Here is a 118,294-nt window from a genome sequence, read left to right as displayed (position 1 = left end):
ACGTTTCGCAAATCTAACCTGGTAAAAAACTGAAAATGTGGGCTTAAATCGTTCATACATCTTGCCGAGGGCTCACTTCTTTTAAGTACAGGGATATAAAGCGATCATCGTCTGAAAATAATATATATATTAATATGTTAAAATTGGCAAAGCGTCACAAATCAATTCTTGTAAAAACTTTAAAATGGAATTAATCAATTGAGAATTCGTCGAATACTCATATCTTGATCGAAGATATGCAAAGGATACATGAGGATACATCACACATCTTGCTCTATGGCACTCAAGGGACTTATGAACTAGAAAATAACATAAATCAACTGTGTGCCATTTAGCACGAATGTGCGTTTGGTCGGGGAAACACTTTCATTTTCAATATCACCACTCTTTTTGTATATATTCTTCTTCAAATATAGGTATTTTTCAATCGACCTGGTAACAAACTTAAAACGGGGTCTTCTCAATTGGGAATTCGTCGAGTACTCACATTTGACCTAGAAACACAAGATATGTATGAGATAAAATACCACACATGCTTTGTGTTTCTAAAGTGAAATGCAAATTTTGTATTTTCTTTATTAAACTGTCTTCGATCACTTGAAAATTGTGCGCGTATCTCAAAATGTTCTAAAAGGAGGTATTTTTCAAGCAAAATTGCCAGGTTAGAGCTGTGATACGACCTAAACTCAACGTTTCGCAAATCTAACCTGGTAAAAAACTGAAAATGTGGGCCTTAAATCGTTCATACATTTTGCCGAGGGCTCACTTCTTTTCAGTACAGGGATATAAAGCGATCATCGTCTGAAAATAATATATATATTAATATGTTAAAATTGGCAAAGCGTCACAAATCCATTCTTGTAACAAACTTTAAGCTGGAATTACTCAATTGAGAATTCGTCGATTACTCATATCTTGATCTAAGCCATGCAAAGGATACGTGAGGATAAAGCACACATCTTGCTGTATGGCACACAAGAGATTTATGAATTAGAAAATAACATAAATCAACTGTTGGCCAAATAGCACGAATGTGCATTTCATTTTCAAGATCACCACTCATTTTGTATATATTCTTCTTCAAATATAGGTATTTTTCAATCGACATGGTAACAAACTTAAAACTGGGACTTCTCAATTGGGAATTCGTCGAGTACTCACATTTGATCTAGAAACACAAGATATGTATGAGATAAAATACCACACATGCTTTGTGTTTCTAAAGTGAAATGCAAATTTTGTATTTTCTTTATTAAACTGTCTTCGATCACTTGAAAATTGTGCGCGTATCTCAAAATGTTCTAAAAGGAGGTATTTTTCAAGCAAAATTGCCAGGTTAGAGCTGTGATACGACCTAAACTCAACGTTTCGCAAATCTAACCTGGTAAAAAACTGAAAATGTGGGCTTAAATCGTTCATACATCTTGCCGAGGGCTCACTTCTTTTCAGTACAGGGATATAAAGCGATCATCGTCTGAAAATAATATATATATTAATATGTTAAAATTGGCAAAGCGTCACAAATCAATTCTTGTAAAAACATTAAAATGGAATTAATCAATTGAGAATTCGTCGAATACTCATATCTTGATCGAAGATATGCAAAGGATACATGAGGATACATCACACATCTTGCTCTATGGCACTCAAGGGACTTATGAACTAGAAAATAACATAAATCAACTGTTTGCCATTTAGCACGAATGTGCTTTTGGCCGGGGAAACACTTTCATTTTCAATATCACCACTCTTTTTGTATATATTCTTCTTCAAATATAGGTATTTTTCAATCGACCTGGTAACAAACTTAAAACGGGGTCTTCTCAATTGGGAATTCGTCGAGTACTCACATTTGACCTAGAAACACAAGATATGTATGAGATAAAATACCACACATGCTTTGTATTTCTAAAGTGAAATGCAAATTTTGTATTTTCTTTATTAAACTGTCTTCGATCACTTGAAAATTGTGCGCGTATCTCAAAATGTTCTAAAAGGAGGTATTTTTCAAGCAAAATTGCCAGGTTAGAGCTGTGATACGACCTAAACTCAACGTTTCGCAAATCTAACCTGGTAAAAAACTGAAAATGTGGGCTTAAATCGTTCATACATCTTGCCGAGGGCTCACTTCTTTTCAGTACAGGGATATAAAGCGATCATCGTCTGAAAATAATATATATATTAATATGTTAAAATTGGCAAAGCGTCACAAATCAATTCTTGTAAAAACATTAAAATGGAATTAATCAATTGAGAATTCGTCGAATACTCATATCTTGATCGAAGATATGCAAAGGATACATGAGGATACATCACACATCTTGCTCTATGGCACTCAAGGGACTTATGAACTAGAAAATAACATAAATCAACTGTTTGCCATTTAGCACGAATGTGCTTTTGGCCGGGGAAACACTTTCATTTTCAATATCACCACTCTTTTTGTATATATTCTTCTTCAAATATAGGTATTTTTCAATCGACCTGGTAACAAACTTAAAACGGGGTCTTCTCAATTGGGAATTCGTCGAGTACTCACATTTGACCTAGAAACACAAGATATGTATGAGATAAAATACCACACATGCTTTGTATTTCTAAAGTGAAATGCAAATTTTGTATTTTCTTTATTAAACTGTCTTCGATCACTTGAAAATTGTGCGCGTATCTCAAAATGTTCTAAAAGGAGGTATTTTTCAAGCAAAATTGCCAGGTTAGAGCTGTGATACGACCTAAACTCAACGTTTCGCAAATCTAACCTGGTAAAAAACTGAAAATGTGGGCTTAAATCGTTCATACATCTTGCCGAGGGCTCACTTCTTTTAAGTACAGGGATATAAAGCGATCATCGTCTGAAAATAATATATATATTAATATGTTAAAATTGGCAAAGCGTCACAAATCAATTCTTGTAAAAACTTTAAAATGGAATTAATCAATTGAGAATTCGTCGAATACTCATATCTTGATCGAAGATATGCAAAGGATACATGAGGATACATCACACATCTTGCTCTATGGCACTCAAGGGACTTATGAACTAGAAAATAACATAAATCAACTGTGTGCCATTTAGCACGAATGTGCGTTTGGTCGGGGAAACACTTTCATTTTCAATATCACCACTCTTTTTGTATATATTCTTCTTCAAATATAGGTATTTTTCAATCGACCTGGTAACAAACTTAAAACGGGGTCTTCTCAATTGGGAATTCGTCGAGTACTCACATTTGACCTAGAAACACAAGATATGTATGAGATAAAATACCACACATGCTTTGTATTTCTAAAGTGAAATGCAAATTTTGTATTTTCTTTATTAAACTGTCTTCGATCACTTGAAAATTGTGCGCGTATCTCAAAATGTTCTAAAAGGAGGTATTTTTCAAGCAAAATTGCCAGGTTAGAGCTGTGATACGACCTAAACTCAACGTTTCGCAAATCTAACCTGGTAAAAAACTGAAAATGTGGGCTTAAATCGTTCATACATCTTGCCGAGGGCTCACTTCTTTTCAGTACAGGGATATAAAGCGATCATCGTCTGAAAATAATATATATATTAATATGTTAAAATTGGCAAAGCGTCACAAATCAATTCTTGTAAAAACATTAAAATGGAATTAATCAATTGAGAATTCGTCGAATACTCATATCTTGATCGAAGATATGCAAAGGATACATGAGGATACATCACACATCTTGCTCTATGGCACTCAAGGGACTTATGAACTAGAAAATAACATAAATCAACTGTTTGCCATTTAGCACGAATGTGCTTTTGGCCGGGGAAACACTTTCATTTTCAATATCACCACTCTTTTTGTATATATTCTTCTTCAAATATAGGTATTTTTCAATCGACCTGGTAACAAACTTAAAACGGGGTCTTCTCAATTGGGAATTCGTCGAGTACTCACATTTGACCTAGAAACACAAGATATGTATGAGATAAAATACCACACATGCTTTGTATTTCTAAAGTGAAATGCAAATTTTGTATTTTCTTTATTAAACTGTCTTCGATCACTTGAAAATTGTGCGCGTATCTCAAAATGTTCTAAAAGGAGGTATTTTTCAAGCAAAATTGCCAGGTTAGAGCTGTGATACGACCTAAACTCAACGTTTCGCAAATCTAACCTGGTAAAAAACTGAAAATGTGGGCTTAAATCGTTCATACATCTTGCCGAGGGCTCACTTCTTTTAAGTACAGGGATATAAAGCGATCATCGTCTGAAAATAATATATATATTAATATGTTAAAATTGGCAAAGCGTCACAAATCAATTCTTGTAAAAACTTTAAAATGGAATTAATCAATTGAGAATTCGTCGAATACTCATATCTTGATCGAAGATATGCAAAGGATACATGAGGATACATCACACATCTTGCTCTATGGCACTCAAGGGACTTATGAACTAGAAAATAACATAAATCAACTGTGTGCCATTTAGCACGAATGTGCGTTTGGTCGGGGAAACACTTTCATTTTCAATATCACCACTCTTTTTGTATATATTCTTCTTCAAATATAGGTATTTTTCAATCGACCTGGTAACAAACTTAAAACGGGGTCTTCTCAATTGGGAATTCGTCGAGTACTCACATTTGACCTAGAAACACAAGATATGTATGAGATAAAATACCACACATGCTTTGTGTTTCTAAAGTGAAATGCAAATTTTGTATTTTCTTTATTAAACTGTCTTCGATCACTTGAAAATTGTGCGCGTATCTCAAAATGTTCTAAAAGGAGGTATTTTTCAAGCAAAATTGCCAGGTTAGAGCTGTGATACGACCTAAACTCAACGTTTCGCAAATCTAACCTGGTAAAAAACTGAAAATGTGGGCCTTAAATCGTTCATACATTTTGCCGAGGGCTCACTTCTTTTCAGTACAGGGATATAAAGCGATCATCGTCTGAAAATAATATATATATTAATATGTTAAAATTGGCAAAGCGTCACAAATCCATTCTTGTAACAAACTTTAAGCTGGAATTACTCAATTGAGAATTCGTCGATTACTCATATCTTGATCTAAGCCATGCAAAGGATACGTGAGGATAAAGCACACATCTTGCTGTATGGCACACAAGAGATTTATGAATTAGAAAATAACATAAATCAACTGTTGGCCAAATAGCACGAATGTGCATTTCATTTTCAAGATCACCACTCATTTTGTATATATTCTTCTTCAAATATAGGTATTTTTCAATCGACATGGTAACAAACTTAAAACTGGGACTTCTCAATTGGGAATTCGTCGAGTACTCACATTTGATCTAGAAACACAAGATATGTATGAGATAAAATACCACACATGCTTTGTATTTCTAAAGTGAAATGCAAATTTTGTATTTTCTTTATTAAACTGTCTTCGATCACTTGAAAATTGTGCGCGTATCTCAAAATGTTCTAAAAGGAGGTATTTTTCAAGCAAAATTGCCAGGTTAGAGCTGTGATACGACCTAAACTCAACGTTTCGCAAATCTAACCTGGTAAAAAACTGAAAATGTGGGCCTTAAATCGTTCATACATTTTGCCGAGGGCTCACTTCTTTTAAGTACAGGGATATAAAGCGATCATCGTCTGAAAATAATATATATATTAATATGTTAAAATTGGCAAAGCGTCACAAATCAATTCTTGTAAAAACATTAAAATGGAATTAATCAATTGAGAATTCGTCGAATACTCATATCTTGATCGAAGATATGCAAAGGATACATGAGGATACATCACACATCTTGCTCTATGGCACTCAAGGGACTTATGAACTAGAAAATAACATAAATCAACTGTTTGCCATTTAGCACGAATGTGCTTTTGGCCGGGGAAACACTTTCATTTTCAATATCACCACTCTTTTTGTATATATTCTTCTTCAAATATAGGTATTTTTCAATCGACCTGGTAACAAACTTAAAACGGGGTCTTCTCAATTGGGAATTCGTCGAGTACTCACATTTGACCTAGAAACACAAGATATGTATGAGATAAAATACCACACATGCTTTGTATTTCTAAAGTGAAATGCAAATTTTGTATTTTCTTTATTAAACTGTCTTCGATCACTTGAAAATTGTGCGCGTATCTCAAAATGTTCTAAAAGGAGGTATTTTTCAAGCAAAATTGCCAGGTTAGAGCTGTGATACGACCTAAACTCAACGTTTCGCAAATCTAACCTGGTAAAAAACTGAAAATGTGGGCTTAAATCGTTCATACATCTTGCCGAGGGCTCACTTCTTTTCAGTACAGGGATATAAAGCGATCATCGTCTGAAAATAATATATATATTAATATGTTAAAATTGGCAAAGCGTCACAAATCAATTCTTGTAAAAACATTAAAATGGAATTAATCAATTGAGAATTCGTCGAATACTCATATCTTGATCGAAGATATGCAAAGGATACATGAGGATACATCACACATCTTGCTCTATGGCACTCAAGGGACTTATGAACTAGAAAATAACATAAATCAACTGTTTGCCATTTAGCACGAATGTGCTTTTGGCCGGGGAAACACTTTCATTTTCAATATCACCACTCTTTTTGTATATATTCTTCTTCAAATATAGGTATTTTTCAATCGACCTGGTAACAAACTTAAAACGGGGTCTTCTCAATTGGGAATTCGTCGAGTACTCACATTTGACCTAGAAACACAAGATATGTATGAGATAAAATACCACACATGCTTTGTATTTCTAAAGTGAAATGCAAATTTTGTATTTTCTTTATTAAACTGTCTTCGATCACTTGAAAATTGTGCGCGTATCTCAAAATGTTCTAAAAGGAGGTATTTTTCAAGCAAAATTGCCAGGTTAGAGCTGTGATACGACCTAAACTCAACGTTTCGCAAATCTAACCTGGTAAAAAACTGAAAATGTGGGCTTAAATCGTTCATACATCTTGCCGAGGGCTCACTTCTTTTAAGTACAGGGATATAAAGCGATCATCGTCTGAAAATAATATATATATTAATATGTTAAAATTGGCAAAGCGTCACAAATCAATTCTTGTAAAAACTTTAAAATGGAATTAATCAATTGAGAATTCGTCGAATACTCATATCTTGATCGAAGATATGCAAAGGATACATGAGGATACATCACACATCTTGCTCTATGGCACTCAAGGGACTTATGAACTAGAAAATAACATAAATCAACTGTGTGCCATTTAGCACGAATGTGCGTTTGGTCGGGGAAACACTTTCATTTTCAATATCACCACTCTTTTTGTATATATTCTTCTTCAAATATAGGTATTTTTCAATCGACCTGGTAACAAACTTAAAACGGGGTCTTCTCAATTGGGAATTCGTCGAGTACTCACATTTGACCTAGAAACACAAGATATGTATGAGATAAAATACCACACATGCTTTGTGTTTCTAAAGTGAAATGCAAATTTTGTATTTTCTTTATTAAACTGTCTTCGATCACTTGAAAATTGTGCGCGTATCTCAAAATGTTCTAAAAGGAGGTATTTTTCAAGCAAAATTGCCAGGTTAGAGCTGTGATACGACCTAAACTCAACGTTTCGCAAATCTAACCTGGTAAAAAACTGAAAATGTGGGCCTTAAATCGTTCATACATTTTGCCGAGGGCTCACTTCTTTTCAGTACAGGGATATAAAGCGATCATCGTCTGAAAATAATATATATATTAATATGTTAAAATTGGCAAAGCGTCACAAATCCATTCTTGTAACAAACTTTAAGCTGGAATTACTCAATTGAGAATTCGTCGATTACTCATATCTTGATCTAAGCCATGCAAAGGATACGTGAGGATAAAGCACACATCTTGCTGTATGGCACACAAGAGATTTATGAATTAGAAAATAACATAAATCAACTGTTGGCCAAATAGCACGAATGTGCATTTCATTTTCAAGATCACCACTCATTTTGTATATATTCTTCTTCAAATATAGGTATTTTTCAATCGACATGGTAACAAACTTAAAACTGGGACTTCTCAATTGGGAATTCGTCGAGTACTCACATTTGATCTAGAAACACAAGATATGTATGAGATAAAATACCACACATGCTTTGTATTTCTAAAGTGAAATGCAAATTTTGTATTTTCTTTATTAAACTGTCTTCGATCACTTGAAAATTGTGCGCGTATCTCAAAATGTTCTAAAAGGAGGTATTTTTCAAGCAAAATTGCCAGGTTAGAGCTGTGATACGACCTAAACTCAACGTTTCGCAAATCTAACCTGGTAAAAAACTGAAAATGTGGGCCTTAAATCGTTCATACATTTTGCCGAGGGCTCACTTCTTTTCAGTACAGGGATATAAAGCGATCATCGTCTGAAAATAATATATATATTAATATGTTAAAATTGGCAAAGCGTCACAAATCCATTCTTGTAACAAACTTTAAGCTGGAATTACTCAATTGAGAATTCGTCGATTACTCATATCTTGATCTAAGCCATGCAAAGGATACGTGAGGATAAAGCACACATCTTGCTGTATGGCACACAAGAGATTTATGAATTAGAAAATAACATAAATCAACTGTTGGCCAAATAGCACGAATGTGCATTTCATTTTCAAGATCACCACTCATTTTGTATATATTCTTCTTCAAATATAGGTATTTTTCAATCGACCTGGTAACAAACTTAAAACTGGGACTTCTCAATTGGGAATTCGTCGAGTACTCACATTTGATCTAGAAACACAAGATATGTATGAGATAAAATACCACACATGCTTTGTGTTTCTAAAGTGAAATGCAAATTTTGTATTTTCTTTATTAAACTGTCTTCGATCACTTGAAAATTGTGCGCGTATCTCAAAATGTTCTAAAAGGAGGTATTTTTCAAGCAAAATTGCCAGGTTAGAGCTGTGATACGAGCGAAATTCAACGTTTCGCAAATCTAACCTGGTAAAAAACTGAAAATGTGGGTTTAAATCGCTCATATTTTTTATTGACTGCTCACATCTTGCTGTAGGACAAACAAGGGACTTATGAATTAAAAAATATCTAAAATCTTTTGTTTACCAAATAACATCTATGTTAATTATGTCGGTGACACGGTTACTCTTATAATCAGCAGTTTTTTGTATGTATTTTTAAAGGAATGTTGCCGGTAAGGACTCTGATGCGAGTTAATAAAGACATCGTTTCAAAATTCTGACCTGGTAACAAACCAAAAATGGGGGCTTTAATAAAATTAATCATTCCTTGCGGTACTCACATCTTACTTTGCAGTCAACAACAGCATTATGAATTAGAAAATACCATAATATACTCCTGGGGACTACATAGCACAAACGTATATTAGATGCAAAAACTTTTTATTTCCGATATTCGAAATCTATATTATTTGTGGATGTGAACGAAACGTTTCCGTTGCCAAAGCTGGAACAGATTGGACTATTATTATAGCCGAAAAGAACAAATAAAACTGCAATGGCTACGGAACACCTTCCGCGCGATTTCTCATTCCCTCTCTCTTTCTCAGACAGTCTCCTCGTACCATGTAACGGAGGAGAGCGAGATAGCAACACACACATACACACTGCCTCAGAACGTTCCCGCACGTTTCTATTGGAGGTATTTTTGAGCCAGTTTCCACATTATTAAGAATCCAATTAAATTAAGAATTAAAAGTGGTAAAATATATGCTATAGTCAATTGCAATTTCAAGGGATTCAAATTGGGCATTTCATTTACAGCACAAGCGGGGATAAAGGCAAAAAGTTCACAACGGCTCCAGCCTTCTATCCTCTTAAACTTTAAATCCACTTGTTATTATAATATGTTATAATATTATTATTAATTATGATATTGATTTGCATAGTTTGGAATTAATTTTTGATATTTTTAATCCCTTTTTGTATTTTGATATTTTCCTGAAAACTCGCCGGAATCGCCATTTTGAATGTGTTCATATTATATTTAGCCACAAAATATTCATTTTGATGCGACGACTGCTCCCATTCCGCTTGGGAAATGCAAGGAACAATAGAATTTGTAAATATGTACATTCTATTCTCCATTGCATTTGCAATGCAGAATGTAAATTCAAAACGTATTGTTGAGTAAAATTGTATTTTGCTTCTGATCGCACGCACAATTTAACAGAGCTCGCTCACGCACAAAACGGTTCTTACCTGCTAATCAAGTTTTAATCTACTTGTTCTTTAGTAATCCTCTTAGTAAAATGGATAAATTGTAATTTATTATTGATATTTTCAGTAACTCTTTTGTATGTTGACAGTATTTCACTGCAAAATATTATATTTGTGTATTTTTGATTAAATATATTGGTTTTCATCACACATCCGCATACAATTTAGTGGGGGGTGCGCATGCGCTTATGTGAAAGCATTATAATTTTACTTCGGTTACAACTTTTAACAATCCTGTCAGTATTTTGATTTTTTTTTTATCTTCTGTTTATAATAATGGGAAATGCAAGGAACAATAGAATTTGTAAATAGAAATGTAAATTCAAAACGTATTGTTGAGTAAAATTGTATTTTGCTTCTGATCGCACGCACAATTTAACAGAGCTCGCTCACGCACAAAACGGTTCTAACCTGCTAATCAAGTTTTAATCTACTTGTTCTTTAGTAATCCTCTTAGTAAAATGGATAAATTGTAATTTATTATTGATATTTTCAGTAACTCTTTTGTATGTTGACAGTATTTCACTGCAAAATATTATATTTGTGTATTTTTGATTAAATATATTGGTTTTCATCACACATCTGCATACAATTTAGTGGGGGTGCGCATGCGCTTATGTGAAAGCATTATAATTTTACTTCGGTTACAACTTTTAACAATCCTGTCAGTATTTTTATGTTTTTTTTTATCTTCTGTTTATAACTTTATACATACTTAGCAAATCTTTTGTATCTTACTTGCGAAGAGCAGAAAACACGTCGCTGTGCGTGCCGGCGAAAAAAGAAAAAGAATGAAGATGCCGGAAATGGACCTGTCAAACGATGTCGGAGGGATAAGTGTTGCAAAACAATAGTACTCGTGATTTTTATCGAATAAATTATTATTATTCTTTATCTGATTCCTTTCTGGCATTAATTTGAATAATTATTCAATTTTATGTGCAGTATTTGTCTTCTGGCCTGGATAGCTTGGTTTTCAGGTTTTCAGATAAATATGTAAACAACACTGTTATCGACACTACGATTGTACACGTATCAAGTATACTCTTGCCTTACTATACAATCAAAAAATATATATTATTATAAGTTTAGTTTTTAGTTGTGTGATCGAATCAATCCTGTTTGTATCAAAATGAGCCGCTTAATGACCAGAAAGCAGAAGCGTGAAAGCGCCGAGCGCGAACGCAGGGAACGCAATCGCATGAAAGAGGTGAAGAGACGCGAGAGGCTGGGCCTCTATGGTAAGGCTACGCAGATAGAATATATCTCTTTAGATCCATTTACCACAATGCCAATGGTCGCCACACTCAGGTCCCTTGAAATATCCGAACAAAAAGGCTGAACCTAAGGGTGTTAAAGAGACCTGCAACTTGTCCGATGGCGAAGAAGAAATGGAGGAGATGCGGGATTTCATTGTCGAGGAAGATGAGGATATTAGCTCCAAATTGGTTTCATCGCACATCCGGACAATCTTTGGCTATGACAAGCGTCGCTTTGCGGACGAGCCGGACATGGACTTGCGTCACATGGAGGCCAACTTTGGTGAAGTGGAGAAAGAGGAGCGCACTAGCATGCGTCTGGGCAGGAAGGAGGACCTGGACGATATGCGCCTGGAACGCGAGCAGAACAAACGCAAAAAAATGAAGATGTCCAAGGGGAAATAGAAACGACTGTATTTTTGGAGCAGATTAAAGAGATATACGTGTCCCTTGCCCTTCATTCGCTCGACGATTTACTTCTTTCCTTCTTGTCCCGTCGCTTCTGCTCCTCCAGTTCCCGAGCATGGGTCCACTTCTCGATCTTTTGCTTGACGTGCTCCTCATGGACTCGTTCTTCCCTTTCCCGCTTGGCCTGCTGGCGACGCAACTCCGCTTCGCTGTGAACAAACAGGTGGCGACACTTGCGACGCAACCAATGCTTCTTCGATTTTGCCTTCTTTTTTGGCGCTAGCCTAGATATGGGACGAAGGGCCTCGTCCGGCTCTACAGCTACTGTCCCTTCTTTGATCTTCACTTGTCCTTGTCCATGTCCATGTCCATGTCCCCGCACATGTTCACTTCTACTACACCTGGCATTGACACATCGATACAGGAAGACAAGTGCAGCAAAGACCAGAAGATACGCCACGACAAGCATCACCTTGTGCCACCAAAGAAAGGAGCGGGGGCCTGTCGGGGCCGAGGATCCTGGACCTGTGGCAGCCACTTCTCTGGCCAGATCACGCTTCAACTTGTGACAATCAATGGCGGTCATGGCTTGTATGTTCTCTTTGTATATGGCCGGTGTTTCGTCCTGCCACCAGGCTGATGAAGCCACTTCCCTGCTGAAGATCTCTCGACATTTGTTGTACACATCATCCATCCATTTCTGGCACTCGGGCAAGTTAATATCAATTCGGCAAATGGGATTCATAGTACTCAATAGAGTTATAGGACTGAGGAGTTTAATAAACTGTATTTTTGAATGAACTAAGAAAACCTGCTGGGTTTATAGAAAGAAAGGACCTGAGACGACTTTAAGGTCTGTATAATATATGTACATACCAGCAACAGCCACCCAATTCGCCACTGTTTCTGGTAGGAAAACTAAGCGTGAGAAAATATCAATAAATCATTCATACCTGGAATTTAACGAAATAATTTCATTTTCTTACAAGAATTCATTGATAATAAGAAACTAGTCTTGATACAAAACTGCGTTGCTCTTGCTCCTTTAGTCTCTGAGAACTAGGCGTCAAAAAAGACAGACGGACAGACAGACATAGCTCAATCGACTCGGCTATTGATGTTGATCAAGAAGTTACATATATACTTAATGGGGTCGGTAACGCTTCCTTCTGGGCGTTACACACATCCTTTTTCCCCACAAATCAAATGTACCCCTGTACTCATTTGGATTATCGGGAATACAAATTCAATTACAATAATATAAATTGTGTTGGTTTTCTGGGTGTTGTTAATGATGATTTCTTATTGTAAATTTCATATATTTTTATAATATTTGAACAAAAAGTGTAATTCGATCATTTCTTTGATTCCTCAAATAAAATAAGTGATTGAGATGATATGTACATACATATATACTCGTACATATAATTGCATCTACTATTAGATAAATATAAATATTAACGATTCTTATAATTACAGTGGACAGTATGCCTTCCCATATAATATTTCAAACAGAAACGGACTCTTCTACCCTTATGACTCTCCACGGTGGCAACCTCGTTCTGGCTTTGGGATCACCTTGGAAACGGTCAACCCAAACAAATGATAGTCGCTTGATTTGTTTCCATTCAAGGAGAGCATTTCGAAAAGTACATTTTAACAGCAAATGAAGTGAAATGAGTGTACAGGACAAACAACAACCCGTCGACCCCAAAACCGAATCCGAGGTAGTGCCACCGCCTCCACCAACAGCCGCAGGAAGACCCCGGCCACCCACTTCGCAACTCTTTTCGGTAACAAAACTAAGCCTGAGAAAATATACATTGATTATACATATTCCTGCATTATAGCGCGGTAATCTGGTAAGCAGTCGGGCAGGCGGTGGGGATAAGACAGCGCTGGCCAGACCATCCACTGCGGTCCGGGCCGTGGGCTATGCGGCCAACAGCAGTGGTTCCGCTGGCCAAAGGTTCGATCAGTTCTTTCTGGAGAAGGCCAAGCAGCAGACACTCTCCTCGGCCAATGCAGCCGTAGATGCAGCCAAGGAAGTCAAGTAGGATGATGCTTTCATATTACATATAGGAGAATCGAATCTAAATTTAACTTGCGTTTCAGTCCCCAGATTAAGTACAAAAATCTAGAGGCAAAGATTGTGAAGCTACTGGAGGCATCCATTGTATTGACCTCACGGAGTGCCAGTGGAGACGTTAATCAGGAGGTAAAGTCTCCTCTGGCAGATGCATTAAACAAGGCCAAAGAAGCCTTCTCCTTGGATCGAACACTGCACCGCTTTCGGGATCAGCAGGGGGAGAATGTGTATCACAACTTTGATTTGACCTATGCTGTAAGTTAAGCTTAACTCTTTTTACTGCCGGTTCCTGTAAATATATCTCTATGTCAGGTCTTTTTCAATCTCGCCGAGCAATACGAGCACAATGATATGCACATCGAGGCCCTCAACACGTACAGCATTATGACAAAGAACAAGATGTTTCCCCATGTCAATCAGCTGAAGCTCAACATGGGTAACATTTACTACAAGATGGGGATCTATCCGAAAGCCATTAAAATGTATCGCATGGCCTTGGATTCGGTGCCCAAGAACCTGAACCAGTTGCGTCTGAAGATCACCGAGAATATTGGCGTACTGTTCGTGCGGATGGGCTCCTATTCGGACGCTGCCTCCAGTTTTGAGTTCATCATGTCTGAGCGGCCGGACATCAAGAGCGGGATCCATTTGCTGCTCTGCTACTATTCCATGGGCGATGTGGAGAAGATAAAGAGTGCATTCCGCAATCTTTGCGATGTCCAGGCCGTCGAGAGTGAAAGCGATCTGGACAGTGAGAATAATATTATCAAGCTGCAACAGCAGGCCGAACAGGCAGGACAAGTCGCAGGTGCACAGGATCTACAAAAATCCACAGATGGTGAGGCCAGTGGTGGTGGTGCCGAAGTGGCCGTAATCGATGCCGAGGGTGGCAGCACCTACGAGAAGGTACAAGAGTCCATCAATACCTCGGCCAAGGCAAAGAATCGTTCTGTTCTGCAGGCCCTCAAAACGGATGAGCTGGCTTTGTACACCAAACAAAAGAGGAATGCCGAGAAGCGTTCCATTACAATGATTGTGGATCTAATATCACCTATAATTGAGGAGAACTACAATGATGGTATGTGTGGATTGTCCCAAGCTGTAATTATATATCAAAACTCATCGATTTTCTAGGCTACAACTGGTGCATTGAGATCATCAAGACATCGAATCTATCCTGGTTGGCCAATGAACTTGAACTAAACAAGGCCTTGGTCTACCTTCGACAGAACGATGTAAATCAGGCCATCGAAACCTTGCAGATGTATGATCGCAAGAGCGAGGGATCCATGACAGCCAGTGCACTGACAAACCTGAGTTTCATTTACATAAGTGTAAGTTGGGGAAGGGTACACCTGTATTGATTCATAATCTAAATAATCTTAACCTTAATACATAGTTGGGCAACCTGGAGATGGCCTCGCATTGTCTGAATCAGCTGCAGGATATCGGAGCTCTGGAGACAAATGCTTTGGCCTTGATTAATGCTGGGATTGTGGATATGCAGAAGCAGAACCTAGGTTCGGCCAGGGATCGCTTCGAGCGAGCCCTGCAGCTGCAACCCACAAACTTTGAGGCCAACTATAATCTAGGCTTGGTGGCGCTCGCTCAGCAGGACTTTCAGCAGGCAGAGGAGCAGTTCGAGCTGCTGAAGGCGCAGCTAATGGTGCCGCACTCGGTGCAGCATAGCCATGTCTACTATCAGCTGGCAAAGCTGCAAGAGCGAAGACTCAGCAATGGCTCTGGTATTGTGGGGAGCGGCTTTAAGCCAACGGCAACCCCTGGAGCACTGCAGGCGTATCTGCAGGTACTGGGTATATCTGCCGCCGACATCGACTCGCGTCTGTTTGAGAAGGTCGGCTCCATGTATGAGCAGATTCAGGACCATCAGGAGGCGAACCAGTACTACAATGAGGCCTACCGCATCAACATGAGCGACATTAGCATTGCCAGCTCCATTGGCTCCTACTACATTAAGTTGCAGGCCACGGAAAAGGCCCTCTACTACTACGAGCGAGCGGTTCTGGCTGATCCTAATGACCCCAACCTCATGCTGCGTATCGCCAGCTGTTTCCGAAACTCCTATCTGCCGCCCAAGCAGTATCTGGGGATGTTCGAGAAGATCTATGCTCGATTTCCGGATAACCTTACCTGCGTGCGGGCTTTGATGCAGGTGACCAAGAGCCTGGGTCTCACTGATCTCCACGAGAGGTATTCCCTGGACTATGCCCGACTCCACAAGCTGCAACAGGAGCGACAGAACGAGCAACGCTACCAGCAGCAGCGTCTATCATCGGCTACTTCAAGCAGTAGTCGAATGAGAAGTAAGGATCTGGCTTATCTTAACCCCTCCACACCTGAAAACTATTTTTCTTTTGTAGCTATCCGACCATCGAATGAGGAACGTTTGCAGGAAAACAGCGATCTCTCTGGTACAATGGCTTACAGACAGAGTTCGGCCACGTTTTCAGGTGATACATTCATTAGAAAAAATATATATACTCTTTTTGATATGTATTTTTGTTGTCAGTTCAACAATTTGATCCTTTGGGTCCGCCAGCAGAGCGTCCACGCACCGGCATGTTTCGTGGCCAACACAGCAGAGATGATTCCGATGATGATGCGGAGATGAATGCCGAAAGCTTGTTGCCCATCTAAATGTCATAGTTTCTTAAAATAAATACATATGTGTATCAAAAGATATTCCAATGTTGGCTTTAAATATTTTTATTACGCTTTCAAGGCCAATAATACATAAATCTGTGTTGTGTTTTGATATTAAGTTCGAAAATTTAAAATGATGTTCTTTCTATTTGGAAAAACTCGACTGCCTTTATAATTACTGACCATAATTATCGACCTTGCATCAGCCAAAAGCGTTGAACCCTTTGTTCGTTTTAACATTTTTGGAGTGTCACACGCTAATTAAATTTACGTGATTTATTGAGTAAAACGTGTGTGTTGTTGGGTGCTTCTATTGTAAGTTTAAAATTTCGGGGGGGGACTTTATAAATGAAAGTGGGTTTTCGATTCGACAGACGGAGGCGGAGAATACCATTTTATGAATACACATTACATGGGAACAGTTATAGACACAGATACACAGAGCTTCTTCAGATTGAATTCTTTTACATTTCCCCCTCATATTCCACTTTTCTATTCCTTTCTCGTTTGAGCGCGTTCTACGATTTAGACAAAAACAAAACAAACTGAACTGAACTTTTCACGAAACAAGAAATTGATCATTCCTCACATTCTCACAGACGGCTTCCAATTATCAAAATCAATCTTAATTTTCTCTCTGAATTCAAACACACCAAACGCTTTCCTATCTCTCTCTTTCTCCCTTTCGATCTCTGCTTCAATCCCATTCCAACCTGCCATATTTGCTGGGGTACTACTTCTCCTTAGAAGCTCATGTAGCCGCGCGAGATGGATCGACGGCGTACGCACAGATACGAGATGAGAACGACCAGAATTAAGGCGGCCAGGGCAATGCCAACAGCAATGGGCACCACATCTGAGGTCTCCGAGCTATCACAATCGTGGACGGTGGAGAATCCGCTGGCATTGGCCCCACGGAAAGCCTCCGCCTGGACATTGCTAACGCTGAGCCATCCAATCTCTGGCTTCAAATCCACGGTCTCGGTCAAGTTAAACTTCTGAGGGCGTGTGCAATGGTAAGACATCTTCTCGGGCGTCTTGAATTCCTCACTGCCGCGATGAATAAGCTGAAGAGTTTGGTTCTCTGCAAATGGAGAATTAAAAAATATGTCTATACAGAAATCAGGACTCCTTACCCTTGGCATCGGGGTAGTCCTCGCTCATAACAAAAAAATGGATTTGGATGCTCGACAATACAGTAGTTGCATTCTTGTTGTCAAACTGCATCACCATCGATTGCACAGAGGTTACCGGTCCCCAGCTCAATTGAATGGATTGAATGGTCTGGCTTTCGCACACACTATCCCCAATGGTGGCATTGGGTGGTATGTTGAACAGACCATGCGCCATCTTTCCATCTTAAAAAATAGAATGAGAAATCTTTAGTAAGGGATCATTCATAGAAAGATTAGGTGCTCACCCTTGGTCTCATAGGTAAAGTTCAGTTGGGCGGCCATGGTGAGCAGAATGCAGGTTGCATTCCATGTGCCCACGCTGGGTGCGGGATATGGTTGTGGGGCATGGGTCGTGGTTGGCACTGGCGCAGGTGTAGTGGTTGTCTTTGGTGGTTCAGTGCTGGTGCTGGTGCTGGTGCTAGTACTGGTCGTCGTTGTCGTCGATGTGGAGCTAGAGCTGGTGCTTGGCTTTACAGTGGTCGTCGAAGTTGTTGGTGCTGCTGTAGTGGTTGTTGTTGTTGTGGAGGTGGAGGTGGAGGTGCTGCTGCTCGATGTCAGCGGCACTTCTGAGGTGGTCTCCGGAGCTTTTTGTGCCTCCTGTAAATTGGCATCCTTCAAACTAATTGAACTTTGTGATTGGACTGTAAGAAATATAAAGGGACAGTTGTTATTAAAGGTCTTTGTCTAGAAAGTATCTTATCAGCATATGCTTTCTGCTTTAATATTTGACTTGGCTTTTGTTTTGCTACAAAAGAGAATGAGGAGAGTGCTATGGATAGGCAGGTACCGGCTTACATCAGTCTGTTGCGCTTTGTTTCAGGTACTTATTATAAAGGGTATCTAGAGTTCATTCAACTGCTGTACCTGAATCTTCATTGTAGACTGAAGTACAGTACTATTACAGTTCCTAGCTTTTGGTCTATGTTTAAGCTAATTCCGGGGACCTACAGAGACCCCCCTGTTGACTATGAGCTGGGATTGCATCTTCTTTGTTTCGCTTCCCCTCAAGCCTTTACTTGGTTGTCACCAAGGTGACTCACTTTCCGCTCGATGAATAATTCATTTGAGCTTTGGAGCAAAAAACTGATAACGAAAGAATCACGATTGCTGGTTGGGGGGGGGGGGGGGGGGGGGGGGGGGGGGGGGGGGGGGGGGGGGGGGGGGGGGGGGGGGGGGGGGGGGGGGTTGGGCAAATGCAAGTAACCCAACAGAGGGAAGCGGACAAATGTGGCCACACATTTACAGCGAATAGAGCGAAAAACTGTTGGATAACTTGATCTACTGTGTAGAACATTTGCTTAGGCTTGAACCGAAATTCCAGGGAATTTTTTCATATATTTTTATACAGTGCTCTTTCTGTTCTGCGGCAACAGATTACTGAAGTTCCCGAATGCAAGTCAACAATTTTATCTATCCCTCACAAACTCGCCCTTTGATCATTCCCTTCGAATCAGCCATGTGTTCTCTGAAAACCAATGGAGTGGCAAGCGTTTTGTAGTTGTTTTGGCATGATTCATCGCTATCTTAATGGAATAATTGTTGTAAAAGGCAGTTTATTTTATTATATTTTAACGCAAATTTGTTCTGTTCTGGTAACTGGCTTTGAACCCTGTGGCACCCCCGTCCATTCTGCGGTTACAGCCGTCCCCCTTTGGGCCCTGTTCTAGTTCAATGCCATTCTGTAATGCAGTCTAGAGAGATGACCTTTAAATGCAAGTTAAGCAAGCAAACAGAGAGACGGAAAGAAGACAGACAGCCTGGCATGGGGCGTGTCGCGGACCCAGACGTGTAATACAGAGAAAAAACGATGGGAAAATAAATCGCTTGTGGTAATAAGATTTATTTCGCAACGGCATGCAAGAAGAGAGTAAAAGCAAAGAATGCATACAATACGAGTGTGGACTAATTGGCGGTGTGTGAGGGCCTATAGCTCGGAAATGTTATGTGGGATATACATAGGTGAGTCCATAGAAAGTAAAATAAAGCAATCTCATGAATCTCCAAGGAAAATGACCGCACAAGTGAAATTAGCTGCCAAGAGAGCTCTTCCAAAAGAGATGGAACTCTATAATACGGTTGAATGGATCCACAACTGGTTCCGCATTGTGTCCGGCTAGTTTTCTTTGGATTATTTTTTGCACAATATGTAAACATATAGGGCACTGCATTTTATTGTAGTTCAAATCTTATCAGCTACACATTCGCCACTCGAGACGCTCGTATTCCGATTTTTCCACAACTATCAAACAGATTTCTGTGTGCCAGCATAAGGCGGCTGATTAAAATGCAAATAAATGACATAGGCATGGCAGATTAGCCGTGGAAGAGCCAGAGAGTTGAGAAATAACAAAAACCACAGGAAATCGGAGACGAGAACCAATTGGTATTAGTGCTATAAGGGAATTACGCGTACCATCTATCGCAAAACGCCCCCTCGTTGGCGGCATAGCAGGGCGTCGAGGAGATAAGGGAAGAACAATGAGGCAAAGTTAAGCAAATAAATAACAATTTGGTTGGTGCTGTGAATCAAATATAATTATATAGTGCACAATAGAGGAGGAGGAGCCGAGAGAAGAAAGAGAACAAGATGAGACGAGAAATTGAATATGCCTGCATCGAAAGAGAGTGGATAGAGAGGGGAGAAAGAGCGGGTGCAATGAAATTGCTTTATCTGGATGATATTTCTCATGTTCCCTCAGACCCTTGAATGCAGGTAGCCGGAGGAGCGGGCAGTGGGGGGAGGATGAAGACAGAGTTGACTGCATTCTCCTTTTTGCCTGCAACGGTACTAAGTCACCATTTTGTGGGGGGAATTTTCCAAAGAACAAACTAAGGTCAGAGGAGCATAGAGGAAAAAGTGACCAAGGGGCAATCGCAGATAGATCTAGATAATTCTATTTACACTAAAACACACACGGTACGACACTTTTGTTGCAGTGTAAATCGCTGAATTATATTCCAGTGTTGCTTGTTTTTAACTCTTTCACAGATAAAAGCTACAACAAACACACAATCAGCGGGTTACGTGCGCGAACAAGCGAGACAGCAAAACCAAAAATATATAAATAATTCGCGATGAATAAGCAAATTGAACAAAGGCTTCCAGTGCGACGCAGTTTACTGGTGAGTGGGGTTTCTACGGGGCCGATGGGTTCGGGTTCAAGTAGTTTTTTTTGCACTCACCTGCGCTGCTCAGCAATAGCAATGTTGTGCCTAGCAGCACTAATTTGTGGGCAAACATATTGCAACTTGTCGAGTCTGTTCTATCTGTCTAATGGTAAGTTTTCGCTTTAGTAGCTCTGCTCTGCTCTTCTTTTTTTTTTGTCTGGCACACTAGTTGTTGTTCTTTAGTTTTTTTCGTTGACACTCAGTGTGACCGCGGACTTTTCGATAAGATATACCGTCCGACCCTCAGAAATATACTGAAACATACCGTCTTACTTTAAAAATATACCGTAAATATACTGACGAGCTCAAGTTCCATTTTACATATTCTTCAATTTTGATATTCCGTCGAATATTAATAGCTATATAGAACATTTAGCCATGCCCACATAATTTTAACCGATTAATGAATCACTTTTCTACTTAACTGGCTTATTCTAAATACTTGCTTTTATTGCATTTTGCGTAAAAAAGGTTTTAGCGAAAAAGGTCAAACAAATGAAACGAAATAAAAACGTAAGAGAAAAATTGTTCCAATTGCTCAATATCTTTATTCCGTTGAATAATGCTGCCTAACTAAAACCCTTAGTCCTGCCCACATAATTTTATCTGATTAATAAATCATTTTTCTATTTAACTGGTGTGTTCTTAATACTTGCTTTTATTGCATTTTGCGTAAAAAAAGGTTTTAGCAAAAAACATCAAAACAAAAATAGAGAAAGAGGATAGTCGTTCATATTGATCAATTTAGAGATTCCGTTGAATAGTTCTGGCTAACCGAAACCCTTAGTTCTGCCCCCATAATTTTAGGCCATTGATGAAACAATTCTCTATTTAACTGGCTAGTTTTTAATACATGCTTTTATTGTATTTTGACTAAAACAAGGTTTAAACAAAATAGTTCAACCTAGCCTGGGATGACAAACATTTTCTCAATTCTATAATTTGCTTTTTCCTAGGGTATGAAAATTAGTGTTGCCGGTAATCATTGTTGTCAACCGGTTATTCACCAATAAATACTAGTTTATTATCTTCCGTCGATTATTCCTAGCTATATTGATCTCTCAGTTTTGCCCAGATAATTTTATATGATTGATGAATCAATTTTAATCACGATTAATTACTTTTAAGTACTTGCATGTTTTTTGTTTTGACGAAAACACGGTTTCAACAAAAATGTTCAATTGACGATTTTCATTGGCCGAGAGCAAAAATCGCGTCGATCCGTTTTAACCGGTTCGTAGTTTGGCGGTATATTTAAAAAAATTAAGTTTATATGGTAAGTTTATATGTTATATGCGGTGTATATCAAGTACATATTTAAACTATCTTATCAGTACCAATAGTAAGTTAAAGTAGTAAAATAGTAAGTAATAGTTAATAGTTAATGTGCCCAAAATGCTGAATAGCATGATGGCAAGAAACGGGCGCGACAAAATGTCCTGATCTGTCGTGCTAATATTCCCTAATTCATATATATTCGTATATTCGTATATTCACCCTAAGTAGTAATTTAAGTACATAATTTAAAAGTATGGAATGACTCAACCGGGCCATAACCGATTCAAAAATAACGACCAATTCCAATATATAGCCATGCCCTCATAATTTTATACACTAATCGTTGACACTCGTCCAGTTAACTTTACATGGTAACTAATCGCAGTACACTTTTGCTACTTATTTACTGCACTGTCATGTAATTAGCAAAGGCGACACCTGAAGAGGAAATGTGTACGTTTCAAAAATTGTTGTCCGTTTTTTTTCATATAAGCCTCATGTAAGCGTCAGAGTGATGGCAAGCAATCAGAAATTCGATGCTCAACACGAATTAGTATTTGGGACTGGGACATGGTTCTAAATGGCACTTCTACACGATTTTTACATTGGTGCATTGGACAAGAGGGTGAGTTAATAACGCGTCTTAAAATATACTGGAAAATCTTAGAAAATACTATGAAAAGTATAAGCATTTGCGTTCTTTCTTCTTTTTTTTCTCCTGCTATCCCGCTCACTCGATTACAATAAGTTCGATAGCTTGTGGCACTAAATACCGAATATACATAAAATACTGTTGGCAGCAGCTGTGTTCAAATGCAGAATTCATGTAAACACTACAGATAGGCTCCCAAGGGGTATCCAAAAAAAAGGGGTCAGCTTCCCCCCTTCGGAATGCTTATAAGTAAAAAAAGTGTTTATATAATTTACGTTACATTTTTTTTTTTTTGTTAATCCGTTTTTTTAACAACTTGCATGCAGAAACTATAATATTAAATTAAATATTTGTTGCCCAACTATAAAGAAACAAACTTTGGTAGTTGATAATGGTTGTAGATTTGGGGAAATGTCTACAGGGCAGATGAATTGATATTTTGGGTGATTAAAAAATTTGTTAATGTGTGGAGGCTGGTTTTCCTTAATTCTACAACAATTGCCGATCAAAAGATGTTTAATTACCACTCAGAAATGCAGCATGACCAGTTGTTGTTGTACAGGTTTCGAACAATGATATGGTTCGTTGCGAAAACTTTTGTGGCATTTGTCTTGCCCTAAAACACCCATACCATCGATTACTGTTTTGTTCCTGATTGAAATAAATATATATTTATGATTCTTCAGATATTTAACCAATGACCATTGGGTCTTAATCAGCCTAAAAGTGACCTAGGCTAGGAACCTTAATAGCAGCCCTCGGGTAACTGGAGCCCGAAAACTCTATATTTTTCAAGTTTTAAGCTTAATGTAGTCGGAAGTGACTTAATAGTAAATCAGAAATTTGAAACACCATTATTACAACGATGGAAATCAGGACGTTTTTGGTACATATGTATATGTACATAGTTAATGTATTATTTAATGATATCTATAGAATCCAATTAGGTAGCTCAAAGCGTTTCTGAATCCATTTTTATATCTGCTTTTATCCAACTGATATTAAACAATTTTGTTTGTTCGATGCAAACGCTGAAATTTCTGCACGGAATTGAACATGAGATATGCAGAAATATCTTATATGGATTTGATTTCCGCTTACAAAGAGAACGAATGCTTTCCAAAATTCAATTGACACAGTAGCTGTAGTACGGTCATTCAATACGTTGAGAAGAGTGTAGATCTGGCTATGAACTACGACTGATCATGAATCAGTGATAGTGAGAGGAATATAGTGCTCTGAAACTGTGTCCAAAACTTTCACCAAAAACAAGCTATTTTCCTACTCAAAATATGACAACACTGACTGCTTTAGAGGCTAAAAGTGTTTGTTAAAGGATTGTATATTTAACGCGCCAAAATTTGATTTTTCATCAGCTATTTTGTTGTTGTTAGTAGTGGTGATAGGCAGAAAAGTGCAGAAATAATCGAATGTTTTGAATAGATGCACCTACATTCAAAAAGGACTAATCTGCAAAGGCGCTTGACGCGCCGATAGTGTAAACAGCCTAATGGAAAGTTTTCTCCAAATAACCATATCTCCAGCAATGCCCGCATTAAAAATGAAAACGCACCCGGTTTTTGTTTTTTGTTTATTTGGAATTACTTAATTCCATATCAACATAATATTTTTATTGAATTCAGTAAAATTTTTCAAACATGTTTCTCATTTTTCGTTACTCGTACACATCGTTTCATTTTGGTTTTTCATCATCTTCAATGTTTTATGCAGCATTTTCTTGTTGTTCTTTCCCTTCTTGTTTGTTGATGTTCATTTACTTGTTCTTGTAAGTTCTTTTTAATATTACAGCTTATGTTTTTTTTTATTGTTTTTTTTTTTCTTTTTCATTTAATATTTATATTTTTATAGTTAAACTTAAATAATACAAAAAGCAGTGTTTGTTTTTCATCATCTTGTTACACACATTTTTTAGTTTTACTATGATTTTTATGAAGGATTTTTTGTTTTGTCTGTTTTTTTTTGTTCATTTATATTTTTAATTTTTTTTAAACCTAAATTAAAGCAATCTGTTAGGTTTTTCTTGGTTTTCATTTTGAATTGAATTTCAAAAGTAAACTAAAGGTAGTTTTTGTTTTATTGTTAGACATCTGCGCGGGTGGAGAAATTTCCATTTCTTGAGTTAAAATATAATTGTATCTGGTTGCTTCGTTAATAATAAAGTAGTTCCTACTAGGTATTCTCACTAGGTAATTTATCAAGAACTAAATTTGTTAAGCGGCTGTTAAGCCAGTTTTAGCGCGATTTTCTTTTTGTTTTAAACAAATCTCCTCTGTGGGCTGTGGTTGTTCTTCAAATTGTGGTTTGAAATTTCGGTTGTTCTGATTTTCGGTTGGTTTAATCAAAAATCAAAAATCAAAAACTGTAATCGTACTTAGATGTAATTTTACATTGTTTCTTCATTTCATTTACGATTTATGTATATAACATTTCTCATATATTTATATGTATATATATCTTTATGTTATATTTGCCTTAGTTCTAGATAGCTTAATTTTAAATACACCATGTTTTGTATTCATTTTGCAATCCTTCATTCCATCCATTTGTTTTATATTAATTTTTATCATGTTTTCTAATGCTGCTAATTTTGCCATAATATTTGTTTTTGTGTAGTTGCTAAAACCAAATGCAAATGCAAATGAAGTCAACATATTGTTGTAAACAATTATATATTTTATATATATTTATATATATATATTTATTTTACTACACATTTCGTTTTTCTATATGCGCCGCAGTGTGTTGCACCATTCTGTGAGAGATCCCTTGAACTGAAGACCCGAAAAATGTGCAAACCTTACGATCTGGCTACTCTCGGAACACGCCTGACTGGATCCCCAGGGTCCAGTCGAGAAGGAATTGGAATTGCGGCCTGACTTTTGGTTTTTCTTTTCTTCTTTTTTGGTTTTTTTTTTCGTTTTTTTTGTCTTTTGCTTTCAGCGAAGGTCGAACAAGAATTTGTCTATATATGATTTTAGGTGAAGTTATTCAAACTATCGTTAAAAACTTGTGTGAAAAATGTTGAACATTTATTGTTGTTGCCCTTTGGTGTTTTTTGATCGCAGTTTGTCGGTTTACACACAAAAAATGTCGTTTTTTTGTTGGCTTTCTTTTTGGTTTTAGTTTTTTTATATTTTTATTTTTACATCTTGGTGTAAAAAATGGCAGTTTATATATATGCTTGTTAAATATAATTCATTTAAATTGTGTGCTAGTAGTTGCCGCCTATCGATGTGAGCAAAGTCTGCAAAGGGTTTGTTTTCACATTCTTCCCCCCAATTTGGGCTTGGATTTGGATTTGGATGTGGATCCGAAACATTTTCCCTGGCAATTGCCGGACAGGATAGCTGGAACTGAACGAAAGAAGAACGTCGTTTCGAAAAATTTTCAAGCCAATTTATTAAGCTAGAGGGTCAAACATTTACTTGGCAGTTTTTCATCTTTTTTCATGTACTTATATTTTGGTTTTGTTCGTTTTGTTACTATTATTATAATTTTATAAGTTGTATTTTCTTTTATTACCCTAGATAACCTATTAATATTTATCGGCGGTTTTGGGAACACACTTTGCCGGGGACAACAAAACCAGAGAAAGAAAATCAATCGTATCGTCTTCAGGTCAAATTTTGTGCGTGAAATTCTTCTAAACAAACTAAGGATCGCATAGCTATGAGGGGGCCTTTAAATACAATACAATACAATATATATGCTCGTATATCTTTAATTGAAGCTCTGTCTGCAATTGCCGGGTATTGAATGTGAATAGTATACGGTGAAAGATCGATCTCCCAACAGGAATCTGTTGTGTGTGTGTGTTGAGTGACAACCTCTGCTGCTGGCATTTGATTAGACTACTTAACTAATTATCTTCATTTTCTTTTTCATTTTCATTTTCGTTTTTCATAATTTATTTAGCTTAGTCATAGGAAAACATGCACTAGCAAAAATTTTAGAAAACTATTTATTTTTGGTTTGTTATATGTTTAAACAATTTTGCGTGTCGTCTTTTTTTTTTGGTTTTTAAGAATTTCGTTAAAAATATATACTTTTAATAACTTAAACAAATGGGTTTTTGCCAATGAAATGCACTTTACCAGAACCAGAGAGGAACGCAGTGGAAACTTTGGAAGTTCTTGGGAATTAATTGGAAATTGTTAAAAGCTGAATGTTTTCCGTCTCTAGTTCGTTTTGAGGCATATTTTTTTGGTATTTTATTTGTTGCAATTTCTTAAGCCGCTTTCATTTACATTTCAAGTTCTTTGATGAAAGTAGAGGCTAATACATCGTTTGTCCACCCTTTTAATAATACATATATTTTAAATATATATTTATGTATAACATTTCCCATTAAACTATTATTTATTGATTTCTCTTCGGCATTCATCGTGTACTTGTTCGGCCTGGCATTTTATCGGATAAACTGCCTTGACATCCTACCTCCTGCCTCCTGCCTGCCTGCCCTTCGTCTTCTGCTTAGAAATTACACTAGTTAAAGTGGATGGAAAAAGGGGGTTAGTTTATTAAGCTTTTGGTATGCCATTAAGAGTGTTGTTTTGTTTTGTTTGGTTTTTTTTTAAATGGTTTTATTTTTACTTATTTGGGAAAATAGAGCGCGTTTGGTTAGCAAGTTAGTTGAGGCCTACACACATATTTCTTTTATTCATTCCGAGTCGACTGTTCGGTCCGGCTGTAAATCAAGAGTAAAGTGTTTTCTGTTTTCTGTGGGTTGGTTTTGAGGTGTTCTGAAATGCGATTTCGCTGTCATTTCTCAAGTCAAGTCCGAAAGAAAGGGCGCCTCGCCTCCCCTAGCATCATCCTACTATGCTTGTGCCCTCAGCTGTAAAACATATCATGGAGATGGAAACGGTTTTGGGTTTTTATTTAGTTTGAATTAAGTTTCGTTTTTATTATTATTTCTGGGTTTTTGGTTTTGCTTTTTGGTTGTTGTATACATAATATATTTTAATTTTATATGCTCTTCATTGTTATTGTAACCAGTTACTCTGTACTTTACTTTTCAGCTATTTCTCGTTTATCTGTTTTTCTTTTGTTTGCCTCAATAATCCTCTGTCTTCTATGCAATTTTCACATTCATGATCTTGGGTTTGGTTTGGTTTTTCCTTGTTGTTTTTTTTTTGTTTTTTTTTTTTTTTCAATAATAGGTGAAGAGTATTAATTTTAAATATGTCTTGGTTTTTGCCATTCATTTATGCATTTTTCTTTTGGTTGCTTTAATTTATGTATGGTTTATTAACTATGCCGCGCCTGGGTTGCAGTTTGCTCTTATTATTCACGGGGTTTCCTTTTATATTTGTTTATTTAAAAATCTACACCTTATGTATGTTCGGGTTTGCCTCATAAATTTCGTATTTAAACAATTGTTCGCCTTTGCTATTTGTTTATGTGGTGGTGGATGCGAATGCGAATACGGTTGCCCTGCTTAAATTTAAAACGAATTTAAAGTTTAAAGAAATTATATTCGATTGGTTTGGTGGATGGGTCAATGGGGACTGACTCTTGCTCTTTAAGTATATATGTCTTCCAATTGTACAATTTGTATATATATAGTGTATATATATATATTTAATTGTTATAAATATAAATAATGGTTTTTATGCATTTTTGTTTAAATAAGTTTCTTTTGTTTTTCCTTTTGGTTTCTTTTAAGTACAGTTGCTGCTCTGCGTTTTTTTTAAGTTTCGCTGTTTGTCGTTTATTTGTTGTTTTGTTTTTTTTTTTGTTAAAAATTACACCAAAAAACCAAGAAGAATTTGTTAACAACAATTTTTTTATTTTTATTTAAGTTTACGCTTCCGTGTTTTTTTGTCATTATTTCTCAATGATAATACAATATTTGCGCTAAATTATGTGGCCTGCCAATTATTTTGTTTTTCGCTTTTCCGTTTTCTTTGCCTAAATTGTTAACTAAATAAAAATTTTCCTAACAAATTAAGGGGTTTTCCTTTTGTATTCGTGTGTTTGGTGTATCTGTGTGTGTGTGTGTGTGTGGGGCGTTCTTTTTTGTTAGCGTTGGGTAGGTTTTTTTTATCTTTTTTGGTTTTGCTTTTCTTTTAGCGCTAGGTTTTTGTATTTCTTTTATTTTAGGGTTTTTCTTTTCTTCTTGTAGCATTTTTTAGTGTTCTCTTTGGTTGTGGCTGTACTTGTTAAACTTTTCGCTTACGCTTTGCTGCTACATTTGCTGCTCTCTCTTTTCATGCTTTTTCGTTTTCGTTTTCATTTTCATTTTCTTTTTTTCATTATCATTCTCTTTTGTTGTTGCTTTGTGTGTGTGTGGTTTGTTGTTCTTGTTGCTTCTATTTCTCCTTCTTAAACACTCTCCTCCCTTCTCCTTGTTCGCTTTCCTTCGCTACTTTCTCCGCCGCTGCTGCTCCAAGATGATTAACGCTTCTCTTAGTCGACCATCAACTCGAAATGGACGGATCCTCTCCTGTCCGAGCGATCGTGGTTGATGTTGCGGGCCCAGGCTTTGCACTCAATGTTGATCAAGACGCCGGCTGCAAGCAGAGAGTGGGTGAGAGAGGTAAGGAGGGGATGTATTAGTTGGACTATTTAGTTACATATACTACATATTCTATTAGGAATCTCTGCTGCATAATATCATAAAATAAATAGAGAAACAATAAAGCATGTGCCCCAAACTGTGCGTTTTTCTCCCCATTTTGTAGTATTCCAAATAATCTCATTATTTTTCGTTGAATGCAAATTATGTTCAATCTTTTGCATATTATTTGTATTATATTATACAAGGGTGTACTGTACGGATACTGTACATTATTTTTGCACAAATAAGAGCCGAGGAGCCCTTTTCCATCGTATATTCTTTCAGCATTGTCCACTGGCATCCTTTGCCCCTTCCTTTTTCCACTGGGACTTTGGGTAAATTGAAAATCTTCTGTAGCTCTCTTTATGGTTCCCTTCGCTGCTTGGTCCAGGGCGTTATTATCTAATTTTGAATGCAAAAAGTGCCAGAGGAGAGGAGGCCGCCACTGGCTGTTACTCGAGCGGAAACGGAAGTGTTGCCGCTGCCATCAAGTGACAGAAGACGAGATAAATTGTATGCACAGGCGAGGGGGAACAACGTAATAAGAAGCTAAAGCTTTCTTAAGGATTCCGCTCGAAATTAAAGTGTGGAAAAGTAAGGAAACTTTTTATGGCTACAGCTATTGCAGCGGAAAACGAAATGGTGGCTTAAGATACACAATCAAATGTACATAGAACCCTCTATAAGTACATGGAAAATCACTCCAGCATTTATTTCCACAAACAAAAGATTTCCATAATATTTTTCTAGTTTTTGCGCATATAAATGGCACCTATTCATGGCTCTACTATCTGCCATTCCAGCTGACATTATTCAAATATACGATACACACACTCACATTCGACTCGACTCCTGTGAAAAGTTCAATCCTTGCGCCCGCACACAATTTACATTATAAAACTTTTTCCATTTTCTCTCTCCCTCCCTCTCTCTCCCTGTGTGTGTGTGTGCAGTTTTTTTATTTTGTAACTTTTCTTTTTTTTTTATTTTGCTATATAAAGACCCGAGTGCGCCTCCATTTCGAGGACCACGCCCAACGCCCCCTGCTGACTGGTACACATGCAAGGCAATTTTCCGCTTACCTAACTAATTTAATATTGAATTTCACATTTGCAAAATTGTAGGCCGCAGTGCGACGAAGGCAATGGGCCTCCAAATGGGCGGGAAGTAGGAAAATAGGACATGAATAGCGTGGGGTAATTGAAAGAACTAAATGAAAATACAATTAAGGTTCTCCGCCCGGTTTGGTTGCACAATTTTCCTTGTAGGACACTCATACGCACTGGTGACTCCAGTAGCAGTTCCATCTTCAATTATTCGTAGCCCATTTCCCGACGCATTCCATAAGCGGATTAATGGCTTAGAAATTGTTTGTTTGTATTGAAAACAAAAGGAAAACGAGGGAAATGCTTTTCTTTCCCTACGCATTTCTATGCATTCCTGTTCGCATTTCCATCTCCATTTCCATTCCCCATTTGATATGCTTCCGTCTATTTTTTCTGCTACGAATACACGAGTATGTACCTACTCCTTTGCCACAGACAAAGGCATTATTAATGTTTATTGTGCCGTAAAATTGGGTTCTGTGTGCCAGGAGTTCCGTAGGGACGACGACAGTCCGCAGTGGGTCTTCTCCGCCTGAGTTTGATTAAAATTCCAAACACTTTTGCCCCATTTTTCATGCTGTATGGATTGTGGCTTGGTTTTCTTTGCAGCTCCTTTCCGTTGCCTTTCAGTGCACGACAGGCTCCGTCCTTCCTTCGGAGGAATACCCTATTTTCACTATAATGTTTACTTAGCCGGCGTTTACTGCTGTCAATTAGTTTTAATTAATGGCCTTTCTCATTAGTTGGCTTTAATCAGCCGGACAAGGTAATAGAATCCCATTTCTTTACCCACTTAAGCATAATGAATGGCTCTCTGGTGTAGGAACTGAATTTCACACAGAAGCATATCGTTTAACGATGATTCTGCGAAAAAGTCCTCTCTTTAATTATGACCAGAAGTTGCTTACTTTTTGGCTAAGGCTGCTATCTGGCGGGAAAGTATGTGCTCTTCACACCACAAAGTAAAATGGCTTCACAAATACCCACTTAAGTAAGCACTGATCAAGAAGCTGCCCGTTCCATAATTTAGAATATATAAAAAGCGATAAACAATAAGGGAAGAAGCTTTTTCCAATCCGATAATGGATAATGGATGTACAATAAAGAAGCAAAAAACGATTTATGCCTTTGCTAAATTGATTTCGGTGATCCTAGACACAAATATCTGCACAATCCCTCTTGTACTAACCAAAGACCCAAAATGGAAAATGGAAATTTGTACTTACTTTCGACAGTGAACTGTACAGCGACAATTGGCGGTATGTAGCCGTTAATATTTTTGAAGGGGAAATAGAAACGTGGGAAACCCATGCGTGGATAGTAATCGCGAGCCTTAATGTTCTCAACATCGGCGGGATTTTCACCCTCGCAGGACACCCAAACGACGCCAGTCTGAAAATCAGATACAGGAAGAGATATTATCCATCGAGCGGAATAAATATTTTCTGCCTATAAATAAATTTCACCTCATTTGGTCGCAGCTGTTGCTTCTCCTTGATGTGCTGCTTCAACTCATCGGGCATGTGGTTGGGCAAAGTTTTTGAGTCGTTGTAAATCTCTGGTATCCAGTTGTAAATCTAAAATGGAGTAAAAGTGGGAACACCTTAAAGATCTGTAAATGTTTGGGATATGGCGGTGTCCATACCTTATTCAACTTGAGGAATATGCAGGGCCGGGCCACATGATAGCCAAAGTTATTCTCAATTGTGCAGGGAGCAAAGCTGGAGGCCTCGACACCGCACACCTTGCCCTCTGGTGGGGGATGCTCGAAGGAGCAGTTCACATGGTTCTGTTTATCCTCGTCCTCGTAAGCTAAGGAATACATGCAGTATGTTGTTATACAGTGCCGAGAAAGGGGATATAAACTGGGGTCCTGGCATACTTTTCGAGCAAAAATAGCAACATTTTACTGGATCAAAAGAGAATTTCACTTACTGTGATCTTTTATCGGTTACCAAAAATCAAAATATTGAAAGTATTAAGGTTAAACTTTGACAAAAACTTAACATAAGGCATACTGAAATTGTGTTTCCCCGAGCAATCAAAAACTTATGGTTTCATGTTTATTTTGCTTTCTGTATTTCTTTTGAAGGAAAAGACCAGCTCTTGTCCCTCCAACGAACAATTAATAAGTTTTCTGGGTTAAAGTTTTCGCCCAGGGGCGGGCGCTTACTTACATTTCAGAAATCGTGCAGTTTCATCGACCCAGTACTGGTAGTTATCCTTCTTCGATGACTCGTACCAGACTAAAGTGCTCTCAACATTCGCCTCTGGGGGCATTGGTCGGAAGCCAAGACCTAAGCGAAAGGGAAACGAAATAAAAAGAGTTCTTGTGATTAAATGAAAATCCAATTGACTTGCTGTCTCTCTGCCATCAACAGCGGTCTTTTATTCGCTTCACATCCAATTAGTTAATTAAATTTGGGTATTTTATTTAGCTCTTAACTACGGTTATAGTCGAAGGCTCATTGAAATTCCAGATGCGTGTATAACCGCACACATGTGCGGTGGATATACATTGTACATATACATATATTGTGTATACTAGATATATAATATATCTATATTATATGTGGGTGTGCCCTTGGGGCGCGGCCTATCCATCCATCTGCGTTGGAACGTGTCTGCGTCGATTATAATTCGTATAAGGATGGGTGGATAAAAGGGCGTATGTTTGATTTATTTAAACGAAATTTGTTTGCCTTCACGCCAGAGAATTTCAATGAGTTTATCCATTGTTTGGCGAGTCTTTATCATGTGTTAGTTATGGCCTAGCGGGTTTCTTCTTTCGGTTGTGTACTAACCTGGATTGGATCCAATCAAACCATTGTCGAGCATCCATTTGGGCTTCTCACTGTCCAACGTTTGATAGAACACCGTAAATATGGCAGCAAAGAATCCAGTTAACGCCGCATAAAATATTATGTAGAATAGTAGAATTTTTGCTATAAAGAGAGAACACACAGAAAAACAAAATTAGTTAAGGAACATCAGCTGTTTGGAACATCAATCAAAAGGCTAGGGTTTGACCTCCTCCCCGCCCAAAAAATTATCCCACGACTTTGGAATAAATCATTATGATGGCCAACGGAGTGGAGGCCGCGCAAAAAAGTAATTAAGTTGTTTTTATGTTCACAAAATTGTGGCATACTTTGGAGGCGCCACGCCGCGTGTGCATGTGCCCCATGTAATTTATATGCTAAACACAACAGAAATGGAAATTCGAGCGCGGCGACGCGACCAAGGGAGCGTTCTTTTCCTTCTAATTAAAATTTAATAACAGCCCAGCCAGCAGCCAGGATGTCTCTTTAAAACTTTAATGGGTGTGTGTGTGTCACTGATACATGTACAGATATGTGGGATGTATCTGTGTGTCTCTCTGCGTTAAGCTTTGCATATTTGATGTGCTTTAATTGCCCACAAAATGTCTTTCGCAATTAGGTTCACAGTTGCAATTGAGATACAATGCAGGAGGCAGCTGGAAATTGCGTGGAAAATTGTGGAAAAATATTTTAAAATTATTGGAGACAATTAAAGTTAATTAACTTTTGTTTCTGTCTTTATTTCCGTAACAATATTTTGTGTAATAATTATTAGTAGTTTCCCTCCATAATTCCGTAATAAAATATGTTTGTAATAAATACTTTAAATATGTGTCCTCTAAAACGCTTAAATGTCTGCCATATTGCATAATCAAGCTTGTGTAACTCCGCCTGGAAGTTAGTTATATGCTAAGCCAGCTTAAACAGGTCTTAAGCTTAACAACAACTAAGTTCCTAAGCCACAGGCACAACCACAGCCACATACACGCAGATACTGCCTACACCATTTACAAGGCTGCGCCCAAAAAATGCCACACAGAAATTGCCAGCTGCGCCTAAAAGATGCCACACAGAAATTCGCCTGCAGCTCTTAATAGGCAACAAATCAGCAGAGGAAAAGCCACTTGGCTTTTCGCCGAGTACGAAGTGTATACATACATATAATACCATGTCTGGGGATTGTGTAACCAACCAGCAAACAGTAGTACATAAACACACACACAGCTGCAAGTATATATGTGTGTGTTTATATACCATCCACAAATACATTTATGCCTGAGCATAAAAGGAAAATTGTTTACTTCTTCTGTGGCGAAAGTTTTTCTGCTTTTATGACTATTTTTGTCAACGCCTTGAATGCTTCTCTTTTAGCCCACCAAAAAGGCACACACACAGAAAAAGAGGGAGAGCCAGGAGACAAGCACAGCGGATGGCTAACAGCTTTTCTAATGGTTACACTTAGTTATATGTACGAGTATTCTGTATCAAATGGAGGACTTTTGATTACAATTTCCTTCTCGTTTTCCTCACTCTCCCTCTCTCCCATACCGCTGCTGTTTGCTCTGTTTACTGCTGCTGTTGATACTGGAAATAGCTATTGTCCCTGCCACGCCTTCATTGTAATGGGATTGGTGGGAATTTAATGTGTGTGAATGGCAGCAATATCATTTGTGCGGCAATCTGTTCAAATTTCTTATATAAATTGCATTTAAAATTCGATTTTTGGCAAAAAAAAGAAAAAAACGAAGAGAAAAATCTTTGAAAAAATACTACAAATCTTTTTCCTTTTCGAAAGTTTCCTTAGGTGCATAATTTTTGGTGTGTTTTTTTGTGTTAAAATATATTCCTTACTTTCTTTAAATATTTCATAATTTCTTTGATTCGAAATTCCATTTCAGAACATCCTCCGCTTTTAGCCCTTTCGAGGCCTTTGTGGCTTTTAATGCACTTTTCCCTAGCACGGGCTTGCTGGTCAGACTTTGGAATGTCAGAACTTTTCGCCATTTCCCCCACATCCTGGCACATCCTGTCAAAAGCCGCAGAATTTTTCGCCCCCGTCTGTCACATTTTATGACTGTTGAGACGGACCTTTTGTTGCCAGAATTCCATTCCTCTGGTTGAAATTTAATCGAGTTTTATTTCATTAAAGTTCAATTAGAAACTTTTGCACAAAAATATCAAATAGAAGAGTCAGCGCGTCGGGGCGTCGGGGCGTCAGAGCAGATTCGTTCGTGCACCTGACACCGAAAGGCGGCAGCTAATGAGAAAAGTTCGACTTTCGCTGGCAGGTGGAATGCGGCAGAGAGAATCGGAAACTGGTCCTCAAATGTTTTGTGGGGAAAGTTTTTATTCAAAAATCCAATTATCTCTGGAGGATATTAGTATTAAAACTAAAGACACCTCAAAGAGGTAAACTGTTCTATGGGCCTTCCTGGCTACATCCTTAATCACATCTTAGTTTTCATTAACTTCTGGTTTTCAAGGAACCTGTCCCCAACCTTCAAAAGCAATTAGGGCCAATCCCGGCAATCCGCGAATAAAGGTAAAGGGCATCTGGAAAGTTCTTGGCTAATTGGCCAAACGAAGGATGGATGGATTTAGTATATGCGAAATGATAAAAGACAGCTGCAGAAGGGCACTTTGCCTGCCGCCTTCGCCTCCTCCTCGTCCTCCTCTATTTCCAATTCCAATTCCAAAGTTCAATAGAAGTTTTTTTGTTTTGCTACCAACACGCACGCCTCTTGACATTTTCTTTTACCCGATAAGTGGAAGTGGCGGCCAGGGGTCCCCTCCGCACACCAATTTCCATTTATCCTCACTCTATTTTTATTCTTCTTCTCTTTTGTCCGTTTGTTGGCCTGTCATTTTGCCATTTTCCCAGTTTTTGTAATTAAGAGTGATTGAAAGGTCACTTCCGGAGGATAGGTTGCTTTTGCCACCAGTTCCCAATTGTATCTTCTGCTCTCTCTTCCTCTCTCTCCTTCTTTTTTGCATATTTTTAGGCCTCTGTTTCGGTCGACCTTTGACATTTGTACTGCCAGCCATTTGTTAGATACTCGTTCATATTGCTCATACGCCGTGTGTCACACTCGCAGAATTGTTATCCCCGCAAAATAAATTATGGTGTGAGCAGAGCAAAGGCGAAAATGTATCTGGCATTGGCATCGCGATAATTTATCAGGCCATTAATCAAGTGGATTGCTGCGAAGACCGTAGATGCCGTTCGGATTCTGAGACGTGGGAAAATGTCGCAGAGGAACTGTTCCTACAATTTCTACATAGATTGTAAGGCGTGAGAAAAGCATTTTGATTAATGGTTTTTAAATATTTCCCTGCTTGCATGCACACTTGCGAATTTTGTAATTAAATGAGTGTGGAAATGATCTGGGAAATGGGCTGAAATAAATGAATGTGGGATCTTTTTTATAAAGAAAAACTATGACCAATCTTTTCGAATCCCTTTCTTTAAATCGTGGACTTCAGTCTTCGGTTTTTTCTACTAATTTACATTTTTTGTATATCATAAATTTCGACAAATATTTCTAAAAATTCGAATGAAAATAATCTTTGATAATGGTCCATAAATAGATTTTCCCTTGAGTAAATTAACTGGCAAATATATTCCTTCCTTCAGAAAATTTAAAGGCAAAGTTGTCCCTTTTTCATGGCCCCAAAAACCTACCGAAATCCTGCCTCAAACCTACCCAAACCCTGCCTCTGTCCAGCCCCTATCCTGTTTCCTTTTCTCTGCGCCTGCGCCTTGCGCCACAGTCCCCGACGAAAGCTCGCTGCTATGGAGTGCTACTGCTGGCCCTCACAGTTTGAGAGCCACTGTAAGTGCTTCGGAGGGAAGAAGGAAAAAACCTTAAAAATCGGATTTTCTTCTTTACTTACGTCACAGCGGTGGGCAAAGGCGGGGGTAAAGGAGAAGCAGGCGGAGGAGAGAATGGCTTTGGCTTTGGCTTTCGAGATGCCCCGAGGACTCTTTTGTGTGTGTGCTATTTTAATTTATGTTTTTATTTTTAGCCCAACATTCTCTAATATTTATGCTAATTTGGCATTTTTCGTGCAATTTCTATTTCGGTGTTAGCCAGAAGAGCCCTTCTAAGCCTTTGGTTTTGCGGCTTTGAGGTCTCTGTTCAATTAGAAATCTAATTTGGGAAAACACTCTCCTGCTGCAGATGAGTGTGGGTATTTTTAGGTGGGAATTTTCCTCACTTTCCTTTAGTTTCACTCGCATTTTTTGTCCTTACATAATTTATTGTACAAAAATTCACGTTCGCATGGCAACACGGACACACAGGAAAAAACCAAAACTCGATTTTGGGGCGAGGTTTTTCTGTGGCGAGAGACAAGTGGTTTTCCGTGTGTCTGTCTGTGTGTGTGTGGTGTCTCTGTTCTTTGCTTCGAACTTTTCCTATTGTTGTGCGACTGAATGTGAGAGTGTGAGTGAGTGAACGGCTCCTTCTGCACTTAACGAGCTAGTTTCCCTTGGTTTTAGTGGTCGCAATGGCCTCATGGGATTCGTTCTGTTCCGCTGGCATGATGGTGCGGTATTTGCATGTTAAGTTGTGGTTCTTTGGTTCTTAGTTTGGTTTTTTTTGCTGCTCTTGTTGTTGGTTGCTCGGTGACTCAGCTGTTTGGTGTTTTTCGTGAAACTATCCTGTAACGTATACCACCAAATCCTGTGGCAAAAGGATGGGCTATGTGTACCACAAGAGATAGAGTGTCTTTTGTTTGTTAGAGAACTAGATAAAGGAAACCCATTAAGTACATGGATCTTTTGCTATTAAAGTTGAGAGTATGTATCTATCATCGTTTTGAAACTATTAAAGTTTTGTAATAAGAAAGTATAAATTATGATATGATAGAATGATAACTGGTTGGTTACCCGACAGAAGACAGAGTTTTCAGCGAAAGGATTCCTGATTTGAAGATATTTCAAGGAAAATGCTTTGATGATTGACAATGATGATGACAATGGGGACATTCCGTGTCCAAAGTACCAATCAGGACTTTTGGATGAGCGGACTATTCAATATTTTAGTCCCTTTTCATTTTGGGCACTTTATAGAAGATGAGCACATTTCATCATTAACTTTGAAGATATCTCTACATCTTCTGCCTTTGAAGAACATTAAACTGGAGCACAAGCAAATTTTCACACCCAAATGTAAAAATCAATAACCACAAGATGGTAATAAATGTTTTTACATTGTTTTTTTGTTTGTTTAGTTGGAAAGGCGTTAAGAACACGCCTCTACCCTCTAATTGGATGGCTGTGCGCTAAAATTCAATTTACGGGCCACGCGAATGCTTATGCCAATGATGATGAATGATGATGATGATTTTCGCTGTAGTTTGGCCATGAATACATAATATCTACTACTATCCATGTGGGGCAAGCATTTCCAATGCCTCGCCTTCTTCTCTATCTCTATCTCTCTCTGCCTCTGCTTCTGTCTGTGTGTGTGTTTGTCTGTCTGTGTATCTGTGTGTGTGTGCATAACTCATTTTATGCTTTTTCCATGGCGTCTTTTGGGCGGCCCGCGCCACACCGCTACGTTGTCGTCATATTACGTATACGCCCCGTTCTGTAGCGACGCTATTTGCATTTTTGAGTTGTGTTCCGATTGAGGGGGAATGGCGGATGGGGGATGGTATGGGTGGGACTCTGTCCGTATGCTTATTCAATTATGGAGGAATCATTTTCCATTTTCATGTTTGATTGATTGATTTTTATGGTTTGTACGGCGCTATCTATGCACAAGGATTTCTAATATCAAATAGGAGGAGGATGAATGAGCGGAAAAATGTGTGTGCAACTAATGGGTTGCGCAGGCGATTATAGTATCTATAGGCATTAGAAATGCGGGTACACATTTGAATGTTCAATTTTGAATACATAATTTTTATAAGAATTTCGCTAAAGAGTACAGAACTTTGGAAAGAAAAAAGTATAGTTAGAATAGCAGGGTAACCTGTCAAGTTTTCTAATATTCAGAAAGTACGTAAAGATAGCTCTCTGTGGTAGCAATTTATGTATTTTTCTTCAGCTTCAGCTTTATCGTTATCTTTTTATTTGCTTATGTTGTTCTTCAGATTCTGTAATTGTGTCTCTGTTTTATTTACAGATCTAGCTTAAGTTCTCTCATCTTTTCTATGCTCCTTCTACGCTATAACTATTCCATTTCTATTCTTTTTTTTCGATCAGTAATTTCCTCTTCCATTTCTATGGAATCAATGGTTCTGTGTACTTAAATCAGTATCCGGTTCTTTGATACACATGCAATCTCCAGGCTTGACCTGATCATGGTATATCATACGAGTAGTATCTAGTAAATACTATTCTCCCACTATTATCCCACATTTAGTTGTATATGAAAGTACTCCTATGTCGAGTTCCACCTTAATTTCCACCTCCAATTCCACTTCTTATTACCTTTATTACTTTAAAAGATACTCTCCCAATTCTACTCCTATCTTCAGCTCCAACTAAAGTCCCTTCCCTGGTTCCCCCTGTTGTATCATCTTCATTCTCAGGGCTGGACATTTTCGCTCCCCAAACCCCATATTCCCAAGGCCACTTTTATCAATATATCTACTGCTGGTGTGGTGCTGCTGCCTCTTCTTCTGCTTCTGCAGTGGGAAAAAAGTTGGGGGAAATCAGCTTAATTAAGTTTTCATTTGGGCTGTTGCCAGGCGAAGGGAAGACGAGGCCCCTGAGAGTTCTGCTTCCTCCAATTGATTTACGCTTATGTCGCAGGGCTTAACGATTAACTGGCAGAAGGACCCTACACATATAGAGGGTTGTGCAAGTGTGTGTGTTTTGAGCACCTGGCGGCCTGGCAGGACAACGGAAAGCAAATTGGGAATGTTACGTATACGCCAGGTGCTCTCTGGCGGGCCCTCGCTTTCGAGCGAGAGCTCGCTCTCTTCAGGGCTCACTCTCTCCTTCCAGCTCTGCTTTCACTCTCTCTTTTTCTCTCTCTCTCTTCGGGAGCTCTTGCATGGCTGTGTGCTCTCTCTTTGAACTTTGACATTTGGCCAAGCGTCAGAGCTGCACTTTTTTTTGCTGCAAATAATGTAAAAGGAGAAGAGTCCTTCCTGTATGTACATGTCTCTGTGTGTGTTTGTATGTGTGGGTGTGTGTGTGTGTGTGTGTGGCACCTGCATGGTGTTAGCGCTCTCACTCTCTCTCCCTCCCTCTCTCTCCTTCCCTCTGGCACACTGTCCATCTCTTTCTTCTTCTCTCTGTGCCACATATTTCGTTCACTGTTTTCTTGGTTCGTTTTTTCCTTTTTTTTTTTTTGTAATTTCAGCTACAATTTCGTATGCCTCATGGGTGCAAGTAGGGTGGAGGGGCGGGACGGGCCGCAGAGCCATGTACATTTTGACAGTTGCAAAAAAATAACACATGTATGTACACACACACTCACAGATACACACGGACACCCATAGACCCCATTGAAAACTGGCACACAAACGAACCGAAAAATTACCAAAGGAAATGAGTGAAAAATAAAATGAAAAAAGGAAAAAGCCAAGCGAAAAAAAACGTAGGATAAAAAATACTTATATTCAACTGTCAACAGCAGCGTCGACGACTACGACGACGACGAAGACTCCTTGCAGCGCCGCAGGTTACATGCAGCACAAAAAAATACCACAGGACTAACAGAAGAGTCCACACCCACATAAATATAAATGATGACAGGGTTTCAGGTTTTACGTTTATTTAAGACTGTAATGCATTGTGATATACTCGCACATTCTTGCTTTGCTTGTTTCTTTTTCAGGAATATTTTTAAACTAAAGAATAGAATTTTCCGTGGGTGAAAAATGAGACAGAAGTGATTTAAGACAGGGTTTTTTGTGGAAAGAGAATAATGGCTAGAAGTGGGAGACAGATGGGATAATCTAGCGTTAGATCATCAAGTTATCTTTTACAAAAAAACATAAAGAGAGATAGAATTACATTATGAAATCAGTGATAGTTTGTGGAAGGATTGAATGATAGAGATTGAACATTTGTACAATTTTCTGTCAGAAATATCTGTACATTACTTTTCCAGTGGTGCTGTAGAAAATGTTTCTAAGATCTGAGGAACTCTGAGAACATTAAGGACTCTAAGAATAATTGAAGAAATATCAAAAAGTAATATATAAAAAATTATCTTTTACATTGAAAGATAATGTAAGATGAAAGCTTTTAAAATTGTATTGATTAGGACAAATTTGGATCAAATAAATGAGATAATTCTGATTCTGATAAATATATATATATCTTTCTCTATTATACATACATACGTCGTCGTCCGATATTTTACTCATAACAGAGCGAGCGAGCTAAGCGAGTGATCCGGGGGTTGGCGCACGAGCGAATCAATTGTGAAGGAGCTTGGTCCCCTACTAAATGAATATATTTTTGAATTTAGAACCCCCACTTATTTTTATGTTATTATTGCACTATGGCTGTAGATATTTTTTAGTTTTTCAGAGCAAAATCTTATTTCGATTACTGAATAACATTTCACTAACAAAAGAGCATAATTTAAAAATTTAAATCTGAAATTTTTAATAAATAGCCTGATCATGCTTTAAATGGTTTATTGTCGATTGGGGCTAGATTCTGCTGCATCAACTTATTTTAAACACATTCCAATTGCAGTACCTCATACCCAGCTCTCACTAATTGGAGCACTAACCAAAACCAGAAGACAAATATCCACCAATCAACGTCAGTACATCATATAATCAGGCCAACTACAGAGACCGCAACAGAGTTAAGGCCGAAAAATTATAAATAAATGTCACAGCACACAAAAATCAATTAGTAATCCAAAATGTCTGTCTGTCAGCTAACGAAAAACCATTTAGCCCAAAACCAAATCCCGATTGCAACTGCAATTGAAACCATTTTTAATCAAATGTCAACCACAACCCGAGCACCAGAACCAGGACTCTCGCGCTCTCTCGAATGCCAGATTGAAGAGCAGAGGAGCAGCCAAGCGGAAGAAAGCGTATCGCAAAAAAATCTGATGGAAAATAATATGAAGTCTATCTACAGTCGTGGATGATACTCCTCCTGCCAGCCCTCAAACCCCCCCAAACGCTGTCTTATATAACCAACTGTCAACATTTCAATTTCATTCTTTTTCTGCGCATTTTTTTTGCAATTGAAATGTTGCAAGCTCAATGCACACGCAGCAGCACAGAGAAAATATAACAATGGAAAATTAGAGAGACGGAAAGAGAGAATTTGGAGGCATTGAGGAGACTAGAAGATGCTCTTTCTATAAGATATTTCTATAAAAATAAATCAAATCTACATATGTATATATTGTATGTATATTTTGGACATGAAGAAAATGTAACTATGTTTTAAGAACTAATTGAAGTTTTTGAATGAATTTTACAACCCTTGCTATAAGGAATACATAAGGTAAATTTTTAATGATTGGGATGGCATCAGGGAATAATACCATGAATAAAATGCTTTTTGTATGTTTTTCTTTGAAACTAATTTTGATATGATATTTCCATGATTATAATATTATATATAGCTTTTTATTTGGGTTTTTTAAGCAGCAAATTTACATTTTCCATTGGTGTTCCTTAGCCACTCATCACTCACCACTTTTCTCTACTCTGTCTTAACAAAAGTGCACACTCTGAGTGGCCTGAGGCCACACTCTCCTGCAGTTTTATGAGAGGAAAACCTGGGGCTACACTCTCCTCCAGTTAAAACTCTGTAGCTTTTGTGACGTTGATGCCTCAATTGGCATTCAGTTCTCGTCTTGATTTGCGGCTCCCCACTCCGCTACTCAATGAATTTCCGTTTGGATTCCGTTTCCATTGTGTCCATCATCCCGTCTCCCCTCGGGTATTCATTGCAAACATTTCTCCGTCTTTTGTGTGTTTCCATTCTCTTCGGTTTTCTGCTTTCCCTCCTTTTGTTCTTTCCTGTTGCCGCTTGTTAATTGCCTCTCAATTAAAAGCATTTGAAAGTTTTTTAATTTAGAAACTTTTTTAACTACAAATAAATTGCATTTTCTTATGAATAATGTGCGCCAAAAGAAGATGGAAAAATTATGCAATATTTCTTATGACGCGCTTGTTAATTGCAGCGCTGAAAAATATGAGTTTTCAGTGCAAAATTTTTAGCAGAAAGAGAAAATTGTTTAGTACAATTATTTAGCATGAGGTTTGGCAAACTTTCGTGGGTGAGTGTGAAGTGTTTTGGTCTCGTTTTGAACTGCAGATATTCTTATATAATTTAGCAGATATTTTTACCTATCTTTTGAATGGTTGGTGGGAAAAATAATTTGGGTTTTCCTTCAGTATTTTTAAAATCAAACTTTGGAAAAAACAGTTCAATTTGCAGATAAATTATTCAGTAAAAAAGTATCTAAAGGTCTAAAGATGTTCCAAGCTTCATTCTCAGCTCCAGATTGGATGTTTGGATCTTATAGAGTATCAAACACTGCACTCTTCAAATCTATATTTCTCCTTGTGTTTCTGTTTTGTTTTGTATATATTTTCGAATCATGTTTCTCTCTCGCTGCCTTGGACTACTGACTGCCAGCCTGCTGTTGGTTGATGGGCAAATTGATGTCAATAATTGAATGCCAGATGTTTATAAATTTTATAAATTGTTGATCTATTAATTGCTTGTATGTCTCGGGCCCCACAATTGAGAAATGTGTGCCGAGATTACAGTTCGAAATTGCCGCACAGATTTCCGATTCAGTTTCCTCTCTTTCTCTGTTTCTCTGTCTCTCTGTCTTTCAATGAACATATTTTAGACGTCTACTGCCCGCCAATTATTCACTTTAGTGTCCCACTCATTATTCACCTTATTCATTCACTAATTCCATCAATTAGTCATTGGGGGATGAGAGAGAGACTCCTTCCATTTTCATAGAAGGGGCTAGGGCATCAAAAATCTCTGTTGGGGAAAAGCCATAAAATCCAGAGACAAGCAAAAGAAATCGGGACTCAGAGAGGCTGGAAAACTTTGTCAGCACAAATCTTCTAACTGCCAGGCCAACAAGTCGACAAAAATTATTCAAAAACTTCTTGAATTTCCACGGGAAAAAACAGAAGAACAGAGCAAGAATGCTGAGAGCAGTATTCTTGAGGGAAAACAGAGGAAAATGCCTGGAGGGAGCAACTTGAGATGCAAGAATCGAGGTGTGGAAAAACTGCTTTGGCTGTAGGTCAGCCCGGGGGCACTGTTTACCCAACAACACGCATGGGAGGACATGGGTGTAGCTGGGGAGGGGCCTAAGCTTGAGAGGAGATGGGTGTAGAGACCGGTTTAAGGGGGTACACGGATGAGGGTAGTTACAGGGAGGTTCTCTGGGGTGCACTCTCTTTTGTTGCCTTGTCCAAAGTGTTTAACCAAAGAAGCAGCACAACAGTTTGCCCCCTAAGTAGGTTACACACAAAGACAGCGCAGCAGTTGCTTGCAACATGACACGCCCACCTATTTGTTGCAAGCACTCCCCTGGCACCCCCGTCCCTCTCTAACGCTAAGCTTTTTTATTTTGTGCAGTATATGGAATGAGGTTAGAATTGATTTTTGCGATAAAACAGGAGATCGCATGTCTGCCGGCATAGCCCTGCCACTGCCTATGGCTCTACCTCCGCCTTTCGCTTGAATGGATTCCCCCTCATTCTACGAGTACGAGACTAAAAACTGGGTTATAGGCAATTGAACATTCAGTAACTGGTGGATACAGATACAGGTGATACAATGTAGGCTCAATTTTCTTGTAGAAAGAGGTAGCCAGAAGGTGTGAACATGCATGGCCCTCGAGGAAGAGTAATTATTTTTACTGTATTATAGAATATCTAATGGGTTAATAACCGTTATTTGAATAATGGTAAATGGAAAAGGGAAGCCATTTTAATAGCTCATTAAAACTGCTATTTTAATGGGCTCTAATGGGTTTTTCGATCAATTAACTAAGGCTTTGAGTATAAAATCGATGAGCAAAATTTTACGAAATTTAATAAATAATAATTTTATGCGGTTAACGATTGTCTATTGTTAAATAAATCAAAAAATAAATAAAATAATTTATAAGTCTTTAAAATGTTTTTGGGAATGATTTTAATCTAAAAATAAATACAACATAAATTATTAAATAAATTATGATATTAATTTCAATGGGAACGACAGCTTCTACTCAATAAATTTTTTTTACAAGTGTGCCGTACCGCATGCCGTATACCTAATATTCTACATTAAAATGTTAAATTTTTAAATATTCATACTAAAACTTATTCTAAAACATAATAAATCTTATATTTCTCTTCAATCATCTATCAATTTTTGGTTAGTCTTATCAAAGCACAAGCCAAAAGCGCACACTTAATGCTCTCTAAATGACATTTAAAATCCCCTACGTCACTATCTTAATACCCCGTTGATACCGATGCCCCGCACACACCGATCAATAGCACATTTTGCTGTCAAACTATGCGACATTCGACTAAAATTCAATTTCATTCAAAATTTACCATGAAATGGAAGAAGAATTTCTAAATATAAACCCATCAGGCGCGCACGTGCCAAAGACACAGTTGGGGAAATGGGATATGGGGCGGGGCTTAGACGTAGCTCTTTGTCTCTATTGGAAGGAGAGCTCTGCGCGAGATTAGTGGTTAGGGGGAGCCTGAAGAGTGACATTCTTAGAGACATTCTGAGAAGCTCAACTGCTTTTCGCAGCTAAAAAAAAACAATATCCAATAAAGAATCAAATAACACGTACAAAATAAATTGACGATAATCGTTGTTAGAGTATTTTATGTGCGAAATGCCTTGCAAAGCTTCTCTGTTATATCTCTGACAATTATTTCTCTCTTTTTGGCATTTAAAAACCACTTTCCATCCATAACTGACCTAACAACCCAACAGTCACCATCTAAATAGATAGCAAAACGAATGATATATAGACCTTAAACATTATCTAATTGGTTTATCAAATTACTAAATTTTCATGCCTTTCAGTGCTTTCGTTTCGTTGGGCACCAAAAAGACAATAAACAATATTATCTATTCCGATATCTAAACATCCAGAAGAAGAAAAGGTTTTTTTGTTGAGCTTCCGATTGCTGGGGCCATAAAAAATTTATTACATTTTTTTAGGGGAGCTGTAGTCATGACGCTTACACACGATATCCAGCGATTAGTCATATATTTTCTCTGGGAAATTATGCTTCCTTCCTGCTGTATGGCTGTCACCAAAAACGTTGCAAGGACTCCCTCGCCTTATGTAATCAGTGGAAGGACTAAACGATGGTTCAGTGAGGTTTATAGTGCGATTTTCAGTATGGTTCCATGAAGTGTGCACGCATTAGCGATGGCTGGGCTGCCCTGGGCCTCGGCCTTAGGTACATTATTGATTTCTATATTTAGACTAACTACGTGACTTGCACACACGCGTGCCGCATTCTCTACTTACTCGTACTACGGGTAAGTGCTTCCACTTTGATCGATATTTCGCTTGAGAGATACAGATACGAGTACGGGATATGATTGCCCCTTTTGCGATGGCGGACAGAAAAGGCCAAAGTAATGGTGGCAAATGATTGGCATGTAATTACGAGTGAAATTTCTTATTGGAAATTGAAGAACTAATCGATTAAATATGGTTAGAAAACTTAGAACAGTTGTTGCAAATCGTTTGTGTAATTTCTAACAGCAATTTACGTATGAAAAAGTAATCAGACATTTTTTGAGTATATGTACCTAAGTAAAAATCAATTGGAAATCAAAGAAAATATTTAAACGTAAGAAGTTAGGGTTGTTTCAATTAAAATATATTAATTTTTAATCAGAAAACATGTAAATTATTAACATAAAGTACTCATACTGACACTTTTAATAAAAAATCGATGAATCTATTTAAATATAAAGAAAAATTCAACTTGAAAGTTAAGGAAAACAATCAGAAGAATTAAAATAACATAAAAATAAACTAAGAGAATTCTTAAATCAATTTTGGAAGTCTTTAAGGTATTGCAAAAAATATATCCCTTTTTTATAAATTTCTCCTAGACACTATTGGATATCTCTAAACATTGGAAAATATTTGTGATAAACAGTGATCCATCTGAAATAATCTACATTTAGCTATGTATACACTGAGAAAAAACTGAGGGATAGATATTCTAAATTTTGTTGTATAAAATTAGTTTATAGTACTCCTAATAGTGAACTATAAATCATATCTCCAAACAATAACCTTTGTTCAACGTCCTCCATTTGATTGATGTTCTATTAAGTTATAAATCATTGTTAAATATACATTGATCACCCATTAAACTGACCATTTTCTGATCAGAAGTACTTACCCCAACTGGAACCGGTACGTCCAAGGCATTGGCTAGTTTCACTGTTCCATAGGAATTTTTTGAAACCCTCCCATTTGCCCATTTTTACCGGCGGCGTGTAATATTCACCAATTTTCTTGTCGGCCATTTTTACTGCTTTTTTTTATCGGGCTTTACTTCAGAATTTGGTTTTAATTGGTTTTTGTCACTTTGGTTTTGTGTGTTTGGTTGTTGTTGTAGGAGGGTGTCCTGTCTATAAAGCTAGTTCTTTGTTTAAGCTATTTTCCTTGTGGGCTTAAGGTTGAACGCTTATCGATTATGAATATATTATATATTTTTAATTATTTATATATATAGATTTATTGGTGTTGATTTTGTTTTTTTTTTTTTTGGGTGAGTTTTTCTTAATCAACTGCGTTGGTACAACATTTTATCGGTTTTTTGTTGGTTGATTTTTATGTTTGGAATGTTCGTAGCAGTATTTTGGTTTAGATTTGCGCTAAATTTCGTTACTGAAAAAAGAAAGTGATGATCAGAAGATAGTTTTGGATGGTTATTGGATGGAGTTTTGCGATTAGATGTGACACCTGTTAGTGAATGAAGGGTGGAGGTTAGATGATAGAGTTTGTGACATAATAGTTGAGGTTTTCTTTCAGTTTATTTGTTTTTCATTAAATGTTCCTGGTGCCTTTTGTACTTTAGTTCACTTTTATGAATAGTTTATAGTCTTTTTGATGGGTTTTCTTATCATTTCTTGAATTTTTAATAAGTGTTTTATAGAATCGAACTATTTTTCCCTGTCTACCGCCGAAAAGGCGACTTCTTTATGTAAGTAGCTATTTCTCTACTGTTTTTTGGTCACAATTGTCTTCAAAAGCCATAATCTGGTTTTTTGCTTATATAAACTTTGGCTTTCCTTCAGTTGTTCTTCAGTTATTTTTTCTCCATTTTTTCTCCTTTCACCAAATGTGTGTTTTTGTTGTTCCTGTTGTGTGCTGTGCCTCGATTCGGCGCAGCCACAAGGACACTTAAGGAAAACCTGTCTTTGCCCGAAGTGCCTTTTCTTTGCTTTTACGCTTTCTTTTCTTTTCGTTTTTGGGCTGCAAAAATGCTTCACTTATTCTTTTTTATTTTACTAATTTTATTCTTTTGAATTTTTCCATTAGTTAATTGTTGGAAAACTGTTGTGTGGAATCTTTCTCGTTTACGTAAAATGTATATTCAGTAGTCACCTCTGCCGATTTTTGAGCCACACAGACACTCTGCTGCCAACTGTTATGTAATCTCGAGCGTGGAGCATGGAAAAAGCCTTCGACCAGCAATCGTCCGACTAAAGCCGAGCCAACGAGCGACGAGTGGCGGACATGCGCGAGAGAGAGAGATAAACACAGAGTCAGGCAAGGAAAGAGAGGTGGCTAGCTAGAGTGTGTGAAAGAGAGAGAGGGAGAGAGAGAGTGCGAGAGCGTAGAACTGGAACTTTTGCCTTGGAAGGTTATTTTTTTGCTCAGCTTCTTCTTCTGCTTTGTAGTGCTGCAGCAGCAGCAGTGGCAGCTTTTGGAATCGAAGGCAAAAATACTTTTACATGCCATGCCATTGCCGTTGCCGTTTGCCATGAAAGTTGACAGCTGGGCGCCATCTTAATGACAGTTCTGAGAGCAGTACTATAACCAATATCCATGGAGAACGCTACGTTAGGGGGTGTGGAGTGAGAGGGGGGCAGTGGTATGGTGTGGTGTCCTGCCGCTAATCCAATAGTCCATTGGGGAGTACAATCTCTTTCCACCACAAAGTCTGTTTCTGTTTTCGCTCCCTATGCACTTTTTCAGCTGACGCCCAAAAGCATGCAACAGAATTTATTTTACGTTGCAAGGACATCCTCTTTGGAGGATTGTTGATGATGATGCCTCTGCCCCTGGCGCTTATCATCGAATATCTGTTTTCCCTTCAGTTTCTTTTTAGGAAAATTCTTACACGCACGCATACAAACAGACACACACTAGCTACTCGTGCACTCGAAGTCGTACTCGTACGAGCGTATGCCTTTGCTTGACTTACTTTTTTGTGTGTGGCTGCTCTGTCGGCGTCGCTGCCGATGTCTTTTCGCGGCGCACATTGCGCAACGCGTCCGACTCGACTCGGGCTCTGGGTTCTGCGGCTTTGCCTTTGCTTTTGGCCTGTGGCTGGTGGCAGGGGGGCCGTGTGGCATACGGGCGTGCGAGTGTGTGTGGCATGGGGCGTGTATGCGGGCGACTGGTGTGGTTTGGACTTGGGGGCAAGCGAATGTCTAGTAAAGGGCATGGCGCACAAATGTAGGCAACGCTATGTTCCCCCCAGTACACACGCACACACACACCGAGAGACTGACACACACACATACACAAAGAGAGATAACTGTTTGGTGGGGGATACACATAAGTATTTCTCGGGGCTTTCCTTCTTTTTTTTTTGCAATTTCTGTTCGTTCCGTTTTTCCTTCTGCTTAAAAAGTGCATAAAGACGGCGTGGAAAGGTGTTTTCAATGGGTGTTCTCTATGGGAAGGGAATCCCTTAGCATTTAGAAGATCTATAGGAAATATTCATCATTAAGGTTAGGATTTATACTACCATGACTGACTATGTAGCATATGTAGCATACTCAACCCTTACTTGGGTTCTTTACACTCTGACTTCTGTGAAAGTTTTCAAAACTACACCCCAAACTTTTATATAAGATCGAACTCTGAAACTAACTATGAAAATGTTTTATAACAAAGGGTTTTCCTGCTTTTGAAAGTATTTTGTTAGCACATACACACACTTTGGATATTGTCTTATGTTCGTTGTATATTTTCTTTGGCTCTGAGCTTTCCTTTGGCGTTAAATTCTCAAGCAGTAAAGCAGGCAAAAAAATCGAATTTCAGTATGTATATAAGTTTTACAAGGATATCTTTGCTGCTGCTGGTATTGCTGCTGTCACAATGTCCTCGTTGTAGCCGTCGTCGGCGACGTAATCATAAACTGTTTTTCTCCTTTTTTCTTTTTTTTATAGGCACAATTTTTCCCTCTCTGTTTTGTTTATATAAATTATTTTTCAGGCACTTGAAATTATATTTGATTTATGGATACACGTTGTAGAACTTTGCTTTTTGTAGGATTTTTCTTGGATGGGTTTTTGATGTGGATCTTTTTTTTTATGTAACCAGCGTTCGTTCAGATGTGAAAATTTTTTTGTGTTGTTGGTTGGTTTGGATTTTAGCCGTAGCACACATACAGAATGGGTGTTTTTTTGTTGTTTGTTGAACGCCTCTCCCTTCTCTCTACGCAGACTTGCACATAATAGCTCCAGATATATAGATATATATATGTAGCTGCATGTGTACATATATGTATGTATATCTATGCCGTTAATCCGCCAGCGAGTGCGAGTAGCAACCGTCCACAGTTAAAACGCCAATGATAGTGCCAGGCCATCGACGATTGTGCCGCAGCTTGCAGCTGGCTATCCAGAGCGGTTCGGTTCGGTTGGCTTCGGTTCGGGCATTCGGTTACGGGGTTCCGTTAATGGGTGCCAGCGGGGGTGTGTGGTGTGGTCTGGATGGAAGCTTCAGCTTTGCAATGAAGAAAAAAAAAGCCAGAGCTGGAGCTTTTTGCTCAGCTGGGTGCCGTCGCCGTTCCGCTGGAATAAAAGTCGACGCTATGCTTTGTTCCCCTAGCGGGGGAGGGAAGGAGCGGTGCAGCGTGGGAGAGAGAGAGAGAGAGAACGAGTGCTTTGGGCTCGGTTAAGCTTTCAGCTACTTTTGCTGCTGTGATTTGCAGTTCCATCGAATGGCTGTAAAACTGTGCAAGCGCCAAGCGCCGCAAAAACTTCATTAGTTGCAGGCCAAATTAGTTGGCAATTAATGTACAACTTTTCAGTTCAGATAAAACTGTAAAGAACTGTTAGAAGGGTTTTAAAATTCATTCTCATAAAAATAATATAAATTACCCAACAAATTTAGAAGATTTGGGACATTGACAAGCTGTAGAGACACCAAAAATCATTGAAATTGCATAATTGTTGTTTCAAAATAGTTGAATGAATGAAAAAAACAATTTTCCATCAATTGAAATGTGATCTTTCAGTTCTTTGGTAGGGAGCAACGAGAGCCTCAAGCTGTCACCCTTCTAAGCTGTTGCTGGCTTAGCCAGAGGCCAATCCTCCAGTCCTCCCACAACTGTAGTAATTTTTGCTTGCATTTGACAGCTCTCGCATTACTGAGGGCCTGCCTGAATAAATTGCAGCAGTCGTCTGCCCCCCGGATATGTCTTTGGCAGCGGCCAGTGTTCTCTCAGGCTCATGCGCTCTCTCCGCCCGTCGACGTCTGATGGAATTCAATCAGCGCAGAAGCCCATCAATCGGTGCCCCAGAGGCATATCGTCCAGCAGAAAGCCAAAGGCGGCAAAAATTACCATTTCCAATGGCGAAATTATAGCGTTCCGGCGAATTCAGATGCGCTCCTGCGCAATGGACCCGGAGTACAAGCGAGGGAGACACGAAGAGACTGTGTCTCCGGCTCTGGTAATATAATATTTATTGATTATTTTGTGGGAGAGCAGAAAGAGAGGGAAAGAGAGAAAGAAGAAGAGCCCCAAGGAGTTTGAGTTTGAAGTTGAAGCCGGGGCATTATTTCCAAATTATATAAAAACTAAAGCCAGAGCCAGAGCCGTAGTCCAAAGCCGGAATCTGCCGAAAATTGACTTTTCCCACGTGATGGGGTTTCGCCTTAGACTTTTTTTTTATTAAAGAGAGGGAAAATGTAAGGCTGTAAGGTTTTTGGCAGACCTTTCTCTTTTGGTTATTTCCCCTTCATTCAATTACGTCATTTCTCAGCTGATTTTGAAAGTTACCCTCAAAAGTGTTATACAACCAGAAAGGGAGGGCTCTTCGAATCCCTGATGCTGATTCAGATTCAGATTCTACTTCGGCTTCTGCTCTTGGCATAAAAATAGTCTTTTAATGGCTTTAATGTCAATTGAGTTGGCCAAAAACTTAGTGGTTTGCTATTTTTGACAAAGTTTTCCATTTGGTGGGGTGCGGGTGGAAACTATAGAACTTTTCTGAAGGACATTTTGTTGATTGTTTTGGACTTTCCTCCTGCTACTGCTTAATATTAGGGGGTTCTCCATGCCACATAATTTGTCATTTCCTCGCTTGTGTAGGAGTTCGGTAAGAGGTGTCCTCCTCGAGGGGGCTTAGGTTTGTTTTGGGGGGTCTTTGATGGAGCTTTGGGGCTTAGTTTGTTGGTTTTTCTCTGACGGCAAAGCTACACTCGAACCAGAGAACTGTTGGAGCGGAAATGAACACATATTCATATTTCGCGACATTCTAAAAGTAGGCAACAAAAAAGTTAGTACGGGTTGTAGATCAATTTAGGGTGAAGAATCTCATATAGTGATTGAATAACTAGGAATTATGTGATTATATATACCATAAATAGTTTATCTGTCTCAAATTTTTCCATTAAGTATCATACATCCAATTTTTCTCTCATATGTGATATTATTTGTACCATATATCAGTACATCTCTGTCCTCTCCCATCCATACTGGCTTTCGATACAATTTTAGACCATTATTTGTACCATATATAGTTTATCTGTATAGTTTGTCATCTTTCTGTCATCGTTTCCCTTGAATACACGATATATTGTACTCATTTCTTTCATCTATATTATTATTTACAACATTACTCTCTAGTTTCAAGATCCAACCCAATTATCATTACCACATCATGGACGCATAACCCACAGTTTTGCGTATCTTGGGGGCTGCTGTCATTGTCACGCCCCAATCAACATAAATCAATCAAAATTAACACCAGAGACAAGTAGAAAATGTACACAGGACACGCCACAGCCAAAGAGAGAGAGAGAGAGAGAGAGAGCGGCAGACAGAGAGAGAAGGATACAACAGGATGTGTACATATATAGGAACAAAGGAAAGGATGCTGCATAAATTGATGGCAGCAGCACTGGGCGACACAGCAACAATAGAACAAGGAACGCACATGTCCTTACAGCTAATTCAATTACAGGGGAGTGTTGTAGAAAGCTTAAGCTTTAGACGAGCGAAAGGGGAAAGACGAGATATACAGAGAGGGAAAGGGAAACAAGAGATACAGAGTGAAAGAGATACACCGAAATAGAGAGACAGAGACAGACCTGAACCATGTTCAAGTTTGAACTAAAACAAAAAGCCACACATACACACGGACACACGCACCCACCATCCAACATCCAGCATCCACTAATCCACACAAACAGAGATTACGTATACGCAACACAGAAAAATGTATGTCGCGTTAATGCGAAAAGCTTGCAAAACTTTTGAAGGATATACATGTACATATATACCATAGCATACCGTACCGTCTTCCCCCGATGTCCGGCAATGAAAATAATTGAAATATGGCATATATAACACTTAAACCTTTAAATTATGGACCCGCGAACACCCGCACTGAGGCCGGCGATCAGGCTTCGGCGCCCAGCCGCAGCAGAGAGCGGCAGAGGGGCAGAGCGGCAGAGCGGAGGCAGAGGTTGACCCACTTTGCTTGCCAAAAACTTGTGCACATCGAGCCCCATTCGTAGAGTCCTCCGCGGGACACTGGTCGGGGGTGATGGTGGGGCTGGCAGTGGGCGCTATAATTGTCCGGGGGGATTTTTTGGGGGTGGCTGCTAGTCGTTTGGGGGCGCATTAAGCCGTTGTTGCTGCCCGCCTGCCTGCTGCCTGCTGCCGCTGCTGCTGCTGCTGTTCTTTTGCCTGCCTGCCTGCTGCCGACTGCTTGCGAATTTTCGCACAAATGGCAAAGTTTAAGTGCTTGACAAGTATAAGTTTAGTATGGTTTCAGAAAAGGTCAGGTTAGAGGGATTCTTGAGAGGCCCTATAACGAACGAGTGGGGATAATAATAGAACAATAAAGCTAACAAAGCTAAAGCATTGGTCGGTGGTCCTTATACCTTACACCGCTTATGTAGGAGATTATGATGCAGAGAGTCGTTGAAAATATGGTATACAGATTAGACCTAGAGTTTGTGGACTTCTATAGCAAATAGAACACATATTTTTTGAATATAATTAATGTTTATATTGATACTGATTTATCTTTTATTATTTCAGGCCATACAGAAGTTAAGAAATGTATTAAAATATTAAAAATATTCAGCAATTGCAAATCTAGAGAATTTGTGATTTACAGAATTTTCCAGATATAATGCTGAACTTAAATACAGTCATTTATTTACACATTATCTACACTTCTATCAAGTTTTTATCAAGATTCAATAAATATTACATCCTTAAAGCAAAATCCGGAAAAGTTTTTGGGCCATCCATTTGCAAGATACAGAGCTGAATCCTTATAAATTCTTGTATGTAGCCATTATGTATCCAACTATCATAAAGACTCAAAAATTATATAGCCTTGAAAATATGTAAAAGTTGTGGGGCCGTTAATTTTTAAGATACAGTATTGAATTTTGTTATAGCCATTCATGGACACATTATTGAACCATATATCAAGTTTCATTAGGATCCATTAGGATTTCATAACTATAACATTCAGAATAAGTAAATGAAATATAGTTCCTTTGGGTTTCGGCGCCATATCTTGCACTCATGTTCAGTGGTTGAACGCATTACTTTCAATAATATCCTATAGCTTTTCCTATAGATGTTTTTTACTTTTCTCAACAAATATTCTCTATATGTGGAGTGTAGGGTGCATGGGTTTTCGTGCATTTGCCAAGTCACAAGTCAAGATATCCTCCAATCGCCGTTGTTGGGGGCAAGCAGCAGAATAGCAGTGAGAATATCGATTGCAAGGGCAATCATAAGGCTGCCTTGAGACCACTACAAAGTATCCTGAGTGCTTGACGTGGCTTAAGGACGATTTTCAAGTTTATTTATTAGATAGATAAGAGAACAAATTGTCAAATACGTGTACGAATATCTATGCCTATAACTATGATAGCTGTGAGCTATGCAAAACGTTAAGTCTTTTCTTTCTTTCAATCCACTATTATATTGCGGATGGGATTGGAGGGCTTGGCCCTCCCAACGGAACACACTTCTCTTTCAATACACTTGGCTTTTCAATATTCAATTGTCACACACTTGGTCTTGAGATACTCGTTGAGGGCCTCTTGACCCAGGTCCTTGCCATAGCCGCTCTGCTTGAAGCCGCCAAATGGCGCTGCCACGTCTGTCTTGTTGTAGACATTCACAAACACGGTGCCGGCCTCAATGCGGTCCGCGAAGCTGAGAGCCTTGCTAATGTCCTTGGTAAAGACACCGCTGGCCAGTCCGTACTCCGTGCTGTTGGCCCTCTGCATGACCGAGTCGATGTCGCTGCCATTGAACTTGGAGATGATCATGATGGGACCAAAGGACTCCTCCTGCGCAATGAACATATCATCCTCGACATTCGTGAACACCGTGGGAGTAAAGAAGTAGCCCTTGAGATTCGGAACTCGACAGCCGCCGTACACCAGTGTGGCCCCGTCCTTCACACCTCGCTCACAGAACTCCAGCAGCTTCTCAAAGTGTGCCTTGTGGTTCTGCGGGCCATGGGCTGTAGAGCGATTCAGGGGATCTCCAATGGTCATGGTGCGGAGATCCTTGAGCACACGCCGCACAAACTCGTCATGAATGCGATCCTCCACAAAGAGTCGGCCAGCAGCAATGCAATTTTCTCCCTTGTTGAAGAAAACAGAAGACATGCCCTGGAAAATACAGAAAAGAGTGCTTGAGTTGAAGGTTTTCTAAAGGAAATCCCTTTGCCATTTCTTACATGCTTCACCGCTTTGTCTAGGTCACAATCCGCAAAGATAATCAAAGGACTCTTGCCTCCCAGCTCCAGCGAGCACTTCTTGAGATTGGAGTCTGCACAGGACTTCATAATGTGCTTGCCTATGGGCGTGGATCCCGTGAAGCCCAGCTTCCGAACCAATTGATGATCGGCCACCGCCTGACCAGCATCGGAACCCTTGCCAGGCAGGACATTAATCACACCCGGAGGAAAACCCGCCTTGACTGTCAGCTCAGCGAATTTCAGAGCAGTCAAAGGACACGTTTGGGCGGGCTTGATCAGACAGGTATTGCCAGCAGCAATGCAGGCGGCCATCTTCCAGGAGAGCATCATCAAAGGATAGTTCCATGGGGTGACCAAGCCACACACGCCAATGGGCTCCTTCCGCGTGAAGGTCAGGACGTTATTGGGTCTCGCGGGGTTCACGGGTATGGTGTTCCCTTGGATCTTATCGCACCATCCGGCAAAATACCGCCAGGCATCGATGGACATGCCAATGTGGGTCTTCAGGGCCAGGGTGTAGACCGCACCTGAATCCACCGATTCGATGGTTGCAAGCTCCTCCTTGTGCTTCTCCATGAGATCAGCTAGATTGAGCATCAGTTGACCACGCTGCCGGGCCGAAACCTGCTTCCACGAGCCATAGAAAGCAGTGTGGGCAGCCTTTACTGCCTTGTCCACATCCTTGGGAGACGCACAGGCCACTTTACAGAGGACCTTCTCGTCTGTGGGATTCACAATCTCCAAAGTGCGCTTGCCCTCGGCATCCACAAACTCCCCATCGATGAAGAGCTGTGTGGGCACCTGAATCTCCCTTTTGTTTGCCTTCAGAGTGAAACCATCGTAGATGAGCTGCTGCCCACCAGAGCCGCCACTGCCTTGTCGCAGGATTTTAACGAGCTGTCCAAAGAACTCCTCAAACACGGGAGCCATGAAGACGTTATCATTCTCGAGTGGGACATCGAAGGCTTCCTTTACTTCCTCCACCAGACGCACCACATCCATGGAGCCCGCGCCAGCGGCAAAGAAATCTGTGGAATCCTCAATGGGTTCCTTCAAAATAGCCTGCCAAATGGCAGAAAGGATACCCTTCTTGGATAGCTCATCCTCGGAGAAGTCTGTGAGGGGCTGCTGCTCGGCCTGCTTGAACCATTCGCTGGCATTGATCACCTTTGACCCACGCTTGATGCGACGGACGTTCACGAACGCCCCATCGGTGCCTTCGATCAAAAGACCCGAGGCGTGAATCCAAGCGGGTTTCGTCAGACCCTTCAGTCGCAGTGGCTGGCCATTGGACACGGGACCAGCGGAATACAGATGGGCGCCAAAGAGACGTATCTGCTCCTCGGTGCCGTCCTGCAGCAGAACTGTGGCTATGGCCCCAGGCACGGAGTCCAAACCCCGCACAAAGTTCCAGATCCGCTCCGCCGGTTGCTGCAGATTGATCAACTGATTCTCGGCCTTGAACATGGCCGGATCGTAGGTGGCCCCGATCTCCGTTTGGGTTATCTTTGGAGCCGTGCCATTGGCCACCATGTCCACGGCCACACCCATGGCCTTGACGCCCTCGGGATACAGGAATCTCTTGTAGATGCTGTCCAGTGTGTCGGTGGGCTCGAGATTCGTCTGACGCGTCAACAGCAATGGTCCAGTGTCCAGGCCATCATCCGCCCAAAAGATACTAAAGCCAGCCACTTCGTCGCCCTCAATCAGGGTCCAGGATATGGCACTGGCACCGCGATGGCGTGGCAGGATCGATGGATGGTAGCAAATGCTGCCCAATGAGGCCCCATCAATCACCTCCATTGGAATGAACTGCGAACAGTACGGCAGCACATTCAAGGTGGCGCCCACCGATTTATATTGTGCCAAAACCTCCGGCAGAGCCACGCCCTTCCGCCGCCAGCTGCTAAACTTAAAGACGGGTATCTTGTGGGCTGCGGCAGTGGTGGCCAGCACATCCTCGCGACTCCCCTTGTCCGGTATGGTGAAGACGCCAACAATTTGTATGTTCGAACGCTCCAGCAGAAGCTCCAGCACATCGGCAGCAAAGTTACTCTGGCCAATGATGGCAATGCGAAGTTTTAACTGAAGGAAAAAGGTGGGTTTAAGAAAGGAGAAAAGGGTTAGTTTTTGCTGCTTTGTAGAGGGTGGAAGGTAGGAGCTCTGTAGAGAGAGCCACTTAGGTCAAAAAGGGGATTTGTAATGAGATTCTGACTTTATCCTAAAACTCAGTTTTGAGAATAGTTTAAGGATGCATGAGGAAGCCTGAAAGAGTACCTCATTTTATAGGGATACCCTTACAAATATTTGGAAACTATTTAATGAACTCCAGTGCGCTAATTGAAGCTTTGTAGGTGGCGCCGCGTAGGAAAATCAGGCGGCTTTGATAAAATTTATTAAAAATCGTGAACTTATCTATGAAGTTATCTATTTACAGCACTGATATGCAATTTATTTAAAATTAAGCATTTATACCTATTTAAATTGGCTGTTCTTGACCTTTTCCCATTAATTTTAAAGAAAATTCTATATCAGTTGTCAAAGTTTTTTTTTTTAGGCACACGGGAACATTTTCAATCCAATTTTTCATTCAAAATAACAATTAAAATTAAAAAATTTCCAATTTCGATTAAAAGTAAGAGTTAGTAAATTGACAGAGAAAATTTCCCTATTAATATTTAGCCTGAACTTTTTATAGGAATTAATAAACTGTCCAAAAAGCATATAAAATTCCAGTTTCATTTTATTTCTATATTCTTTCCATCCAAACTATAAGTTCCCATTGCTTTATAGATTGGTTGTGGGTCGCATTACTTTCGATCAGCTCTAATTTGGGTTTCTGATTCTTTGCCAAATTCTGCTGTCACGAATTTAACTCAATTGCAAACTCAAATAAGAATCAAATTTCATTAAAATATGAACATGGTTTTGATTATGAAAACTAACAGCCATTTCTTGTGGATTATTTGCACAGTAAGGTTCAAGCTTATTTTCACTTTTCACTTCAATTAATTTTCACTTTATAGTTTTCACTTTTCACTCTATAGTTTTTGCTATTATAGTTGACTCTATAGTTTTTCTTTTATTCATGCCCAACCGCTTGGAAGGCCGGCAAACTATCAACTGAAATTCAGTGTGAAAACCGGGTGGTATTTATACTTTGGTGCCACACGAGCGGCCCATTATCGTTATCAACTTGATTTGATTATAAATAAAAGCTAAAAAATAATTAACGTTCTAGAAGAATTAATTTTTTGTAAATATATACCACAAAAAAATGTGAAAATACTTACTACAAAGAAAATTAAGAAATATTAGATAGTAGTAGAAAAATTACATGAAAGAAACTTTAATTATACTGGAAAATACTAGAAACGCTGTGAGTTGCTGCTGCGACCGCAACTCTACATTTATACCCGATACATAGTCAGTATGGCTACATTGAGCGACAAAGTGCGCGTGCGGGAGAGACAGAGAACGTGTCTGAACATGTCGTAGAACATGTGTAGCTACTGCAAATGATATAAAAATGGCTATAATGGCTATACAAATTATCCGATCTGATTTAAATTCAGCATTCTCATAGATACGGTCATTCTGTATGATTGTGCGGTTGACGTTTTATAGTGAGATCTAACAGGAGTGTGGATACCAAATTTGGTTACTCTAGCCTTAATTGTCTCTGAGATTTGTGGATGCCCCAGATTTTCGTCCTTTGCGGGGGCGGAAGGGGGTGTGGCGAAATTTTGAAACTAACTCGTTAAGGTCCGACATCACAGGAGTGTGGATCAAAAATTTGGTTGCTCTAGCTTTTATAGTCTCTGAGATCTAGGAACTCATATTTTGCAATAGGCAAAATCGGCCATGAAACCTGTGTGTTAGAGAGAGACAGAGCGAGAAAGACTGATATTTTTTTCTTGATTCTGGCTAAAATAATTATACGATCTGGTTCAAATTTTGCATTCTAGAAGATATAGTCATCTTCTACGATTCTGCGATTTTTTTGTTTTCTCGTATCTTTGAAATTGTGGATGCCACAGATTTTCGCTCTTTGTGGGGGCGGAAGTGGGCGGGGCAAAGTTTTGAAATATACTTGTAACAGTGACATATCACAGATATCCGGATATAAAATGTCGTTGCTCTAGCTTTTATAGTCTTTGAGGGACGGACAGACAGACATGGCGCAATCGACTCGGCTATTGATGCTGATCAAGAATATATATGCTTTATGGGGTCGGAAACGATTCCTTCTGGACGTTACACACATCCATTTTCACTACAAACCTAATATACCCCTGTACTCATTTTGAGTATAGGGTATAATAAAAACTACAGCATAGACATGCGCTGCCAGTTCCCCAGTACCCTAGTGCCGCCCCAGTGCGCCCGCCAGTGGCTCTTTGTTTGTGGCTCACTTCACATACATTTCATAATTAAATCAGCGACAACGAAACGCTTATCAATCTCAGAGCTAAAGAAGAGAGCTGCAGTAAAAGCAGCAGCAGCACGGGCCCCGGTGTGTGCATGTCGATTTGGCATGATCGGAGGGCCGGATTTTTTACATTCTACGGAATATATTTTGCTCGACAAGTGTCTGAACATTTTAGAGTGTAAAGTTGGCCATCAAATGGGTAATATGAAACGCAGATGGATGCAGATGCAGTAATTCACCTGATATTTTGCTGCGACAGAGTTTTTCGTGGGGGTTTTGGGTTTCCATCGATTATGAGGCACATGTTTTTTGATGTAAGCCACATATGAAAATAGGGAGAAGGGTTCCAAAAAGCCAGAGCATGATCACACAGTGATGTATTGAAATATTAAGAAGGGATCAGGTAAACAGTGGCATCCAGCAACAACTGAAGCTATGAAAGTGGCTTCTGCCACCCTGGTCACAATTCTGCCACACTATTAGACAGACAGGCACTCAGAAAAATCTACATTTTGTGACATTTTAGGTAATACATTTCTCACAATGTAATGGGGTTTAAAAGATGATCAAAACTAGCAATAAACCCAGCTACCATTTAGCTAATTAACAACTATAATTGGCTTAAACTTTCAGTACTATCACTCCATCAGACGTGCGAGTGCTGCACCTCCAAAGGTGTTCAGTTTTGTTGCAACCACACCTGGATCATCATGCTGTACCGCTTGCAGTCCTGCCTCAAGTATTTCGCCTTACTGGGTATTGTGCCCTGGACAGAGACCTGCGGACCGTGTCAGTATTTTCAAAAGATATATTCCATATTTCTAATGTCCATAAATCTGGTGATATTCGGTATGGAGATCCACATTCCACAAAAAGATTCATTGCTTCTTCCGCTGCTGGTCAGCGCGATTGTGTTTATTGCAAAGGTTCTGTGCATGACGGTTATCCTGCTGCAGATGATGTGCCAGTACGAAGGATATTATGGGCTCTGTAAGGAGTTCCAGCGCGTAAGGGAGCGCCTAGAAGTGCAGCTGAAAATGGGAGCATTGTCATATCCCCGCAGGCGGTACATTAAAATTATGTTTCTGGGAATGGCCAGCCTTGGGACAATAGCTTCCCTGGTTTATACATCCTTTATTGCGAGTTTGATGTACTTTTGGTCCTCGTGTGTGGCCCTCATCATCATCAGACTGCAGTGTGTGCTGCTCCTGTTTTATGTGGATTTAATGGGTTTTCATGTGGAGCTCCTGGGCAAACGCATACGGGATGTGCTGCACTGTCACTCGTTGGGTGGAAATTGCGTCCCGGATGGCAATTGCAAGCAGCTGCGTTCCCTGGAATTTCTCCTCGAACTTAAACAAAGCCACATGGAGGTCTTTGATCTTTTCAGTCACTTTAATGATCTTTTTGGCTGGTCAATTTTGAGTATATTCGTGGTGATGTTCATGGATGGCACGGTGAATATTTACTGGACCCAACAGGTCCTAGCTGGTGTATATGGACTGGTATATCTCAATGCCACATTCTCGTTTTCTGCGCCATCGCTGGCTCTAATATTTGCTTTCTGTCGCTGTGGGGAGTACTGCAAGAGGCAGGTGAGTGAATGAAACTTTTATCCAAAAACAAAGTACACTTTTGAGCTCACTTTCTCTTGATAGCAAATGCTGATCGGCAGCTATGTTCGGGGATTGGCATACGGCACTCCTTCCCTTCAGCAGTCGAAGGAACCCGCGTACACTGAACTGTTGACTGAATTTACCCTGCAAGTGGAGCACAATGTATTGGCCATTAATGCCGAGGGCTTTATGGTCATTGATAATTCCCTGCTCATGTCGGTGGGTATTTTTTTATTGAATGGAAAACTCTTCAAGTGGTTTTTGTGTTCTATTCGTTCTACACTTTCAGATGTTTGCGGCAATGGTTACCTATTTGATTGTTTTAATGCAATTCAGTGCATCGTAGAAAAATTGATGGGAAACATGTTTGTGGACTTAGAACTCTTTAAAGTCCACTTGTTCATTCACTTCATTGCCTCGTAAAGAAACGCCTACGAAAATCATACTTAAAAATAAAATAAATGTTAAATTAGATCCTTAAAACCTGGCTAAAAGCATTATTCTCAAGTATTTAAGTGCCTCGTAAGTTTAAATCACGGAAAATAATGTTTAAAACTAAAATAAAAGATTATTTTAACCCTTTAAACTGAATTATAGTGATTATGCTGTTGGAATATCATTTAAAAAAATCATGGAAAACGGAGTTCAAAAGTCAAATAAATGATTATTAAGACTCATGAAAGGTCTATACAGATCTCGTAGCCATTCCACTTTATATAATGAAAAATGTGTGAAAAGAACAAAAATTATAATTATTTTACTTACGACCTTGAAAAACCCTCCAAATTTACCCGACATTGACCTATTTGTACTTTTTAGCTCTGCAAGAGGTAAAACAGTCTTTAGATAAGATTAAGGGCACCAAAGCGTCCAAAAACCCATCTTTATCTCACCTACCAGAAAGCGAAACCAAAAACCAGCTCAAACCAGTTAAAGAACTCAACCAAAATACTGATTATCTTATCGTTGAACTTGTGATTGGGCAAAAATGATATATCCGCACTATTTCTGGCAGTGCAATGGAAGCATTATAATTATTTATGCTATCGTATGATTATGGGGCACAGAGATACCTGCCTCCGAAAAATAAGTAACATCTGATCGGATGTCACAAAATTGCCCTATCATCAGTTGTCAGGGGCACACCTCGGGGGGTCTGATACGACTACTCTGTTTTCAATTATGCAATTTAATCTTTCAGTTTGTATTTTTTGTGTATAAATAACATTTCGAACACGCATTCAGCGACTGCCCGCCTGGCGCTCGAATGGTGAAATTTCGGGCCCGAGTGTCAAAAATAATACTCCGTACAATCACTTGGTAATACCAGTACTATACCCCTAGAGAATATTCAGGGTAATCAGAGAAATGGTAGCCTAGTGATAACCCAACCGATTGGCCTCTGGTTTAGACGACAAACTGGACTGTCGCAAACAAACAACGCAAACCGGTTTTCTGGATGCACCATAAAGGCCCTCGAACCGGTTTCAAGTGGTTCAAGATGTGCCAATTTTGATAGTCACTATCAATCTACCCCGGGGCAAATGTTCCATCCTCTAATCTGTGGGAGACTTCTCAAGTGTTTTCCATCGATTGAACGAACGGTTGAGGCGGTTTAAACTGGCTTTTCAGTCTGAACTTTCCACCACCTTATCAATTAAAACTCATTTGGCATATAAAGCCAATAATTTTACATTTTTGGAATGCTCGTTTATTTACAGGAAGTGCGAAAATTAATATACACTCTAGATTCCTGTTCCTTAAAAACTAAACAGAGAAACGAATGCATGCTTCTATTGGTAGGTCACTTGGGCCTCGACGGTGACTTCTTTGATGACCACATCGCCGTCGTCGTTTAGGACATCCAGATTGAATTCCATTTGTTCGGTTTTGAGGGTTTGTTCGGTTGAGACTTCTGGTGTTTCAGTGGCTTCAGTGTCTTCTAGTGATTCAGAGGGTTCAGTGTCCACAAAGTAGTCCAATGTTATGAAGTTTTTTGGGTTTTCTGGGCGTTCATCTGTGTTTTCTGGGTTGTCTTGGGCTTTTTGGTCTAGAAACTTCTCTGTAGGGCCATCGCCTATATTTGAATCTTCTGGGATTATATTTTCCCACTGACAAATTAGTTTCGTCGTTTCAGTCTCTGGATCCCCAACGTCACGGGTTTCTTCGGTAATCATGGTCAATTTATTGTTACGATCATACAATGCCGTTCGATTCTCTTCAAAAGAGGTCTGATAGGGACTCCATTCTGAAATTAAGAGTTATTCCTGACTAATTCAGTATTTGCTGATATTTTAAATTCTTACCATCAGTGATTGCTTCTGTATCTTTGGGATCCAGTGTTTCATCCTGTGTTTTATTTTCTTGCTTCTCTGAATCCCCAATCTCAGCGGTTTCTTTTAAAGCGCTCTCGCATTCAGTTTCCGACTCTTCGTCATAGTTTTGCAAGCCAGCAAGGTCTACATCGTCCTCGCCATCACTTTCGCCAAATTCGTGGCTCTCCAGCTGCTCCATGGCCTCGGGATCAAGAAATTCATTCAATCTTGATGCTATTTTTGCCCACTTATCCTTGGCAGTTTCCACAGTCGGTTTGACCGTGTCTGTTTCAGTCTTTACTTCTGGGATGTGCTCCACCTTCGGTGATGGGGAAGGTGCCATATCGGCTGCCATTTCTTCTTCATTATCCTTCCACATTTGCTTTTCCTTCTGCATTATTGCGTGCAGACCACGACGAGTTCTAGCCTCATTCTCACGCACCATACGCATGTCCTCTTCGAAGCCCTCGTAGTAATAGGCTTTGAGCATTGCGGGGGATATCTTTGGCGGCACGACAACGGCCACCTCATCGTCGGATGAATAATCGGTTGTGAAATCGGATGCGGCATCATCGTCATCAATGTCCTCGTAGCCGATTATTGGATATATTTCTGGGGCTTGCAGAACTCTTTCTTCTGCTTGAGCAACTCCGTTTTCGGCATGTGTTTCTTCTTCTTGGGGAACGCTTTCTTCTCCCTGGGTTATGCCTTCTTCAGCTTGGGGAACTCCTTCTGCTTGATCATCTCCTTCTTCAGACTGGGCACCTCCTTCTTCTGCTTGAGCACCTCCTTCTTCTGCTTGAGGACCTCCTTCTTCGGCTTGTGGATCAATGATTTCTGTTAAGGACAAAGGACTCCAACGCTGATACAGCATGGATCCCTCACCCATCGAGAGTTTAATGGGAGCTGAGTTCTCCTCCTCCTTCTCTTTCTCCAGCTGTTCCTGCAACTCACGTGCCCGCTCCTCGTGCTTCTTCATGCGTTGCATCATTTTGTTAAACAATTCGTTCTCCCGCTCCACCAACGGATCATCGTTTGACTTGTGCTTGGCCTCCAGATCCTCATTAGATGACAGCATCTCCTGCAGCATTTCGTTCTCCTCGCTGGTCAATTGGAGCTCTGTGGAGCCCGCCTTCATGCAGGCCTTCAGTTCATTGTAGCTGCGCATACATTCGGTGGCAGCTTCCGCATTGTTCGCTGTCGTCACTTTATCAAGATCCAATTTTTGGAAGAACTCGGAATCGAGATTGCCAAATGTTTCCTTAGCTTCCAGCGAAAAGAATTCATCTTCTTGGGGCTCGTTCTCCTTTGTGTCATCGGGGAGTTCAGAGAATTGTTCGGCTAGGACACGTTGCATGGCTTCGTTGACCAAATGTTCGGCAGCTTTGCGTGGCTCTGGCTTGTACGGTGTGGTCCAGGGAACACGTGGATATTCTTTGAGCGTCTCTTCTGCAGTATCGTAGGCATCGTCATCTTCTTCCACCTCCTTCTCCGATTCGGAGTCACTGATCAGATCCGGCGGCGGAGGCAACTCCTCCAGTTCCCCAGTGTCCTTCTTGACGACCATCAGACGATTGTCAACGACCTCCAAAGTGTCATCGTACTTCTCGCGTTTGGCAAAGCAGCGTCCTGCGGATGCAGCCACATGTCGCTTGCGCCGATCCTCATCCTTGGCCAATTGGGCATCCAAACTTTCGGGTGTGTCCTTACTAAACTCCACCAAACTCTTGGACTTCAACAGGGCCTTGGCAGCGCGTATTTTCTCCAAGTGTGTGTGGGACTCTTGTCGGGGCTTATCGTTCCCCTTGGAGACAAAGAACTCCTTGAAGGTGTCCACACACTCGCGCAGGCTCTTGCCACCTGCTGGATTTTCCAGATGCGGTGGCAACATCTTTTCCAGCTTTGGTTCTTCCGAGTAGGTGTACTCTTCGTCGGATTCGATGGGTCCCAGCGGATAGCTATTGGGACCCATTTCTGTGATGTCCTTGTAGATCACATCACTAATCAAATCGTTTAGGAGTGAGGCACAAACCATCTGCGATTGTGAGTCCTCTGCGCTGAGGAGTCCCTTTGCATATTCGATTTGTGTCTCAATGTCATACAATATCTCGTTTTCATTTTCTAGATCACAGAGCAGCTGACGCAGGGCTTCCTCCTCGCCGGCCAGTTTCCGATCCAATTGAGAGCAGATTTCTTCAGCGGCTTCGGAACTGGTTGGCTCTGTCAAGGGTCGTGTCAATATATCGTCCTCATTGGAAGAGGGCCGCCCTTTGATGGAGTCCTCCATTGAGGTCAGGGGCAACTGCTGCATGCACTCTTCTTTGTCCCAATCTTTGCTGGGCATATCACAGCCAGCACCAAACACGCGCTTCGGCACATTATCCGTGGCATCGTCCATGATTTTGGCAAAGAGATCATAACTTTTATTCAGGACCTCCTTTCTGGCTTCAAGATTCTTTTGCATAGTCTTTCCCTCCTCAATCGCCTCCTTGAGTCTCTGCTTGCGCTCTTGGAACTGCTCCTTCAGCAATTGTGACTTCGCCTCCATTTCTTCCTCTGTCGGCTCCTCATCCGACTCGGATGGATCCTTTGCTTGCTCTTGGACATCGCTACTCAGGTTCTCTGTGAAATCGCGTAGCTCCTGCAGATCCTCTTCCAGATGGCTGCCCATCTCTGCCAAATCATGGGCACACTTCTCACTGGCATCGACACACTCCTGTTCCCGTTCCAATTGTTCTTTGCTTTTGGGCCGCCAGGTGACCTCCTCAATAAATTCCTTATAGAGATATCTGGGTGTCTTGGTTGTCTCCTCCTCGCAACAGACTTTGGCCTCCAGTTGGTATTTTTTGGTGCTTTCGTTCAGCAGCTGATCGATGGGTAGGGGATGTTCTTCAAACAAATCCGAGCCGAAACTCTCGTACATTTCATCTATCATTTGGCTTTTGATTTGTTTTGGAGTGGGGTCACCGTCATCTTCGTTTCCTTGGGCCACGTGGAGCAGCGTTTGACATGTCTGCTCAAGATCTGCGGTGTTATCCATCTCTGAACCGCTGTCTGATTGAAGAAGGGTCGGCTGAAGAGGCGGCTTCGAGGCGGTATCTGACTGAAGAAGTGCCTCTGTGATGTCCTTCAATTCAGGAAGATCCTCCGCATTCGAGTCTATCTTAGAGTCTTTGGTTGTGACTGCCTTTTCCTTAAAAAGTTTTTCATTAATGGTTGCATCATCAATTTGTATACCAGTACCTACCTCTAACTCTGATGTTTGCTTCAATTCTTTATTTTGCATTGCTTCATCAGGCTGCGACTTTAGTTCTTTCTTAATTGGATCAATATCATCCACTTTTTCTATAAGAATTCGCTTGCCTTTAAGATGTTCCATCTGATCGGAAGCCAGTTTGTTTTGTTCGTTTACAGGTTCGACGATATTATTCGATGTTGTATTGTTGACATCGACTGCGACAGGTTTTCCAATGGTTTCTACAGCTTCAGAGACTGCTTTCTGATTTTCCATCGAAGCATTTGTGTTTTCATTCATTTCTTCTATAAAAACTATCTTGCCTTTGTGCTGTTCCTCAATCTCTGAGATATTCTGATCCTTTTGTTCATTTTCTTCTCTGTTTGTTACAAGTTGCACAATGCTGTCCACATCGCCCGATGCTGCCTCATCGTACAGCACTTTGGGTCGTCCCTCCAGAGGCTTCACACGACGATTACTGATGCTTTCGGCAATGTGATCCGCCTGCGAGCCGGCACTTTCATTATCCTCCGCCGATGTGGAACTGGTTGTGCTATGCTCCGAGGCTTGACTTTCCCCAGAAACCTCATCCCACATGGTATCCACAGAACCATATTCCATTTCGGCTCGCTTCCGTGTCTTTTCTGCACTGGAAATGCCTTTCTGTTCCTCCTCGGAATCACTGGAGTCGAGTAGGGGCACCTGGTCCTCTGGTTTTAGATGTCTATTGCGCATACGTATGGCACCTGTTGAAAGGAAAGAAATATTTCGATTAGATATGGGGTTTCTCTTGGGGTTTCGGATGTGGTTTCTCTTACTGTTGACACTTTCACGTGTTTTGCGACGCTCGGCACGATTCCAGCGTTGAACTTCTTTTCGTTCGCCTTCGTAGCCCTCGCGTTTCCTGGAAGAAAAGTATTTTTACTCCATATTCTTTCAGATCTATTGAGGATTTTACCAGGCCTCTGCACAGGCGCGATCACGTGGAAATACAGGACGACTATCCAAGTAGGTGAGCTCTTTCTGCAACATAAAAGAAACCATAAACAAGTTTATCTTATAGGTATAAAGGTCTAGAGCTTACACAGGCCAATATCAACGTCTTGCGGTACTGCGGCAGTCTGGAGACCACAGGATTGCCCTGCAGCACTAGCACCTTCAGGCTGGGCATCTGCTCGAATATCTTTACAATCAAAATATCATCAATGCGATTGTTGGACAAGTCCAACACCGACAATGTCTTGCACTCCACCAAAGCAGCCAAACTGGCACTGTCCGTCAGATAATTTGAAGTGATGTTTAGCGTATTCAAAACTGGTAGAATATCTGTGCCGATATTCTCTATTTTACGTATGTGATTCTGGCTGAGATTCAGCGTATCCAACTCGCGATTGCATTCGAGATTCTCCATTTTGGTTATCAAATTATTTTGCAAATACAAACACTTGAGTTTTGTGAGTTTCGTAAGGTTTTGTATCTCCGAAATGGCATTGCTTTCGAGCCAAAGGCTTTTGAGCTCCGTGTATTCATCTAGGTTTTCTATGCATTGATAACCTGCAAAGAAAATTGTTGTTTTTTCAAAAGAGTTCACTTTATATTAAGATTAAATGCTTACCCTGGAAGTGCAAGTAGAGCACATCGTTGAGACGTGGTGTTTGATATAATTTGTCCCTCTTGCAAATATCCTTGAGACCCTTTTTGGTGATGCGATTTAGGCCGGTTACCTCCTCACGGCGTCGCGCGAAGCCAGGTTCGCACATTGTAGCTAAGTTATTCTTCTCTACAAATTTTTTTTTATATTTTCCCAGAAGTTTATATAATATTTGTTTGATTTAGCTAAATTATTGTTCGTATTTTATTACGACTAGGAACTATGATCTGTTGTAACACACTGAACTAAGTGACAAGACTACTACGACTATTCTGATTGAAAAAACAAGCCTACTGTTGTCGATAGCAACGCTTCATTGGTTGCAGGGGAAACTCTGAATTGTAACTGTACTGTAGAGTCCGTTTTAAAACACTATTGACAGGGGTTGCCAAGGTAACTCCCTGAGAATGAGTCCTATGAGACCTAGCTATGATCTCACAGAGTCCTCCAGCATTCAATTATACAAATCTTTGTAGAATTGTATAGAAATTTCTGCCTAATAATTATATAACACTTCTAAAATCATTCCATAGAAAAACCTATTCAATTTATATGAATACTTGTCTTTCTCATTCCCTTCTTAGTGAGATAACACACTAAAGTACACTCCTTTTACATCCTTCTGTAATAGTATACTCCACGTTTACATTTTCGATTTAAAATTGTTCATTTATTCAGTTTTACACTTGCTTTTGTAGACAATTATTGATGTATTGTGTATTGCAAATATGCCGTTTTTTAATGAGTATTTCAAACACCGATTCAATGTTCTTTGATCGTCCATTATTAAAGCCTCGGAGATGCAAATTCTGTGGTATACAATGGGATATTCGATCTCAAAATTGTATGTAAATTCGATTTTGAAAGCATTTTTCCATGCATGTATGTATGAGTATATATATTGTTAATTATAGTATACATATTTATGTGTGTGATCTGTGTTTGTTGTGAGTGGTATATTGTGGCTATAAATGATTTATAGATTTAATCGTAATAATAGTTTCTACCGACGAACGAGTACACATCGATTTTTAAAATAAGGTTCAACTGGTGGGGGGTTTCTAGGGAGTTAGGAATAAGCCACATTACATCCCCTGCATATACATAAAAATATATATAGTTTCTAAATGCACACAAATCCTAGAAAAATCGTATATAAAATCGTTGCAAGGACACTTTGATCGAATCGAATGAGAATATTTGATGGATATGTGGTATATAATTCGATATGTATATGAGAACATGTGACGTGGTGGGGTGGCATTTTGGGTATGGTAAGGAATGGTATGAGAAAAATTATATAAATTTTTTCGTTTCTTTCAACAAAAATGTTTTAATTTCTATTTGAGAGAGAAAATGTTTTGCCATTGAGAGACTTAAACTTAGTTTTGTGGCAAAATACTATCCAAGAAATGCGGTAACAATTAAAATTAACAAATGCAGAAATGGTTAACAAAAAGGCATTTTTCAAGAAGGAATGATTGGAAAACTGGCAAAAATAATGTCTTAAACTTCAGGGGAAATAAATACGAATATTTAGAAATCGTACAGGTAATATTTGTATGCCAGAATCAGCCTTCAGTGGGCGCATGAGTGGTTCGTGATGTGTTTTGTGAGTGTGTGATTTTTGTGATTCAAAGACGGAAACGAGAAATCTTCGCATGCATATGACAAACTACAAACTACGAAAATTGTTATTCCTTTGTTCTTTCCTTCCACCCGCTTCAAAGTCGACAGACGGGATCATCGCTGCGCAATCTAAACGTGATCGTAGCTCCGGCGAAACGAACGATACAGGCAGCAGGCAAAGAGTATGGTCAAAAGCTAAGGAACAAACCAGAGTTAACAAAAAGCAAGGCCATTGAAAAGTCCATCCCACTCACCTGTATTCCCGCCACTGCCAGCACCACAAAGGCCAAGATCAATGTCTTCGAGTCCAAAATGGCCAAGAGCTTCTGCAAGCAACCATTCTGTGTGGCATGCACCACAGTGCACTCCTTGGCCTCGCTCAAATTAATGACAGAGCAGCATGCGGGCGGCAGGGTCTTGTTGGGGTAAATGACCTCCCAGTCGTTGGGTCCATAAGTGCCGCAGCAGTCCAATTCCGTTTGCAACAGGGTCCAGGCATCCCGATAGTCCTCACGCTCCTTGTAATGCCTCATGGTCGAATTGAATTGTCCCTCCATTAGCTGCTGCAAGCCCGAATGCTTCACATACCCGGCCACGCCCAGACCTATTTCGAACAGGAATATGACCACAGCGAGTATGGCAAAGCTCAGGATCATGCAGCTGCTCTCCTTCAAGGCACCGCAACAGCCAAGGAAACAAATGACGGCCACAGCGGCACCCACAATCATCAGTATAATGGGTGCGGTCCATATATGATCACTAACAAAGTTCGAATAGTGGGCATAATTCAATTGGACCATGCCACCCACCAGAAAGATGAGCAGTCCAGTGAGCTATAGCGAGATTAAAATCGGAAATTGAAGTCTGAGTGCGGTTAAAAAGGAAGCTGGACTTACCGCAAATAGGAGATTGCAAAAGAATGTCAAATATTTGACACATGCCAAGCCGCCGGATGCCATTTTGCTACAGAAATTCTTACAACGTCTCTCGCGTTTGCTCTGATTCTTGGAACTGTAAAAAAAGGGAATGATGGAAAAGTATTAATCAATTGGCCCAGGACACACACTGCCGTGTGTATACAACGGTCGCACATCAATCAATAAAACGTTGGTCAACCGCAGACACACACACACACACACATGACACACATGAGCTCTAAAAAGGAAATCGGAGTGGCTACAATCCGAAGCCAACCCCCAAATCAGAACATACACGCAACCAAAGTGGACTCTGGGTGTCTCTTCCCGCTCTCTCTCTCCTCCACCTGTCGTCTGTCTGTGGATTAACCGTACATATAGAAGAGAACCCCACAACAACAAAACCCCACAACCTTACTGAGCACTTCACTTCCCATAGAGCGAAAGTTGTCAAGTGCAGAATGCACGATGGATGGCAGCAGAGCAAAGGCCCACAAGGCCCTTTCGCATTGAAGTGCATTTTCTGCCATTTTCATTTCATTTTCATTCCCATTTTCATTTCATTGTATTCGTTTGGCCCAGTTTTAGGCGCATTATTATTTGTTATTACATATTACACCCGAACGTATTTGTTGTACTTTTGCTGTTTTGAGTTGTGGGTGTAAGGGTGTGTGGGTGGGTGGAGGCGAAAGTGCTCTATGTATTTGTTACAAGGATGACCTGCATTTGCAGTGCAATCAGTGCAACCACCCCTCGGAATCGATTTGGGAACGGGTAGATAACCAATGTCTACCGATCTAATGGGTTTGAAGCTATAGCAACTACGAGTATAAACACCACGAAACAACAACACTTATAAACGGGGAAAAAATTGGGTTCTTCACGACGCTTTTCGCAATGCCATGATAATAAAAAAATTCTAAACAGGATGGCGACATATTACTATTTCACAATCTGTGTACAAAGTAAACAGAAGACTGTCTTCGAGGGGTAGACGTATGAATACTTTTCGATGAATCAAGTGATATTTCCATATATTTATAGCCCCATTAGATATGGACAGACATTTCTTCAGTCTTTTTCCTTTTATGAACCGATTTTGATCACGCCATTTCACCATATTACACATGTCATTTACAACACTTCTTATCGCAAATCGAATTCTAAAAATATATTTATAACAGATATCTAGTCTCTCCGTTGCACAGTGGGTCAAACGGCCAATTTAGTTTCGTTTTTTGCCTTAAAACACTTACTTTTTCCCAGAATTCAGAACTTTAGGATATTTTTCACTACCTGTATCAAAAAATTGTTTAGTTTGGTATTAGTTTCTATTAATTACATTGGCCGTTTGACCACCCACTGTGCGTTGTGCGTCGCTAATGAATGTATTTTATGCATTTTGTGCATTTTGAGTCATTATTCTTAAGTTCTCTTTATCTCTTGTACTCTTTTTCGCTTACACATTATCCGCTGATTAGGCGGTCTGTGCAAGTGCCTAAGCGGATAATTAATATACTTACATACATTTCCGCCCATTTGAAGGGTATTAATGCGCAGGTCATATAAAAAGGACTATATATGATCTGGCTTCTTTGTTTCAAAAGATATTTGAATTCAATTTTTATTTTCAATTTTTATAATAAAAATTAAATCATAACATTTATTTAAAATTTTATTAATTTAAAAAAATTTAAAACAAAAAATTCAACAAATAAACTTATTCTTTAATTTTGTTTAAAAAATTATAATCGTTACGATCCCTGATACATATATTGTTTTACTCCTCACTAGTCATTCTGTAGCTAGTGGTTCATTCAGAAATCGCAACCAATAAAAGATATGTTAACCCATGGAGCACAACACACTTCTCAAGTAGATTTCTGTTCGTCTTTTTGGTCTAAGCAAATTATGTACATATGTACATAAATATGTACATATATGTAATATGCCACACCGATCAGATCAGTTTGAGCTCTTCAATTAGCAGGGGTCACTGGTCCAATTAGTTGATTGACACTCACACATACAGCAGGGTGTGTGCCGTGCCCTCCTTCCATGGGCATAATATTCTACATATCTACCACCCCCCAAAGCATAAAGGTGGAAGCAGACCAAAATCGATCGTTTTGAAATTGTGTCAACGGTGGCAAAAAGTGGTTAATAGCCACTGGCCGCCGCGGCTGGGCTTCATTAAATAAAGGCCTCCTCTTTCTCTCTATAAAGAAGCCGAGTGAAAAGTTTCACCTGTCGCACACGGACGAACGCGAAAGTGGAGGAGTAATCAAATATACATTTCATTCACCCACGCGTAAACAGGACGATAAAAACGCCGCTACTGGCTGTCAATAAACCTTTTGTTGAAGGTGGCGGCCGTGTTTGCCAGGACAGTGGCTAAAAAATAAAACAAATCTTATAAAATATGCGGGTTTTTAGAGCAGTGAAACCCCACTTTTTTACTATTTTGGATTGAAATTCTGAAAAAGATCAGATTTGTTCATTCGATAGTTTGAGGCAGCTATTTAAAGATAACCTATGACCTTATAAAGCTAAACATTGTATGGATTCATTCTCTATTCTCATGTAATCTTTGAAATGTTTAAGTACAGATATGCGGCAACACAACGGACCTTTTATAGGTCCAAGTGAGCTTGGGGGCGGGAGGCTCTTATCCCCCCCCTCCCGGCTACCGCCTTAACCTAACCTAACCTTAAGTACATATTTTTTCATAATGACCTTCAAAAATTATGTGAAATAAAACTATTATATTTCATAATTATAGAACCATTTTTACAATAATTATAATTTCCCTCTGATTTCCTTTTCGTTTAGCGGTTTTTTCACAATATATTGTAACTCTTGCAAAAGTGTTTTTGCAACCTTGTCTTATTTCTGTCATTCGATGAGCCCTTGGGCTCCACTGTCGCTTTTCTTTCTCCCACTTCGTGGAGGAGATGGGGAGCGATTATATGGGGGAGGTACCAACTTGGAATGGGACGATGATGGCGGTCACTGGGGCCTGTCCCGTCGGATACTGGTATATGTGTACGAATGCATGTGTGCATAATGATACACATTTTGTAGGTTGCGTGCCATCGACTAATTCCGGAAATCTACCCATAAGCATGGAATACCCCTGTCCTGTCCCCCATAACTGACCCTTTGAGCTATTTTTACAGAAGAAAAGTTTCCACAAAAGCTACAACGCAAAAGAAGGAAAGTGTTGGGCCCAAGAATGGGAACAATCGAAACCAAGTCTCGGGAGGAATCCGCGAGGGGTTAACAAACTGCAGCGAACTCAAGCGGCAAGCGCCACACAGAAAAAATGCAACCACTGCCTGGGAGTTTTTCTTTTTCGTTTTTAGGTTTAAATATTCAAGCTATGCGGCGGCTGGGCTGGTGTTTCTATGTATATACTCAAAATTCCTAGATTTCTCGCACTTCGCAGGTAGTGGATGCTGCCCACCGACGAGAAAAAGAACAAAAGAGAGAAGGAACAAAAGGCCAGCAAAGTAGAACGGAAGGAGGTAGTGAACCTGAAACGAAGAAAAATAACTGCACATTCGTCTGGCCCTGTCGCACTGCTTTCTGTGTTTCTCTATCTCTGTCTGGCGCACTTGGCAACTCCACACATACACACACAATACGCGCTCAGAGCTCCACAGAGTTAAAAGAGGTTTCTTTGATAATTGACAGCTATATTTAAAAGTTTCTCACATAATTTTGCACTTTAGCAATACCAACTTGTGTGTGTGTCTATACCTGATTCAAATCACTGCACTCTGCCCTCTCAACTATCACTTGTCTTACGTTTGATTTATCCGCGCTAGCCTGAGGTAAACAAACAACTGTCAGGTGGGAAGCGTTACCGTGGAACAGCGGTGGCAGCGTCTTAGCCCACTTAAGCCCCCTCTATTAAAATAGTTCAACTACTTGCGGAAAATGTCGGAAAATATTAACGATTGTAAATTCTTCTTGTAGATTCATGCCAGCTTTCATCTGAACTTAAAAATAACAACGATATCTTTCACCTGAACTGCGCTAAAATGATTAAATTTTCATTATTTTCGGTGGAAAATTGAAATACCCCCTTGGCTTATAATAGGTTAATCGGTCTCCGTCAAGGATTGGAAACCATATTGATCAATTTTGATCTTCCGTTGAATATTACTAGCTATATAGAACATTTAGCCATGCCCACATAACTTTATACGATAAGTAAATCAATTTCCTAATTGACTAGTTTATTTGAAACACTTGCATTTATTGCATTTGGCGTAAAAAAAGGTTTTAGCGAAAAAGGTCAAACAAAAAAATTAAAACGTAAGAGAAAAACCCTCCAATTGCTCAATTTTGATATTCCGTTGAATAATTCTGAATAAATAAAACGCTTAGCTCTGCCCAAATAATTTCATCCCATTGATAAATAAATTTTCTACAAGATTAACTACTTTTAAGTTCTCTCATTTATTTTATTTTGACTAAAACAAGGTTAATTAAAAAACGCTGAACAAAAATGTCCACTAAATTAATTTCCTTACGTAGTAACTACAATCTAACTACTGACTCGCTACCTATTAAATACATGTTCATGTAACATAGGTAATATTTTCAACTGCAAAAAATATTGTATATTTTTTGGAATACACGCTCTATTTATCTGACTTCGGAAAACACTACTCTATTTATTGTTTTATGTACGTCAACGAGTACGTAGACTAATTATTTATAGATATATCCTCAACAGCGCTATCGGTAGATGTAAAATAATGCCGATATTTGGGTGCGATAACGGAAAAACATGTTTTACAGCACTAATATAATAGATGGCGTATTTGGCGTGTAGTCAGCTGCTTCCCGCAAATTCTTCAAATTCATTTTGCAAATATAAAAAGATTCAGCGTTTTGTGCGTGCATTGGTCTTGTTAATAGTGATCTAGTTGTGAATAGTTGTAATAGTGATAGTTCTCTAAGAAGTACAGGCACAACCGAATATGAGTCCAACGAAACTAAGTGAAAAGCAGCCCATGTTCAATGTCTTTGCTCTTAAAAAACATGATGCAATTCTTCGGAGTTTTAATGCAAAATGTTCGTAAACTGGTACTGATATTGGACTTATTTCATCATCTGAATGTCGCAAGAGAAATACCACAAGTTCAATGGAGCGCTTGTTAGTGCTAATGACCTTTGTGTTTGATTTTTTGTTGTTGTAATACGTTTAACCGTTAAAAAGGTCATAGGAAAATGGCCAAAAACAGAGGACATCCACAATCAAAAGCTGATAGCTGCAAAACTCTTCGCTTTTGATGCCCTTTAAATTACATATGTATGTATTTAATTGGAATGTTGATTAAATATTTTAATCGCAGATACGGCAGAAAAAATTTCATGCTACTTATAATACTTTATGTGCATACATCAGCATCGATATAACCATGTCTGTCTGTAGAAGCATAGGTTGCCTTAGGTTGCCTTATTTTTATGCAACTTTCATAAGAAAAATCGGTTCAGAACCCAGTCTTTGTAAGAATTTCTTCAAATTTCCAAGGCAGATCGTGGAAATGCCATTAAAAAAAACTCACATTTTGATATATTTATCTGTTTGCTTTATTCAATCAACTTTGCTTGGCATCTAAGTATACTAGTTAGTCGTATAGAATAGCATCCACTACATATTTTTACACTGTATTCAAAAGGGACACTATCCATATCGATCTTCCTTTACTTGTACACACCAAATGCTCATCGTTCTTAGACCATTCCTAAACTGTATATACAATACGAGTAATATGCTGTTTTCTTTTAGTATTTTGTTACATAAATATTTGCTCATTGTTTTTGTGGGTGTTTAAATATACATAGATATATAATAGACTTGATTTAGTGTGTGCATTTGTGTGTGTGTGTGTAAGTGGGGGCGGAAAAACATTTACAATACTTACTAAACATCTATATTGCAGTTTTTTTTTCCAAATATATATTTGTATTTAATTTGTGCAACAGAATTTGACTAGATTTGACACTCGTCCACAAACAAATTTCGTTGTAGAAACCCCACCCCGCTCCTCCACCTAACCGAATACGAATTACATATTGCTCTATGGCCCATTCCCGATCCCCTTCTAGAGTTTCTTCCACTTCCACCTACTAGCACTAGAAATAGATGTATGTTTGTATGTATGCTTACCGACTAACCCAAAATACTAAATCCTCGACTAATCAAACATAATCAACAAGCTTAACCTTCACACCCACGAGAGAACGAGGCGTCTCTCACCCTTACTACTATTTTTCACTTAATTATTGCTAAGACCCAAGCATTCATCCCACATGCACACAGCCGACACCCTCTCCGTATCATGCCACCCATCGAGCACCGTTATTTTATTACTGTTTACCGTCACCACGTTGATATACAGGGTTGTCCCGCTCTGGCACACGCTCCACCCGCAAGTCCTGGGTGTACAGGGGAGTACCATCGGAAGTGTGCCAATTTCAATGTGCCATTCAACGTTTCGGTGTGTTAATTGTTTTGTTACCCTGCTCCGGGAACCATTACATCCGTAGTACGATAAATTTCAAGTGCATTAAAAAGATCATGGGTGGTAAATTAACTTATTGGCGCGTCACTCTGCCGTCGTCGTTGTCGTTGTCGTCTCTATCGTTCCGTTGTCGCGCCAGGGCTGCTAGTTAACGTTAATTGATGCTTTGTTTTTGTTGCTATTGCTGACAATTACACATACAAACACAATAATATATGTGTTGTGTATATATATAGCCGGAACTCGTTGAGAGTTCGACTTCCTTTCATCTGTATTCTGTATCTGGTGTTTGCTTCCGTCCGTTTTTGCTTAATTTCTATATATATGTACATATTACAGTATTTCTAAATGATCTACAATCCTAACGATCCTTATTTTATAACAACGTTGGATTAATTGCATAATTATATTGTGACTCTATTTTGACTCTATTTGTGTTGATTATATTACAATCTAAGGCTTAGCTTTTGTTTTTTGGTATGTAAAGGGTTTTCATATTCCATATATCGTTATGCGTAATTTTGTACTTAATTTCTATATACGTATATTAATTCTTAATTCTTATATAATTTTCTGATATTTCAGGATGAGTTCAAGTTTTTTTTTGCCATTTCGATAAGTGTTTTTTAAAGAACTAACGTGGGATTGATGGACTTAGGAATTGTGGAATGAAACGGAGATAAAGTACAGTTGTGCTTAAAGAGAAATGCTTAATAGATGGAGGAACATATGAAAATGGAAAGGGAGTAGTGTAAGTACAGTTGTGCTTGAAAGATTCAAATATTTTTACTACATCAAGAATCCAAAAAATCTTAGATGTACCATGAGATTAAGGCGAAATTCTAAGTAGATGGGAGATTTCTCAATAGATGAGAATTTAGGAATGATGAAATGGATCGAAGTGTAAGAACAGTTGTTCTTGAATGTATACATCCTTTTCTTTCCTAATTTTTTCTGCCTTATTCAGAAATGAGGGATTTTGCCAACATCTACATTTGACTATTTCTATGGCAAAATATCGTTTACGTTCGAATAATTTAATTTCTTATCCTACATTCCTCTCATGGAAAACAAATTCTTTGGGTTTTCACCGCCCTCTATAGTCTATAAATTCTATTTTTACCATCCATATAGCCCCTTAGTCATGCTTTTCTTTAGAGAAACTCTCGAAATGGCTCATCGAAATTATCATTAACATCCGCAAAGCTTCCGGAATTATTGCCCACACCGACACCCACGCCGGAAACACCCCCAACGCCCACTCCGACATTTACCCCGACCCCCACACCGACTCCTACGCCGACTCCGACGCCAACTCCCACATTCACTGTTGTGGAGCCATTGAGGATGAGGGTCGGCTGCTGTTGGGGCTGCTGCTGTTGCTGCTGTTGGGTGAGCATCATTGTGGCTCCCATGTGGCCATGACTATGCATCGTCTGCTGCTGTTGCTGGTGCTGTTGATGGTGATGCTGCTGCTGCTGTGGATGATGGGATGTGGGCTCCAACTGCGTCTGCTGCATATGCATCGCCTGGGGCTGGAGACTCTGCATCACAGGATTGGCCGAAACGGCGGCTGCATTCAGCAGAGTGCCATCGGCGGCGGCCAACAGAGCACAATCGTAGGCCCCACCATTGGCCAGAGCATCCTCAAAGCAGAGTGCAGCCGTGGCATTGGCCGATGCTCCATTCGTGCCGCCACTGGCATCCGCCGTGAGGCTAGAGAGAAGGACACCGCCAACGGCGCCGCCATTCAGCTCCATTGCAGCCGCTTCCTCGTTCCGCTTCGAGAGTATGATGTGCGTCAGATTGATGATATAGTTCTTGGCCAGCGTCAGAGTCTCGATCTTTGACAGCCGCCGCTCCATCTCCACGTGTGGAATGACCTCGCGCAGCGACTGAAACGCATCGTTCAGGCTGTGCATTCGCATCCGCTCCCTTTCGTTGGACTCCAAACGCCTGAGATTCCGCTCCTTGGCATTCAGCGCTCCCTTGCGCCTCCGATTGGCATTTGAGTTCGAAGAACTGGAATTGGCACTGTTCGGAGTGAGGCTCGACGGACACCCGCCGTTGCTCTGCTGCCCACGGCCCCGACTCGAGGGCCGTTGATTTCCCTGGGAATGGCCCTGCGGATTGTTCGTGCTGCTGCCACCTCCATTGCTGCTGCCGCCCCCACCGCTCGTATCATCGCTCTGCGAACTGGAATCTGTCATCTCCAGATCGTACGTATTATTGCTTAACTGCAGATGGAAAAAACTCATTGATATCAATGCCACTCTTTACAGATCTTCCGCTCGTTTGCCGCATACCTGTGAGGTGCGTCTTGTGGCACGTCTTATGGGACGGGAACTCCTCTCCGCCGACTCTGGCGACAAGCCATTGTGTCCATCTGTGTTGTAGTTGTTGTTGTTGTGGTGCAACTGCTGCTGGAGCTGCATAAAGTCATGGCTACTCATCAGTTCCGTCAGCTGTGTGGCATCCATGCTTGTTGGGGGTCTGTCTTGAAGGGGCTAAAAATGTCGGGTAATTTATAAATATTAAATCAAGAGAATGTGGAAAATCTGTGGGATCTTCAAAATGTATACAAATAATTTCTTTGGCAACTTGAAGAAAAGCTAAAATAGAGTTACCAAAGAAAATATGGACATATTCTTTAGAAACCCTGAAAAATATCTTTGGAAATGAGATTGAATAAATATATATTCCTTTTAGGACCGCAAGGTTATCCACAAGGCAACCCAAATGACCTTCTCTTTTAATTTTTCCTTTTTAAGGGCTTCTATATCCCGAGCAACCCATTTCCTAAATTATCTGTGTCAGTTTTTCCTAGTCAGCTTTATAATACTCCCCATAATTGCCGAGCTTTCTGTCAGTATTTGTTTTATGACATTTTATCTTGCATTTCATTCGCTCGCCCACATTTGCATCATTTGTGATATTCGTTATCTTCAATCGATATTCGCCATTTCGAAGTTGGACCCATCACACGTGACTACGAGTTTTTGACACATAAATTAGGTTAGATGACACATTCATTCGAATGTCTAATATACAGTATACCTCTCTGAAAATCTAGAACATCGTGTAATTATAATGTTAGTGGCAGAATTATTGCATTTTGGGGATCAATATTTTGAATTGAAATCAAAGATATTGGTATTATTAGTGGCAGGATATACGATAGAATTTTGACATGGAATATAGTGATCTACGAAATTTTCCATACAAATTATATACATTTCTGTTTAAAGACACTCAAATGTTTTCCAAAATGGATCTTCTCTCTATTTTTTGGATAGAAATTATATTAATTTTTACCTTAAAACAGTTTGAAAGCTACAAATTATTAGATCCTCTAAGAATATTATATAATGTTTTTAGAAACTATACCTAATTCATTTCTGAATGAAATTCGTAGAAAATAGTCTAAGAGACATTGCAAGTTCAAGAAAAAATGATCTTTTCCGCTTGATATCTGAATATTCTATGATATTTCGACTTTCGAGTATTTCGTACAATTCCTTTGGAAAACTGTTTCTTATTTATTTGTGAATTATCTTTTATGTCATGTTTTGTTTCAAAGTATACATATATTCTTTCGCGACTTTTGATGTAACAAACTCGATCTTTCATTTTCCCCATTTAACTCTTAAGAAAATAAGCTCTTCAAACCAATTTTTTTTTTTGGTTTTCCCACACTTTCCCTAAGATGTCCGCTCGTTATTCCTTGGCAATTATTTTTAGAAGTCCCTAAACCATGGCGTTTTTCCACGCCCCCAAATAATCCCCCAGAACAATCATGCAACGCTAATCAACGAGGCAGCAAACAGTAAGAAATTATAAGGCGATTTCCCCCTTCCTTTGTTTCTTTCCCACGCAATCCTGTTGCGCTTGGGGTCAAGGGTCAGTCGGCGTGAACAGAGATTGCATTGTACTTGAAAAAAAAAATACCGGGAGAGAGAGAAAGTGAGAGCGGGGGAAATGGTGTGTCGATGAAATGCTTTCGCGCTTTCTGTCGTTGTTATGGTTATGCCCCTTGGCTTCCCAGCATTTGACCCGGAACCCCGTACTCTGGGACATTTAAAGCGTGGCTAAGACACAGGACATGAGGGGCACGGGGAATGGGGAACTGAGTACTGAGGTACTGAGAAAAACACGGACTTTGTTGTAATAGAAAACGCGCACTTTGCGGTGCATTTTTCTTCGCTTTTCCTCCACCGAGGCGCTGAGTGAAACAAAAGTGTCGCTATTATTTAACGACAACAGCTCCTTGGGCTCTCTCTCTTGGACTCATTGACTATGGACTCTTTGGCGGGTCTTTAAAAGAAGTGTTAAGAGAAATGACTACAATGCAATGCATATCACAGCGGTGGTCGTCGCTTGGAGAAGGCAGCGTTAAGTGAGGAGCTGTGTACCGATACTTGCGAACGATAGTTGAAGAACGTTTTTATGAAATATCTTTCAATTTCAAAATATATTTCTATAGCGAAAACTTCTCCATTAACTAATACAAAAAATCGTAAAAAAGAACAGACCAAATCTACTTCGTGGCACAGAATTTTTTGAGAAGACAAATTCTCAAGATAATCCATACAAAAGTTGTTCTTAAAGTTATCATACAGTTTATTTTGAACCTTTTCTCTCCTGTTTAATAGAAGATATTTGTAAAAAGAGAACAGAAAATATTACATACATATTCCATTAAAAGTCTGCTTTAAATGTGACGATCTTTAGGAAGCTATTTTTTCCCTACACTTCTTTCGATAGTTTCTTCAAAAATATACCTTTAATCATTGTAATTCGAGCACTCATGAAATATAAAGAATATTCTGTATTCAATCCACTCCCCATAATCGTATTGCTCCCCTTCCATCTCTAGCGCCTTATGGTGGAGCCCCAACCTTCAGCCGCATATAAGGTTATAGGGTTACACTGATGTTATAGAATGGCTTTCGGCTATAAAAAGACTTGGGGAAAGGGCAACAGTTTGTCCAATGAGTCGCCGATTTGTCGCCATCGAACGGGTGGATGGGGATATGGCTTTAAATGCAGATGCCTGCAACATGTTGCTTGCCCCTGCAGTTGACACTGAAAATGCAGCTTCCTTTGTCTGGAAGTACGGTTGACGTGGTCTACGTTCCAGGGTCTACAGCTCTGGGGGTCTGAGGTCCTTAGCAATGCAACAGCAGCAGGAGCAGCCAGCCAAGACAGTCAGTCAGCACCTGGTCTTGTATAATATTTATTATGCTTTCTAGTAAATAAAGCATACTTTTGCGCGCCTTTGTGCGTCCCTTCTTGTGCGTTCTTCTTGGCTTGTTGTGTGCCGGGAATGGGGGTGGTCATGGGGTGTGGGTTCATGGGGCTCTTAGGTTGCAAGCAGCGTTCGGAACTGCATTTGACAGTGGTTATGTGTCATTGAAGTAGATCTGTTGCGAGCCGGCTGGCGGCGGATGGTTTGAGTGACATTTGTTCCAGCCTTAAATTTGGGCTAAGACGTTCTGATAGGTTGATAGATTGACAGGTTGATTGGTGCAGAATGGGGAAAAAATTGTGGGAAAAATGCCGGCAAGCATGTTGCTTGGATTTCAGTTACATTTCTGTTATTAATGAAATTGGGAAATATTTTTCTGGAGACTGGAGAAATGCTGAAAGATACGATATGGTTTGATCTTATTGCTTATTTTCAGTAAATAAAATACGTTTAAATATGGTCTTGTCAACAAAAAAATATATCGTTTATAGAACATTGAAAATATTATTCTTTAAGAGTTTGTATACAATTATGAAAATATGAAAATCTTGTAAATTATGGAACTTGAAGAATTTTAACGTCGAACTGGTGACAGATATTGCAATAACTATTTTTTTTATGTAAAGAGGAAAGATCGATCTACAAGGCATAAGGCGGGGCTTACATAAAAAATTTTCCCTGTGAAAAAAAACCAGATTTTTTATTGATCCGAAAATGGAAAATCGGGCAATCGTTGTAGACTGTTAAGGGTGTCCCTCATGAAGAGAACTAGGTCTAATAAAAATTGGTATTTCAATACCAAATGGGTTTTTGTGTGTACCGAAAATATGTATATTTCTATATATCAAAACTTCATCTGGAATGACAACCACACTCACGTCTCTATCAGCAAATCGTACGAGACCTTTAGGAGGGTCCCGTGGCACGTAATGGGTTAATTTGATGAAAATTATATAATTTATTTCTTGTTTCTTTTCTTGAGGAAAAGTTCATTAAACATTCCTTCCAACTATTTCTATTAAAATATTCGAGTTTTAAACTTACATTCACTCAAAATGTATGACACTAGTTATATACTTGGAGGATCCTCAACTTTTCGCACAGATCTTTCAAAAATATCTCTTCACACTTTTCGCTTTAATAGGGGGCATTTTTTAAACCACATATTTCACACACACGCACATGCGAGTTTTATTCCTTTTTCTTTTTTTTTTAATTTCATTTGTTTTTTAATTTATTATTTGTAAATTTCAGGAGTGAATATTCCGAGCGATGAACAAATTGCGTTGAACCATAGACCGAAACTGAACGAAACGCACGCCGTGGAGTACCGGAAACGCGGAAGCGATGAGGATGACGGCCACTTGTGGAATGGCTGCAACAGAGAGGCGTCTCTGCCTCTGCCTCTGCCTCGTCGACAGGCGACAGGCGACCCGAGCGCCACGGCCAAAGGCGAATCACAAGCCTCGGCCGAACATTCGTTCCCGAAGTCACGCAACAAGTCGAACGGTTCGGCATGAGGGGGCTGGGGCTGCTCGAGTGCCCGAAGCGAAGCGAACTGGCGAATGGAGACCATTTCAAAAGGCTCAAAGAATGAGTCCACGATTCTGAGTGAGTTTTAATGCGTCGCTTGTGTTTTGTTATTATTTTTCTAAGCAATCGAGTCGGGGGCGAGAGCCCCCACAGGAGAGACCTACGATTGGGGTAGGGTCGTACCAGGGATACCTGGTAATTGGTATTGTGAGCTTAACTAAATTCGAACCAAGATAAAATACAAGAACAGATCTTTTGATGGTGGGTGAATGTTTCGTTACCTCAAACATAGTTTTCAAGTGTTTGAAAAACCACAAGTTTTCGGTTGAATTCATTACCTTTTATCCATAAATATCACTATTTATTGCCTTAATTTTATATTTAAGCTTCGTATTCTTAGCAATTCCTTTTCCTGCATTTACTAGAACGTCATGCAGCAGTAATCCTCGGTCGGCTGACAATTCGGACTGGGATCGGCCTAAAATCTATTAAAATTTAAAAAAATTCTGGGATAGTTCTTGTTTAATAAGGGGATTCCTCTCTATTATAAAATAAATGGGTATATTTTCAGCTATTGGAAGTTCATAAAAAAATTCTCCTTCTACATTTTATTATATTATTTTTTTAATTTCCAACTTTAATCGTCTCTTTGCACTTATGTCATATGTAGGGTATACCAACGCTGCCCCTTATCACATTACACGCTATCCCAGAGTGAGAGCCAGAGAATAGAGAACAGGGCCCAGACCCAACCCTTACTCGCCCAACGGGGTGGCTTGTGTTTTGGAGTTTCTAGACATGTCACACACCACGTGCTGGGGCCCACAACTCCAGACGCAGGGGGTAGCGGCACAGATCTGCAGGGAGTGTGGGCTGCGGGGTGGGGAGTAGGAAAAGGAATGTGGGTGCCTGATTAGTCTCGCTGACGCATGTTGCCCCATAGCTCGCTCACTGCATTCGACTTGGACCGGCCCAGCCCAGCTCCTTCCTTCCTTTGTTACCAACTCCGATTGAGCGCCCCCGAGTTGTATACTGTTATTATTATTATCGTCTGTTTGTCTACATCCCTGTTCCTGTTGCTGTTATCACAGTGCTTACGTCCTTATCGGCTGGGTTTTATCTCATCTCATGATAAACTACGAGTATTGTCGACAGATAATATAAAATGTTGCCGAAGCAAAGTTCTTTTGCTTTGCTTTTTGGAAAGTTGCATGCATGTGCTGCCTGCCTTCCTGCCTGCCTGCCCTTTTTCTATAGAATTTTGTGTGGTTTTTCATATATGGAATATTCTCTTTCGTTTGTTTGATGTGGCTCAAAGGGTTTTTATCAATTTGTAATTGCTGGAATATATAGTAGGGTAACAGGAAGCGATATAGACGGGAAATTTATGGATAGTAAAGGGAGAATGATAGAGAGAAAAGTTATGGATAATAAAAAGAGAATGGAGTGGAATAGAAGCGTTGGAGTATAAAAGTTATGGATAGTAAAAGAGAAGAATGGAAGGGAACTGGGATGAAGGATGTTAGTAATTAATAATAACTAAGATAAAATTTGTACAATCAAAATACTGAATAGTACTGACATTTAAATAGATAAGAATATGACTTATTGATGAATAATAAACAATCTTAAATAACACTGAAATATTACTAGAGTAATATTAATAATTAATAATTACTAAGATAAAATTTGTACAATCAAAATACTGAATAATACTGAAATTTAAATAAATAATAAACAATCTTAAATAAAACTGAAATATTACTAGACAAAAAAAAGTTTTCTGGTATTTGATTGAATTCTATGAGGTATTTACATTAAAACCCAAACAAGTTCCACTCTTTTTTCTCTAAAACTTAGTATTAAATAACACATAAAAATACTGAAACTGTACTTGATAAGAACGAGTTTTTTGGTATTTTATTGAAGTCTTAAACGTTTTAATATTGAATAACGTATAAAGAAAAAAAGTAGATATCAATAATTTCCTATAATAATTTTTGTTTTATAACCTCTTCCGCTTTATTCCTTAATTTCCGAAGATATCTGAACTCTTAAACTCCCAAGCAAATGTTAACTCTAGAGGAAGTATTTTTCCATCCCCACCATCCACTTTGGTGGCATAAAAATAAGTCAACTTCAGCCTCAAGTGCAGCACTCCCAATGCAGCAGCACCCCTGCTCCTGTGGCCTATGTACCAGTCCTGCCCGCAAAATCCTCTTCAGCCAAGTCTTGCCAAATACAAATTGACAGTTAATATTTTTAAACTGGCAAGTCAATGCAGCACCGACAGAAGCGACAGCAGCGGGTGTAGGGGCAGCGTAACACTGTCGACAAGGACATTATGTAAATCACACGACGGCAAGAACGCGAGCGTTGGCGTACTCTAGCCCCCATCAGCAGCCCCCAAACAGTAGAGATGTGGAAATAATAAACAGGAAAGAAGAAAAAACAAAAGGAAAGGCTTTCCCAATGAGAGTCGAAGCTGTAGATGCTCCTAAAGATGGATTATATCCATGGTAGATATAAGAAAGCAAATTTTCTTTTGGGTATGTAAAATCATAAACGGAAATTTCATAAATTCTCTATGGTTTTCTCTGTAAACAAAAAGGTTTAACCACCCATATTTTAAGAAAATCTACTAGTAATTCAGGTCTAGAGTATATCTACTTTTTAGAGGCATAAAACCAACCTTATCTGCTTTCCAAACCTCTCCCGAAAGGCATCATACTCTCTCGTTAAAGGTCATACAAAAATATAGAATATAGACAGAGCAGAGTCTCGGAGCCGAAGCACCGAAGGCCGAGGCTGCTGCAGCAATTGCGTGGGCGGTTGCTGCTGCTTACAGTCCTCCTCCACTGGCATAGAGCCTTTTGATTATTTCCCATCCAACAGAAGTTGGATGCAGGCTCTTGTTGTTTCTGGTTCCTCCGCCTCCGCCTCCATCTCCGCCTGCGCCTGCCGCCTGGCTGTGTCCTGTCCCAGAGTTTTGTCTGCTGCCCTGCCCCATCAACAGTTGGTTCAGGGTCTGCGTTCGGTGTTTCCATCCCCCTTAACATATTAAACCGATCATTGTACTCGACATTGGCATCTCAACACACAAAAAGCCCAAGCAAACAAAATGCTCTAATAAATATTGTATTGAAAGAGTCACATTTAAGAAGTTGCTGGAGAAAGTTCTATAAAGAAGGGTCTGGGATTGTAAAACAATGTGCAAGCAATGGAAAGAGACTTGGAGCAAACGAAGAAACCTCTCCTTAAATCCCAGAAAATACCCCCCAGAAATACCTATTAAAATAACATACTTACACATTTTCCATACACCATACACCAATTTATTTCATAATCTCTAATGCCCTGCCATCAGTCCTGGCAACCGCAAATTTTGATTCAATCCCATCCTCCGGGGGGGCCAACGCCTTTAATGCAATCAGAAAAGAGGTCTCTCTACCGAAACACACGACTGGCATATTTAAGCAGCCGGGCAAGAATCTACAGGATCGACTTTAACACGTTTAAGACACAAATTTAATCATGACAAGTCCCGTCCTTCCAAGTAGGTTGCGGGATTTGGGGGAATCGCACCCGCGGTTATTTAAAAAATGCTAAAAACAACGAGAGAAAATATTATAAGGCAGTAATAGAATAGAAGGGGGAGCAAGAGCTGGTGGGGCTAGACTTATACTCGGAACTGTGCCTGCCCTCTGGGTCTGAGGCCCACCCACGCGGCCTGTCAAATGTCAATAGCAAAAAAGCGCTCTCGACAGCTGCTCCAAGCATCCAAGACCTGATCACCGCAACACCCCCACACTCCTCTCTCTTTCTCTGGCTTTCGTGGGGGGACTGGCCCCAAGGAGAGGTTGGTGGTCATTCAGTTGGCATATTTACATTTATTATGGAGTCCTCAAGCCTGAAGATTGACGTTGTACCCGTACCCCCAGCAATAAATAAGTATTTTCCAACATAATCGGCCGTAATATTTACTCTTCACGAAGGTCCTTTTGGTGGCAGGCAGGAGGGTGTCAATGGGGATATGTTTTGCTGTATATTGGGGTCAAATTTGGCTGAGGAATGGGCCTGAATTTCGATGATTTTCCGTTGGTTTCTAAAGTGATTTCCTATTGACTTGTAATATGGTATGAGATTTGGGATAAACATATATTTTGATGGGTATTGAAGGATATTTGAATATCAATTATATTAATTTTGATAGAAATCTAGCTTTAAATAAAGATTAATTGGGTAACAATAAATAATATACTTAAGGTATCCGAAAATTCCTAATCCATATATCTCCAAATTTTTTTCAATGTTCTCGACATCTTTCCATAAATTTCCGTAAATCTACAAAACGGATTGAGAACCCTTTAAATCTCTGTCCAAAGTACATCCCAAAGGAGTTTCTTTCGGACGGACTTGTATTTAACCAAACAACTTGAATGCTTGTTAAGTCTCTCCGTTACTCACTGGAAAACGGGGTGGAAAAACAACAAAAAATTGTATAAATAATTATTATTTACACACAGCGTGGCTCTTCTTCTGTGGAGTTCTGGCTCTGTGGCGGGGAAACGAGCGTTTTTATGGCACGCATTTTGATTTAACGAGCCAGAAAGGCATCAGGCATCAGGCAACAGGCAACAGGCAACGGGCAACAGGCAGCAGCACATGTGAAAGGAAGGCTTTTAGTGGGAAGGCTTCTACTGGCACAGTCCCTCCTTTCTGTATGCATCAGTGGCTCTCTGCAGTTGCTAATTGGTGTCATTAAAAAGATGAAGGCGAGTCTTTTAAAAATATACATACATATCTATGTTTCCACAAGCACGAACGTGGCGCATACGTCATGGGGCACCGCCATCGGTGGAAACTGCTTTACAATGTTAATGTAATCAAAGTTGAACTTCCGCCTGATTTGTGATTATGAAAATCATAAACTTTTGCTAAACAAAATACAGAAATTCATTGCAGGTGCACCTTGACAAAAAAAGAGCAAACAATTTATGTAAAAAGGTTACTTTACTTGGTAAAAAATTAGCATTTAAATTACGGGAGCAGGGTTCAATGAAGCGCTATTAATTGGAATGTTCTAGCCAGGCGGGAGTCGTCGATGACGTCTGGGGAGCCTGCCTTTGATGGCCGCGCGATTTGCACCTGGGCAAAAAGTGACACAACGGATAATTGTTATTGATGGCGCATTACGAGTCCTTGCCTACCTCCGTCGCTCCGTCCCTCTGTCCCTGCGTTCCTGCTTTGGGGCCTGTTGCAGTCGATAGAAGTTTGTGTGTGCTTCAGCCATGGAAATGAATGGCAAATGAGGCTGTTATGTGGCCCTGGACTGTCATGTCTGTCTGTCAGTGGCACACTGTCGACTGGCGGAGAGCGGCACGACCTTAGGCCTGTTAATGAACGAGAGTCTGTCCAGGATTTATATAATCTGTCTTTTATTAGAATGGAAAAGCTTAAAAATATATCTTGATTATAAGTTTTGGTGGATTTGGGTTCTTAACATTAAAGAAAATTAACAAAAATGTAGAATACTTCAGAATGTAAATGCGGATCGGAGCCTTGAAGGTTTTTAAGAGATTTAAGATACGGTGGGATCTATATTTAAGTAGTCGTAAAAGCGTTAAAATACTTTTTATATCCTTATTTAAATTTATAATAACATCGGTGCTGTGTTACTTACAGAATTATGCCTCTGAACTATTATTAGAATATTATTTCAACAAATTTTAAAATGCAGAGAGCTATTAGCCAAAAAGACTAGAACCCTAGGATTTGTTCTAATAATTTCTCAAAGAATATGACCAGGTAAGTAAAGGCTGATTAAAGTTTTTATAGAAGCTCGTAAATACATTCTGAAATATCTTTGATATTTTCCATATTGAAATATTTATTTTTCAACTTATTTGACGACTTGGGAAAGACGATTGATTGCTTGATAAATATTTTCCCATGGATTAGGTCTAATAATTTCCTGAGAGACTTGTTGAGAGATTGTTCCCTATTTCTTGAAACCACTTTTGTTGCATTTATTTATACATAAATATGTATTCTAAAACAATACTAAAGGCCCCATTATTGATCTGCAAAGACTTTTATTCCTGGTATTTTATGGTGCACCCAAAACCATTACCATTCAATCGTGAAAGCCAAAAATTTGAGTTCTAATCCACAAGAATAATATGGTATTACGATTTGTCTGCCAGAGATAAGATTCCATTTGTCCTGGCTTACCTTTTCACACACACACACACACTGTGACAATGCGTCAAGGCCATCACGCACACATAAACACATGCCACACACACACATAGTACTTACATAATACACTTAAATCATTTCAGAGTGGGAGAGGGAGAAGGCAAGGGCAAACAGCAATGCATATTTTAATTTTCGCACACGACAAGGATGACAATGGAGAGGAGGCTTGAGAGCAGAGAAAGGGGAAGATGGAGAAATAGTGCTGGAGTTAGGGAGAAAGCGAGAAAGCGGAAATAGAGGAAGAGTGTGTGAGAGAGGCAAGGGAAATAAAGAGAGAGATTCAGTTTGCTTGGTGGGGCGGTCGTCTGACTGGCGCCGCTTTGACCAGGCCGCAAATGAGCGACGCCCCTGGCATCACCCCCTCTGGCCAGACGCCCTTTAATCACCCAATCGACACACAACCACACACACACATTCACAACGAAAGAGAGACAGACACACACATATGCACACACAAATGGAGAACAATCTATTTACATTTACACCAAATGTACAAATTTATTTATCGGTGAGGGAAACGAGTGAAAAAAGAGGCGAAGAAAGGGGAGTATGGCAGAAGAGGGAAGTGTGGAAAGGGAGAGTGGTGGGGCGATAAGCCTGAAGGGGGGGCTAAAAGAATGAAAACGCCAAACGACGTCACGCAAAAACTTGTTTGCGTTGGCGACCCAAGCGCGCAAAAGTAGGCAACGTTATCTGCTCTTTTGCGGTGTGTGTGTGTGTGTGTGTGTTAGAGCACGTGTGTGTGGGTGTAATGTGGGGAAATGGAACATATTTACACACACGAACACACACACTAGGGTACCGTGTGTTTGCCAGCGTGTGTGGCATGCTGATGAGTTCTGTTTTTTTTTTGTTTTTCTTGAGCAAACTTTAATTGTTTTTGATTTTTCTAAGGATTCAAGTGACGCGAGTTTTATTTCCTTTTCCATACACTTGCGGTAAGAGCGGTTAATATGATTTTGAGGAGATGTTTGCTAAGCAAAGAAAGAAGGAAATGCAAAACCCATAAAGCCTACATATACATACGTCTGTGTTTGTGATAAGCAAAGTATCTACGCATAGAAGGCGCTCAGTTTTCAAGATTCAAGAGATCGGAGCACTATTTTATATAGATTTCATAGGAAAAGTGAGTCATAAAATGGGTCTTTGTAAGAAAAATTGTTCCCTTTGCAGAGATAATCGAAAGAAACCTAAGGAATTGCCGTTTGAAATATTACTTCTAACAGCTGTTACATAACTCAACAAAACCACATTAAAATCGGACGACTATATCGTATAGTTCCCATAGGAACAATGGCTCTTTAAGAGTATCAAAATCTTCGGTCCCGAAGATGATGCAAGAATACCAAATATAACATCCCATGGATAGGGGGAATGCGTGTCCTTTTTTTTCGTTGAAGCCTTTCCAAATGTTCCAGTTGACAAACAAATCATGTCATAGCGAATCAGATGAAGAAGGGAGTGAGTCAAATGAAATGCTTCTTGCTCTTGGCTAATTAAATGTACATTTGTGGAGCTTCGCCCGAGGGAAAGGGCGGAAAGGGAAGGACGAGTAGGAGGGGAGTACAAAGAGAGAGAGGAATGTCAAGAGTAGACCCAAACTCTGTCAATTGCAATGACAAGATTCTTTTGTACAGTACGCAATGCACTGAAAGACAAGCTTCGGGGCAGTACAATCTGTGTTTCCGGTTTCCACGGTCTTTTTCCCCATTTTCAAGCATCTACAAAAATTGTTTGCTGTCCAATATAGGCTGAAAATATAGGGGTCCTATTCGGTTTCATTATATATATCATCATCATCCTAATGGGATAACTTTTACAGTAAGAAATACTACAATTCTTTTGCAGTGAAATGTTCTTTCACCTTCAGAGTGTTTTTTGGATAGTTCGTTCTTGTTGAATCCCTCTTGTTTATGACTTCTCTCAGTGTAGCCCGAACCATGTATGCAATGCACCACTTTCCAGCGCTTACCACTTGAATATGTCCAAACAGCCAATTGCCCAAATGTCACGTACGCGGAGGCACAGGTAAAGGTACAGGAGATTCGTGTAAATGTCAAAGATGCGCCCAGCCAGCGAGAGGCACCGCTAATTGTTGCACATGTTGCACACTTCACGGCGTTCTCCCGTTCCCCCGCCATCTACGTACTGTACGACTGCTGTATGCAGTCGGCTTAAAGCCTGCATTTGGTGCATGCCACGGTTCCGGCTCCGGCTCCGACTCCAGCTCCTCTTTGTTTTGTGGCTCATCTGCGTGGCAAATTGAAAATTGCGCTCATTTATTTCATTATTGGAAAAAAGCAGTGGGGAAACGGTTTTGTTTCCCATCCAAATAGCCGTGAAATTGCATTTGATTTTGTCTGTGACCAAAGGGGAGAACGAACGGTACACAGACGATAAGGAAAGTGTTTGAAAAGTGTTGCAATTTTCCTATTGATTCGTTGGTTGAAGTTGATTGGCATTTAAATCATTGATTGATTTGCAATTCAAGGAAAAACTCTAGGAAATGAAGGTTTTTTAAATAGAAAGAAGCATATACGGTAGGGAAAGGAGATGCTTTAATATGGTATAGAGGACTATGTATACTTTCATCTAGAATCTGCGTAATAGATATTCCATACTTTAAAGTCTTAAAGGCATCATCTTCGAAGTATTAATAGAGCATTAGCCAATGAAAATCTATATAGCATCGGATCTATAGTAAAATATGTCACAAATGCATTAAAAAATGCTTAAAATGATGGTTAATAATAGAATTAAATTGATATTTACTGATAGCCGATAAAAACATGACCGCAAACATGTCTTTTATAGAAGTTAGGACTACATACGATACATGAAAGGTATATCATTTGATTAAACTGTTAGTAGCTGTTTTTCTTTGATTTTTAATGGAGAATATTTAAATATCTTGGGTATACAAAGATTATTTCTTATACACAATTTTAGTTTGTCCAAAAAATATACCCTTCTCCAGCCATTTTGCTCCTTTTACCCTTTTACCTTTCCCCAAAATGTAAGCCAAAGTAAGGCTGTAACCTTTGCTCAACTCTGATTTCTATAAATATCACATAAACACAAGAAATAATGTGTATTACCACTTGTTTGAATAGTTTTCCCCTCGCCGGGGGAAGAACCCACCCCTGCCATAGCGATGCTACCCCATACCAAGAATTCCATTTGCCGGGGCATAAACATTCCAATTGAATTGAAATTGGCCCGCATTCGTAGCCCGCTTGCCTCTCAACATTGTTTACATACTATTTAACTTTATTTTTACGGGCCACAGAGAGCACGCGAAAGGTGTGTAAGCGGGGGAAAACGGAACGGAAAATGTGTGAAAATTGGGTGGCGTGCGGGTGGGCAGATAAGCGGCTAAAATAACATTTTCGCACTCTATGCGATTAGATAAGCGCAAAAAATGGGGAAAAAACGAAAATCAAACAATTGCTGGGGTCTCATAGAATTTGCTTGTAATGGAAAGTGGAAATTTGTTATAAACAAAGAAGGAAAAGGAAAATCAAATGGAAAACCAAATGAAATTGCTTCAAATTGAATCTGGCATGGGAGTTCTCTTCCTGCAGCAGCCACTCCACACTCGGAGTGAAACTCCTCCGGGTACTCTGTAATTATGAACATCTAAAGGGAAGCTTTTGTCCCGTTCTGAAAGATAAACCAATTTGGGTTTTTGTTTGTTTTTGTGTGTATGATAATTACATAAGTAATACACATCCTGCATCCTACATCCTACATCCTACTCAGCAAGTGGATTTCTGGGAGTGTATATGTTTTATACCCTTGTGGAGGGTGTTATGATGTTGAATAGTGGTTTGTAATGGTGAAAGGGAAGCTTTAACTATTAATAATAGTCGGAGACTAATTCGTATTCCAATCTGCACTCCTTTCCATAGCTTAGACTAATTGCGCGTTATGCAGAAGTGCTCATCGGTCTGCTAAGGGTAGGTATGCTGCTGTTTCTATAGCTGTCTTATGTATTATTTTCATGTACATATTTCTCTAAGAGACTGGCTCAGAAAAATTTAATTCGAATCGGAAATAGTCGGCAAGCCCCCTGTACCCTCGCTTCGCTCTTACGCCTACCCCTGGCTCACTCGCTTAGCTCTCTAGCGCAGATATGAGTAAAATATCGGACGACGGCAACACAAACCTTTTTTCTTTATAATAGAGAGCTATCATAGGAGTAATGTTCCTAAAAAGTGTACTTGATTCTTCGGCCTTTCGAGACAACCCATTTCTCTCTTATTTCTCTTTAGTTTCTTGCTCAGTTCTATAATGGAATTTATACTAATGGATGCCTAATACGGTTAGCTCATGACCCATGACTCACTCAAGCAATTACATAAGCCACAGCCACTGCCACCGAATCCTCCTGCTCCTGCTCCTCCTCCTTCCCCCCCTCCGCACATGCATGAGATTATCTTTTAGAATCGACCGAAAAATAAAAAGCTATGCAAAAAAAGCGTAAATTTATTCCTCACATCATCTCATTAACATGCGCCAAGGGTTAAGCTTCCAATCACCCCCGAAGGATACCAGGCCACGCACAATGCCCGCTCTATGCCACACAATTCCCGTTCTATGCCTCATTATAATTTTGTTAAATGTTATGTAAAGGAGAGTGTCATGTTCCACCTCTCTGGCACACACTTTCTCTCTTGGCGCCTCATTGGCGGACTCTCCAGGGTCCTTGGGGGATTGCCCACTGGCTTCCATTTACAACACACACCCAGGCCAAACCAAGGCACTGACGTTTTGACTTTTAATTGTGTTTTAAAGTGTTAAGACCACCCACCCAACCCCTCCAGGGGGGGCTAAGGCTTGGGAGGGGGAGATGGGTGATGGGTGATGGGTGATGGGTGACGATGGCTCTTGCACTTGGGTCGCTTTCAGGCCATTTGGCTTTTGATTTAGTTCTCTTGGGCCGTTTGGTCATTTGATGCCTAATTAAATTTAACGATGACGTTGATTTCTCTCTCTCTCTCTCTCTCTCTCTCTCTCGGCCTCTCCCTCTCTATATTCGTCCGCCAGTGACTTCTCTAGGGAGACATTGGAATTGGAATACCAGTGGTTTAATATTACAATTCCTCTCGAAACCGATTCGGTCGCTAAACGAATGTGCCTGTGTGTGTGAAATTGATATGTAAACCGCAGAAGGGATTTCTGCTAAAGCAAGGAAACTCAATGAGGGAAATTAATGTCAAGATTGATTTTGTGACTGAACATTTCTGGAGTATTTCAATTCTATCGTTAGAGGGATCACTCCTGGTTATCCTGATTATCTGCCGTCTGCAGCAATATTTTGAGCAAAGGAGGATCCCATCGCGCCAATCCCATGGCCCGAATGTAGCGGACGGGATATTCCCGGAAGCCCCGGTTGGGAGAGCACCGACTTGATGCCTATGCTCGGATTGTGGCATTTCCCCATAGATCTAAAGATGGCCACCTCGTAGGCATAGAACGTGGGCACCTCTGTTGCAGTATTTCCTCAAGATTCCTTTTAGATGTCGATGAACTTGAGTCGTTCTTCGGCTAGGTCGTTCAGATCGTATGCCTTACATTGAGGACGATGAACACGTAGTCCATGGTTAGCATCTCTTTCAGATGTTGGGCTATGGCCGGCTCGAGTACTTGAAAGCCGAAAAAATTTACGAAAAATAGAACACCTATAATGCCAGCCACGTCCAGTGTGCCAGTGTTCCCAAAAATCAGTTTAAACGGATCCAGAGGCACCTCCACTCGAATCTGACAGGCCTTTTGCCGTGGTCCCCTTGAGCGTGGCTTGCAAGTGCGCACTCCTTGCGGACAAATCGATGGGTCGGCATACGCCGATCCTCCACCAGAAGTTCCACATCCGAGTAGAGTTCGTTCAGGTAAAGACGGCCCATGTCCGTCGAGAGGCCTTTGCGGAGGTCGATATTCTTCTTGCACTCCTCGCATTTTGATCACTCGTCGCTTCTGTGTATGTGTGTGTGTATCGGAGAGGATGATCTTTATTGGAAATAATTGATAATCTTACGATTTATTCTTCGCTTTATTTATTCTTTCTCTCTTTATCTCGCTTCAAAGCGTAGACATATAGTCCTTAAAAAGAATAATTTCAACCAATCGTTTCATAAGATATGCAATTTTTGTGGACCCTTGTGGACATAGAGCCACTTCTGACTCTATCTCTCCCAAGGGAAAATCACGAAAGACTTTCTTTCTGTGTTTTTTGTATGGCATCTAAGAAGTTGTATGTTTTCCCGGATTAACAGGTACAAATTCCATAGATAAAATATTTCCAAAACATTCAATAAAAGTGGAGTTTCCTTGCAAGGAATTGCTCCTACTTCTATACGTATTCCGAATAGTCACACTTTAATAAGAATCCCTATTTGCCAGCAAATAAATATCCAAATAATAGGAAATTCCACCCAAAATAAAGAAAGAAAGAAAGCTCAAACATAACCCTTAACCGCCCACACCCGACCAACAGTACTTGTGTCAGTGTTTGAGTAGTGGTGGAACGAGTTGAAGGACCTGAAACATTCATCAAAAAAATCTCAGTCCCGCCGCCAAACGCGACTCCCAGTCCTGCCCCCCAATCCCGTGCGGGAGCGTGTGTGTTTGGCTGTGTGTGTGGGGGAATAGAAAGGATTCCTGGGAGCAGAACGGAGAGCTAATAACAGGATTAACACAATGGAGGAAAATTGAATTTTATGCCAATATACTTTAGCCGGCGAACGCTTAAAGAGTCACCATCATCCATGGGCTCTACGGAAGATGAAGTATATTCCGTAGAAGGCGACGGCGCGCCGAGCAAACACAAAGTCCCAAACGTAATTTTCACGAATTCATTGAACTGCGTGGAGTGTGAAAAATAACAATTTAGATAAACATTGCGACGGCGACCTCCATGGGCGTCATCACCGTAGTCGTCGTCGCCGTCGTCTTCGTCGTCGTTCTTGTCGCTGCCACCGCACCGTACACGACGGGGGAGTCGCCACCGATGCGACAACGATGGGGAGAAGAGCAGAGCTCTAGACGACGGCAAGCGCATCGACCGTTGACACAGAAATCATATTAATATAAATTAACGATGTGGAAAATTTAGTTTAGTAGTGAAAATGGCGAAAGAGAAGCCCAAAGAAGCTGCCAAGTTGTTTCCTTTCTTGTGTGTTGTGTGTGGCTCTCACGTCGTCAACTCATCAGTCAAAATGTCCAGGGCGCTGCAAATCCCAGAGAGAAGCGAAACCTTCATTCGAATACCCATCCCCCCCCCCCCCACACGAATTTCAATCCCAATCTCAATGTCAGGCATTGAGAAATCGTTTTGTTTTGATTCTATTCTGGCTGCCCGGTGTACAGCATTTTCGAGTGCATCAATCTCCATCTTCAGGCATTTTTCACGTTAATTGGCATTCTCTTGATTTAATTTCTAAACTCGATTTGAAGCTAATAACTCCCCCATAGACATCGACATCGACGGCGACGGCGACAACGACATCGATATAATCATAATCCGATTATGCCCACGTCATCAACGGCATCCACATCCACATGTGGGAGTGCGAGTGACGCGCTCGAGTGGGTAGGGGCTTCGCTGCAAAACTTGTTGATTGCAAATTGATTAAGCAAAGTTCTTTCGATAGCAGAGCTAATGCGCCGTAAAGCCGGCTACAGCTGGAGGGATGTCTTTCGACGGTTTTTCAGGTTGAGTTTTACAGAAAAAATGTAGTGCAGGACATTAAATCTCTAGCTCAAAAGACAAGAGTCCATTATGCTCAAGAACAATAAAAAGTGGTTGTATTTGGTATTAGTTTTTGTTGGAGCAAGTTTTAGATTTCTAGGTGAACATTTTTTATGTCATTTCTGGTAGTGCTTGGTCTGTGAAGCCGGGAAACTCTAAGCTCTGTAGAACGTGCTGTAATTTTATGGGGAAATAATTTTCCAGTTCTGATGTGTGCCAGAAATCACTCTCATTCTCTACGCTTAAATACGCTCTACGCTTACAGGGAAGAGCAACGACAAAACAGCTTACGATCTGAATCGTTTCCTTAGATTCCATTGCCTATGAAGATATCTTTAAAATAAGCCTCTAATCCAATAAACATAGGCACCTCTAAGAAGTTTCAAGACTAATTTCTATACTTAAAATTAAAATTCTGCTAGAATTCCATTTCATTATTTTCCTTCTTTGTAAGGGCTTGTAAAATACTCCCAAAAACATTGATAATGGTTTTGTTTTTTTTTTTTCTTTTGAAAACCCTTTTGATTTATTGCTGATATATATATTGTATAATAATCTGCATACAGGTATTTATTTGTTAAAAAAAATAAGAAAGATATCTGTTACATTTGTCAAGAAAATGCCCAAGAAAAACGAAAGGAGAACTAATCAAACGAGTACATGTACAGCAGCCACAGCACAGGGAGTTAGCATATATTTTCTTAGGAGACTACACAAAAAGGTTTTCATTTGGGGTGCATTTTTTTTTGGTGCAAATTCTTGGTGCCACTGGAAGGCGACACATTGGCCTGTGCTGCTGGGGGATCTTGTTTTGTCATTGGCGGCCGCACTGGCAGGAGGTGTTTCGGAGTCCACCGGGACTCGTCATGAGTGCCAAAAGGTGAGGGCCAAGACAGACTGCTGGTACTCCTACTACTATTGGGCAGGGGCTTGGACATTGATGATTGCTGGTTGTACATAGAAAGGGGTTTGTTTTGTGTTGTTTTTTCTGGTAATGGGGATGCTTGGTTTTGTGTAACATTTTATAACGATAACTTTGCAAAGGACATTTAAAACTTAGATGGGAGGGATGCCGTCGTGCCTAACGCTTGCGCTCCTGGTAGAATTCGCGTATCAACTGCCGCAAGTAGCGCATCTCGCTGCGACGCTCCCTCAGGGTGCGACGCAGACCCTCGTTCTCTTGGGTCAGCTCATGCTCTTCGCCCAGCACGCTCTCCATTTCGATCTTCTTCTTCTGGCGATAGCGTGTGGCGGCATTCTTATTCTGCTCTTTCTTCCTGATCTTGCGATCCTCCACGCCGCGTCCGTAGGTGCGAGTGCGCTTCTTGGGAGCAGCCATCGAGGTTTTCTCCATGGAGGTGTAAGCAGGGGATGAGCTGCTGCTGCTTGTCTGCTCTGGCAGCCAGTCATCATCCACATCGGCAATGCTGCCGCTCACTCTGCTGCTGCTGCTGCTGCTGCTGCTGCTACTGCTGCAACCCATCGAAGACGAGGCCTGAGATTCGCAGTCATCGTTCAGCTGCTGCCAGTTGGGGGGCAGCTCCAGCTCCTGCGCTCTCATGTTGACAATGTCATCGATCAGCTGGTTCTCCCGGGCAATCTCGCTGCCCGCCACCCAGTTTCCAGCGTTGAAGCTGAACGGCGTGGCTGGTGCAACGGCCGGAATAGCATCAGTGGCATAGCATGGCTATAAAAAGGGGGAAACTTTAGTAAGACTCTCCTGAAGCGTGAATCTATTTTTCAACTTACCTTCTGCTCGACCTTGACGAGTGCCGGTGCTGGCGACAGTTCGGGTTGTTGGTTGTACCCATCGAACTGAGGCGGCGACTGTGGCGGCGATTGCGGTGGCGTCAACTGCAGGATCGATGAGGGATCCACGGGCTGGTACTCCTCATCAGCAGCCACAGGCGAAGCTATAGCAGCAGCAAAGTGTGCTTTGGTTATGGGTATTATCGGCTGTCCGACTGCATCGACTACATTTGGGATGTAGGTGTTTGTCTCATAATCAATGCAGTTCAGATGGGCCTTTTGGTCCAGGAGGCATTCTATAAGAAAGAATTGAAGAAACAGATTAGAATATTGTTGTGTTTCTATGAGATTAAGTACCAATTTATGGTAGTACAATTTCCATTTAATTGAATCTTGGTTCCCCTTTGATAACTTGTTTCGAATTCTAATGGTTTGAAGTCTTAATTTAGTATATTCTCTTGCAAATTGGTTTAGTCTTGTTATATACTATATTATTCATATAAATATTCAGCAGGTTTCAGTAACAACTTAATTTGTTCTTATTGCACAGAAGATTCTTAGAGATAGTCGTAGATTTTTTGTATTCTACACATTATTCCGATCTTGTTTAGCTTTTGTTGATTTTTTGTAAAGACCTATAATCGGTGCAACGTGTAGTCAAATGTGATGAGCGTAATACAGCAGCGCCACTCGGTTGCTTTGGGATCCGTGCCTTTTATTAGTGCTGTCAATGGCACATATGTATATATTATATAAAACACTTTTGGGCGCGGTAGATCGAAGCGAGTGAGTCGGGGGTTGGCGCAGCGGGCTTTCCCCTTAGTATAAGATAGTGAAATATTTTCTAAAAGACTACTGAAACTTAAGGAACACTCTATTTCGTAGTCTCTTCATCATACAGAAGCCTTCTTCTGCTCTAGTTAAATCTTAACGAATCGTTCATTAATCAAGAAACTTCCTTTCCATCTATCTCCTCCTCCGCCCTGCACTGCACTTAAAAAACAACAACTACGTCTTATTTCCCCTTTAAAGAATTGTTGTTTTTCTATAATATTTTTCCATACCCAATTGATGAAACTTATTTCCATTGAAGTGAAGGACGCCACATGCGTTCGCTCGTGTCGCTCGGAACGAACTCTAGTCAACATTTACATATTGATTGTGGCATATTTTCCTTCTCTATGCGTTTGATTGTTTTTATTGATTCCAACTTGAGATGAAGGAAAGATACAACAGGGAGACGTCAAATATTGAACCTAGTTCGACGACATCGTTTTTCATTGTCTGATGACGGGGGAAATTCCAAGTGAGAGTAAGAGTTTTCCAGCGAACAGAGATAGACCTTCGAGAAACTTCAGGGCAACACCTGTTTTGACAAATTGACCGACAGACAGACACCTTGGGCGCCATTCACCTCTCCCTAGACCAGGCATTAGCATAACACGTTTCCCCCATCATCGATCCACAACCGATCTATCTATCTACCTATAGAGCTATCTCCCCCCGTCGAGTGAACAGCTGCGCTTGAATACCTGAAAACCAGAGCAAAAACTGCAACTGCATTAAGAATGCATTTACATAAAAATCTCGTTTTAATTTACAATGCCAGAGCCAGAGCCAGAGCAGAGACTCTCGAACTCTCGATTGTGTGGCCACGCCCTGGCTGATTTGAATTTTCATTTCTATTATACAATTTTCTATATGGAAAACATGGGAAATACAAAAACACCCATTGTTGGACCGAAACACGTGGATACTAAGTGCTTCCTTCCATATGGTTAATGGTTCAAATGTCCATAAATAGTTATTTATGAGAATGGGAAAACAGTATCATAATTGCTTGTCGACTTATAACGCCTTGCTTTCTCAATTAATTAACGAGATTTTCAAATGTTTAAGACACGGTCTCGGCCTCGGCCACTACTCGGTTTGGTATGCAAAAAAGTTGATTAAAAGCAATAAATTTACTAGATAAGTAATTATTTCTATGGCTATTATTTAAATGATCTTTGACGATAAGAGAACTATCAAATCGAGTTTCTAGAACTTAATTCTTATAAATAGGCTACCCAAAAGTATGCTTCATAGTCTTACCTAAGGAAGAGACCAATGAAAAACGTTTTTATCGAGGCACACACTCGAGTTTTTCGACATTTCCCCGCAACATTACTCTGCTACAACGATCCATGATAATAGTGTGCCCAAGAATAGTTTCTACATCTTCTGCCTCTACATTATTTTCCATTGTTCTGATTGCTACGCCATTTGTTCACAGCTCGTATTTAATAGATAGCTTACTTATACTTACTTATAGAGCGATTAGGTCCCGACTACAATGTTGCCATTTGCGGAATATCAAGTAGAACAACGACAGCGGGAGGCAGAGAGACAACTACAATGCCAGTTTTCCCCGATAATCGTTACGAAAAGAATATATATAATAAATTATATACGAATAAATATTAATATTTAATGGGAACGTGATTAGCAAACGTACAACCTTGACGCACAAAATTGCCTTTTGTCTACACAAATAACAAATAAGCTTCTTGGGGAAAACAATATTGGGGGGAAAAATAATGCAAAAATTCCCAGAGAAACTTAGCATTCCCCAAGAGTGAAAATGGAACACCTTTAAGTCTGAAGTCGCTTCCGTGACGATTTTCATACTTTCCCAAATCCTAAATTCGCTTAGTAGGTCAAGGTTATTCGCAAGTTCATAAAGGTTCTGATTGGGGTTATCTCTCTACGAAAAGAAAAGCAGGATTTGTCTAGTTTCGGATGTGAGTCTTCAATGTTTGTCGAGCCCCGAAAACCAAACAAAAAGCCCAAGTGTACACCAGCCTCAATCCCCAATCCCCAAGTCCAGTCATAATATGCAAATGGGTTTTATAAATATTAAACTGAAAGCGTTCGCCGCAGAGAGAGAGAGAGAGAGAATAAAACAATGAAATGAAGTGCAAAACGAAGCAAGTTGTTGGCGTTAAACCCGCTTGACCGGAAAGTCGTCTCAAAGAGAAGCAGCAGCCTGGAGATGGAGCTGTAGCTGGAGCAACCGCTCCAGACTTTGGAGTTGACACCAGAGACAAAGGGGAGTCTGTAAGTCCATCATCGAGAAGAAAGATGTGAAAACACTCTACAGCTCATCTTCATTTCGTAATCGTATCTCTTCGATGTGTCTCCGTCTCTCCCTCCACCAGAGAGATAGTGATGCGAGACGTGGGGTGACAATAATATTTGATAAGAGCAAGTGCAGCAGTGGGTCAGACTTATGATGAGACCTGAGGCTGAATATATGCAAAAATGCCGTCGGCAAGTGGAAGATGTCTCACGAATGTGCATTAAAACAGGAACTAAGAGCATGAATATGGCAGATCGTTCTGAGGTGAATTTAAAGTGGTATTTGAAGAGCCTTGTGGGATGGAAAGGTGCTTATAAAAAATGTTCCTTATGTGCATACCCCATAAGATCTTTTACTGACAGTGATGAATATATAAGATTTTATTCCATAAGATCTACAACTTATAACATCTTGTAGTGGTAATTTTATACGAGTAATCGGAAAAGTTCGAAAATTTCTATAGTGCGGACAGCTCCCTTACAACATGATACTCCTCTAATTTTAGCGCATTTCATAAATCATAACCCGCTCTATTTTTATTCAATTCGAAGTATGGAGAAAAACAAATATTGTCGAATGGCAAGTGTTTTCTTGAGACTTATAGATTGCTTATAGATAATTTGCCTATAATAATAAAATGAAAATCATATCAGGGATAATCTATCAGATACTAACCATAGGCTTGCATAAATATATATGTACTCATCTTTGCGGCAGCAGTGAATCGTTGAGGAAGTGGGTTGTGTGGTGGTGTGTTGTGTGTTGTGTGTCGTGTCTCAAGTTTCAGTGCAGTACAAAGGATCAGGCAGTAAAAGAGTAGATAAAAAGTAGCGCAAGAAACGCCTAAAAATGTGGGATGTCTTAGAGCCTAAACTAAACTCAAAATAAATCGAAGAAAACCTAAACTAAAATATGAAACAAGCTAGAAAACGAAACCTAAGCTCTAATATTAGCGAGAAATGCTATGTTTTTATCAGAATGATATTTCGTAAATGTCTATTTGTATATTTAAATATTTGCAACACAAAAAAGGGGGCTAGAAAAAATCACAGTGTCAATTTTGAATGTTCAAATCCAAAGTGTTGTCGCAGCACTTAGGCCAGTGTAAATAATATAACGAAAACAGAAAAAATATAAAACAAATTTACAAAAAGATCAAGAACTGAAAACACACAAAAAACACGTGGCAAAAAAAAATTAAACGTATCTCGAGTGGAGACTGAGTGCTTTTTTCCTATAAGGAATGTCTATCGTCTGTGGATCTGTCGTGTCGTGTCGTGTCGTCTGGTCTTTTGGTCTCGATTTCCCTTAGGATCCAACTGCTGCCGCAAGATGTGTGTGTGGCTGGATACTCTCGTGGGATCGAATCCTCGTTTTTAGCGTCGCTTCACCAACTTTTGCGAATTGATCACAATTTCACGGTTCCACATGTAGCGGTATCCACAGTGTGGTATCATGCTCACAAAGTCCTTGATTCTCACACTCGAATGGTCAGAGGTTCGGGTCACTCTTCGGGTTCGGGTTCTATACAATCCTGGAGATCAGGCTACATATAGCTCTGATCGAAGATCCCCTCAAGCGGACACGTTTCGTTTTGTTTGGCGCCGTTTTTGCGGTATCGAATCGATTCACTGTGCTCTCAGATATTTGCTCTGATTTATTCCCGAAATGGAATTCAATTTAAATCAATTTTTCAGATTGTTTTCTCGTCTGTCTGTCTTTTGCGCGTTTTCGAAACGCCAAGACGTGTGCTTTTTGTTGTTATTTTTATGCTTATTTGCTGTTGTTGTTATTGTTATTGTCTTTAGGCAGTTTCTTTGTGTGTTGTTTCTCTGTTGTGGTTTTAGGTGGCAGGGGGTGGGTGGGGGCGTGGCTGAATCTGAATCCAAAGCCAAAAGCCGAGAGTTTCGTATTCGGAACGCACGCCGTCTGAGTAACGATTTTCAACTGAACGGCGTTTGCAAAGTGTGCAAGGTTTTGCTTTGGCCAAAGTCGAGAATTCACAGAGAGAGTGAGAGAACGATCGAGAAAGAGAGACCCCAAAGAGAGAGAAAAAATCAGACTGCGGGGAGACACTGAGCAGGGCCCTGCAATAAGATCAATCTCTGGCTTGTTATTTTGAGCACGAGATGCTATCAGCGGCAGCAACAGCACCACCACAGGGGCAACCGCTTGTTCACAGCACGAGCCCCAGAGTTTAAGCCTCAGTGGAAGCCGAGGCGATACGATGATGATACGAGGCGAGCCAATGGACTGTGGGACACAGTGGTGCGGGAGTGCACAGAAATTGCTGCCAGCTGGAAGCCCAAAAGACAAGTGAAAGTTGGCGGAGATCTTGTATTATGGCTGTGAATGGTATGCATTTGCTGATTTTGGTTAGATTGGTTGATAATGGTTGTAGGTGCGATTTTACCAAGCTGCAGCTTTATGTCTTTCCAATTTAATACAACTAAGAGTTTATTCGTTATTCTTGCTGTAAAAAGCGTTAGAACGTGATCATTTGCGGTAGAATGGCAGATAATAGCTGCATGGTTAGGTTTACAACCTCTCAACATTATATCTAGAGATAAATATGTGAGAGTCAGAACTATTAAAGATTAGTTTTCGGGACAAAATATCGAGTAGAAAATATTTTAAGCTTAAGGAATTTTCTTTACAGGATTTACATATATAAACTTGTTGCCTAAAATCCATATATTTATGTATATGAAAAATCGGACAAGTTCCATTCTGATCAGGATGTTGTGTAATTAACAGATTTCAGGACACTGCAATCTGGCTGCTAAATAGATCAGGACCATTTTTATAGGTTATAAAATCCTTCGTTCTGTCTTCAACTTAAATCTGGAGCATTTCTTCTATAGGATATTGGTCATAGCTTGGAATAAACTTGTTTACAAAAGTCTAAACTTCAAATCTTATATCTTAAAAACTTAAAGTTTTCAAGATTCAATTTACATTTGACCTCTACGAATACCTCTGGACAGTAACTTTTGTAGGTCGAGTCGATAAACCAGTTTTCCAGACACCTAATTAAAATGGGTGTGTTTCCATTAGTAAAATGACTACAATGTATAATTAAAATTACTCGGAGACTACAGACAAAGTAACCATAAATTAATTAAATCAATTTCTAATTGATCTTAAAAACTGTTCTCTCAAAGTACTATTAAAATGTTCATTTGTCATTAAATGATACCTATGGAAAGCTATAGAATGATGTATATTTATTCCGAGAACAGAAAGACTAAACTGAAACGTAATGAAATATCTGTTAAATATAATTTTCTCTTTAGATCCACTTTCAACCACTGTCCATCGACTGGAGGCTCTCTACAGTAATGCATATTATATTATATTACATTATATATGTACGTAAGTACAATATTATTTTGCACATCATTATCAATAATTTACGAGTATAATATACGATCGAAATTCAGTCAACCCTCTTCCGCACAGTCGCCCCCGCTGTACCGTTTAAGAAATCAAATCTATTTGTTTGCCCTACAATTTGAGACCTCACTTCAGGTGGTGGTTGTGTGACGTGCATTGAACTCTGTTTAACCCCCAAGTGCAAGGCAGATAGAGCAGATAGAGGTGCGCTACGAGTGTCTGTTGCCAATGGCAAAAAGTGTTTTCTAATATGTTTGAACTTGGAGGAGGTAGATGGAAACGAACAGTGCATTTTGTGTAGCATGAGGAAAGAGTTTTCGCTTCATGATGTAAATGATATATGTCCAAAGTTCAATGACGTTCGGACCTCTCTTTAGCACATGATATCTCTCCCTTCCTTAAGAATGTTATTTATAGGAGCTCCGACCAGGCCAATCCCCAAATAAAGAACACCCTACCCGAAATGGGGGGCACGTCCTCCAGTTAAATGTAAATTTTTGCTTAAAACAAAGAAGTTTCCTGCTTAAAAATATCATTATTATAAAGAGACAAACTCTCAAAATTTCCATAAGCAAATGTTACAAACAAAAAAATATATGTATATGCGTCAATTGGTTCATTGATCGGGGAGGCTGATAAATCCTTGAACCTCTCGAGAAGTTGTGTTTCTGGTTTGCCAGAAGAATGTTTCAACCTTCAATCCAGCACATTTTTCGAATGGCTTGATGTTGTTTGAGCGAAAGAGAGCGAAACGCCCAACAGAATGGTATGCTAGTAGGAAATAGATTATAAATAAACGTAGATTCCTTCCAAAATAAATTTTAAGAGCAAAAGAGATCGGATCGAAAAAGAGCGCAAAGTGATCGTCTCAAAGAGTGTACGGAAGAGAGAGCGCGCTCAAGCGATCACTCGCTCAATGCGTGATCGAGCGACACAAAGCTGATTGCCTCTCTCGCATTGCAGTTGTGGCCATTACAGAGCCCTGGCCCGGGCTTGTGGGCCACGTTTATAAACAATAATTACGATCATGGTAAAAACAAAAAAAAACCGAGACATACACATATAAGAGTAAAAGCTGACTGGGGCGAAAACCCGATCCGGTTCCACAACTTCACTTGGAACAGAAAAATATCACCTCAGAAATATTTGAAATCTTAATACCATTCGGGAGGAAGATTGCGATTGGCGGGCCCCCGTTTATGTGTGTGCCCTGCCAATGGCATTCAAGAGGCGAAAAGGTATTATATAATATTAAATTAAAAACTAAATTGAATATTCAAATTTGTGCATTCAAAATGTGTGCCGTGCCTGTTGGGGGGCCTTGTGTCTACCACTTCTGCAGACAGACGTTCAAAGTTCAACTGAATTTATAATATGTTTGGATTTTTTGTTTGTTTTTGTTTTGCTATTTTTATACATGTATTATGGATTTTTGTTTCTGTTCGATTTCGATTATTTTATGGTTCCATAATTGTTTTTGGGTTGATAAGACGAGATTCGAGGAAGCTTTCATTAAATGTCAAGCTTGGGAAAATAACAACAAAATATTAATAAATAGTTGAACTATGGGGAATATCTATTATATTTCTGTAATAAAAGTATCTGATGGATTTTGTTGTTTCAACATATAAAAGTCGGAAAAGGCTGCTTCCTCCGATAAGAGGAGCTTGAATAGCTCGAATTTCTTTGCATTGAGGCTATCAGTATTTTGAGTCTTAATAAATAAATAAAGTATGGGAGAATCCCCGTAACCCAAGACGCACTTTCGTTGGCGAATCGAATGCTTTTTACGATGAAAGACATTCCAGGGTTATTCAACCTGGAATAAAACCGTTTGATTGAGTTAAAGGTAAAACAATCCAACTGTTTTCAATATTAGAATGATCTTTGTTTGGCTTAAATTGTCTCTTCCATTTAAGATACGGAAATCTTCCACATACGGACGCGACTTATTCGAGGAAATTCAATTCTATTCAATAGAGGTATTCTTTCAAGAAACTACATCTAAAGTCTATGGAGAATCGGCAACAACAGAGTTCCTTATTTAAACTGAATACGAAAAGAATCTACAATTCATGAAAAAACAATTTCTTTCAAAATCATACGATTTTTTGTACCGATTATAAACATCTATGACTTTCTTTAAATTGAACTTCGAAGAAAAAAGAATATATTCTATAAATAAACACAGTTGAACTTCTTTAACTTTAGCTTTAACAATTTTCGAATCTATGAAGGGATAGGCTTAAACTTAACCTAAAATCGATTATAATTATAGATACTTAACATAATATTCAATAGAGATTTCTTAGTACATTATACATCAAGGACTATAATATTCGAAACACATACAAGAGCTCTGTGGGCAGTGGCTAACCTCACAAAAGTACTTAAAATTGCTAAGAAATATTCGATAAGATATTTGATAAGACATTACGTGCCTTATCAATCCTCTGAAATTCTAATCGATTGCCTTGCAACTTTTTTGCATTTTAAAGACTTGCCTTCATCCTTCAGGTCCAAAAACTCCACAATCAACTCTTCGTTGCCCAATAGATCCAATGAGGCTTTTTCATCCAGTGCCAGACCCTCCTCATCTCCCATCAGTGAAATGCCTAAAAATGCATAAACAGTATTAGAGAGCCGATATTATTGCAGGGTATAAGAGCAGCGGACCATTTGCAAAGTTGTCATCATAGAGCCACACTCCGTCTGCTGACTCAGTGAGCGCAAACAGATCGGAGGCTGCCGCAGCCGATGTTGGCGACTGGGGCTCCATTTTGTGATCCCAGTACAGCTCCCGCGGTAGATCCAAACTCTCCATTGTCAGGTAAAATGATGATGTGTCCATATTCGGTGTCAAAATCAGATGTCAAACTCGATATACAAATAGATGTTGAATAGATGAAATCCGGTCCGTAGAATGCGAATGGTTGTTGTATCTGTGATTCTTGTTGTTGTGAGGATGCCATGGTGGCGCTGCAATAATATACATTCAATAGATTCAATAATTAGTAAATATATTTAATGATATGGCACTAAATGTATGACCTGCACTGTGCAGTGCGCGCGAAACTGATTAAACACCCTTTTAGAACTCATAATCCCTGATTTCGCACTAAAGGTATGATGATGACCCGCACTGTACGAGTGATAAGACCCCCAGACGCTGTAGCACCTCAGAAGCCTTTCAGACGAAATAAATAGTTTTCCAAACAGACGCTGACGTCTGAATGCGTAGTCACGCTGATAAGCAGGCGTCGACCCCCCTCTTGAGTTGCGGTCGGGTCCCCCAAATCTTCGCAATTTCCATGAGATAATGTGAAAATCAAACCTGAACTTAAACTTCAGGTTGCACATCATATTTAATCTTGTTTTTGAGGGGCCATGTGGATGGTGAGTAAGTGGTCGGGAAGCCTGTCTTAAGAAGCTGTCTAGAGGGAGTGCTAATGAAAGCGTGCTTGGAGGGAAGGCATTCTTTCAGCGAAAGCCATTTTTGCACTTGTTTGGCAGAGAATTTGAAATTCAGTTCATGCAACCGTCAAAACTGGTTCAGAGGGAAAGCTCCTTGAACAGCAACAATTACAGATAACGACTGCTTTCAATAGAGAGAAATTGCAACAGAGAAAACTTGTTTACGGCGAGAGCTTCTCTAACAGCTGGAAAATGTAAACAAAAAAGGAATACAAAAATGCGGACATAACAAAACTTCCTTATCTTTGAAACCTCATCTCATATAGCCAATCCCCACTGTAGATGTGACTCATATTTTTGGAGGCTGGTTCATCCCTCGCCTCAAACTCACGTGTTGCAGCAGCATGCAACGCGCGGGGGTGACGGTGACTCAGTTCCAGCCAGCGATTGCGTCAGCCAATCTTTTGGCCACTCCATGTGTGTGTGTTGCATGCCCCAATGCAATTCCATTGGGCTTTTTGCCACGTCTCAGGCGAAAACAAGAAACCATACAAGCCACACACACAGCGGCAGTAACAACAATATAAATGTGCAAAACCTGTGCGGCAGTGTGTGTGCAGATTTCGGGAAATTGCGAAATGGGTTATGGTTGGATGGATGGGACTTTGATTTTTTGGCGCACTTACGCTTGCTTTTTATACGTTTCCATGTTGTTCTTGTGTTGAGGCACCTAGGTGCTTGTTGTTGTTGCTTGCGCACAAACTATAAAGCCATTTTTACGTCAATATAAATGCTGAGAACTTTTGGAGGAAAAACTGTATCTTTTTGCGTTTCATTGGAACGATAAATGACAGATTTAAAGGTGGGAGCGCATCGATATTGGACTTATCGATAAGGCCCTCAGAAATATACCGAAATATACTGTCTCATTATCAAAATATACCGTAAATATACTGACGAATTCAAGTTCTATTTTACTAATTACTAATAATTCTGGCTAACTAAAACCCTTAGTTTTCAAGATTCAACCAAAAAAACCAGTTGCAATGGTTGCCCATCCTGCGTCCATGTTGCGGGACATGCTGCAGCAGCATGTATTGAAACTTTTTTTTGAAACGTTTTGATGCACACATACAATATCGTCTTGAAGAACATTTTTGGCGATTTCCATTGGTTCAAAAGAAAATCCCGTCGTTTCCGTTTCAAATTTAGTTACCACAACTGATTTGATGTATTTGAAAAGGGAAGCCAACCACATGAAAAAATAAGTTTATATGGTAATATATCCAACCATATCAACCACCTTCAATTCGTTGACGCTCTGTTCGCCTGGTATCGAGTTTCAAAATGTAATTAATTTCTTAATTTCCCCCAACCTTAGCGATTGACAAAATATGGTGCATACTTTTGGGAGCTATACAAATTGGGGGGAAAATAAAAACAATATTAAAAAGGATACTAGATAGTACATACTGTATAGTATTTATCTTTATGCGACTATATTATATACATATATATAAAATACATATACATATATATTATTAAATGAAAATTCTTTACTTATACACACTTCGCACCTTGACTAACTTAATGGAGAAATATTCCAATGAAATATATTATATTTTTTTGAGAACATATTGTGTATCGACGGTTACAATATTAAGTAATTCAGTGTATATGGTTAGTGCAGAAAATGCAACGCACGATTATTCGCTGCCATCTCTAGCTCACACTTGCGTTTTTGTCATTATTTGGTATTTTTTAGCACATTACTACGCTGTTTATAGGCGAAATCCCAAAACTTGCAACCCTGGTGGGAGGGCGAGGGCTCGCTCCTCGCATTTTAATTAAATATGTGTTAAATTGCAATTAAACTACGTAATACGTAGAGAGGTACATTGAGAAACGTGTGCGCCGCGTCATTGCGTGTTCGTCGTGTGTGTGCGTTGTGCGGCTGAGCCCCCAAGTGTTTGCTGAACGGTAGTGCCCGCCCCCAAAACGCTGTGTGCGTGTGTGTGATTGAATATGAAAAACGGAGGCAGAGACAGAGGTCAAAAGTGCACGTTGGCCAAACAAAAAGCTCCTTGTCCCAAAAAAAAACAACGCAGTGCACCATTTGTGGGGCAAGGTCATATCGATGGATCAAATCGATCTGAAAATTAAAGCCCGTCAATCGATTTGTTGCATAGAGGAGGAGGAAAGGGAAAACATTTCTGTTAAGGCATTTGTATTGGTGCTGTCCGCTGCCGACGCTGGCGCCCGCAAATATGCTGCCTGCCTGCTCTGTCTCTCACTCGCTCTCTCTGGCAGCACATTCCTATGCTGATAAGACGCGCGCGTGGGAACGAGAGGGAAGTGCGTCAGCTGTTCAATGTTTTGATTGTGTGCAATCGCACAGGTTTGGTTTCCAGAGGCAGCTTCAAACGGTTCTTTCGGGCTGCTCTGCCGCTGCCGTGATCAGTTCTGTTCGTTGTTCGTGAAATGGAAAAGCCCCCATTGCTCCAGCAAGAGCTTCATACTCGATTCATTTGTTAAAATTCGTTGGGCGCGTGCTGACGGGAGCGTTATTCCGCGGAGAACCACAAGCAGTAGCGGAGGTAGAGAAAGAAGCAGAAGCAATTGAAAATTTTCATTATCGGCAATTGCTGCGCGTTGGCGCTACTGACGTTCGTGCTATCCCCTCCACCTCGACTGGTTTATAGTGAGTGTGTTTGTGTGTGTATGATTATTGCTATTATTATTGTGCTTTGTGACGCATATAACGGCAAAAAGCGGGGCGTGTTTACCATTAGAACGTGTATAACAGAGACAGAGAGAGAGGAAAGCAGTGTTAGGTGTGAAAGCGAGCAAGAAGACAAGTAAGCAGTATCAGGAAGAAAGATGCTGAAGCAGTGTAGAAAGAGGAGTTAACAAGTGTTTATGATCCAAGCAGTGTGAAATGAAGAACGTAGAAGTTTGAAAGAACTAAAGCAGGGATAGGAGCTTAGTAGGGGGCAGTTAAGAAGACAAAAAGGCAGAAACTAGAAGAGCAAGAAGTTTGGGGTAAAGAGTGTAAACAGTGTTAAATATGCTATCTATTAAAAAAGTGTTAAAGTGTCAATCAAATACACGCTTAAAAATAGCAAACAAATCAATGACTTAATCAGAAATTGTTTATAAACCAAAAAGAGCGTTAATTAGCCATAAAAACAAGAACTAAGAAATATAAATAAAATATAAAAGTGCTAATAAACAAATGAAAAGGCGCAGAAAATATTAACATAGTATACCCCAGATAAAATCCCATCTATTGCCATCTCTAACCATCTCTTAAACCATTTATAGAGCTATGGAAAATCCCCAAAACTACGAGCGAGAACCGTTAATTGCTATGAGAAACATTAAAAAACGATTAAGTGTGCCCAAACACAAGCAGTAGAGTCCCAGACAGACACGTTCCACACTAGCCAAAAGAGTGACCAGGACACAGGTTCCACAGCAGCGAAAAGTGTACCCAGGTCACAGGCTCCACAGCTAAAAGTCAACCGTGTACCCCCGTTCAACAGCATCCACAAACTATAAAAACAGTAAAAGAGAAAGGCTATACCATACCCTCCTCCTGCACTTTTTGCTGAAGATGATGCTGAATAAATACGAGAGCTATCAACGCACAAACCAAATGTTTCCGCATCAGCAGCAGCAGCATCAGCTGCAACAACAGATGCAACAACAGCTGCAGCAGCAGCAACAGTTGCAGATGCAACAGCAACAGTCGCTGTTTCCACACCTTCAATATGGACCAGGACCCACAGGATGCTCCCCAACCTCAGCGGATCTCACGGCGGCCGCCATACTGAAAGCCGAACGGGAATCGATCCACTCGGGCCAGTTTATGGTCTCACACTTCGAGGCCGAGGAGGCGCAAGATGATCTCGAAGACGACGGCGAGGTGAAGATGCTGGATCCAGAAGATCCCAGCTTGGACAAGCCCGGCTCCCCGGCCAACACCTGTCGCGACGTGCAGCTCTACGTGCCCCAGACAGTGGGCCACCATTTCAATAGCATGGACCAGGAGTGCGATGAGAACAGCATGAGCATGATCACCTCACATCTGGAGATCGAAACTTCACTCACCAAGCTCTTCAAGTGCATGAATCTGGCCTACAGGTGAGTCTTGTCTCCATTTCAGTCTAGTCCATTTCATTTTCCCCTCCCACCAACAACACGTGCCACGGGCATAAAAAAACAAAAATCAACGAAATATAGTTTCCCGCTCTGTTTGGTTTCACGCGTACGCCGCGTGATAAAAAAATTGGCCAAAAAAAACCACGAAAAAAAAGCTGTGACAGCTTTGGTCGCATAATCGCGGGACAGCAGCGCTACCGGTGAATGCTCGGGTTACTTTTGGACCCAACTTCGCCTTAATCGCGTTTGTCCGCCGATCCGTCGTCTTCCCAGGTTCGAGGTTCTCCCATTACTGCAGACGTCAACGCAAAATTTGCTAAAATACGAGTAATATCACAATAATACGATATCAAAAGTGATACGTAGCACAACAAAGTAATACAGAAACAGAAACAGATCTCACCCCAAAACTGATTCGAGTCGCAGTCAATGTACTCTTGCCACATAACCGCTACGAACTTCTGGCAGGTGAAAATCCAATGAATGAAAGAAATTCTGAATACGGATATAGAATGGGATTGTAGGTGAGAGCATCATTCATTTTAATGGATAACTCATCCAGACAAATATTGGGAATGATGTACAACTTCTTTTAAAGAAACTCCTTGAGATGTGTTCTTCTTTTATTCGATTATCTTATTCTTAGTGACAAATATTAGAGGAGATTGTTCAACAAGTATCTGTAACATTTATAAAATTGAATGGTTTTTATACGCAATGCAACATATTGGTAAAAGATATTATTTCAATTCCAATCACCTTTTACGGGTATACAAAGAGATCTTATAAAATTGAATTAGTTCTCAGTTGCTTTTCCCTTGCATAGTGTATTCGATCCGAATAAGTATAGAATTTCTGTGTCTGGCGACAGTTTGCACATAATGCCGTATCATTTTTGAAATTCCAACGCCTGGGTACACCGTAGAATATTTCTGGTTCATTCAGACCTTTAGTCATCCTCACACATCGTACGTTCCACCGTCTGTTGGACCTATTTTTAACCCCATGTCCCGCAAAAGTCCCATATTTCGGGCTTCTTTAGCATTGTGTTTGTTTTTTTGTCTGCCATTTGGCATACGAGTATTTTATGGGGCCCTACGTCTCTTATCAGGCAGATAGTACGAATATTGTGCTATAGCGGGGCTTATCAGCAGCGTCCCAGCATTTGCACAGGACTTTTATTCAGGTTTACTTTTGTTTTATTTCGAAACAAACTGCGCTGTGGGGCAATACATTAGATAATGCGCAAAAAAAAACAAATAAAACTCTTACGCGGGTTGAAAGTATAGTTATTCGAGGAAAACATCGGGAACGGGCCTCCCCAATCTGATAGATTAGTAAACTATAGCCCGTAGGAACCATGGAATCAATGGCTAAAACTGCAGCAGATTAGAGGAGAATCGTAGAAAGACTTAATTAGCATTATGGTGTCCCAAAGAATTCCATATCACAGCCGCTAAATGCTTCAATTAAACGTACGCTCTCAACAGGTTTATTTCTACTAAACGGGGAAGCACGCCAAGTGGTACCAACTGGTGGTTCCACTCCGGGAGTAACTCCAAATATATTTGGTGGTTTTACGAGCCAATTCCATGGCTAGGAGTATCATAAAAACCAGTTCGGAGTGAGGAATGGAAGAGCTTTCTTAAAAATGTCACAGGGAATATGGCATGCTCTTTCTTTTTAGTAGCGGAATAATTCATGGAGAGTGGTATTAGATCATTTCATAAATTGTAAATATAAATAGTAAATTAACAGTATCCAAGGAGACATCGTTCACACAATTTTAAACGGTTGAAGTCTGTTATTTTCCATAGAGCAACCAGAGATCTTAGCAGCATCTTGCCCTCTCCATTTTTTTGGTGGCTCGAAAACTCGTTTGGCTTTCGGCCCAGACACAACAAAATTTACAATTTCATTAACCCAAAATTAAGTACCCATTCCCAAAAAAAAAGGGGAAAAAAAAAACAAGTTCAAAGAATTATGTTTTAAAAAGCAGCAGACTGAACAAGAGGGAATATTCGGCTGCTCATCATTCAGGTCGATGACGCAGCATAAACAGTGGAATGGAATTTCCCTCATCACCGAAAACTGGATGTATGCCAATGCTCTGTGGTTATATCATGTGCTCTCGTACAATACAGGAAGCAACGTCACTAGATAGTGCCGATAGATACAGATACTCGTATCAGAGAGTGGTGTGTCCGTCCCCCACAATGGGTGGTCGGAATGCAGGCTAGCAATTGTTGGGGGTAGAGAACCACTGCAGCTGATGTTTGTTTATTAATTCCTACTGAATGGATGAATCAGCGGCAGCAATAATAATCATAAACAAGAACTCGCATGTGTCGTATTGATTAGAGGTTGTTTATTAAATTGATATCGATATGTATCCATCAATTGTTTTTCCTCCAGATTAACCTAAAGGCAGGGGTAAATCTTGATTAGAGCAGCGGATTTATGATACTTTTTGCATACATACATGTACATACATATATGCGGAATTGTATAGATAGATTTCGCTTAGATTACAGGGGTTAGGGGTGCATCTATTCATAGACGGCAATCTTTTCATTTCTATATTATTTATAAACAAATCGATTTGTTTATTGCAAACTGATTATTCAGACAGATATTGAAACCAAAAAGGAAGTGTTTGTTTTATTATTGTTGAAACAGATATCAAAAAGAGAGAGGAAGTATTGTTTTGTTCCCGATGCAACCACTTGTCGTATGAGTAATTTAACCCACTTTTCGATTGGGTTTAACCCA

At 39.9% G+C, this 118,294-nt stretch overlaps 12 protein-coding genes and 1 long non-coding RNA gene across 20 annotated transcripts in view; 5 read left to right on the top strand and 8 right to left on the bottom strand.

The window, feature by feature from the left end:
- The first annotated feature begins 11,224 nt into the window (after positions 1–11,224).
- On the top strand, positions 11,225–11,888 carry LOC108161465 (protein SPT2 homolog). The gene is made up of 2 exons (XM_017295729.2): positions 11,225–11,410; positions 11,481–11,888. Exons 1-2 carry the CDS (start codon positions 11,302–11,304, stop codon positions 11,831–11,833), a joined length of 462 nt encoding a protein of 153 aa, XP_017151218.1. The 5' UTR covers positions 11,225–11,301; the 3' UTR covers positions 11,834–11,888.
- Positions 11,819–12,647, bottom strand: LOC108161464. Its single transcript, XM_017295728.2, has one exon. It carries the CDS (start codon positions 12,579–12,581, stop codon positions 11,886–11,888), a length of 696 nt encoding a protein of 231 aa, XP_017151217.1. The 5' UTR covers positions 12,582–12,647; the 3' UTR covers positions 11,819–11,885.
- A 640-nt stretch (positions 12,648–13,287) lies between these two features.
- Positions 13,288–17,125, top strand: LOC108163122 (intraflagellar transport protein 88 homolog). The gene is made up of 8 exons (XM_017298228.2): positions 13,288–13,629; positions 13,687–13,889; positions 13,952–14,180; positions 14,238–15,003; positions 15,060–15,259; positions 15,325–16,249; positions 16,307–16,396; positions 16,456–17,125. Exons 1-8 carry the CDS (start codon positions 13,513–13,515, stop codon positions 16,581–16,583), a joined length of 2,658 nt encoding a protein of 885 aa, XP_017153717.1. The 5' UTR covers positions 13,288–13,512; the 3' UTR covers positions 16,584–17,125.
- LOC108163124 (lysosome-associated membrane glycoprotein 1) lies at positions 16,851–21,114 on the bottom strand. The gene is made up of 4 exons (XM_017298231.2): positions 20,948–21,114; positions 18,010–18,405; positions 17,726–17,947; positions 16,851–17,673 (listed from the first exon to the last, which is right to left on the bottom strand). Exons 1-4 carry the CDS (start codon positions 21,003–21,005, stop codon positions 17,333–17,335), a joined length of 1,017 nt encoding a protein of 338 aa, XP_017153720.1. The 5' UTR covers positions 21,006–21,114; the 3' UTR covers positions 16,851–17,332.
- On the top strand, positions 20,341–42,817 carry LOC117188659. The gene is made up of 3 exons (XR_004472782.1): positions 20,341–20,681; positions 20,754–20,887; positions 42,045–42,817. It is a non-coding gene; the product is annotated as an uncharacterized LOC117188659 (long non-coding RNA).
- Positions 25,597–51,151, bottom strand: LOC108163125 (sodium/potassium-transporting ATPase subunit beta-2). 3 transcript variants are annotated; one of them, XM_017298232.2, is made up of 9 exons: positions 50,970–51,151; positions 47,741–48,231; positions 33,356–33,496; positions 32,729–32,848; positions 32,487–32,492; positions 32,197–32,363; positions 32,018–32,128; positions 31,778–31,943; positions 25,597–29,398 (listed from the first exon to the last, which is right to left on the bottom strand). In XM_017298232.2, the coding sequence occupies exons 2-9, from the start codon at positions 47,865–47,867 to the stop codon at positions 29,295–29,297; spliced, it is 942 nt and encodes a 313-aa protein (XP_017153721.1). In that variant the 5' UTR covers positions 47,868–48,231; positions 50,970–51,151; the 3' UTR covers positions 25,597–29,294. The 3 variants fall into 3 exon arrangements, with proteins under 3 accessions (XP_017153721.1, XP_017153722.1, XP_017153723.1); XM_017298233.2 differs by lacking the exon at positions 50,970–51,151 and adding an exon at positions 48,952–48,969; XM_017298234.2 differs by lacking the exon at positions 32,487–32,492 and having other exon boundaries at positions 50,970–51,150.
- Positions 51,152–55,623: 4,472 nt separating this feature from the next.
- Positions 55,624–59,669, bottom strand: LOC108163121 (cytosolic 10-formyltetrahydrofolate dehydrogenase). The gene is made up of 3 exons (XM_017298227.2): positions 59,496–59,669; positions 56,529–58,634; positions 55,624–56,460 (listed from the first exon to the last, which is right to left on the bottom strand). Exons 1-3 carry the CDS (start codon positions 59,499–59,501, stop codon positions 55,831–55,833), a joined length of 2,742 nt encoding a protein of 913 aa, XP_017153716.1. The 5' UTR covers positions 59,502–59,669; the 3' UTR covers positions 55,624–55,830.
- Positions 59,670–61,011: 1,342 nt separating this feature from the next.
- LOC108163123 (putative gustatory receptor 39b) lies at positions 61,012–63,177 on the top strand. 2 transcript variants are annotated; one of them, XM_017298229.2, is made up of 4 exons: positions 61,012–61,180; positions 61,615–62,576; positions 62,640–62,816; positions 62,887–63,177. In XM_017298229.2, exons 1-4 carry the CDS (start codon positions 61,087–61,089, stop codon positions 62,941–62,943), a joined length of 1,290 nt encoding a protein of 429 aa, XP_017153718.1. In that variant the 5' UTR covers positions 61,012–61,086; the 3' UTR covers positions 62,944–63,177. The 2 variants fall into 2 exon arrangements, with proteins under 2 accessions (XP_017153718.1, XP_033248858.1); XM_033392967.1 differs by lacking the exon at positions 61,012–61,180 and having other exon boundaries at positions 61,711–61,770; positions 61,908–62,576; positions 62,887–63,175.
- Positions 63,178–64,285: 1,108 nt separating this feature from the next.
- On the bottom strand, positions 64,286–70,116 carry LOC108163066 (dynein assembly factor 1, axonemal homolog). Its single transcript, XM_017298140.2, has 7 exons — positions 69,763–70,116; positions 69,232–69,701; positions 69,106–69,170; positions 68,966–69,051; positions 68,160–68,893; positions 64,904–68,105; positions 64,286–64,845 (listed from the first exon to the last, which is right to left on the bottom strand). Exons 1-7 carry the CDS (start codon positions 69,905–69,907, stop codon positions 64,391–64,393), a joined length of 5,157 nt encoding a protein of 1,718 aa, XP_017153629.1. The 5' UTR covers positions 69,908–70,116; the 3' UTR covers positions 64,286–64,390.
- A 330-nt stretch (positions 70,117–70,446) lies between these two features.
- On the bottom strand, positions 70,447–76,230 carry LOC108163067 (CD63 antigen). 2 transcript variants are annotated; one of them, XM_017298142.2, is made up of 4 exons: positions 76,155–76,230; positions 72,324–72,438; positions 71,682–72,260; positions 70,447–71,622 (listed from the first exon to the last, which is right to left on the bottom strand). In XM_017298142.2, the coding sequence occupies exons 2-4, from the start codon at positions 72,384–72,386 to the stop codon at positions 71,557–71,559; spliced, it is 708 nt and encodes a 235-aa protein (XP_017153631.1). In that variant the 5' UTR covers positions 72,387–72,438; positions 76,155–76,230; the 3' UTR covers positions 70,447–71,556. The 2 variants fall into 2 exon arrangements, with proteins under 2 accessions (XP_017153631.1, XP_017153630.1); XM_017298141.2 differs by having other exon boundaries at positions 76,107–76,212.
- Positions 76,231–77,954: 1,724 nt separating this feature from the next.
- Positions 77,955–85,571, bottom strand: LOC108161482 (protein dimmed). Its single transcript, XM_017295752.2, has 3 exons — positions 85,179–85,571; positions 81,193–81,393; positions 77,955–81,123 (listed from the first exon to the last, which is right to left on the bottom strand). The coding sequence occupies exons 2-3, from the start codon at positions 81,364–81,366 to the stop codon at positions 80,041–80,043; spliced, it is 1,257 nt and encodes a 418-aa protein (XP_017151241.1). The 5' UTR covers positions 81,367–81,393; positions 85,179–85,571; the 3' UTR covers positions 77,955–80,040.
- A 14,649-nt stretch (positions 85,572–100,220) lies between these two features.
- On the bottom strand, positions 100,221–112,213 carry LOC108163164 (activating transcription factor of chaperone). 2 transcript variants are annotated; one of them, XM_017298285.2, is made up of 5 exons: positions 112,045–112,213; positions 110,621–110,923; positions 110,449–110,559; positions 101,428–101,723; positions 100,221–101,365 (listed from the first exon to the last, which is right to left on the bottom strand). In XM_017298285.2, exons 2-5 carry the CDS (start codon positions 110,793–110,795, stop codon positions 100,760–100,762), a joined length of 1,188 nt encoding a protein of 395 aa, XP_017153774.1. In that variant the 5' UTR covers positions 110,796–110,923; positions 112,045–112,213; the 3' UTR covers positions 100,221–100,759. The 2 variants fall into 2 exon arrangements, with proteins under 2 accessions (XP_017153774.1, XP_017153775.1); XM_017298286.2 differs by lacking the exons at positions 110,449–110,559; positions 110,621–110,923; positions 112,045–112,213 and adding an exon at positions 105,224–105,496.
- Positions 112,214–113,180: 967 nt separating this feature from the next.
- The window catches only part of LOC108162951 (carbohydrate-responsive element-binding protein), a 23,009-nt gene continuing 17,895 nt past the window's right edge, over positions 113,181–118,294 (top strand). Inside the window, exons 1-2 of one of the 3 annotated variants that reach the window (XM_017297948.2) lie at positions 113,181–113,251; positions 114,683–115,504. In XM_017297948.2, the coding sequence (XP_017153437.1) occupies positions 114,975–115,504 (530 nt within the window). In that variant the 5' untranslated portion in view covers positions 113,181–113,251; positions 114,683–114,974. Of the gene's footprint in view, positions 113,339–113,389; positions 114,060–114,682; positions 115,505–118,294 lie in introns of those variants that run through there. The other 2 variants (XM_017297947.1, XM_017297946.2) reach the window with 2 other exon arrangements.

The sequence above is a fragment of the Drosophila miranda genome, chromosome 4 (assembly GCF_003369915.1).
Source record: "Drosophila miranda strain MSH22 chromosome 4, D.miranda_PacBio2.1, whole genome shotgun sequence".
NCBI lineage: Eukaryota > Metazoa > Arthropoda > Insecta > Diptera > Drosophilidae > Drosophila > Drosophila miranda.
The sequence above is the reverse complement of the archived record's forward strand: the minus strand, read 5'-3'. Positions and strand labels throughout refer to the sequence as shown.

Excerpts from the sequence above, each read along its gene's own strand:
- LOC108161465 (XM_017295729.2), top strand. The coding sequence starts at position 11,302 with ATGAGCCGCTTAATGACCAGAAAGCAGAAGCGTGAAAGCGCCGAGCGC. Across the intron at positions 11,411-11,480 it reads CGAGAGGCTGGGCCTCTATG|GTCCCTTGAAATATCCGAAC; the intron begins GTAAGGCTACGC and ends CGCCACACTCAG.
- LOC108161464 (XM_017295728.2), bottom strand. The coding sequence starts at position 12,581 with ATGAATCCCATTTGCCGAATTGATATTAACTTGCCCGAGTGCCAGAAA.
- LOC108163122 (XM_017298228.2), top strand. The coding sequence starts at position 13,513 with ATGAGTGTACAGGACAAACAACAACCCGTCGACCCCAAAACCGAATCC. Across the intron at positions 13,630-13,686 it reads CCACTTCGCAACTCTTTTCG|CGCGGTAATCTGGTAAGCAG; the intron begins GTAACAAAACTA and ends CCTGCATTATAG. Across the intron at positions 14,181-14,237 it reads ACTTTGATTTGACCTATGCT|GTCTTTTTCAATCTCGCCGA; the intron begins GTAAGTTAAGCT and ends TCTCTATGTCAG.
- LOC108163124 (XM_017298231.2), bottom strand. The coding sequence starts at position 21,005 with ATGTTTGCCCACAAATTAGTGCTGCTAGGCACAACATTGCTATTGCTG. Across the intron at positions 18,406-20,947 it reads GCTATTGCTGAGCAGCGCAG|TCCAATCACAAAGTTCAATT; the intron begins GTGAGTGCAAAA and ends TATTTCTTACAG. Across the intron at positions 17,948-18,009 it reads CTTTACCTATGAGACCAAGG|ATGGAAAGATGGCGCATGGT; the intron begins GTGAGCACCTAA and ends CTATTTTTTAAG.
- LOC108163125 (XM_017298232.2), bottom strand. The coding sequence starts at position 47,867 with ATGGCCGACAAGAAAATTGGTGAATATTACACGCCGCCGGTAAAAATG. Across the intron at positions 31,944-32,017 it reads AACAGCTGCGACCAAATGAG|ACTGGCGTCGTTTGGGTGTC; the intron begins GTGAAATTTATT and ends TCTGATTTTCAG. Across the intron at positions 29,399-31,777 it reads TGTACAGTTCACTGTCGAAA|CCGGCGTCTTGATCAACATT; the intron begins GTAAGTACAAAT and ends CTCTGCTTGCAG.
- LOC108163121 (XM_017298227.2), bottom strand. Across the intron at positions 56,461-56,528 it reads TAGACAAAGCGGTGAAGCAT|GGCATGTCTTCTGTTTTCTT; the intron begins GTAAGAAATGGC and ends TGTATTTTCCAG.
- LOC108163123 (XM_017298229.2), top strand. The coding sequence starts at position 61,087 with ATGATCGGAGGGCCGGATTTTTTACATTCTACGGAATATATTTTGCTC. Across the intron at positions 61,181-61,614 it reads TAAAGTTGGCCATCAAATGG|TACTATCACTCCATCAGACG; the intron begins GTAATATGAAAC and ends TTAAACTTTCAG. Across the intron at positions 62,817-62,886 it reads ATAATTCCCTGCTCATGTCG|ATGTTTGCGGCAATGGTTAC; the intron begins GTGGGTATTTTT and ends CTACACTTTCAG.
- LOC108163066 (XM_017298140.2), bottom strand. The coding sequence starts at position 69,907 with ATGTGCGAACCTGGCTTCGCGCGACGCCGTGAGGAGGTAACCGGCCTA. Across the intron at positions 69,171-69,231 it reads AGACGTTGATATTGGCCTGT|AAAGAGCTCACCTACTTGGA; the intron begins GTAAGCTCTAGA and ends TTTATGTTGCAG. Across the intron at positions 64,846-64,903 it reads TACAGAAGCAATCACTGATG|AATGGAGTCCCTATCAGACC; the intron begins GTAAGAATTTAA and ends TCTTAATTTCAG.
- LOC108163067 (XM_017298142.2), bottom strand. The coding sequence starts at position 72,386 with ATGGCATCCGGCGGCTTGGCATGTGTCAAATATTTGACATTCTTTTGC. Across the intron at positions 72,261-72,323 it reads TTTGCAATCTCCTATTTGCG|CTCACTGGACTGCTCATCTT; the intron begins GTAAGTCCAGCT and ends ATCTCGCTATAG. Across the intron at positions 71,623-71,681 it reads TGGCAGTGGCGGGAATACAG|CTTTTGACCATACTCTTTGC; the intron begins GTGAGTGGGATG and ends TTTGTTCCTTAG.
- LOC108161482 (XM_017295752.2), bottom strand. The coding sequence starts at position 81,366 with ATGGATGCCACACAGCTGACGGAACTGATGAGTAGCCATGACTTTATG. Across the intron at positions 81,124-81,192 it reads CCACAAGACGCACCTCACAG|TTAAGCAATAATACGTACGA; the intron begins GTATGCGGCAAA and ends TTCCATCTGCAG.
- LOC108163164 (XM_017298285.2), bottom strand. The coding sequence starts at position 110,795 with ATGGACACATCATCATTTTACCTGACAATGGAGAGTTTGGATCTACCG. Across the intron at positions 101,724-110,448 it reads TTTGGACCTGAAGGATGAAG|AATGCCTCCTGGACCAAAAG; the intron begins GCAAGTCTTTAA and ends TCTTTCTTATAG. Across the intron at positions 101,366-101,427 it reads TCGTCAAGGTCGAGCAGAAG|CCATGCTATGCCACTGATGC; the intron begins GTAAGTTGAAAA and ends CCCTTTTTATAG.